The sequence below is a fragment of the Semicossyphus pulcher genome, unplaced genomic scaffold (genome assembly GCF_022749685.1).
Source record: "Semicossyphus pulcher isolate SPU_LCO1_2020_fin unplaced genomic scaffold, fSemPul1.0.p SCAF_15, whole genome shotgun sequence".
Classification (NCBI taxonomy): Eukaryota; Metazoa; Chordata; class Actinopteri; order Labriformes; family Labridae; genus Semicossyphus; species Semicossyphus pulcher.
This window is the reverse complement of record NW_027211659.1, coordinates 5299027-5443205: the sequence shown is the minus strand read 5'-3', so window position 1 is coordinate 5443205 and position 144179 is coordinate 5299027. Positions and strand designations below refer to the sequence as shown.

Sequence of the window (144179 nt, the reverse complement as noted above, 5' to 3'; positions counted from 1 at the left end):
TTGATAATGACACTGATAGCAGTGTTTTCTCTGCGTATTATTGCTGTCGCGCTCTGTATCTTTGGTGGAAGAAACACATTGCAGGAGTGAATATGGTTTGTACATATTGGGGCGACGAAGCAGTTCATTGTCCATCTGTTTTGTGTATAACTCCCTCCATCTGGTGCAGCTATGCGCTTACAGCACAGCTAATTCGTTGTTTCCTCTTATTCAATGTTGCTTCACTCTGAGATCTTCTAACACAATCTTAATGTGCCATTTTTCATCCATACAACAGCAAATATGTTGACTTTGCCCACATCAGGGTTGGCTTTGGGTACAAATAGGATCTTTTTTTAGTTGCTTAATAATTAATCTGCATCTTTGACAACCTTAAATAGCAACCTTTTTCTTATTTTAACATAGGTAAATATGTCATAGCAGAACATGACAGTTGAGAAGAGGTCAATATCTGCTATAGATAGCAATAATTAGCATTAAACATCAAGGACACCAAATGGTACATGTCTATAAGGCTGATGTTGGTTTGATTATATGACCATTTTCCCGCCATTTTCCCCTGATGTCAAGCTCAGTGTGGAAGCATAAATGCTGTTGTATACTTAAGTGTTCCCATTTTTCAGTCATGTAGAATATGCTCATATAGTATCTAATAAATTATCATAATGTCACTGCTTCTAGATTAATCCTAAAGTGCAAAGACAATGTACAGTGAAAATGCTATAGCCAGTTAGCTACGGTCATAACAGCTAACGTTAGCATTCACCCACTTACTAAATAATAACAGTTAGCTAAGAAGTGTCTGAAAGCTACTATTATGTTGATAGTGATTCACAATATGATAGTAAAGGCGTAAATTCCCAGCTAACACAATTTTGGTTAGGAATATATTTCCTGGCTAATGTAATGTTAACAAGGGAGTAGTTGAATGCTAACGTTAGCTTACTCGTAACGGTAGCTCATGGGTTATAAAACATGTTGTATTACCTTGAAATATGGTCCAAAACCCACTGGATTTTCACTGCCATTGTCTTTTCAGTCGCTCATTAATCTGGAAGGGATGAAATAGTAATGATGTCAGATACATTTTGTTTATATGACTAACAAAGTGTAATACAGTAGTACAACTTAACAGGGGGAAATGGCTGCTGTGTCGCTAAACCGTTAGCTTCACACAACTTACAAAAGTGAGAATAAACCTCAAACTCGTGCAGAAAAAGGCCGACCTCTGTGGCTGTTCATTTCTGTTTTCAGCTCAAGGGTTAACACAGAGTTAACACAGCTTGGGAACACACACACACACACACACACACACACACACACTTTTACAAATTTCCAGGAACCCTCCCATCCCTCCGGCTCAGCCCAATTCAGATGTCATATGTGTATTCTCCCCGGATCAAAGGGAGGTCACGTTAATTAGCCAATTTCACACTCCTCTGCCGGCGTACACACACACACACACGCACACACACTCACATGCTCCGCTGTGACACAGATATGTTAATTAAAGACTTGAGACCACAGCAGTAAGAACCAATCAGTGCTCAACGTCGAGCGTTACAGGCCTGTTTATGATGAACTGTTGATCTGAGGTGAAGTCAAGTTCGGCTGTTGATCTTCTGTTTGTTGCTTGACTTTCACATAAAACCATTTGAAGTCACATGTACACAATTTTAAATTTAAGGTTAAACTAAGACAGCAACAAACCCTAAAAATATCAGGCACTAGCTTTTCAGTTTCTGACAAACTATTCCATATTTTTCCAATATTTTTCCGACAGTCGGTATCCCTGCTGCATGTTGTCTGTTTACACATGTGCATATGAAACACTCTGGAGATTTTGACCATCTGTGCGTGTTTGTGTGTTTCTTACGTTTTCTGCATGATGCACACCTGGTAGCTATACACCCGCCCCCGCAAACACACTCAACCTCAGCGTAGGTGAGTAAAGCACCTGGATGGACAGACGCATATTTAGAAACAAAAATGTGCAGAGTGGCAATATTTATTTCAGAAAAACGACAAATGAATATTACTATCATGAATATTTTATACTGTAATTGTTGTATTTTAAGATTTAACAACAACATCTTTCACCATTTTCACAATTCAAGCCAATCTTTTCTGACACACACAACAAGCACAGGCATCCTGACAGAGAAATACGCAAACCCATGTGGGCTGGAAAAAAAAAAAACATCAATCTAACCTTTCACCATTTCCAAAATCCTCATTTTTATATTGAATCTGGCAGATATGATTCGTATCTCTGCTGGTTTGCTGAAGCGCTTAAGCGGCCCTTTATTCTGCTTTGAAAATGTTTCTCAAGTAGCTGCTTTAATATCGACATCTCAAGGCGATGCAGGGAGATTTATTTTGAAATAAATCAATATATGATGGAAGTGTGGGCGCTGATAAGGTGTGCAATGTCGCCAAATATACACTACAGCCCGAGGCACGGGTATATACTTAAAGCAGGGGTTCCCAACGTGGGGGTCGGGACCCCTCCAGGGCTCAAGAGATAAATCTGATGCCAGAATTTGACAGGAGAGAAGAAGAAATGTAATTCTACTACACTTTTTCACATGTTAAATATTTGAGTGTTTTTGCCTTCAGGACTCCAAAAACTAATAAAATGAATCTTTGACGGGAACAATCATCTTTTATTGCTGCTCACAGCTCATAGACAGACACAAGCTGTGAGAGGGGGGTGTGAGTGAGCATTCATTGACTGCGAAGGGTCACAAGTCAGAGAGGCTGGAAATGAGTGAGTCAGGATTAGGGTTGGACTAATATATGGACCTGATATTGGACCTGGATATTTGGGCTGGGAATTAGGACGGTGTTATCCATTTTTATATGATACATTGTTTAAATGAGAACTCATTGATTGCACCATGGCTAAAATATTAAGCACAATAGTTGTGTTTTATGGAGGGTGGCACAGGTCCTCTTAGTGGGTTGGTCCATCACTTTGGTCCAGACTGAAATCTGTCATAGACTAGCCCTGTTTACACTGCCAGTTCAAGGCGGGATTATTGCGCCTCAGTTACGTTCCGTCTTCCATGTAAAACGCAAAGAGGCGGATTGGTAGGGCAAAGTCATTCCGCCTCTGAGCCGGCATCGGAGGTAGTAACAGAGGCGAAACGGCGTCTGTGTAAACAGAGGAACCGGCAGTGTGGAACAGCGCCGTGTGTGCGTGTTTGTTTACACCGCGCACATTTTGCTTCCTTATGTAAAAACACACACTGGGCTTTACGCTGGCGTTGCTTGGTCCAATGTAAAATGACAAAGGCTGCATGAGGGCGGTGCTTCGTTACGGCGCTGAGGCGGAACCGCAGTGTAAAAAGGGCTATAGACTTATATAGGAACACCAGAGGAGGAACTATTCTGACTTTGCTGTTCTACTTATTTTTTAGTCATCCTTTGGTACAGACATTTATGGTTCCCAGATAAGTAATCCCTCTGAAGTTGGTGACCGCTTGACTTTTAATCTCGGGTCACCATGAGGTTCACATCTGTGTTTTGTTTTTTTTATGAAATAAAGAAATATTAGATGGATTGCCTTGAAATTTTGTTTAAACATTCCTGCTCCCCTGAGGATGATCCCCTCATTTTACATCCCATGTGATCATCTTGTCAATGACTTGCCAGGGTCCAATCCTGTGAAATTGTCTTCTCTAGTCAAGAAACCAACAATCCAATTGGCACCAGAGCCAAACTAATAACTCTGTCCAGCTGTTTCAAGCGCGTTCAAGCCTTGTGCAAGGACCAAGGAGGAGTAATAACAACCGTGATGGTAAGAGACGCTTATTTTTACTTAAACGGCTTTTCTGACCTGGTGGTTTGTTTTGTCTTTGCGTCACTCTCTTAAAACCCAGACAAAACCAACCTATTGTATTAGCAAGGCAATAGTTTCAACTATCAGTAGCTAGTGCTATTTGCGATACCATCATCTTGCACAAACCAGCACATCCGCACAGCTCTTTAATTACAACTGGTGTATATATTTCATATTATATTGCTTTTGTATATCTTACATCAAAGACACTGCTTTGCTGAAGTGCAACCAGACAGAGCAGCTAGCATGTCTGCAGACTTTAAATCTTATTTTCGTTATAGATTCATCATTTAGTGTAGAAAACATTTTGTCTGACCAACAGTCCAAAACCCACAAATATTCAAATCACTCTGATATAAAACAGAGAGTCTTAGAAGCTGGAACTAGACATGTTCATCAATTTTGCCAAATAAGTAAGAAATTAATAAACTATTCAAACACTTGCCAAATTATTTCATCTAAAAAAAATAAATCAATGCCTGAACCAATAGTTTCAGCACTTGATGCTACGCTGCTTTTTGAATGTGGACTATTTTTATATTCTAACTTACATTCAACGAGAATTATTGTCTTAGTTTTGGCGTTATGTGGTTTAATCCGTGAAGCTTCCTCTGTGAGACACATGACTTTATAAAAACACTGAATAAAACATTGAATAATATCCATTGATATCGAAAGCTTCCCCCAAACATGAGATTGTTCAGGGACTATAAAAGCCCACGTCGACCCGACCCCTCCTCTCTGAGCCAACATGAAGCTCTGCTGCTGAATTCCAGGCATGTTCACTCATTGATCCTGTCTGCTGTGTTTTCACTCATATTGCGGTGTTAAATTGAGTGTAAATGGATGGCACGGTGCTGTAACATGAAAGGTCAGAGGTCAAACCCCCTCAGGATCCTAAAGAGCCTCAAGCAGCTGCTGCTCCCTTTGACCTGAGGACCTTGATGAAAGGGGCTCGGAGGATGGAGAGAAAAGAGGAACAAAGGAAGGAAAGGGGAGAAAAAGGAGACTAATGGACGAAAGATCAGCAATGCACCTTCTAACGCACAAAAACACAGTTCAGATGTCTCTCCCTGTATGCACATTAAGACCTCGCTCATAATGCAGCAGAAATATGTGAAAAAGATTCTTTTTCTCTCAGATTCGTCCTTCAATCCACACTCAGCCAGCAGATTCATCCCCCAAGCTTTTCAGAAACGCTCCTCATGGTGAATCATTGAAAAGGCCGGCCTTGCTTTTCAATCTGGATAAAAAAAAGAGCTTCTTTATAAACACTTGTAAAGCTGAAATCCTGCAGATCAATGCACTCACGGTCACATCACACTAAGTACAAACAAACAAAAACACTGACTACTACGGTGTTGACACTGGAGGTAAACGCACGAATGCGGAATCAGCAGATAAAAAGATAGACTGCAGTGTGTTCGATTTCTTTAGTAACTGCAAACTGAAGGTTATTCTAATTATTTTAAAGAAAAAGTTGGTGAATGATAAACAACTCTGTGCAAAAGGTTTCACTCTGTCACAGTTCAGGTAAAGAAAGACAAATGCTGACACATGCTAGCAAAGCACAATTAAGCATCTATTGATCAGCTGATTACTTGTATTAGCAAAGGGTCACTCATAGTGTCAAACCTATTACCTCCCACAGTTCCCTTCACATCTATGGAGCTTGTTAGCATTTTTAGTTCTGCAACAGGGTTCACTCTCACCTCAATGCTGCAGATGGGATTAGCCAAACTTAGCCTGTAGTTATTCAGTCACTGTTGTTAGCTAGCTTAGCATTCTGAGTCGTTGTTGTTCCAATTTAATCCATAGACAGCGTCAGTCAAGCAGCAGCCCGAGCTTCATCTGTGGTGGGTAACGTTAGCAGAAGTCAGACGCCCAAGCTGAATCCATTCTCCATCGCTAAACGAGAGGAAATGACTGCAGATGGGATAAGCCAAACTAAAAGTGCATGAAAACGCATGGTTCTTATACATAAGCCTTTAGTTAGCCATCTTTAGTTATAGCACTTCTAAGTCGTGATCCATAGACAGCGTCAGTCAAGCAGCAGCCCCGGCTTCATGTTCAGTGGGTGACGTTAGCAGAAGTCAGACACCCGAGTTGAACCCATTCTTTGTTGCTCAACGAGGGAAAACGACACAGGAACAAACCGCAGAATGTCGCAGAGCTGTCGCCATGGTTACTGTAAAAGATTTATTTCACTACGGTGGAGTCCCGTTGGTTTAGGCACGAGAGTAAGTTATGGCTTGCATAAGTGTGAATTTAGAGTTGCCATGACAGCCAGAAAAGTATTTTAGTATTGCTCACGATTGTTACTGCCGCTACATACTGTTAATGTTGGAAGATGACAACAATCCTTAACCCTAGTTACAACCCCCCTAATAAAGACACATCTTTATTCTTTACTCACACTAAATAATGGAGAGCAGTATCGATAAGTATCGGTATCGATAAAATCCTAACAATACCCATCCCTACACCTCCCTCATAATAATTATACTTGCTCAACACAAAACCCTAGAAAGACAAAGCTAGTAAAGTGCTAATCAACTTGAAGAGCCTCCCCCAGGAGTACAAGAACATTGTACGATCATCAGGTCTCCGGAAACATGACTCCAAAAACATGCTACAGATGTATCTCCGTTAACATGTTTCCCATGCTAATCTAATAGCGCATGGTGTCCTGAGTTTAAAGGGACTCTAACAAGAGGCAACGATCAAGTAACAGGCCCACATTTTGGCATCTTGAGACAAGCAGGTCACACGTTGTCTGAAACGTAGCAGGGATACGGGGCAGAGAAGAGGATACTGACCTGCAGGAAGGGCTGAAAAGCTAACAGCAGCAAACCGGCACAACAGCCAAAGAGCAGGTATTTATGCCAGGGGAGCTAATGAGGAAACGCAGACCAGGTGTGCAGGTGAGTGTGGAGGTGAGAGGCCGGCACGCGCTGAGGACATCTGGTGGACAGGTGGGGGAAGATGCAGGGACTAAGGAACGTAGCAGTGAGTCTAAAAGGGAGAAAAATAGGAGGCAAGAGCCGGAAACGTGAACAGATCAACATCTTGACTGTATTTATGTTTGTTTGGATCGACAGTGACCTTTACCATGCATGAACACGGTTTCAACTCATAAACTGTGCTTTAATATACGACAACATTAGTGTAGACTTTGTACATGACTGTGACATTGAGGCTATTGGACTAAAGTTAGAGAAGTGACTTCCTCTGTGTAGCTGATTAAAGATAAAGAACGTGTTCACGTCTCTATGCGCCCTTTAAACTGCACACCAGCAGTGTGAGGCACGGAGTCAGAACTCAGAACAAGGTTACTGAGCTGCAGGAGTATCAGACTGGTAATTACTGAGGCGGTTACACAATCACACACACACATTCATACACACACTCAGGCATCTGTCATCTGTAGGCAACTGGTGCCACGGCAGCTAGCAGCTAATTGGATCATTGTCTGGAAAGGAGAGAGGAGGAGAGAGGGATGAGGGAGGGGAAAAAAGAGAGGAAAGCAGGCAGGGGAGAGAAAACAAGAGATTAATGAGACCAACAGCTCTCAGAAGACTGCCGGGCAAGGTGAAACTCACCAGGGATCAATGCTTAGATTCATCTGTTTTCTACCTGTTATGCAAAAACAATTTTTAGCCAATTTCACAACCGTGTACAGCACCTGTTTCTTTTTAGGATTCAGCTGATATCCTGCTAAATATAAAATGTGATCTTTCATAATTCAGCCGGGTTTGGCCTCAGAGCAGCCATAAAATAAATTATACAGAGGTTTTTAACTATGGAAATTATACATTTCATTAGGAAATATGCAGGAGCACACTTAGTCGAAAGTTTAACTAATTAATAAGCATCCTTTAATCCATATAGGGCATAGCGAATAGGGTAATTCTGCACCTCTGTGGAGCTGTTTCCAGCAGTGGCAGGCAGCTGTTTTCAGCTAACAAGCTAACAGCTAACCAGCTAACAAACTGCCCGCTACCTTCCTAGCACCAAAGAGCAGACAGACCTAGTTAGAGACTAGCTGGTAAGGTGAGTGGAACATCAATCAATAGCCAGATATTTATGGAGAGTGAATATTCATCAGGTAGACAAAAGTATGACTCTGAATGAATAATGTTCTGAGTGTCCCGGCTATTAGCACAAGAGTTGGTTAGCTAAAACAGACGGGAGGCTAAATATGAGTCGTCTTTCAGATTGTTGCAGTTATTCTGCTCCTAAGTGGCCTAAAAATCTTTTTAACGGAGCTTTAAAGTCAGTTAACTTGTGCTTAGTCTTCAAACTTTACGTGTGACACAAGCCAGAATATTTAGAGTTGAGACAAACTTGAAGCATAAAGTTTACCTTTGATGCAGTGGGGATTTGAAAGAAGTTTGTGTTAGCAGCTGCTGTGATATTATACTTATTTGTTACACGGCAATCCGAGGCATTGTTAAGGCATTCCGAGGTCTGTTATATCTCCATTGCAGACTGTTGCTATGAGGAACAGACCGTTGCTAGGGATGCGGCTCCAATCACACAATCCGGAGGACTAACTGTCATCATATCAATCTGCCGAAAGAAGTCGGTTAAATTTGACGTCCCTGTTTACAGAGGGAAAAAAGCAAACAGCAGAGAGAAAGCAATAAAGGCTAAAAGATGCATAAATTATAAGATGTTACACAAAGTAAACATTAAACGGAACACAGTACGGTGTTAAAATGGCGAATGTAAAGGAAACGCTCCCTGACATACTACCTGCTCACCACAAACAGCAGACAGACACAGTTAGCTACTAGCAAGCGAACATAGTGGAGCATTTAGCAGCTAAAGAGACAGATTCTTCCCTCAGGAGACCAAAAAGAAAGTATACGTAAAACATACATTTGCCACTTTTTCCAGCAACACTAACTCAATCATAAAGTTGCTCAGTAACATAAAGCTGTGTTAAAATGCGTCTCAACAAGAAAATCATATCAACTTCAAAAGAGCTGATATGCCACTGATATGGACAGTTGCAAAAAACAGAATTGATTTCAGTTTTAATCTGAATTTTAGGATAAAAAATGTAAAAAAGTTCTGTGTCAGACTCTAAACTACAAAGGGATTAATATTCAAAAATGAAAGGGAATCCCTTTTCCTGAATGGCTGACCTTTTTTTTCTCCCAGCGGGCCACACGACTTGATCTTTATTGTTGCTGAATGAAAAGGGACAAATTAGTGTGTGTGTGTGTGTGTGTGTGTGAGTGAGTGTATTTTTACGGGAAGCAGTAGTCAGGGGAAGAATGACTCATATGGATCGTCTAGTGAGACAATGAGGGCTGCTGGAGGATATCGCTCTGCATGTGTGAGCATGTGTGTTTGTGTGTGTGTGTGTGTTACAGTGCTGATTGAGGGAATGTCACAGAGCAATGAGAAGGAACCAGGCCAACTGCCACCAGAGCGCTGGCGGTCAAATTGGACGGACTGTCACAGCGGTTCGCCTCACGTCCACGTCGCCTCCTTCCCCCTGTTGCTCTCCAAGTGCTAACAGCACACTGTGTGGATGATCAGTGTGTAAGTGTGTGCGCGCGTGTGTGTGTGTTCACTGGCCTATATTTGACATCGGTATAGCCTTATAGCCAGATGGTAATGATGCCCCACTGGCCCCCATGTGGAACAGGAACACTGACACGTTGTGAGTGCTGCGGATGGGAAGCAGCGATGAGCAGTGACAGGACCAAAGCTTCTGCTGTCACCGCTGGACACAGCAAGGACGGGCTGACAGCACACACACATGCACAACATCACACATGCTAACTTAAGAATTTATCTGGGGTTTTGTTCTGAGTGCTGAAGCCTGGTTAGCTGATGTTTTTTGACACAACCACAGAGTCAAATGACTCGCTGGAGAGTGATAGGGGTTGCTGAGATGATCTTAAGTCTTAAGGGCCAAGATCAAGTCTCGTGTAATCTGTAAGTCAAGACGTGAGTCTTAAAATCTCTACTGCTGACATATAAATTAATGCTAGAGTGTAGGAAAAGTGTTGGGCAACAGCGGCGCCACAAGTAGCAGCATTACTGCCTTATCTAAACTTCTTAGGAGCATCTTAGGAGCAGCTTTTGAGTAGCTTAGCTCCTTATTGATCATCCCGAAACAAGCTACAATTTCCCCAGCATCTCTGATTCTCAAGCGCAAAAGAACATGCTAAAGATCAGCGGCGCCACCAAATTCAACGTACTGAAGCCTTATTTATTGGAGAGTTACTGTTAACTTGGCTCACAACACTTTCCCAAGTAGCTTGCCAAACACTGTGAGCACTTTAATGTAAAAATTAACCCTGCATGTTCACACAATGCTAAATAAGCCTGTCAGCTCAAAGTAAATTTCTCTACATTTTGCAGATTGAGTTTTTGAATCTGTCTGTGGTGACCGTCCATGGCTGATACGTTGTAACTTGTGGAGACCTTTAAAGAAGGAGACTGTCCGCAGCAACAAAAAAAAGACTACTGTGTTGGCTACCTTTGCAACAGATTATTTACGACTATTGATTAAGTTTAAAGTTAACCAATAACCTTTAGTGGTTGTTGGACTTGGAATTGAAGAAGGGGCGGAAGGTGGCCTAGTATAAAGAGTGATAAAGTTCTTTTTTGGTTGACACCGGAAACACTAACACAAACAAAACACAACAACAAACAGCAGAAGTACAGAGACATATCATAAATAACAACAACTTAATGGACTACAGGAGTTGTTGAATGGAACCAGATTGTCCTGTTGGGTCGATGTGAGCTTTTCTAAGTTGCAGTGGTCTGTTAACGGATTCAGCCACTGGTTTATTGATACTTTACTTTACTCAGAGATTGAGGCGGAGACAGGGATGCTGAGGCTGACTTCTTTAAAGTCGTGTGCATAAGGCGATTAAGGTACGTTACTAGCGTGCTTACACGATGACTGCCATGTGCAATCGTGCTGCAGCAGCCAAACTGTTTCCATTAGAAGAAACAGGCTGCAAATTCGGACATGATGCAAAAAGTCCAAAAAACAAACCCAGAAAACACATGCAAAAGAAAAACGCCACAAATCCAGTCAACACAACGGAAGTGCACCACCAAAGCTTAAGTGTTGCTTGAATTTGAATGCTAGACAACTTTTAAAGTTGTCTGCATTGCCTTTTATGCAGAATTGTATGGGAACCTCTGGAAAAATGATGTATATGTGGGCACTGGTTTAGCTCACATATGTGAGAGGCTACAGTCCTCGATGCGGCGGCCGGGGTTCAACTCCCATCCTCAACTGTTTGCCGCATGTCATCCCCATTCTCTCTTCCCCTGTTTCCCAGCACTATCTACTGTCCGCTCTCTCTGAATAAAGGCATAAAAGGCCAAAATATACACTACCAGTGAAAAGTTTGGACACATTTTCTCATACAAGTGAATGAGAAAGTGTGTCCAAACTTTTCACTGGTAGTGTATATGTATAAAGTGTAGGGCTGTCAAAGTTAATAACGAGTTAATGCACATTTCCTTTAACACCACTAACACAGAGCATGCAGTACCTTTGAGGTTATTCTGTAGAATATTCTGGACAGTATTTGTCATTGTTTTGGAATGTTGAAATAATAATAAACATACATTTGCATAAAGGAAGCTTATTTATCCATTCCCTTGCTGACAAGAGGATTAAAAACTTGAAGGTACACTTACAAAAGGTAAGAAATGTGCGATTAATTTGTGATTAATCGCGAGTTCACGATAAAATGTTTTAATCGATTGACAGCCCAAATAAAAAGATGTAATATATACATAAGATATTAACTGTGGAATAAATGGCGTCAATAAAGAGATAAAATAACGTGTTCTGGTATGCGATCTATACTGCAGTTATGGGCCCTTTTCTTTGTTGTTTTGGACTCGTTTTGACCCCTAAAATGCTTTGAGTAGACACGGTTACTAAAACAGCCCTTCGTCTGCTGAGTTCAGAGATATATTTGGGCTTGTTGTGGGGCAGTGATGAAGCGAGCTACAGAAAGAGGAGGGGGCCAAAGGAGTAAGACTTACAAGTTCAAGAAGTTAAACATAAATAATTCAACGTCTAAAACGGATTTTCTGCTTTTACTTTTAATATTTAAGCACATTTTACAGCTCGCATATGTTCACATTTACACTTGGAGCGCATGAACAATGCACAGAAGGCCTCCTTCCATGTGGGAAATACAGTCATTACATACAGTCTGCTCAATGTGGCTGTGTTGTGTTGTTCCAGTTCTATCAGAGCAGATCCTCCGACGATGACCTGAGACCTTGACTCAGAAGGAACTGATTGTGTATGCGCGTAAATAGGCTTTGTGTGTGTGTGTGTGTGTGTGTGTGTGTGTGTGTGTGTCGGGTCAGGCTTCCTCTTCCTTTTCCTCTTACACAACAGGCTTCTGCAGGATGCACCAGGTGCACACAGATAAATGCACTCTGTGTGTCTTTTTGAATCTAAACTTTTTAAACATTTTGCTGCACATTTGCTCGTGTTCCTTTTGTGTATCCAGCGTGCATGCAAAGAGGCAGTATATGACAGCATAATATTAGCTGACATGAATTATGAAACGACCTGCATCATTTACAATCGCGCTGAAAAATTACCGACAATCTCAACTAAATCTTATAAATGATGCTGCCACAGGAGACCCGTTGTTTATGCTGTATATTAAATGCCTGAGGGTGCAATTAAATGACACGTTATTAACTCTGTGAACTGTCGCAGGTCTCATCTGCAGCCAAGTCCTCAGCCGGAAATATAAAATCAGGTTCGTGTTTGTGGGTACCTTTGGCTGGATGAGGACAGCGTCTCATTGTTCTCCTGTAAACACTGAGAAACAGCAGCTTTGCCTTTGATGCTTTTAGGATGAATCCATGATGCTCCTTCAGCTCTCGAATCAAAGGAAGCGGAGCTCCATTACAAACTAACTTCTGAGAGGAGTCGATAGCTGTCTGATTAAAGGAAAATTGATGTTTTCATTTACAACCAGGGTCTGATTATGTCCGTTTGGCCACCATTTCTTTGGGTTATATGATAACATTTTGCTTAGAACTGCTGTGGATGAAGTTTTTGCAAAGTGAGGAAAAGAAACTAAAGTCACGAGTCAAATAAGAAACCCTCAGGCCCTCTTTTTGTTTATTGGTCATCCACCGATCAGATTGTTTTCTACAAATCTCCAACACCTGCAACGACACCTCAAGGAAGATAATTTTATACATTTATTTGCATGTTAAAATTATGGCTGTAAAGTTTCATGGAATGAACAACAGCCCTCAATATAAAGACGATGTGACAGTGAGTCTAAGTTCATCGACTGAAGTTCCGTCACATTTCTGTTTAGGAGCTCAGAAACTGTAAACTTGTTTGGTTTCTGGAAGCTGCTGGATCCAAGTAAAGAACAGATCTGAAGCTTACTTACAAAGCCTCGTGAAACAAGAGACCTCTGTTGTTTAAATTAACTAGTTTGTCTGTACTTTGGTGCCATTTAAGGTGCAAATAGAACGATAAAGCAGAAAACAGACTCCATGGAACATGTCAGACCGCTTGGCCTCCACAATGTCCATATATTCATGATAATGTCTTTTGATTGGCTGACTGGTTGTTTTGTTATCTTAAAATACCAAACCTTGTCTTCTCAGGATAACAAAATAATTGCCAATGATCTTCAGATATCGCCATTACATTTTTTTGCAAGCGTGGCCTTCCTCTGCTTTCATAAATAAGTACCAGTACAGATCACTCATCTTTTTAAAACACTACAGACGACACATTATTGGGCAAAACTCATCTAAAAGACTGTATAGAAGAAAATAGAACACCATATAATATTAAGATACATGATAGGGCACTTGGCTGCTGGTGCAGTGGTTAGCGACGTCGCGTCACAGCTAAAGGGCTCCTACTTGGATCCTGGTTCGGACGTAGTCGGCCTCTCTGTGTGGAGTTTGAATGTTCTCCCTGAGCATGCGTGGGTTCCCTCCGGGTACTGCTCAACAGTTAACAGGTGATTCTAAAATTGGAGGTGTGAATGTGTGCGTGAAAGGTTGTCTGCCTATTACCCCTTTCCCACCTACATTTAGAGTGTTGACGCTGGTTTTTCAGACCTGGGAAGACCCACTTATAAATGCCGATTGTCTCTTTTCCCATTGCCAATTAAGTATCCTCCTGTCGGTCTGTTTTCTGCTGCGTCATCGTCTGACGTCACAAATGCGCCGGAGACAGGGTTAGTAAACAGTGAAGCGTTACGGTGGTTAGGTCTTCATTGTATCTATTACTAATTCAGTGTGTTTATCAAACTCATTTCACAAAATTATAATACGACAAAACCCAAAAAGAGACGATACAACACACAAAGAACAACCACAAACAACTGACAAAACAACTGTCCAGGATGTACCTCGCCTCTTGCCCATGTCCACCCCCCTGCAACCCTGGACAGGATAAGCGGTATAGATGATGGATGGATGGATGGATAGGGTATTACGCAACAATGGGCATGTATAGAAATCACACTGTGACACTAAATATGCAGCAACACTTGTCAGGAAACATTTAATTTGGTTTGAATGGCTCCCTGTGAAAGAAACAGGACCGCACACGGTGCATTCAGGGAAAGCTAAGTGGTGTTTTCAGACTCTGCGGTGACAGTTTAAAGACTTAAAATCTCAAAACTCTGAGCTAAAAATAATTCAGTGAATCAGACGGTGAAAGCATAATAAGTACTCTACTGCTGTAAAACATGTTTTAGGTGAGTCAGGCCGTCTGTGGGGCTCCACCAGCACATCAGTCTTTGGCTGTGTCACTGTTACAACATGATTATGGCTGTAGCTCACGGGGATCAAGATCACACTGTGTCACTCCAACAGTGTAATTTAAGAGTATGATCCAAACATAAAGGTATTTTCTTTCCATGTACCTTTAAGTATGAGTATGTACTGTACACACAATTTAAAGTGTTATCTAATCTGGAGCTGCAGAATAAATGTAACACTTCAGTCCAGTGATGGAGCGGCAGAGCAAACACCAGCATGAGGGAGCATCCACAGGAGAGAGGAGGAAGGAGGGTCGGGTTTATTCTGGTAAACACCGTCTGAGCTGATGTGCACTGAGATGGAAGAGGAGAGAAATAGAGGCGGCTGTCAAAGATAATGTCTCTCCCCCCCCTCCGCCCTCTCTCTTTCTCCCGATCTGTGCATGCACTGAATAATTTAAAGCTTTACAGTACAGCCGGTGATAAAGTCAACCGAACGGCAGCAGCTCTGACTGAGACAAGGGAAGAAACATCGCTGCTCGATATTCGACTCTGTGTGATAAAAGGAACACGCGGCGCTCATCGTCGACACAAAGAGGACGATTTTAAGATGACTGTTTGAGATAGAGCTGTAATGTTACCTGATTACACCTCGGTTCTGCGTCGTCATTCAGAGAGGAAGCATGTGTCTGCATGAGTGTGTTCCTCCTGTGAAAATTTGGCAGTAGTGTTTCCTTATAAGGGCAGTTAATGATAAATACAATGACTGCCTGTTAAACATTTCAATGCAGCAAGGTTTTAACAAGGCTTCTAATAATTATTATTTAGAAAAGTATTCCCCAAGAATTATCGCAAATACAGTGATAACTTTAATGTCAAGAGAGGTGAGGTTTCAGCATCATGTAAATTTGTTATAAATGAACATAAAATTTAATAAAAACAAAGGTTAAATGTAGTAAAATGAACTTAACTTACCTCAGTTAGCAGGAAAATGTAGGCGTAACGTAATGGTCGTAAAGCTTGACGATAAACAGGAAGACATAAGGTCAATATAGCTTATTGCAATTATTAGCTGTGTCTCAATTTAGGGGCTGCATCCTTCGAAGGTTGAATCATTCGTTAAAATCGAACTGAGATCAGACGGTCTGGACTATGGAGGATTTCCTGTTTTCGTCAACAGCTGTTCCTGCCCTTACCCTTGCGTCACCAAATGCCACTCCTGTTGGCTAACAAGGTATCTAGCAGGCTAACTAGCTACCGTAGCTAACGTCACGAAACCTAACCTAAGGCCCCTTTAGTTTGTTTTAACATTTGTATCTCTAGCTATTCGGTTGATTTAAATCCAAAAACTTTCACATCTACAAGTGTATTACTCTGGCACTTAAGAGTCCGCCATCTTGTTTGAATTGGCGTGCAATGAATCTTGGGATACGTCAGCAAAAAGAGGACAGATCTAAAGGAGAGCCGGCCTTTTGTTGCGCCGCTGTGACACAATCAAATACATCCTTTGAATGATGCAGCCCCTGAATTGTGACACAGGTATTGTAAAACTGGTTAGCTAGCTGTCTGTTCTGTGTGATCACTGAGAAATATATGCTAACTGTACACATCCTTGGTGCAGTAACCGGGGGGAAAAAATCAGGAGTGACTTGGAGCTAGCCACACAAACGTTACCTCAAACTTTTAGCATATTATCTAGTGTTAGACGATAAGCTGCTGTTGTGACATTAGCTTAAGTAGCAGGAGCACTGTGAGTATAGCTTTCTGGAGTTGGTGTGTTGGCTTTGGAAAGCTGTCTCTTATTCTCTGCATGTTAGCTTAGCAGGAGCAACTTGAGCCACAGTTTGCTGACCGACGACCGAGCTAACTTGAGTTGCTTTACGTATCTTCTTATTGTTAGCACTAGCATTATCTGGTATTTGTCCAAAAACAAAGTTTGTGAATGGTTTCAGAGCTATGATGTCAATACTGATTCAACAATCTTTTTATGGAGTCACACCTCCCACTTTTAATTTCTCCCTCAGAGCAGGCGACAAAACTGTAAATGTGAAGGTTTATGGATCATTCTCACTGAGTCAGTGCTTCAGTGGTATTTTTACACAGAGAGGCCTACATTTAACTAAACAAAAAAATAGACATGATGCAGGTGGGGCCTGGTCAAAAAAAGAGTATGTGACTGTACGGTGACTTTACAAGAGCATGTCTCTGTCCTGGAGGGATTTACAGGAACGGGGATGAGAAAAAATTAAGGGTAAGATTAAACCTGTGTTTATATGGAGTTTTAGAGAGTATTTGAGGTTAAAGTAGTAAACTTAAAGTTGAGGTGAAATGAGAAATGTCATTTTAATCCTTTTAGATCACATCCCCGGTAATAATGTGCATCTATTTGACCATATAGGCCAAAAAAAATACAGAAAATCCATTTCTTCGTATTCTTATATCAAAATCTGATCATTTTTTCTTCCGGTAAAACTAAATTTCACGCGTGCTTACATAAGTTAGCACCAAACAATTTCAACCAATCAATCTGCAACATTTAGCCGCAGAGCACCAAGAACGCTCGGTCAGTTAGCTAGCTACTGCGCTGTGGAGAACGTCTGTCTACGCCCACTTCTCAACGATCAAATCAAATCCCTCTAATGATATGTCCCGCCTGCACATCCTGTTTCACTCGGAAATACGTCACCATACGGAAGCTAGGTACTCTCAAAATTCCATTTCAGCTTGACTTTAAAGATCAAAGCCATAAATGTATTGATATGAACAAAGAAGTTCCGCAACAGAGTATCTGGTTATTCTTGAAATATTATGACTGTATTTTCATTTTATTATGACATTTTTACATAACATTTCTTGGAAATTGTTATTTTATTCTCATAACATTTGCACTTGTTCCAAAGAAATATTACTCCATTAATATTTTGATCTCACTGTGGCTTATTGTGTTGGTTACATAAAACTGAAACCTTTTAGGTGCAAGCTTTTGAACTAATGCTGCAGTGAGAGGAGTCAGAAACCCCACAGGCTATACTTACTTTGTGAACGTTTCTGAATTTTATTGCATAGTTTTATTTTTTATCTGTGGGAACTTTTAATACTTAACTTTTTAAAGCCAGTCTTGGGATGCAATTATTTCAAATATGAACAATGATCTTTCCATTTTTATTCCCAAAATGCTTCCATAGATCTTCTTTTCCTTCCTAAAGTCTCCATCATGCACATGTGCACATTTTACATGTGTCTATGTAGGCAAGAAATCAACCTGCGTTATTAGTTTCTCAATCTTAAAGATTTAAGGAAGCTCTACATCTACATGACATTTAAGGAAATCCGGCCACAATCTGGTCAATTCAGTCAATACACATGCAGGAAGTATATGTGTGCAAGAGAGAGAGCCATGCAGTGGAGTGAGCGGGAAGCAGAGAGTGACAGGGAGACAGAGATTAGCCGTGATAGCGGGCTAATGTGTGTTTGACCTCCTGAGTGGCTGTAAGCAGCAGATAAGCTAAAGACCTGATTGTCTGTGGACCTCCGCAGACACTCGCTGTAATTAGTTCATCTATCTGAACATGTATAGAGGGAACTTACACACACCACTTCTCTCTGCCACTGTGACCCCCGGGACTCCAGACTCTTGACCTTTGACCTCTGCAGACTAAGCCACTAGACTGTGTTACACAAGACTAAAGAGCTTTTTTTTAAGGTAAAACTGTTGTGGCAAGACTCTGCTCAGGAGACAAGCAGGCAAACGCTTTCCCAAACCCGCTGACTGCATCGTGAAGCTGGTGTTTGAGACTCAGGAAGACAGAGTCAAAACTAATCAGGGTTCCCTCCTCCAGGAGCTGGCGGGAGCTGTATTGAGTTTGGCAGCCTGAAACGACCCAGAACACCGGTAAACCAGCGGCAGAGAAACACACACCTGTCCAAACGCAGCACAGTGGGCGCTCAGGGTTCCTTTATTCATCACAAACACATCACAAGTGCAGCGAAACAGACCCCTCTGTAGGCTGCATGAGGAGAAATATTAATAAAGGATTAATAAGCTTCTGGCTGCAGAGCATCTGGTCACAAGACATGTATTAATCATTTATGTTGTCTCACTTAAGAGCTGCACATTGAAAGACGTCTCACCGTAAAATCAGTGTTGTTTTTCTGCCGAGTAGAAGGAGTTAGAGCTGAGCAGAAAAATCTAATAAAGAAGACTTTGTTGTGGAAAATGTTTACTTGTCCAGATGGCTGAGTGTTTATTTAATAATCGACTGTTGAGGAATCAAAATTCAGCTTCTCGCTGCTCTTCATCTGTTTGCATTTGTGTTTGTGTGTGTGCCTCCTCCGTATGGTTTCCAATCTAAATGGACCAAAACTGATGATGATGTACAGCACGTTATTGGTGATTAACAATGTGAGCTTTCATACAGCAATGTTTCTAATTATACCTCTATTGTCAGCAGTAATTTCTGCCTTTTTAAATAATGATGAATAGTCCTATGTAAAAGGCGTATGTAGGGTTAAATGCAAAGAGCCAGTGCCTGATAGATTAACAACAGAAGTATGATAAGCAATGTTGGGTAATGTACTGTCGTCATGTTACTGCATTACCTACTGAGAAACGTAATGCGCAGCTGACAAGGACTTATCTTCCAGACACAACTTACAATTCACCGTCATGTTTGAACCAAAAAATCTAAATAATGGGAATATTTCCGCAAAGTAAATACTGTCCTCTCCTCCATCTCTGTCAAAAAACCTGCTAACACCCGGCCTTTTTGCTTAATGGGAAAGGCTACAATCGGCATTCAGACCCGGGTAATTATCGCCTCGGCTCTGATCGACATTGATGGGAACACAAAACCTGTGTTGACATGCTAATCTGCGCCCCCTTTCCAGCGCGATGCTATGCTCCATAGGTAGCTTCTGTGACTCTTCGTCATCTCAGCTACAAATTCCACCCGTCTCCGTCCGAGCAGCGCTCAAAAGTCGTTCTAAATTTGTTGGCGCTGACTTTGATAAACAGACTGAATGAGTAATAGATACATTAAAGACCACCGTAACATCTTCACTGTTTACTAACCCTGTCTCTGGCGTCAGACGGTGATGCAGCAGAAAAGAGACCAATAGGAGGATACTTCACTGGCAATGGGAAAAGAGACAATTGGCAATTATAAGCGGGTCTTCCCGGGTCTGAAAAACCAGCGTAAACACGCTAACTGCGGTGGGAAAAGGGTTAGACAGACAGAACAGAAACAGTGCTTCAGGGATTTTAGCTAATGGAAAGTTAGCTAATGTAAGCTTTAGACTAATATTTTGAGATTTCAGGCAAAAGTTATAAAGTAGCTCATGCTGGCGTTCATGAATCGACACTTTACACAATCTCATTAAGAAACTCTGAAGGTAAGAAAGTAAAATACTAGACTGGCTTAGAGACTTACATTAACCTACAGCCAAGTTGGCAGGTAGCCTGTTTGGGCTCTTTAAAAGTCAACAAGACTAGGTCAAAACCTTGTATGTGGCTGACCGCATCAGGTCAATGTGCGCTTTTGTGGGCGATGTGTTGTAAGGACTGTCCTTGTGAGGACGATGACAACGTGTGTGAAAGCAGGTGCGCGCTGCGGACGTAGGTGAGGACAGCGGAGGAGCAGCCCCGCCTACTCCCCCGAACACAAGTATCCAGAGCCATGAAGACAGAGAGTCGCGTCAGTGGAGTTCCAATATGCTCCATGATCCGCCACTGCAATGTCGCAACTCTCTCTCTCGATGGCTCTGAAAGTACCGTCAGGGTCAGTCAGTCAGTCACATACAGACCCATGTGTAGGGCTGACCCCGGCGGTCAACCAAATATGACATGACATTGAATGTTAAGAAAGATGGTGCACTATAAAGTAATCTGGGGGTTTGCAAAAAGGACAAATAATGACGTTCTCATCCTGATAAGGGTCAGCAAGATCAGACTATAACACTGGAAACAAAGCTAATTCAGCTAATGCTTTTAACTGGCAGGATTCATATTTTTCCAGCCCTTTTTCTGTTGCCATGAGTATTTTCACAACTGCTTTTGTTCTGCGCACAACTGTCGTGATTCTTTGCCTCTTCCATTACAAAGCAGCATTGTATGGGAGGGTGTTGGTGGAGGACAGTGTGGTGTAAGAGTCACTTAAATGAGCTGACACGAACCTTCTGGGAGATAAGTATAGAATACGCTATGAGGCAATCCACCACATTCCTGTTTATTTGTGCTCGTAAGGAAAGCTGATGGTTGCTGTTTCTGTAAACACTCACCAACTCTACACACCCTAATGCTGCTGAATAAGATTATAAACAGCTCACTCGCCTGCCTTTTCTACCTCTGACAAGAACTGAATAAGCTTGCAGAACTTCAAAATGCCCACACTAATCATTGTGAATTCCCATTTTCTCGCCAACACAGCCCACTGCTGAGAAACGATAATAATCCTCTGCGTTGGCTTCGCTGAAATGTCTTCATCCGGCATCTTAAGCCCTCTGTAAGCAAAGAAAATATAAGCAGAAATGCAAAGTCTGTATTTACAGAAAAGCCAAGTGACCAGTTAAGATGATTTAAACCGGATGAATGAATATCAAGTCTGTCCTTCCAGAGAAATACAATCACATTTTGGGCCCTTTTAATTAGTTAATTAGCCGTTTCTATGTAAGAGGACACACTCACAGAGCGGATACGCTGCCTACCAGCTCCCTTACTTCTGCTTAATTGATCCCCAATTAGCCATTAATTATTTGATTACCTCATTAAGTGTGCATGTCAGTGGTTTGTATGTCAGCTCAGTCGGTGACAAGTCGGCTCTAATTAAAGACCAGGACACTATAAGAAGCCATTTCCAGGCAGGGGAGAGCGATAGATATTCATGAGATTGTTTTAATCTGTAATAAAGGCCTAAATTAGCAGCTTTATTGAGAATATGAGCCTTTCTGTTGTAGTAATGCGGCGCTGGGGCTCCGTACGTCTGTGCTCTCGCCAGCGGCTGGACAGGATGTGTCCATCTGCCTTAAATGGCCATTAAGAAAGAATAACGTGCCACCATGGTACTCATAATTAAAGTCGTCTGGGTGGCCAGACAGGGGTGATTCCTGTCGTTTACTAGAAGGTTACGCACAGTTCTTGTATAAAGGGAAGGCATGCAAACTCCAGTGGGTTATAAAAATGAGACATTTCAGAAACTAAACCCCCCGTAGGAGACGAAGCACGCTGTTCAGGTCGAATTTTCCTCTAAGTAAGCGTTCCCTGCAGAGTTCACAGGTGCACTTAAGATAAATGGACTGTAGGCGTTGACAGTTTGCAGATGTTCTTCTTTCTGTGTTTAATACCTGGTTTGAAATTGTCTTCTGACAAAGGAGAGTCATATTTTCTCAATTTTTATGGGTTAAATCTTTAATAGATTAATCGAGAAAGGCTGCAGATGAATCGATAAAAATTAGTAGTACTTTCTTCTCCCTCCTCCACTTCTCTCCTTCTCTCAGCTGGAGTTGAACAATCGCAGTTGTGAATTCATTTTTGGTGCAATTACAGTAACCTAAAACTGGATATAGTATGTGAATGATGTTACATTCTTGGTGGATCTCTCCCTTCGGGTGGGAAGAGAGGTGCTGCCCCAAGTGAAGTATCTCGGGGTTTTGTTCACGAGGGAGGGTAAAATGGATCGTGAGTTTGACAGACGGGTTGCTGCAGCGTCAGCAGAACGCTTTACCAGACCGTCGTGGTCAAAAGGAGCTGACCCACAAGGTGAAGCTCTCAATTTACCAGTCGGTCTATGCTCCAACCCTCACCATGAGCTTAGGGTAGTGACCGAAAGAACGAGATCGTGGATACAAGCGACCAAAATGAGTTTCCTCCACAGGTTGTCCGACCTCAGCCTTAGAGATAGAGTAAGGAGCTCGGACGTGCGAAGGGAGCTCAGAGTAGAGCCATTACTCCTTTGCATCGAAAGCAGCCAGTTGAGGCAGTTCAGGTATTTCATTAGGACACCTTCCGTTGGAGGTTTTCCGGGCACGTCCAACTGGGAGGAGACCCCGGGGTTGACCCAGAGCCTGCTGGAGGGATTATATATCCCACCTGGCCTAGGGACGCTTCTGGATCCCCCAGGAGGAGCTGGAAATGTTGCTAGGGAGTGGGACGTCTGGGTCGCCTTGCTTAGCCTGCTGCCACTACGACCTGACCCCGGATAAGTGGAGGAAAATGGATGGATGGATATTACATATACTGCACACACCGTAGAAACAGGAGACATATTTAAAGTACCAGGCCCAAACAGGCCAGTCTCTGGAGCAAATTGCAGTGCTTAAACCTGTAATGCCACGTTACAAACTTGTATATGTGGTTGGAAGGTTTTACAGAACATATTAGAATATCTTTTTATGTATTCAAAGATGCGACTGCCCTCCCATGACAGCAAGTAAGCCACTTGCTTGTTTTGGTCACCACAACATCCTGAAAATGAAATGCAATCATGAAATGCCATCGCATCAAATGACACAAGAAAAGCTCAACATTGTGGACATGTCATCACACAGTTGTTTGCTCGTTCTTCTTTATCCTATGAGATCACGTTGAACAAATCTGCAGAGCAAACACAGCCGTCAGTGAAGCAAACAGGGCTAAAGTTAGCTTACTTCAGTGTTCGGTTAGTTTGGATAAGGTAATCTTACTTCAGCTTTAAGTTCAAGTCAAGTATCCAAATGTGCAGTCAAGCATGATCCTACATTAAGTACAGGTGTGTCTGCTGTTTGCCCAGGTGGAGGTGGAAGATGACCAAACACAACAAAGGTCAGCTCATGCAGGAGATTTGATGAGGGTGCCTTCAGACCTGACAGCTTTCAGAGTCCGGTTCGTTTAGACAGGTGAGAACATGCATTCGGACTCTGGTGTGGACCAAAGCACCGGACTATGGTCTGCTAGAAAAGACAGGTTTCCAAATGAACCACGGTCCGGTTCGATTCAGGTGAGAACATAAACAGACTTAAAGTAGGACCTAATATGGGAAGCAAACCACGAAGCATTGGATGTTGACACTGGCAGAGACAGCCACGCAGCCGGGCGGCAAGATGAGTAGAAGACAGACGTGGCTGAGAGACGAGGTGAGGGCTCTAATAGAAATATGGGCTGACCAAACAATTTTAGAAATGCTTTTGGATACGCACAAGAACACGGTGGTATTCAAACTGTCTGAAAAACTAAAGGAGAATGGACATGATCAATGAACAATGTCGGTTAAAAGTAGAAAGTCTGCGATCGTGTCGAGTGTGGTTAAGGAGTGCTCTCTCTCTCTCTCTCTCTTTGTTTTGTCATGACCCGGCTCACAAGACATGACAAAAAGGGAAATACACGGCTTAAACGATTCAAAAGTAAATATTCATTACAAAATAATGGAATGAAAAGGTACAAAGGACATGAGGTGTGTAAGTCTGTGAATCAGTATGTCAGCTGTTGGATGAATGGGAAGTGTATAGTGCCTGTTGTAGGGTGTGGAACCTAAACAAAATACGGCCGAAGCCAACTAAACAAAGTCATTCCGCCACGCGGATCCCACTGGCGTGTCGCAGGACTGAGATAAGCAGAGTAGCGAGAGGACAGAGTGTGCAGGTCGACGGGCGGCACCTGGGAGACTGGCCAGGCACTCCCAGGGGCAGCGAAACCCCGCCCACCAGTAACCTGCTATGAAAACCAACACCAGAAGAAGGAAAACCAGCAGGTTCTATTAGGACGCTGTCACACCCCCCTTCATAAAAACGGGATCCCAACCCCGGAACCAACACAGAACTTCAGAGAGTTTTCCCACGTGGAAATTCTGACCAATCAGAAAGCGGTTTCCTCGCGCGGCAGCTGTGAACACAAAGCAAACTCGAGGCAAACCGCAACATTGTAACAATTAGGTCTTTGATTCAGTTCAGACACTTAAGGTGTGAAAGCACCTGGAGAAACCTGCAGGTACCATATTTTTAATTTATAATGAGGGACTTAACCAAAAGGCAACTTGTTTTAAGTGATCCCAGAACAGTTAAATGAGGTTATTAATATGAACAAAATACAAAGAGCCACGAGCAGATTCTACCATTTATTACACATATTACATTCTTAAATAAAAATGCTCCACTTAACAGTTCTTGCATAGATATCTTACAATACCAATTTAGAAAAGAATTATGAAACAGACCAGTAACAAAAATAAATTTTCTTCTTCCTTAATAAAGAACATTACCATACTAACATCATATAATACAAATAATATTTTAAACACTTTGTACAGCAAAAATTGTAAGTAAAACAAGAGAAATCAAAATATCAAATGAAAAAACCCAACAGATGTGACGGTGATGGAGGAGAGGAGGGCGGGTGGTGGAGTGGAGGATTATGGATTGAAGGTTAAGATGAAAGGTATCAGAGTAACAGAGCCCCGGAGAGACAGGTGAGAGGGATGTTGTGATGGTAAAAACACATCTGCTGTCTTCTCTTTTCTCTACATGTCAACTCACCCCGGGAAATATAAAGTGTTGATTCTCTAACAGTTGTGGTTTGAGTTCACTGCATGCACACACTGGATGATATAAAGGTGCTTAAATAGAGCTTTAACTCAAAGACGGCACTGGATTGGTCACTTTTTATATTGTGTGGCATCAGGATTGGCACCAAAAATCATGTCTTCACTAGATTTTTGAAATATGGGTGCTGATGCTTATATATTAAATCAACATGGGTCTTATTTTGAAAATCACTTCCTGTTGATTGAGATAACCTGTCACCCAGAAGGATTGTCGGGATGGATCTTCATACAAAAATCCAAGCAAGATGAGCAAAATGCTAATTATAAAATCTCGACTTTGACCCAATTTAGGGACTGCATGGTGGGGCAGTGGTTAGCACTGTCGCACTCACAGCTAGAAGGTTCCCGGTTCAAATCCTGGTTCGGACAAAGTGGGCCTTTCTGTGTGGAGTTTGCATGTTCTCCCCGGGTTCCCTCCGGGTACTCCGGCTTCCTCCCACAGTCCAAAGACGTAGGTGACTATGAGCGTGAAAGGTTGTCTGTCTCTACGTGTCAACCATTTGATTCACTGGCGACCAGTCCAGGGTGTACCCCGCCTCTCGCCCAGTGACAGCTGGAATTGGCTCCAGCCCCCCACAACCCTGAACAGGGTAAGCAGTATAGATAATGGATGGATGGACCCAAATTACCTAGTTTTGTTTGGCACTTGAACCTGAAGGAAACATTAAAAGTTGTCTTGTGTCTTCTCATTCATAGATCTTTGAAAAGCAGTTGGTTAGCAGCAATTGGTTGCTGTAACTAATAAGAGCAATGGGCGAAGGTATGAAAATAAGACCCATGTTGGAGAAGATGGAATTACATTTCAGATTCCGGTACACAGTCGATCACCTCAAAAGGTCTCGGGACCACATTGTTGATTGATGATATGGTGGATACCTCTCACTAACAATTTCGGGTGTACAAAAACTATGTCGTAATTGTTATGTGTTGGGAAGTAATTGTTAATGTACAGGTGGGCATCAATAAATGGGACATCAAGTGTTTAAATTTCTCCTCAGAGAAACAGAACTTGTAGCAGGTTCGGCAGATGGTTAGTTAGCAAGTTATGTCTGAAAATGTATCGGGCTTGTTGAGGGTTGTAAAAGTTGAGAAAAATATGTGACAGAAATAACACATTTCAGAAGGCAGAAGTTGTTTGTTCCTGTGAGAGGTTAACCATATCTTCTTTTGTTTGCACGGGAATGTTCATCAGTTCATCAAGGACTTTGTAGATTCCTTAGATATGATGCAGTGCTCTGCTGTCTGAAAGAACTTTGTAACGGAAACCAGCAGAACATTTTTGATACCAATCCTTTCTGCACGTACTGAGGGGTTTCAGCCGTCTCCAAAAAGTAGGTCTTGAACTTTATTTTACCTAAAAGTATGCCTCAAGCATCAGAGTCAAACAGTGCAGATAAAGTGACAGAGATGGAGAAGCAGCTACAAGCATGGGTCCACTGAACTTAAACAAAATGTACCGACTGTTGGCATTCAGCTGGAAAGGTGGAAAAGTTATTGCAGTCTTTCCAAAGAACTGCTTGGAGCTCCTAAGCTGCAGAACTCTTGAGAATACTTCCTGGGACAGCTGGATATCTGAAAACTCTGAGCATGTTGGGCCCCAGGGGGCCCCGACGGATGTGGTTTGGGTGAAACGGGGTTTGGCGTGGGTGAGGTGAAATATACAGACACAAGGAGGGGGGTAAAGATCTGTGAATCTCTTATATACTGACACATCAAGCATGGACAAACACAGTAGTAACAGACAGACAGAGTCACTCCGGGATGCCACTGATACCAATTTAAACCAGCAAGACTGAATGTCTGCAAAGTCCAACATACTACCCCAGAATAACGGTGATGAAAAAGGCATGTCACCGAGGTTTAAGTTGATATGACACTCTGATCTATCATGAGTGGACCTGTAGTAGCTAAATAGTTGTTGGTGGCAAAGTGCATCCTGGACGTGTAACAAACGTTAAGTGGATATTTGAGTGCTCCAACAACCGACTATGCTAGCAGTGCGTGCACATGGAGAGTGAGATAGTTAAATATGATCATGGAGCGCAATGTTTGCGAGAACTAAAGCAGATCTATAGAAACGTTGAAATGTCTGAGACGGTGCTGTTGCCACATACTGATCTGTATGCAAGATCTAACGCTATTTACAAAAGCTGCCTAAAGTGACAATCCTTTTTCAGAGTGATGTGGTGGAAAACTCTGGAAACTGAAGCCTGGTCCCTCGAAGGACTGCGTTTAAACAACTGCCTGTGGTCAAGGGCGATGTTTGAAGGCTGTTTTTACATGCGGCTGGTTGGTTTGAGTCTGAGATTTTTTTTTTCTTTTCTTCTTACATGTTGTTCTCTCATTGAGCGATTAATGTCAACTGATTACCAAAGAAGTTATCTCAAGTTGAAATCTGCTACGTGGATGTTGATTTGGTGCAACAAGGCTATAATCAGGGGCAGGCTTACGTAACTCGTACCCAACCATTGGCAAAGTGTTTCTGCCTGTTGCTTAGAAACAATGTTGGTTTTCAGTTGGACAAACAAGACTTCCAAAAGTGTCTCCACCTCCACCATCTAGTACAACTAAAGCTTGGCCCTTTGAAGCCTTCGTTTGTTTCAAACAGTGTTTCTTTGTGGGGTTCCAGTTGCTTTCTGACTGCACTGGAACCATCCTAAAGTTTGTCGGGCAACTTTGGGCAGGTGGATGTTGCGTTCACTTGGTTAGTGAAAAGTTTTGGCAAAGTATTCCCAGATTCAGACCAAAAGCCAGCGTACAAGTGCATTCAATAAACCCCAAAGGTCAGAACTCCTCTTGAGTTCCTCTGAACTCTGACCATTTGATGTTTGGGAAGTTGTTGATGTTGTATTGGTTTCCACAGTCAACAGTTTCCAGACTCTACTCCACCTTTGACTTTGAATATGAGAGTTGACGGTGCTATTTGCAGTGTGCTAAGCAGCTAACTTAATCTAAAGCTTCCCGCCTCCTGCTAATGCTGCTAGCGCCACTACACTTGGCACCCTATAAGACCATGTGAACATTATTTTACATTTGTGAACAATGAGTTCGGCTCCAGCTGACGTTAGACAAGAGACTGAGAATGTTATGAAGCATGAAGAGTCGGAGCATACCGGTCATTAAGATTTAATGGGACGATCAGGTAAGAAAAACTAATCCCTCTCCTTCCTCGCCTTCCATCCAAGACTCGTTTTCTGCGTCTCTGCCTCTCGGCTCTTTCCTCTAAATCTACTACATTCACAGCAGTTAACTTGCAAATATGCAAATCTTTGGGCAAAATGTGTAAAGTGTGCATTCCTGCAGCTGATAGTGCATGGACAACTGCTGTGGACAGAGAGGGAGAGATGGGGTAAGGATGGAGGGAAACAAGAATGGCACTTTGACTGCGAAGGAAGAGGGGGGGGTTTGGGGACACGGAGGGGGTTAAATGTCTGTAGGGATTCTGCAGATAAATGTTATTTCTTTTATCTGTAATCCATGAGATAAAAAGCAAAGAATGATGTAATAATTTGGGGTAAAAATCTTTCTTTCATCATAGTTTATTATCTGTAAGAAATATCTCACTGTCTCCGGGCATTTCTCTTTGCTAACGGGATCTTCTGTTTGTTCTACATCGAATCTGTCCACCGGGTACAGAGCGCTGGAATCGGGTGGCTCAAGGTCCCTGTTGTTTTAACTCCAGACCACTCAGTTTCTCTGTGACCCAGAGCGATCTCATTAGCCGAACTGCGACTGGAGAAGAGGACCCGGGAGTGCTCATGCTAATCAGAGCTGTGGGACGTTAGCTAGCTGGCCTGGAGGAGCCTGAGAGACGATGAGAGACCTGGAACAACACTGTGACAGAAAACCTGCTTCGACGGGCCGAAAGACAACGAGGCGAAATGTGAAATGGGATCTGAAGTGACTTTGAGATCTGTTGGATGTCGAGAAGAATCTTAATTAAAGTGGAGAAGAATATGGGTTGTCTGCTGGCCAGCACAATTCATTTATGTTCTCGGTTTATCTTTGTTGTTTGGGGGCACATTGCTCAATGTGTTGCTCTTAAAACCGGACTGTAATGTGTTGAAAGTCATGCATTGAGTTTTACCTTAAAAAAAATACCATGTTTTTTCAAACAAGCAGATCAATCGCAGCTGTTTAAATATGAAGTCACTGTGCAGGAAAAAGTTTGCTTCTGGCTGCTGTTTGCATCAGTTTTCTATAAATTAGGTCCTCTTGTGGTAAAAGCAGCTCGAGTCCGGTAACACAATGCAACAAGACAAATGGGGACAAAATGCAAATGAGCTTCTGATTATGCGCCTGACTCCGAATAGTTGTTTGTCCTAAATATGGTATCGTATTTTTACTCTCATCTAGCAGAGTTGTTTAATTTTATTGTTCAGGTTTGCAACTCTTTGACTCGAGTCATTGATCTCTTTATGTCTTGTGTGAATGAATAAATGTATGAATGAAGGGTTTGAACAAAAACGTAATAAACACATTGTCATCCATTGCTTAGAATAAAAGCATTTTCCAACAGCAGAAGTAACGACCAACATTTCACCCACAGGGTTGCACACATGTTCAGCAGTTAAAAATCTGATATCAACCTCCTTGCTGAATCACTGCTTCCCTCACAGTTTGCCTAATGGGGACACACACATACACACATATACACATTCATGCCATCAAAAGCCTCACAAAAGTGCTACGATCCCCGTCCCTCTATGATTGTACGTCCTGTAAAGGGGGGTTCCTTCTACATCCCATTGCATGTCTCAACATTTTGGCATGACTTTGCATCATCCAACCTGAAGAAAACAACCATCAATACAGCTTTTGTTTACAGAAACCAAACAATGAAATGAAATCAAAAGTGAAACACTGGATTCATCCCAAACGTGGGTTGCTTTACGTTGTATTTAGCAGAAACAGAGAGTTAGTAGAGAAAGCTGCCGCTGGACACAGAGGCCTCATATGGAGGCGGTCTCCCGCTGATCTCTCCTGACCCGGGAGACTCTGCCCGTGGCTGAGGGGCAGTTCCACGCTGGAGGTTTTTGGTATCGATTGTTCAAAGCTGCACCATAAAACCCCCTTGAAGGGGAATGTTTTCACTGTTTCACCTAATGAAGGCTGGCAAGGCCGACTGGCACGATGACTGGGCATGCTGGGAAGTGAAAACCCCCGCCAGCTTCAGGAACCCTGAACCCTCACCCAGCCGTACCAGTCAGAAGTGAGTATTAGACTGTTAGCATGCGCTACGGGGCATATAGGTGGTGGTGGGCGGATGGAGCAGCGGTGTCAGTGTTGGTGGTGATGTTGGCCCTGATTGCAAGGCGGGTTTATTTTTTCTGCAGCCATTGAGCAAATGAAGCAGGCGTGGGTATGTTCTCAGCACAGTTTCCACCTCTTAAGCATCAGTTTTTACATCAGAGATTTCATGGTTAATAAAGATGTTTAAAGAACAGATAAAGTAGTTGTTGCTTCATGATTAAATCAGGTGAATAAACAAAGACAAAGAAGACAAAAGCCCTTTTTACACTGCAGTTCCGCCTCAGCGACGTAACGAAGCTCCGCCGTTATGCAGCTTTTGCCATTTTACATTGGACCAAGAAACGCCGGCATAAATCCATCCCAGTGTGTACTTTTACAGCGTTCCAGCATTGCGGAAGCAAAACGTGTGCGAGGTGTAAACAAACAGCGCATGCTTCACATACATGCACACGGCGCAGCTGCCGGCTACGCTGTTTACACAGACGCCGTTTCGCCTCTGTTACTACCTCCGATGCCGGCTCAGAGGCGGAACGACTTCACCGTTCCACCGGAACGTAACAGAGGCGTAATTATCCCGCCTCGAACTGGCAGTGTAAAAGGGGCTAAAGACTTCCTCTTTAACCTCTGAGTCAAAAGAAGAAGTGGCAGAACAACTGTCCTCTGCTTTTTGTAATTGTAAGCACTGCCACAAACTAGCTAGATTGCTAGCTGCATTTTACAGCTAAGCTAGCAAACACCAGTTAGCGAACCATGCCTGAGGCCGCTGGCATTAAAATGTATACATTTATTTTGCAAAAGGGAATTTACTTACTGTGATGATTCTGTGCAAAATATAAAAACATAAAAACAAACATAAAAATTATACAATATTACTTTCAATGTTTGGTGACTAAGACCCTGTAGCTGTTGGACAGCTAGCAGTCTTCTTTTTCGTCACATTTTTGGTGCATTGCTCCAATTTAAACATTTCACAGGGTAATTTTTTCATATTTGTGTAAACTATGGAGCAGTAGTTTTTCGGTTGTTATCTTGTGATCCCATTGACAGTTCTCCATGATAGTAAATCTGATTTACTGGGTTTTTAAGGAACCAAATGAAACAATACTCTTGTCTTAGTTTTGGCTTAGACATCACTCAAATTCACTGCATTGAGAGGCAGGATAAAAGGGTCTTTGCGGTTTATCGATATGTTTTCAGCTGTGTTGTAAGTTTGGATAAAAGGCCTGTCGCGATTTATTTATTTCTATTTACTTTAGATGAAAGTCTGATAAAAGTGGCTTATACCCTCGATTGCAACCAAGAGTCTCTGAAGTAAAAGCGCTGATTAAATGAGAGGCAGAAACTGTAGCGAGGGATATGTGGGTGATTGTTGGAACTGAGAACAAGCTGATTTCTCACTTCAAAGGATTTGGAATCGTTTGTTACCTCCAGCCGAGAGCTAAGATACTCCTCTACTAAACAACAGTTGCTAAATTCCTACTGTGAAAAAAGATCTGGGAGCAGAACATATAATTCCAGGAAGAGTGTGCGTGTGTGTGTGTGTGTGTACATGAGCTGGTGTGTGTATGTGTGTGTGTTTGCGCTAAAGCCTGCCATGCAGTGTTTTGTTTTCCAACTCTGTTCATTAGTTTAATAATTATTTTCCTAAATCTTATTAGTCTTATCTCGAGAGGAGCCGTGAGCAAAGAAACTGCAGTGTAAGTCTGTGTGTGTGTGTGTGTGTGTGTGTGTGTTGACGGAGTATGTGTGCTTGTTCTGTATACAATGTGTAGAGCGAGACAGGATTGTTTTTTGTGTTGGATTTTTTCAAGTCTTTTTATAATTTTTTTTTCTTTGTGTTCCTTTTTTCGCTGTAGAAAAAAAAGCACAGATAACATTGAAAAAAAGTCAGTGCAGTCAATGGATACGAAACAGGCAAATTCGACCGGGCCGTGCGTGTGACCGCGTCTGTTCGGCACCACCGCACAAAAGGTCCGTTGGCGTCTTAAATCCCACGTGAATAACCGAAAAGCGGCTCATCAGCCTCCGTTCCTTCGCCCTGCAGTGATGCCAGGGGGCTGAGGTCTCAGAGTCTGTGAGAGCGCTCCAGGATGACTTTCAGAATCAACAAAAAGAAACAAAGAAGAAGGAAAAAAAGGTTTCCAGTTTTTAGCAAATCCTCCGCCTGACTCTGGTGGAGCGCGAGTCTACGGAGGGTCATACAAGGGTTTTGTTTTCCAGCTGGAGTGAATCGCAGGGCAGAAAGAGCAGCACAAAAAACTGAAGACCTCTCCGCTCCTGGCTTTTATATTTCTCCCAAAAAATACAAATCCCTTTTCTGAGAGTTGGTACGATTCTGTTTTTATTTTTTTGTTCATCCGCTGGTTGCTTACAGACTGCAGAAGCACAGCCGGTGCACATGAGGATTAAAAGACCAACAACGCTCTCCTTCTCATCCCACACATTCTGTTGAAGTCATCTTAGATTTTCAGTTTTTTTTTTCCTTAAACACAATTCAGTGAGTTTTAAGACATTTTCTCCGCGAGAGAGAAAAGAACAAAGTGTCATTCTTTGTAATAACAACAATAAGAAGAATTATCGTCCTCAAAGTAGAAAAAAAGGGAAGAAAGTGTCGCTGCGCATTTCTGTCAGATGGCCTGCGGAGGCGGCAGGCGTCTCAGTGAAGGTGAGAGATGCTAACACCCACTGGAGGAGAGCCTGAGAGCTGCAGGAGCACCCGCTGACCGAGGGTGCACCGAGACACCACAAGTCCAAGCTCCGGGTACGATTGTCAGCTCTGCTAGAAGTCGATCTGTACAGTCTCTCTCCTGCAGATTTGGCATTGTTGTTTTCTTCACATAGGTTACTGAAGCTGACTGCGGCAGATGATGGTTTCTTATGTTCCGTGTATGAGAGAAAACAAAGAAAAAAGTTGAGTATTGATTTTAAGATCCGGTAAACACTAACAAACTGACTATATGGATATTTAAAGTTTCCCCACTGAACTATCTCCTCACCCAAAGTGACGTTATGGTTTAAACACACTGACTACAGAGAAAGAAAAAAAGGCGGCGTTATGTTTCATCAAGCAAGTTAAGTATACGTTGGTTTGGCAGTGTCCAAGCCCCCAGAGCCACATGAGGGCAGCCGGGGTTCACCGGGATGATGCATTCAAAGACGGCTGTGTTGAGTGTTCACTATTGCAAGTGTGCGAGTGTGTAATTTTAAAGAAAAACAACAATCTAGCTACTCCTCGTTTTCCTCCAATCCCCCGTCTCCAGCGAGAGGACCGTCAGTCAGTTTGATTTTTACGGCCCTCTTAGATGGATGCGCTGCCCTGCAGGTGTCATGGCCGCCGACTGGTTTATGGACGGGGTGAACGAGGCGGGCGGTTGGTAGCTTGACTGCCCATCCCTCTCTCCTCCTATCTCTCCTCCTCCTCCTCCTCTTCTTTCTCCTCTTGCTTCTTCTCCTCTCCCACTCCTTTTCCTTCTGCCCTCAGATGTGCCTCTTCATGTGCAGGGCCAGGTGGTCTGACCGAGAGAAACACCTGCAGAGAGAAACGGGGAAATGGTGTCATAAATATTCATAAGACATCCTGAAATTGTATGAAAAATACAGGAAATGGGAGATAGAAAATGTAGAGTTGAAACCTCATTAAATACTTCGAGGCAAACAGGACAGAAGAAACGGATTAAAGTAGAACATTTGAATACGAATAAATAGGAAAACAGCTTATATAAATATAAACAATTGCAAATGTTAAGACATGCAGCCTATTAGCCAAGTGTGGCTAATCGCTGCCACTGGCTCTGTGTATTTGTCATGAGTGGGCCACACTCCCAGGCCCCCTGAAACACCCACTGGCTCTGTGTATGTCTTGGGAGCGCTCCATAATCTCAGGCCCCTTGAACTTCCCACCGGCATTGTGTATTTCCTGGAAACGCTCCACACTTCCAGCCTCCTTCCACTACACATACGCACTGTGTGTTTGCTGGGAATGCTCCACACTGCTACTGTAGGCACACTTATACTTCTTGGTTGTGTTTATTTTGTAGGAATAATTCCTAAGGAGTCCAACGACGTCTTGAAAAACCCAACATGTGCTCTACACATTAGCTCCTACGTTAGCTAGCTAAGTAATATTTGTTGAGGATATCAAACAATAACCCTGTCAAAAATAGCTTTTGGGAAGTCATTGAATGAGTATAGATTACTCATTTTTGGTAAATTACAAGATTATACACTTATTATAAGAACAGTATAATCTCTGACAGTTGTAATGGTGAAGCTAACATCTTTCTTTGCTGAAAAAAACGTTTTTTACTGCTCAGTTTTTGGTTCAAATGACCACATTAGGTAACCTTTAGTAACTATTAGAATTTGGTTTGGGGTGCTTTTAAATATCTGCAATGTTACTAAGCTATTATAAGAGGACATGCTCTACAAAAACTGTTGTCTTTAGTTCTCTGGTTAATTAGCTTGCTAGCTAGTTCATAAGCTAAAGCAACGTTAGCTAACGCTTTTAATAAGATCTCTGAGACCTCAAGTGTGTTTGCCTAGCTGTGTCTCACAGATACATCCGGGTAAATTCTTTGCTAGAAGCTGTTTTAGATAAGTAATGAAATACAATATGTTAAGTTAAATGTAAGGCATGCTAACTCCAGTGTTGCTCAGCTCACTTGAGTCATGAGAAAAGTTCAAGTGGTTCTCTGAGTTAACTAACAAGGGGTGATATTTGAAGTAGCTTCATTAAAAAGTAGTTTCTCTGGCTGCCATCGATGTTTCTTGAGAGTCACATTTAACTGTGTGAATATTGCCTTCAGGAAAAGGTTATTATTTCAGCATGAAACCAGACAGAGAGACGGGCAGAATAAGACAAAGCTTAAAGCTTAACACACAAAGTTAATAATGCAAAGAGCTACAGAGATTTTCAACCACTTCATTTTAAACGTACAGAGAATTTCAGCAGTCTTATTTCATTGTGTCACACCAGTGCAACCCAGATGAAAGTCTATGCATTCAGGCTCAGTGATTTCCTAAATACGACTCTAACGCGCCCATAAATCACAGCCAGACCTCCACCGCTCTGCAGTCAGTCCTCCAGCTCCGGGTACAATACTATTGTAGAAACTAATTAGATATGCATCGTGAACACGGACACTAATGCAGACAGGCTGGCAGTACTCTCTGATGCCGGGCCATTTAACTCTGCAGTGACTGCACCTGGTGTGAGGGAGACATAAAACCAGGTGCTGCTGATGTGTAATATAGGAATAGCAATGTCACTATGATTTTAATTTTATCACAGCACTGTGAAGACATTAAAGCTGAACATCCTCAATAAACTGAATCACAAATGATATGACTAAAGGAGAGGCAAAACAAAACGTGGGTGATAATAAAATGGCAAATTAAAAATTCAATTTGCCAGAGGCTTTATTCATTATTAATTAGTCATGGCTAATCTGTGAGTGTGTGTGTATGTGTGTGTTTAGGCAGGCTGTTGTTCTATCCAGATACAAGCAGACAAAGGTGAACACTGAAATGCACAATGGGAGGTTTGTAACAGTGCAGGAAGATCTCTGCTGCTGTTCATTGTCCTAATGTCAGATCGTCTTACAGGCAACTTCATATAGAGCTGGGAAAGTACAAACACTTTGTCTAAAATGTCCTGTTCATAAAGCTGTGAGTATTATCTGTGTGTTGATGTAAGAAGTACAAATCTATAATATTACACGGCTGTATTAAATACTTGATTCTGATTGGTTAATTACGACATTCCGAGGTCTGCTATCTGTCTATTGCAGACCGTTGCTATGAAGAACGGATCGTTGCTAGGGCTAAAAAGAGGGAAAAAAAGAAAAGAGACCAAACAGCTGAGAGAAAGCAAGAGAGGTTAAAAGACGCAGATGTAGGAAACATTAAACAGAACACAGAGCGGGATACGGCGGTGTTTGAAGACGGTGAATGGAAAAGTAAATGTGAACAGACTCTGACAGTGACCAAACAGAAACTGACTCCTGCGGTCCGGTTCACCGTGTCTTACTTCACCGTCAGTGGAAATGTTTCCATCTAATGGGAGTAATGACAACTAGCTTAGCTCATTTTAAGAAGGCTTGAGTTAACCGTTGCTATGGACGCAGCTCTAACTGACTATTTTTAAACAGAAATATAATCATTTTTAAATGAATTATATAATTTCCAAATCAATATATTGTATCAAATTATTGATTTCGCAAGTAAATAGCCGTGTAATAAGCAGGATAATATGTGAGTGCGTTGTTATAGCGGAGGAACCCCTTCAGGGTGAGACTGCTCACCCTGTTGGGGTTCCATTCCTCGATAACAACCTGCTAACCATACGTTATCCCTTACTCGTTCCAGTCGGGGCAATCATTTCCCACACCTGCCGTGTATGAGCTTGCGGCCTTCACTCCCTACTGAAGTTAAACCTTAAGCTTTGAACAGTATTGTTTGGAATACCGAATGTTAGATCAAATTTAGCTTCCCAGAAAAGACGATGGCTGTGCTTCTTTAGAGTTTGGTGGAAGAGAAAAACATTCAGAAGTGAACATGATCTGATCCACAAGGAAGCAAACAAAGGCAGACATGCAAGTATAATCATACAGTATACGACATAATTACTTTTACCAACCACAACTAACCAATGAAATCCCAAGACGTTTATCCCTCAGTCTAACATTGGTTAAATGGGTCGGACACGTTAAGTCGAGACGTATGGCAAATTAAAATAACTTCCACTCAAACATTTTCACCAACAGAGAAACAAGTCCAAGAGACACACATGCTTCTGTCCTTTCTTGTAGTGTTTTGGAGCTTCGGTGTGGACGTGCAGTTTATCTAGAAGAAGTTTAAAGGTGTGGATGGAGCCGGATTTGACGAGTTAATTCATGTACGTTTGCAGATTTCACAGCTTTAATGTGAACAGTTGATCTTTGCTCTCTGCTGTCTGCGGTCCAGTGTTTCCCCTCAATCCTCCGCCGGCCATGTGCTTCCTACTGTACACCTCCACCAGCCTGTGTGTGTGTGTGTGTGCGCGTGCATGTGTGTGTGTGTGACTGGACAGATGGCCATGCCAGTTACTGTGTCACTGTTGGGGTGCGGAGCAGCCAGACCAGCTGGTACCCGCCTCCCCCACTCCTCTGTCCCATCCTTGTCTTCTCCTCCTCTAAACTCTCCCTGCTCCTCCTCTTCACTTCTTTTTGTCCTCCTCCTCATCACTCCTCCTCCTTCTTCCAGCTCCATGAAAACATCAGGGGGTCCCCGCTTGATTAGGCAGGATTAATGACAGACTGCCTGTGTGTGTGTGTGTGTGTGTGTGTGTGTGTGTGTTTCCCAGGAGAAATTGTGTCAGATTGAACATTCTATCTAATGTTAACCTCTCCATGGCTGCCACTTTCTGCCATTCTCATGGTAATATTTGGGGCTCCACCCACCACAGATGTGTGTCTGTGTGTGTGTGTGTGTGTTACTGTAAAGCTGAGGTCCATCCTGACTGTGTTAAGCATGTTTCCATCCAGTTTGTTATCTGAGCATCAAGAAGGTAAATCCTGGAAATGTGGAAAGCCAGACTAAAGCGTCTTCCAGTCTGTGAGCAGTTTCCACCTGCAGCATCACTGTAGTCTGTATTTTGATCATCACATCATCAGGTTATAGCTTCGGAAAGAGAACATGTTTGAACTAGATACACCAAGATTACATTGTGTAGGTTATGTCGCTGACTGGAAACCGTTTCTTCCATTGATCTGACTCTGCTGATTAAGAAGTAATTCATAAAGCTCAGATTAAATCTCCTGCTTCATTGCTTCCTTCTCTGTAGTTTCTGTGGTTATGGTTACATAGAAAGCAGCTGAGGCAAGATAAAAAATATGAACCATCTTCGAATGGAGCGCCAACGCATGTTCGAGAAACTGCTAATTTCATTAACGGAAATAATTACGGAAAACTTTTTTTTTCCCGTGACGTAGACGAGACATTGACGAGCTAGAAATAGATCATTAACAAGAAAAGCTCTGACGACACAAAGGTTTTGTTTTCATTCATGAGATAAGACGTGACTAAGATGAACTGTCGGGCATTCAAAATTAATATTTCCCCCACTGTGCGTCTAATCTGTCTGTCAACACACAAGCATTCCTGTATCATGAAGGTGGTTGTGAACTTTCTGTGTTCACTCAGGCTTTCTGCTTCAGGCTCTGTGCGCGCTCACAGAAAAAAGGGCGGTTTACGCGTCATTTGACGCTTCTTCCGCACAAAAAGGAGCGATCGTCGGCTGTCTGCTTCAGACTGTTTAAATGAGAAGCGACGATGAAAAGTAACTGAAGCAAATGGGTAAAATACGAAAAGAGAGAAAACGTTTTGACTAGAAGTAATGACTAAAATGTGACTAAAACTAAAACTGGACTAAAATGAATTTTGGTCGACAAAACTATAAATGACTCAAATGTGACTACAACTAATCAGCTTTATCGCCTGAAGACTGAGACTAAATCTAAAATAGCTGCCAAAATGAACACTGCCCGAGACCCAATCCGGTACCTGTACGTGTTTGGGTTCCAGCTTCTATTAAAGTCATTGGGTCCTGTTCTATTACCGCGGATCCTGTGGTCCTTTTATCATTATGTATAAAACCTGAGTGGATGGGTACCAGTTCTAATCACGAAAGAAAAACACGTATGTGTTGTGTCTGTCACTTTTGTGATGATGTCGCCTATTGATTTGATTAAAGAAGCAAAACGTGAAAAAACGTTGAGCAGCGGTGCCCGTGAGTTGGAAGAGGAGGAGCCATTCCTCCTGCAACATGCTTGGTCACTAAAATCGTAGCCACAATGGGTCGGATCTTTATAGTTTTGGGTCTTGGAACAAATTTCCAAACTCCACTAGAGGTTGGTCGATCCTTTTGGACCTTTCGAGGCCTCTACTGTCGAGTCTCCAGTCATGCTTGCGCTCAGTGAGGCTGCAATTCTCACTAAGTTGTTACATAAAGAATATTTGCATTGTGCAGCAGATGTTTACTGGAGGGTGTTAGGGGAGCTTTTCTCTTAACTCTGGGATAATAAACATTCAAACTTTTATTCTTCTCTATTTAAAGATATTAAATGTTAATATATAAAATAAAGTAAGTTCCTACCGATGAAGATGAAGGTTAGTGTGTTTAAATCCTGGAAAGTCACATCTTCTCTGTTTGGTCCTAAAGGTAGAGCGTGTGTGGCCATGTGTGTATGCATGTGTGTGTGTGTGTTAGTGCTTACTCATGCCCCTGCGCTGCCAGTTAAATGGATTCTGGCTATTGGCAGACGGGTCGCGGCTAATTGAGTGGCACCAGATGCCAGCTCCACTTTAACATACACTCTCTCTGTATGCGCGTGTGTCTGCGCTACCTTTCTGTCGAACAACACACACACACAGACACGCGAGACACTGACACACACTTTAGCCCTGGAGACAGTGTAATTGGCTGTTGTGGATTCCCTCTAGTTGGGGTTTTAGACATAAAACCCTCCAGAAACCTGCTGGAAGCTTCTAATCCTGGCTGAGAGCTGGGACTGTATTAGCTCCTCTTTGGTGCGCACACACACACACAGGAACAAACACAATAAGCACACACACACACACGCTTTAAATGCAAAGTCATATTGCCACGCATGAACATTTAAAGGTGCAATATTTGGGTGTCCACTGACTGCTGGGGCTTTGAAAGTAAATATCTGCTTCTTTGATGACAAACAGGAGTCGCTATCGTTCTTTAAAATGAGCTCAGAGAAGAAAACTACAACTCCCATGAGCCCTTTCATCAGAAAAATCCAATCACAGAGCAGGAAGTCTACATGTTGTTTCTAATTTTAATCTAAAAGTGTTCTGAATTTCATTCAGCTCTGATTTTCCTCTGTTGGCGTCTTTGTTTTAGCAACAGCCGCTGAGGCTTATGGGAACTGTAGTATTAGGAACCAGTGGCCATACTTAAATGGCTAAGTTCCTGAGTTAGAAGTAATGTACAGAGACCCATTTTTACTGGGAAAAAAAGTCAAATCAATTTGGTATTTCTTTTTCTTTGGGTTCAATACAGAGGAAGCTCTGTGATGCATTTAGCCTAGCTTAGCACAAAGTCTGTAGGCAGGAGATAAGTGGTAGCCTCGCTCTGGTTAAAGATGCCTAGACAGATATTGTGATGACATTTTAAAAGATTTTAATATTGTTATTTATGAATCAGGGCGGAATGGTGGGGTAGTTTGCATGTTCTCCCCGTGCATGCGTGGGGTCCCTCCGGGTACTCTGGCTTCCTCCCACAGTCCAAAGACATGCCTGTTAGGTTCATTGGTGACTCTAAATTGACCGTAGTTGTGAAAGTGAGTGTGAAAGGTTGTCTGTCTCTGTGTGTCAGCCCTGTGATTGACTGGCAATCAGTCCAGGGTGTACCCCCGGCTCTCACCCAATGACAGCTGGGATAGGCTCCAGCCCCAACGCAACCCTCAATGGATAAGCGATATAGATAAGGAATGGACTGATAGATGGAATTTATGAATCAAAATAATTAAATAATATGTCTTTTTTCACTGCAGATGACCTGACCTGTCATAGCAGGAAAAGAACAGGTGTTACCAATAACATTAAAGGGAGGGTATTAGGCTAATTTCAAGCTTCATATTTCACTCTGTGATACCTGTGGAGTAGCTTAGCATGATTTACAGTTAAAAAATACAGCCTCTGCCTGAAACAAGTCACTCAGCTCTGCCCCTTTAAGAAACCCCACCTCTATGAGCCCACTTTTTTCTGATTGGCCAGCTGAGGCTGCACTTTGTGACGTCACCAAGCGCAGCGTGTAGAAAAAACAGCGTGAAACCTGGTGTTCTGGTGTGTGAGCTGAGAAGCCTGGGGATTACTCCAACATACTTTGACCTACAGATTTGAAACTTCACCCACGTTTAGTCTGGACATCCAACATTGTAACATTATATGTCTTAAAATGTTAAAGAGCAAAATACCCCCTCTTTAACTTTAACTTTGCTCTATTCAAGTGTCGTAGTTCGCCATGGAAGTGAGCCAGTGTGCGCAACAAAACCAAGACCCTGAAAGAGAAGCAGCTAAATGACTTCAGCCATCATTAAATCAATTATTTAAACCCTTTTCCCCCCTGTGTCGAAATGTATCAGCAAAATGCTCACAAATATGAGCGTTCACTGACCTGAATCCGCTTCTGCTCCTGCGTGAATCATAACTTTGTATGTTTGAGTTCTACTTTTTGCTGTCAGGAATCACAGCTTAAACACGAGTCCTTGACAGCTAAAGGGCACCGATGTCCTGCACATGTAAAGTCCACTGAATGTTTGTCATTGCTTTTGGATGTGTGTGTGTGCGTGTGTTTACCTGTCGCAGTGGTTGCACTTGAATGGCTTCGCTCCGGTGTGTTTGCGGTAGTGTCGTGTCAACTCGTCGCTTCGGGCAAAGCGCCATTCGCAGCCCTCCCATGAGCACTTATAGGGCTTCTCACCTGCCAGAGAGAGAGCGAGGGAGAGAGAGAGAGAGAGAAACAGGAGGTGGTGTCACATTTTATTATAATTTCTACATCTAATTTCACACGTCTAAACTACAGCTGCTCGCTAATGTACAGGTTACCACCCCTGGCTTTCTCCAAACCCAACACACACACTCACACACACACACATGCATGCACACACAGCCTCGGGGGCCAGACACGCAGACCAGTTTTAACACAACAGCCATTTCAATGAGCCAATACACTCAATTAGCTGTAAATGAAGTCTTTCAGCACTGCGGCGTGTTAATTCATAATCCCAAATTCACCCTGAAATGAATCTCGTTTTGTTCCCTCTATCACAAACCCTCCACACACACCCTGCCCACACGCACACACACACACACACGCACACACACCCTGAGGTGGTGGGATCTGAAATGTAAATGAAGTTTCATCCCCCACTTCACCAGATGGGAGAAGAGATGGTCTATTGTTCTCAGCCTGTAGTTATCTCTCCATGATAGAAAGCCTTCCAGCTGTGTGCGTGTATCTGTGTGTACTTTGGCTAGAGGTGTGTGTGTGCGTGTAATTTTGTAGGAGCAGACTGTCTTCAGATGGGATTTGATGATGTCTGAGGCTGCATCCACACTGAGACGTGTTCCGCTTTAAAACGCAGAACTGTTGCTTCCTCTACGCCGAGCTTCCACACTGCTCTACACCTCTCTATTCTCAGTGTGCACATCCTTCATACCTTTCCTTGCTTCCTCTTATTGTGTCCTTGTCCCTGTTACCTGAGATGCGAGGAACAGTCAAGCGGAGTCCAGGCAACAGGCATTTATTTGATGATCTTTGTCGGATAACCATAACATCGTTCTTAACAACCTAAAGTTGTATATAAATGTGGCTGCTGTCTATATTTCAGCTGCCTTGGTGCCTCTTTTAAACGCATGGTGCATCCTCGCTCATAGCTCCTCTCGCAAGCCTCCTCTCTCCTTAAATGCTTTCTAGGAATTAAGACATTAAGACATCATCCATGATGGCACACTGAGATTGATTTGTTGGTCGCAGGCAGCAGAACAGATTAAAGAGACAAGGAGGCACAAAATATAGACATGGCAAATCACAGCTGACCTCGCTTGATTTCGAGGATTTTCTGATGCATTAGCACCGGCAGAAACACAGATTTTAAGGTGACACACGTGTCATCGAGTATCACGATGCGAATATGTTTTTGGCTGCCTTGATCACCTTCTTCTCATGTCTTACTTTTGTTCCAGCTCGCTGTCAGCCTAAACAAAAAGAACCTTCTTACGCTTGGATCCCACAGGATCCGTGTCCGACGCGTTCCGTCTGCGCCGCGGTTCTGGTCCATCAGACGGCGCGAGCCCTCGCCCACAGGAAGCGTGTCTGATCGGCAAGCAGCTGGATTCGCAAGATCACAAGATTGTGCGAGAATTACGAAGTCACGCGATAACATCAATGTTAGCAGAGCAACACACAAACAACAGTTCAGCTTGCTCCTTTCAGTGTTTAAGATTTCAGTGTGTTGTTGTTATGAAAACGGAAAAAAACACGAGTCTTTACCGGTCTGTACATGGTGTTTTATTTTGAAATGACCGGATGCTGTATGCTGTTTTCGTGTGTGACTTCCTGTTTGAAACGATCTGCTCTGTTCAGCTTGACGCCTGCTTGAAGAGGCCTCCGTCGGGTGTGCATCTTTAGCGGAGCAGAGCGGAGAGACACTTCTGGGACGCTTCTGAGACGGACCGCGGCGCATGCTGTGGAATCACGAGCATTGACTTGAATAGGCGCGATCGACTCCGGAGGTCGCGGCGCACACGGAACGCGCCGGAGACGGATCCTGTGGAATTTGAGGGTTACTCTTTGCACTGCATTTGTAGTACTTCTGCAACTCTGCATTCAACCAGAGAAACTAATATGAGTTTTCAGGCGTGTTTTTTTGAGAGGTATATCTGGAACACCACTTGAAGGCTCGCCTGGATGGACATCAAATTCTTTTTAAAACGCAGTTTCAAAATGAAAACCTGACTGTGTCAAGGAACAAATCTTGCCTTCAACCAAAATCATACAGCCCTCCAAAAAAGGAACACTACAACTGCAAATAAAAAGAAGAAAATAAGGGGCACCGGATTGGCTCGGAGGAGGAGTGCGCCCCATGTGCAGAGGCCAAAGACCTCGACGTGGCAGCCCGGGTTCGACTCCCACCCTCGGCACTTTGCCACGTGTCATACCCGCTCTCTCTTCCCTTGTTTCCGACACTATCCACTGTCCTCTCTCTCTCTAAATAAAGGCATAAAAATACTCTAACTCTACAGTCTGTGAAACCAAATGTACTCTAAATAAAAATAGCCTCCATTTATCATCTTCTAAATATCATGCTCATTAGGTGAGAGCCACATTATTTGATAATTGGTGTAATTCTGCACCCAGCTATTCAAAATGTCATTGTGCAGACAGTCGGGTGCTTAAATTCAGTCTAATTAAGTCACCAGATCTTTAAACGAGTAACAAAACACTAACAAGCATCTTCTGGATTATTCATCAAACTGCAGGAAAATGTAGTTTCCATGCACAGCTGCACGTCTGCGTCTCTGCTATGTGTTTCAGGCAGACTAAACTTTTCATTTGTCACTCAGTTCGACCCCCTCCCGCTGCTGCTCACAGTCTGTCACAGGAAATCTTGTTTCTCTTCTGGTATGAGCTTGTTTGCGCATATAGTCGGTATGGTTCATTAGGTTTTGGGGGTATTTAAGTCACTAGTTCTGGGTTGTGAATTCAGAAGATGAAAAACAGTCCAGGAGGTCGAGTTTGCAGAGTTTGAATGCTTGCAAAAAAGCAAATCACTGCACAAATGTTATAGAGATATAAATATTATTACTCTGGAAACTTACAAAAGCATCATTTTATTGTCTGTCTCAAGAGTTGAAGGGAATGTAGTCGATGGAAGCAATAACTCCCTCACTGCCTGCTGTATTGACATAAAACACCCGAGTTGTGCTTGAGGACTCCTGCCAGCAATGCCTACATGTACCAGGATGCATTGTGTGCGAGATAGCTGCAGCGTCGGCCCAATACTCTGGCTGGAATATATACAGTTCAATATCCAAGTCATCCAAAACTCCTCGTAATAACATCCTTTATAATCGTACCTGAGGGGGCAATTAAAATTTTTCTGTAGCTAGATTGCAATTCAAGCACAGGCAGAGGCTATTAAAATAGCCGCTACATCAACAGACACGCTGGCGACGGAAGAACCATAGACTGTATAAATAATCGACGTAGCCACCATGACATCACCCATTGAGTTCGGGATATGGCTGCCGCCATGTTGGTTTTCTGGAGCCAGAAGTGACCATATTTGGATGAAAGGGTGAAGCTGGAGAGGAGCGAGGGGTTGGCGAACACCAAGTCTGTGCCCGTGGCTAATTCATTAGCTAGTGAATGAGCTAGTTTAACTTCATGTTTAAGGCTTAATATAACTTAAAAGGACGAGTTGCAGCTACCAAAGAGACGCAGAGAAAAAAGACTATAAACTGCTACCTGTCTGGAGTAAATGCAGCCTAATTTCCCTATAAAATACAGGATGACGCTAAACACTGAACAAAGTAAGCTAGCAGTTGTGCACATATATGATTGCGTCTGGATGGATGGATTTCTTTGCAGCACATTTTAAGTCAGGACCCTCCCTGCATCAACCCAGAAGCCTCATTAAAACGAGTGCAGAAGAGATTTCTTGGCTCAAACATTCACCAACGTGTTACTGAAATTTCAAATATTTCAAATATTGATAAAGAGGAACACGCGGGCCTTTCTGCCTTGCACACAGTGTTGAAAAAAAAACTGGCCGAACCAAACTGCGGACCCCTGGTGTGTGTGAGTGTGTGTGAACTGGGGGGTGGTAACTATAATTGGGGTCTTAATGACTCCTAATGGGGAGTAATACAGCAGCTTACAGTCAGTTAGCCAGATGTCCCAGCAGCCCCTGCGCTGCCATCACAGCACACACCAATCTTCTTAAGGAGACAAACACAAACACTCGACAACTGTAACTGATGTGAAAACTGAAGCGTTTTACAAAACGATGGGAACGGATTTGGCAGCATAGAAAAGGATGCGTTCAAAAGTACTTCAGTGTTTAGTAGGAGTTTGAATTTCATAAGTATAACCTTTTTCCAGACTCTCTGCTTTGCCTCCCACATCTGTTTTTCTCAGATGATTTAAATGTATCTCATGTTGTGCTCACTGATTTCTGATTTAGTTATTGGAAAAACGAGCGAGACAATTAGAACTTTTATTGTGTTGTTTTAACTGTATTGCAAGACTTACAATACAGTCATCATCTTCTAGTGTTAGACTTGGATAGGATAGATTTAACGTTACTGTTCGGGCTGTGTGTGGACTGACATGATGATGGTGGGACAGTTACATCACTTGCTTTTGATTAGTTGGGGACATTAGGAACCCTTCCTTATGACAAAACAGGAAGACACAATGTTGGTCCAATGATGAAGTGAAAACAGCGCTGGGTTTGGACGTTACTGCAGCTTTTAACCTCTGCCGAGGAAGCGCCATTTGTCTGTTTGACAGCTGGATCATGGACAAAGCTACAGGCCGGATGTTTACGTAACTTGATGGAAGGTTGTAGCGTTTGGAAAAGACGAACCCCTGAAAGTTTGAACCAGATCTTCGTCACCAACAAGAAATAAAGGCGCCCAATGGAACAACCTTTATCAACTATGGATATAGTTATTTGTAAATGCAAACTCCATCCATCCATTGTCTATACTGCTTATCATACTCAGGGGCAGTGTTCTATTCCTAGCTGTCATTGGTCGAGAGGTGGGGTACACCCTGGACTGGTCACCAATCAAACGGACAACCTTTCCTGCCAAAATGTACACCTATCGGCGATGTAACCTTATGTCGTTGTGGGAGGAACCTGGAGTACCCGGAAGGAACTCGTGCATGCTCGGTGAGAACATGCAAACTCTACACGGAAAGACCTCCTATGTTCAAACCTGGATTCAAAACAGGAACCTTCCCGCTAACCACTGCGCCACCGTGCAGCCCATAACTGCAATGTTCATGAAGTCATTTCAGCCTTTGATATATGTTCATTTTTACATGTTAAAGTTAAGTATTTGAATATTTCCAATTAATTTGTAAATGATAAAGGCACAGCGGATTCGGCTCCTGACACAACTCTTACAGTTTTGGAAATGTCCGGATATTTCGTGGCTGCACTTACAGATTTGCAGTTCAAAGAGGTCTGGGGTCACTTTAAATATTCTTAAACCAATGTTGAAGGAGACCCTTCTTTAAATATAAATATTATATCTGAGCTCCCTATTTATATTTTCCTGACCTTCTTTAGATTTCGTGCTGTTTACCCAGCAGCCCCCACCAGGACCTCAGGGCATAACTCGTCTTTCACATGCCAACGTGAGATTGGTTTTCTGAACTTTAAGTGCCAAAATTCCCCGTCTGGAATCCCCATGCCAGAATAACAGAGGCTGTAAAAAGCAGACCATCACATGGACAAATATGTGAGGCGAGACCAGCTCTCAGAGCCAGGTGATGCAACAACAGGTAAAGATGATGTGCTACAGGAACATCCAACTGTGAGTGCTGCCCTCTTCCACTTTATTTCCCCCCAGTTCCCGTGTCCCTTTGATCAGAGTCGTCTTTCATCCGCAGACACAACGTGACTGCAAGGTGACGCAGTTGTTCTCCGACTAAATGAATTCCAGATCATGAGCCGCGCTCGGCTGGATTTGCATATTCAAATTCTCCAGTCAAATCTCTCGCAGCCGGTTGCTGATTTCCACAACAGGGATCTGGCTTTTGTTGCTGTTTCACTATCGTGCATTTTTACAGATAGGCCTTCCCCTGCTTGTTTAATGTTTCTGATTTTTTAACAGGGAAAAATCACTTCAAGTAACCCCTGTTGCACTTCCTTCTCTTATCAATCTGATTTGTCTTTTAGGGTTACTTTCATCAGTCTTTTTTAAAGCTGAAACAAGCGCTTTTCTGTTCATATTCTATCTTCTACTGTAGAAAGAGTACGTTTAAGCATCTATCATTTCAAATGTAAGACAAAAACAGCTTTATTTTTGTTATAATCAGAGTCTTAGAAAGAAAACTCCAATGTTACACATCAAAGTCTGTTTGCAGGGCTCGGGGAGGATTACTGCGTTTGTGCAAGAACTTTGTCGGCCCTAACATGAGTTGAAGCTGATTAATACACGTTTGTAACCCACTCCACATCTCATCCTTGAGGCTAGGAGCTTGAGGCTACGTTAGCCACCATTAGCATAAAACACCTGACACTCTTGCATAAGTGTTGGCAGTTGAGTTGCATTGCAGGTTATGTTGATGCCAGGTTTTGACAAAGAAGGGTAAGACCCATTCTTTCTTTACTTTCTTCAAAAACCTTTCCGTTGTGAATCCTACTATGTTTAAAGCTACAATATTAAACTGATGAATCACTCTATTGGAGGTTGGCATGCAGTCAAAGCTTCATTGGAAACCATAAAAGCCTAATGGGTTGTTACAGAGGGGTTGTGGGCTTGATTGGCAATCAGGGGCATCAGCTGCAGTAATGACGGCTTTGCATCAGCCCATAATGATGAAGTGGTCAAAAGGTTTGGGTGATGACCAAAAGGAAAGCAGATGGTCGAGTTCAGGTCGTCTGTGCTTCCTCGCATGAGCAGAACCAGTTGAGCCTGCCTCCTTACTACATGTATGTGCGTCTTTGTTGCCCATGTTGAAGCACTTTCTCCTCAGTCTGATCAGTCTGACACCGTGTCACCTTTGTGTACACGGGTCTGTAGATGATGGCATCGTCAAACGGCCCAGTGCAGATTACAAAGTAGTCTTGTCACATTTCCAAGAAGAAGAGAGGGACAGACTTGGTGGAAACTCTGGGAGAGACTCAGAGCAGGCTGGAGAGACTTAATCTAGCAGCATGTGTCTGATCCCCCAGGAGGAACATGCTGGAGGAACCATTTGAGCACCTCTACTGTAACTGCGACCGTGAGCAGAACCCTGGACGGATGGATCGTCAAAAGACTCTATTTAAAAGCTAATATCTATACTCTAAATAAAAAGAATGACATGAACACAGACAGAAACAGATCATGGTCAAGATAATGATTTTGTTTTATGTCTCTATTATTTTGATTTCGATTTAACCCAAAATATTAGTTTAAAAGGACGAAGGATGAAGAGGTTTATGGACCAAGACGGGCACAATGAAGAAGAAACTTCCTATATTTCTTTCGTTTAAATAAAGGAAAGCTGCACATAATGTTGAACATTAAAGGGAAAAGAAGGTTCACGAACATATTCAGAGCGTTTGAATCTTTCAAGGAACCTGAAATCCTTCACGTTGAATCTTCAGCAGGCGCATCTGAAAGTGTGAATCCTCCTCCTCTCTCCTCAGAGTCGTCCTCACTCAGGACTGAATACAGGACCAATATTTTCTACATACAATAGCAAACCACTTGGCAGCTTATCCTGTTGGAGAAAAGCTACTCTCTCAACCTGCGTGTGTGTGTGTGTGTGTGTGTGTGTGTGTTTGATACGGGGTATGAGAGGGGGCCGCAGGTGCCAGACAGGCGGCCGTTTCACACCCGTCTTCTGTAATTGGCCAGAGCACCCCATCTTCCTTCAATAGGACCCCCTCAAACACACACATACACACACACATATAGATGCTATAACACACACACACACACACACACACACACACACTGTCGGAGGAATGAAGCAAGGCCAGCCCGGGCCTGACGCCACAGCAACCATGACGCCAGCCAATTATAGCACAGCAAGGCAAGGATGCGTGATAAAGTCACCTAGCAACTGAGAGACAGAGAGAGAGGGAGAGAGAGAGAGAGGGGCGAGAGAGAGAGAGAGAGAGAGAGAGAGATTAACAGGCATGGACAATCAAGCAGCCACCAACCAATTATGGAAGAGTGTGATGCAGTTGCTTGGCAACCCAAACTGAATGAGCAAGTGGGAGAGAGAGAGAGAGAGAGAGAGAGCGAGAGAGATGGAGCGGGAGGTTGGAGGTTGGATTCAGTGGGTGTATAGAGGAGGATGGAGGTATATGTGTGTGTCTGGGGTTACAGGGGGGGGTTCCTGAATCCACTCGAGGCTGTGGAGCTACCTGCTGAGGGTGGGGGTGGGGCGGGGGTCTAGGAAAGTCAGACTGAAGCTGGAGTTACTATGCAAGTGGTTTGTTGTTTATGTATACTTTTAATAAACCTTGAGGGGCTCGTTTTTTTTACGATCTATCACATAATCGTTTACATGCACTTTACATAACAGCGAGCCATTTTGCAAACCATGTTTGAAATATTTTATATATTTGAATTTGTTTTTCTTTTCTATTGGTTTAAAAAAATAAAAATCTTGAACTTGCTTCAGTCACATAAACTGTCTCCCTGAACATAAAGTTCTCTAAACATTGAGAGCTTCTCCAGCACAGTTAATTTATTGGAAGGAGAAGGAGGAGGAAGGGGGAATGCCATTTACTCAAACATGCACTAATAGGACCTTTACACATGTTTTAATGGCGGCCTAATGCAGTTAGAAATGTGGTGGTGAGCATGCACCTTTCCATCTACCTGTCCATACTCTGTACTCTATTACTGGACTCAAACCCACAACCCTTTAAGTTTGCAAGCCCTACAGACTGAACTACTGCCCCAACTCTAATAATCAACTATACAAATCACCCAGTATTGTGATAATTTGATGGCATATAAGAATTGAAACCGACGGCTTCCTGGAACATAATCTGTTAAATAAAGGAAAATGTGCATCAAAGAAAAACCTGCTTTGCAGTCGAGGAACACCGAATAATCAGAACAGATTGTTTAGTCGGCGTGGCGCGATACTTCACGAGCAGAATAAAATGAAATGGATCACTGCATATCAGTCATGACTTCCAAAAGGTGAAAAAAACCTTAAATGTCACAGGGAGCATTTAAATGTCACCCAACATTCAAGTGTCAGACGTTTCAGGAGCTGCTTGTTGACAGGCTTACGGCCTTAAGAACCCCCCCCACCACCACAAACATCTGAAGGCAGAGGGTGGTTTCAATTCAGTCGAATTCATCCGTCTTTTTTCCTCCTGAGGATTTTAAAGTGTTTGGTGTAGTTTTAAAAAGATCTGTTTGTTCCAAAGCTCATTTAATTGGTTCTTTTGTTAAAAAATACACAGCGTTTACACATAATAAGGACTCTAACAGTAAAAATATTGGGATTGTATTGAACTCTAGATCGTGTGTTGTATGACAATACTTGTACACATGTTGATGTCTATTTTGTTGTTTCGTTTTTTGCTCCAATTTTTCTGAATACTGCCGGTCAACTTTAGACAGTAGAGGAGTTGTTTGTCAGTTTTACTTCTGTGAAAGAAGCACAAGGTCGTCTGGCAGCAGCTGAGTTCATTTAACAAAATGTTCAGCGTGTTCATATTGGTTGCAGAGTGTTTATTAGGTATTTTGCAATTGTAGGAAGAGGCGCCCACACTCCGAGTGAATGCTCCCCTTCAAAATTTCATTAAGTACAGCTAGGACATTTGAAAGACAAACACTCCTTCCAAAAACCGCTCGTCTATCCTGCTATCTCGGCTGCCAAGTGTGCAGTTAAGTAAATTGTATTTGGACCGCTGCTTCAGTAACAAGGATGATACAATTATTAGCCATCTACTGTTTTTGGAGATCCAACCAGATCCAAGAAAGTGAACAAACCCCCCCTCCAGTAAAGCAGAAAACCCTGGCTGTGATTCAGAACATCTCTGACAGGCTACTTCAGAGCTTTACTGAATTAATTTGTTAATCTATTAATGTTACAGCTCATCCCTAATTGAACATTTCCATGTAGTATCAGGATATAAACCAGAATTCACATTGTAGCTGCAGCTCAGGGAAATTGCATTGGATACAAACAGAGGAATATTATTACCAGCATTATGTGGAATTGCAGCACATGCACTGTACACTCCTGACAGACCTCACTGTAATGATGCTTCTAATGGCCTCTGGTGTGCTCTCTGTGACAGTAAGTGCATTGATGTTGTGCAGGCTTTCTGCAGTTGCTCCTCCCTGTAGTCTCCGCAACGTTAATCCCTCCCCACATGTATGTTCAATGATTTATGGTCATAATAACCCAAAAAGAGGATTAAGCTAATTAAACCACAGTGCAGCGCTTGTAGTGAACACATCGGGAGGGAATACGTCGCCCCCACATTTATATCACACACACACACATGCACGCACACATACAGAGCAAAGGGGCTGCATCGCTTCAGGGTGTCTTTCTTTTCTCAGTGAATGATCCAGCCTGTAAAAGCTCATCGTTGGTTTGCATGACTCGACTGTAGAATCATCAGAAGATTAAAGATACTGCAGCTACCGGCCAGGCTACCAGAAAGCTAGCTTGTGCATTCTGGATTAGCTATAATAAAGCTACAGCGGAGGGTTCCCGAGGCTACGCTAGGTGCTGCCCTGGAATGTAATGCTGTACTTGAAGCCATGCGATGGTCGCTGGGATCATTTAAGCCTGTAACACGCTGGATTAATGATGCCAAGGTTGCCGGTATTAATACAGTGAAGGTCTGCAGGCTATGTACTGTAACCCTGGCGAACACCAAGGAAACTGCTAACACTGGATGATGACAACTGGAGGCCATGGACCACTCAAGATACTGTAAATGATGCTGTGGTTAAAGCTAAAGTTGAATAATGCTAGCTTCAGGTGGTACAAGTCTTTACAGGCCTCATGCAGCAGATAAGTGACAGATTCAGCCTTGGTTACTTTTAGAGGCTAGAATATGTCCAATACAGACGCCAATTTAATGGGAGACTGATACTGATGTGGTTCACATGTTCCTGTCACTTTAAAGGTCGTAAAACAGCTTAAGGCAACAACGGTAAATCCAAACAACCCCCAATTTTAATTAATGCTAGGAAGTTCTCAATTATCTTCTGTTATTTTGGTAAGCACCGAATATAGCGTTCAATTTTCGGGCTCTTAAGGTCATGTTTAGACCAGTGGTTCTCAACCTTGGGGTTGCGACCCCCAAGGGAGTCCTGAGGTAATTTCGGGGGGGTCGCCAGATGGTTGTGGAGCAAAAAGACAACAACATATTTCAGACTGGGGTATGGTTTTTACCTTACAGCACCTTTGACTGATATCATTTGCCTTAGAATAGATTATATTTATTGTGTCTGTGAGAGTCAGTGGGCCCTATTAACGGCACACAAAGCACGGTCCAAAGTACATGGCACTAAGTGGCTTAAGCGGCGTACAATCTGGGTGCAAAGTGAGCGAACAGGAACTTGATTAGGTCCTCTGGGGTGGTCCCCACTGGTTTAGACAACAGCACTGACAGCAGTCGCTGACAAAAACACAACCTATTAATTGATGTCAATAGGACCAGTGCATTGACACGGTGGGGTTGTAGATGCAGCACGCCATGGCAAAAAGTACGGTGTCACCTGCCTCACAGTAGCATTATTACAAGGCAGTGTCAATGGGCGATCAAAATTGCGCCAACGCTATGGTAAAATGAATACCATACTTCCATCAATCGATTTGTTTTGATACTGCACTACTTTACAACAGAACTTATCTGAGGACCTTTAACATAAAGAGCAGGTCCAGATAGTAGTGTACTTAGTATTATTATTGACAGACACCCAACTTTATCCACACATGATTAAGCATTTGACAAGAGTTGCACGGAAAAGCTCCTCATACTTGGTAGAAACAGACTCATAGGTGGATTGCCATCTGCCTCAACCAACTAATACTTAACTGATTAAGCTTCAAACTCATTGATCTGTTTCTTATACCTCACCAGTACCTTAAAGAATTGTGTCCTTGGAAATGTGACCTCACATTTTTCTGGGTTATCTTTGGTCCGAGTGTAAGACAATAAAATCATGAATAGTTCTACTCAAGAGACAATCTAGTCATCATTTTAAGACCACATAACAAAGATCTCCCTACTACTTGATTCTTGTCATGTGTTATGAGCGATACCTTGTACTGTAATGCTCTCTTAACTGAAGCAAATCGTCCATTCATCATAATTTGCACCAATCAGGTCAATCTTCACTAAAGTGTCTTCTTCATAAACCTCAGTCTCCTCGCACTAACACTTTAGAAATCTCACGGCAAATAGCCCCTGGACGCATTAGCCCGGTGTGTGTTCTGTATGTGGGTCACTGAGAGGGCAGCTGTAGCTAGCAGCTAAAGCCGCGTGTCAGAGCCAGTTGGACACGGCTGAATTCGCAATGTCATTTACTACCACTCTATCAATCATCAGGCAATTACCGAGGCAAGGTTTTTTGGCACTGAGCTGGAATCAAGACTCACGAGGAAATTAATAAGCTAGAGGATCAACGGAGAAGCAGGAGAGGGAGGGGAAAGGTCCTAATCTCTTAAAGAAGCACTGAAAAATCTGATGTTTCTCCTTCAACTCACAAGTATCTTTTGGGTTGTATACGTGTGCTGGGTTCTGTCTTTACCCTCATCAAAGTTCTAGGTTTAAGAGTTGATCCATCATGTATAATGACAGTGCTTGCAATTGCTTAAGGACATAACTGTGTTGGCTCTGAACCTCAGCACACTGTTAGTCAAATGGATAAGCTATAATCTTAATGCAGAAACTGTAGTCGCTTCCATTTATTACCCCTAATTCTAGTGGACATAAAGTATCTGGACAAGTTGTCTAAACTTGAACAAGGTCATCATTTTCAGTATCTGATGCCAAACCTCACAGACATCATCAGTCGATTGGTTTCATCCCTGTGTATGCTCTGCCAGCTCTGTACTGCAGCCAGCTTTGCTTTTATTTCAAGGCTGTTGGTTTGCCTGCCGTCTGGTCTTTAGAAGTGAAACACAAGATCAGTTGGATTCTTACATTTTTAGGACATAAAACTCTTTGGTTGCCATGTCTTTATGTCATGCTGCATTGTACTTACATTTTGGAACCCGGGGCTCATGTCACACGAGCAGTTTGGCATCAATACCTAAATCTCGGTTGTTGCAGATTAATTTGAAAGTCCTACTGGTTTTCTTGCACGTTCATTCATCGGTTCTAAACATGATATATAAAGACCCTTTCCCACTGGTCAAAAAAACAGTTTTTTTTGCTTTGTGGGAAAGGTTACAATCGGCGTTCAGACCCAGGTCCAATGACTCTGCAGTAGACCCAGGTAATTAATCGCATTGGCTCCGATCGGCAGTGATGGGAAGGCAAAACCCTGTCGATACGCTAATCTCCACCCCCTTTCCGTTGAGATGCTACGCTCCGTCTGTAACTTCTGCAACTCCTTGTCATCTCAGCTACAAATTCAGCCTGTCTCCAAACATCGTTCCAAATTTGACGGCGCCAAGCTTAATAAACAGACTGAATGAGTAGTAGATAGAATAAAGACCTAACCACCGTAACATCTTCACCGTTTACTAACCCTGTCTCTGGCGCGTTTGTGACGAAAAGAGACAATCGGCATTTATTCGTTAGTCTTCCCGGGTCTGAAAAACCCACGTCAACACGCTAATTGTGGTGGGAAAGGGGTATTCATTAGTACATCGGGTCAGATGTAGAGATCTAATGTTGCACACAAAGTGCAAAGAACGCAACATTTTTGTCAATATCCTTCACATAAGAGACAGCTGAAGCGAGAACTGCATTCCAACTGTTGGTAATAGCAATGATTGAAGAGGCTCTTACCTGTGTGAGTCCTCTGATGTGCCTTCAGATGGGAGCTCTTGGTGTAAACCTTCCTGCAGCCATTAAACTGGCACCGGTGGACTCTCTTTTTGTTCTCTGGTACGTCTCCTCCCAGACTTCCTCCTCCTCCCTGCTCGTTGTCACTGAGGGCTCCTCCTCGGCTCGGCGGCGACGGTAGCGCTCGGGCTGCCACCAGTTTAGCCGCCCCTAAGCCTACCTTCTTTGCCACAAGTTTGAGTGTTAGTGTACCATCTGCCGTCGCAGTCAGTGTTTGTGTGGGTTTGATGAGGTGGCGGCCGAGCTCTGGTGACGATGGCGGTGTTAGGGATGTGACAGCTGCGCTAAGCTGTGCGGCGCTGACTCCTGCGAGGACATGGTCTTTTGTTGTGAGGGTTTCAGTCCCTGCCTCTGCTTGGGTCTTGCTGGGGTTGGGCACATGGAGGATTTTGGCCTGGACCTTGGGGAGGGTTACCAGTAGTGGAGGCGGGCTGGGCTGGTCAGGGAGGCTGGGAAGAAGGGGGTCCATCAGGTCCTCATCACTGTCGCCACCCTGCATGAAGGCTGGCGTTAAGAGACAGTCGAGCTCCTCATCGAAGAGTTCTGAGAGGCGCTTTGGCTCCGTTTGTAGATACCGCTCCAGCTCTAGGCATGTCTGCAAAAAGAAGAACATAGACCCAACTTAATTCAGTTTGTCTTACAACTCCAGTCACATTATCTACATATGCAAGATACTCATACTGTCATTGCAAGGTTTAAACGCCCTCAAGTCAAAGTGTACAGGATGACCGTTCTACATCAGGCCTTGTTGACAGTTATTCTACCGTTGGTATGTTCACTGTTTCTCCCCATAGTCTGGACTTTCAGATACCCTATGTACCAGGGTATTTGAATTCAGATACCCACTGCAGGCTTTATATTTCTCTGCAGCTGTTGACCATGTCACCTGGCACACGGCAGTCCTGAGAGAAGAAGGATTTAGTCTGTGATTGATTGCTGCTGCCTGGGCGAGCTCTCTGGAGCCCTGAACTGTGGAAGCCTTGCCTGTTTCCCTCTGCTCACCCAAATCAACCAGCCGTGGAAGTTGTATCGCAAGATAGAGGACGGAAGGAGTGCGTGATGACGGAGGGAAAGTCAAACAATGAAACAAAGGTGAAGGAAATGAGATACGGAGAGAGAAACGAGGGAAAATAAGCAAGTGTTTCTGTAATTGTTTACGCAACCTTTCTCCAGAGATGACAACATCTGTGCATTTTTTTTCAACAATGATACCGTGCCAGGATTTGGCAGCAGAGCAGCATCAACACAGTTGTTGGTCTGCTGGCCTCCTTTGGTCAAGGGCACCTACCACATTACCTTAAGGGATATGAGCCAGAAACCTTTTGGTAACTAACCTACTTTTCCATCCTTAAAGGCTTTACCTCTCCTCTCTTAACATACATGTTCTCGGTAATACCTCCCCCCTCTTACTTGAAGTACAAACTGCACTTCTGATGTCTACATGGCACTGTTTAGTCGATGCACTTCCTGCTTTGATCTCTAACACCTGCAACACTAGTTTTATCGAAATTCTGGCTGCCTCTTCCAACAGGGAAAAGAAGACTGATGCAGCTGCTGTTGCTTTAAAAGTCATAGATTTTAAAATCAATCTTTCAAACCTATACCGGAGTAAACAACATACTGTTTTTGTGGTGTTGTTTCATGTTGAGAAAGAGAGGTAGAAAGACCACAGCTCCATAACTGTGCACTCAGCACTTTCTGTGTAAGCTACCTGGCTCCGGCACTGTCCTGCAGCATAGTGCCTGTACTGTATCTACTCGGAAAATGAATTTCCTCTGTTTGGCCAAGGGCCTTTGGCAGCTGACGGTTCTCATCCTGATCCCCTGGCTCCTTCCACCTCTGCCATTGGAGCAAATTACAGCCACTATAGAATTTTTCTTAGCAGCAGCTGGTTGACTCGGTTCATTCAGAGAGGCCAGCGTTGGAGCTTTGCTCCGCTCAGCCTCAGTGACGAGACAGACAAACCAACACGTTTAGTCTGAACATCTGTTGAGTGGTGATAAGCTGAACTTCCCTCTCTCGCACGCTCTCTTTTCTTCTCTTTAAAAGAAGTCTGTTTCCTAAGGATGCTCATTTGCATACGAACATAAATCAAAGTTGTTTCTTCGGGGGTTACACTGCTTCATAAGGAAACTCAAAAAGAGACTCATGTATGTACAAAAGCCAAGATGACGCGCGTAACAATGTCTTGTGGAAAGCTGATAGTAGCGCTGTGAGGAAAACCTTCTGGTTACCCTTTTGTCCAGATTGTTGCTATGATTTGTTAGCGTTGGTATTCCTGTCAGTAATTGCTGTGTGTAATACAATATCTAGTCAAGCGTGCTGAAGGAGGCCATTAAATCTCCGCGTAAATTAGATCAGTCATTGCGAACGCATCAGGAAACCAATAGTGCAGATTATGAAACAGACATCAGATTATGTGGAGTGGAGCCAAGTACTTTTATCAGGACAACATAACTGCATGGTTTGGTGGACAAGTGATGACTGCACCAGTCGTTCAGCTTCCTTAGCTTGGTTGTCGGGGAAACAAATAAGGTGAGTAGTGTGTCATATTTTTTAACCATCCATCACAAGTGACAGGTTTGATTGTTAATGATTAAGTAGAGTCTTATTTTTGAGTGTTTGATCTGTGAATGTTGGATCTAATGAATGTTGCTAATGAATGTTGTATCTAATTACATGTAAATGGAGTGCACTTACGTAGCTCTTCCGACCACTCAAAGCGCATTTACACTAAATGTCACATTCACACACTCATGGCAAAGGCCTAAGTGCCAATCTCCAATCAGCATCTATACACATTGACACAAGATGGCGATGCATTCAGGAGCAATTTGGGGTTCAGCGTCTCGCCCAAGGACCCTTCGACATGTGACTGCAGCAGTCAGGGATCGAACCCCCAACCTTCCACTGAGCCACAGCCGCCACGTCATGCTGCCGCCTCTAATAGCCGAAGCATTTGGTCTTTGGTTCCTGGTTTCGGCCGTCATTCTTCTTCTGACAATAATCTGCATAACGAGGTGTACTGGGAATGACCTTTCACTTCAGGTGCTCAGCTCTGAAGCTTACAACAGACACGGCGCACTAATAGAGTCCAAGGGGCAATGCGCAGCCAAAAATCAGAGAATGTGTTGCTGCACAAATGGATGAAAACATCCAAATGATATTCTTTATTGTAAAAGAAATGGTGTTAAATGTTGAACAAATAAGGAAAGCTCAGATAAAGACACAGAAATACGTATTTTTGATCAGCTTATTCACTGTTGTCCATCTTTGTATGAGGCATATTAAATTGCCTGTAACTATAACAACAATAATTGAGCATGGAGACTCATTCTCGCCCTTAGATATGTGTGATAGAATAATCTAAACTCAAGGTTTACTTGCAGACTTCTTCTTGCAACTTTACCCAGCCCACATTAAAGCACCATTGGACGGAAGTTGACATCTCAGGTCGGTGGATGTATTTACAAGACGAGAAAAAATGCGGTTGAGTGAACCTCAAGCTTAAAATATATATATATTTTTGGCTTTTGCCTTTATGTTATAGGACAGCTAAAGAGAGACAAGAAATGTGGGAGTGACATGCACCAAGTGATCAGCAGATCAGGAGTCGAACCTGCGATCAGTGCGACGACGACTGCAGCCTCTGTATACGGGGCAGCTGCTCTACTAACTGAGCCGTATGACAGATAGCAACATGATTTTGTCTTGCTGTTGTCTTTAGATAATACCATTGTTTGGATCAGCCTTAAATTAAGAGATTCAAGAGAGTCTGGAGGAAAATTTGCCTCCATGTTTTCTGTTAGCTTTATTTTTCCTCACATGAGACAACAGTTAAGCTAGTATTGAACTCTTGTCTCAACTGTTGGGAATGATGGGCTCTAACAGGGATAAAAAGGGAACTACTTTTTCATTTTTTGTTGCTTTTTTTTTGCTCCAAATAATATTGAAAAACCAACCAATGTACATCTGTGTAAGAGATGTATTTTCGTCGCTTAATTCATTTGATTTGCATTTTAATTTACACAACCACAGATTCAAATACCACAAGGACGTAAAGGTCAACAAGGGGAGCACTTTGATATATAATTTATGCAGTTTTCCTGGTTCATTAATGTCACAGACGATGAGGCTTTTCTCCTGAAGGATTCACGCTGTTGCAGGACTCAGTTGAATTATAATTCAGCCGCTGTTCTGTGCGTGTTATATATATATAATTCATCATCACAGCGCCATGAATATTACTCGTCTTTGATACAGTAAACTCTCTGTGATTGGGATTTCTGGCAGCATACTGTAGCATTGTTTCCACTTGGACTAGAAATCAAAAATAGAAAGGTCTGTGTGTCTCCTGGCGGGGGCCGAACTGATGCTGAGGATTGTGGGAGGTGGGCGGGCGGGCGGGGGGGGCAGAGGGTAGAGAGAGCCCGAGGCTGTGGAAGAGGAGCGAGCGGCTATCAAACCCACGGCTGGCAGCGAACGCACCGCCTCTGACATCACACGTATGACCTTCTCCTTGGTGTGTTTCTCCTACACACCATGAATATCAGGTAACAATGACATGTAGGGCCTGCAGCGTGTGCGTGTGTGTGAGTGTGTGCGTCTGCTGGCTAACAACTCAGACTGATAGCATGTGTAGGGCTCACCTCCTGTCCCCCTGCTCAGTCCCACACCATATGGAGAAAGGTCACATCGAAAACACACACACACTGACACACACGCAGGCAGACAGTAACACTCCGTCTCATTTTCCCCATAAAAACACATCTTTTGACTGACTGTTGGAGCAGTTCAACACTCGGACGGAACACAAATCTCTTCGGTTCAATCATCATCACAAACAATGAGACAGTGAACCGGAGAAAATCTGCAGCGCCGACGAAAAGTCAAAGCTACGAGACGGCGGGAGCACAGCGGTTTTAGGACAGGGGTCAAACAGAGTCCAAGAGAGCGCTGCAGTAAGAGACAGCCAATCAGAGAGCTTCAGGGTCTGTTTCTGGCAGTTAATAAAGACCTACGTTAGGAGGGGACGCTCTGCAGATCGGTTTAATTCAGTTTGTTGTTATGTTGCGAATAAAACGCTGCATTTATGTCATCTCTGGTAAAACGACACACGGAAAAGATTTGGGATGCTTTATTCCAAAATGCGTACCCTGAACGCTCGTCTGCTGGACTTTTACCCCAAATCAGCTCTCTGTATGAAGCTACATGTGTAGCTAACCAGCAAACTCACAAACAAATTTTGTTTTGTTTATAGCTCCTTTTAAGCTGGCTGAATAACTGTACAAGTGTCATTACTGGGTTCACCAAGAGTAGGCTTGGTGCAGCCATTAATCCACATGTTTGTTTAAACTTTTGTAGTCCTTTTAAACAATTGAAAGATGTTGTGGCCTCTCAGTTGCACCTAAACTCACAATTACAACCGAGAAGAGTCTCTCAAAGACAGTCTGTATGATTTGACGTGAATATGACAAAAAAAGGAGCAGTCGTTGGTTTCTAAATGCAGTTTTAAGTGTTGTAAATCTACAGCCTTGATTTCACAGGCTGCCAGATTCCTTAAAGCAGTAGCCACCGAGGCTCATGGGTACTGTAGTGTTAAAATACCTGAAGTATTTAATATACAAAACAAGAAAGAAGCTTGATTTACTGCCTGACATTTGGTTGCCGCCAACAACCAGTCAAGTGGCAGTTTTATATCTATGTCTGTCCAAACTCATCATCACTCATTCTTTCGAATAATTTCCAACATCAGTTCTGAGAGGCAATTTTTTACAGACAACTGACATATTGGATTAGAAGACGAAGAAGGTGTAATTGCACAGTGGCCCTGACATTTGACCTTGGCCAACAACATCCCATCAGTTATTCATTGGCTCCATGTAGATGTTTTTATCCATTCTGTCCAGAAAATGTTGCTATCATGAGAGGACAGACTCATGGATGTATGCGTATACAGACAACCGGACACAGACACCAATCAGCATTATCAGCATTAGCCCGCCTTCTTCCATCGCTCCGTGGTCCAGTTCTGATGCTCGCGTGCCCACTCAGCGGTGGACAGGGGTCAGCATGGGCACCTTACGCCTGAAGCCCCATACGCATCAAACTGTGACGCTCTGTGTGTTCTGACACCTTTCTATCAGAAGCAGCATTAACTGTTTCAGCAATCTGAGCTACAGTAGCTCTTGTGTTGGATCAGACCAAAGGGGCCTTCACTCCCTGTGTGCATCAGTGAACCGTGGCCGGCGGTACTGACCCCTGCAGGCCCGGGAACACCCCTCAAGAGCTGCTCTGCTCCAGTCGTCTAGCCATCACAGTTTGGTCCTTGTCAAAGACGCTCACATTCTTACGCTTGCCCATCTTCCTACTGACAGGTGCTACTGTAGGGAAATAATCAGTGTTATTCACTCGATCTGTCAGTGGTCATAATGTTATGTCTGATCGGTGTATCACTTCTGGTTACAGCAATAGTGACTACATATGAAAACAAAGGAATTGTACTGAGACAGGGCTGAAGTGTTTAATGGTTTCCAGTGCTGCTTGCTTTAATGTTGTTATTGTAATAGGGGTCAAGGTCAAAGGCAGATGAAGTGTCACTGCTGTAGAGAAGGTCAGACCGTATTTCTAAGCTCTAAATGTCCATATTCTACCAGCTCTATGTGCGTGCATGTGTGTGTCATCGCTTTAAAGATATATTTCATTTGCAGAACAGACGCTAAAGGCCACCTGCATCCCCCTGCTCTCCCCACGAACGTGTTTTTCCCCCTTCATATTCGGAGTGTTTGATTTAATATCTGGTCTAAAATAGCTACCAGTGACGTGCAGGTCCTGTTTCTCTCTCTCCGTGTGTGTGATGCGTGTGTGTGTGTGTGTGTGTGTGTGTGTGTGCGTTCGCAGCCTGCTGAGGTCCATTAATAATGAATGCAGAGAGCAGAGGGCTCTGGATGGAAGCGCTAAGAGCTTTTGACAGACAAAAGATCATCGAGGACGGAGCTCAGCAAACACGCTGAAGTGGTTTCAGCAGGAGAAGCTCCGTCTGTGTTTGCATGCACGCAGTTATGTGACTATTACCAACATTTCCATTAGGACAACAGTGAAATTAAGCAATTTACGTGATTCAGTGAAGTGACACTTCCTATAATGATCTACTTCACATGTGGTTATTGCCGCATAAACGGCTGACTGAACAACATGAGAGGCATCAACAAGCCGTCTTTCTATGGAGGTTTTATATTCTACGAAACCTTAAAGCAGTCGGCGAGGAGCTGATGCAGACCGTTCAGATACGTCCAAGACAAACTGAATGTATGTAAACATTTGTCATTTGTCTCATTCAGAATACGATACCGCAGGGAGACACCTTTATTTCTATTATTTCTATTATTTGTGAAGTGAGAACATGCAGGAAAACCACCAAATGTTCAACCTAATGTCATTAAATCCTCCGAGTTCAGCACACGTCCCCCTCGCAGCAGTATTAGCGTATCTCTAATACTCTAAAATAATTCTCCTCTCATGCTTATTCATGAGATGAGGGTGCGTTTTCATCCACCCCCTCTTTAAGATTAAGACATGTGTGTGCCGTCAGACAGGCAGATGAAGCAGCAGCAGCTCAGCCAGCAGGGGATTCATGGTGGGAATCATGTGATGTAAATGTCAGTTGCACACGAAACCTGCCTGACAAGCCGAACAGATAAACTTGTACATGTGCACTTCAGAGCAGCGCGGACCGTCTCCAGCTCCGTGTTCGTGTCTGATGGATTCACCGAAACCTCCTGGAGATTGTTTTTTTTTGAGCACGTACCGAGACCCAGCTTCACAACCACTAACATGAGTTTTGAGACAACTGTTCTGGTTTTGAACAAATTCCCAGTTGAGCGCAGTTATATAAAAGCTTTTCTTTAGCAGCGGAATCAAAAGCAAACAGCCCCAACATGTGTCTGCAGACCATCCTCATCAAAGTACGGACATATAGGACGTCTGTGCAAGCAGCTTCATACATGCAAACTACTAATGTGCTATTTTTTTTGGCCTTTTATGCCTTTATTTAGAGAGAGAGAGGACAGTAGATAGTGTCAGAAACAGGAGGATAGAGAGTGGGGATGACACACGGCAGAGGGCGAGCCCAGGGCCGCCGCATCGAGGACTGTGGCCTCTGTACATTGGAGCCGTGATTTAAACCGCTGAGCTAAACCGGCGCCGCGTAATGTGCTAATTTGAATTTTAACTCCAAACCTTCTTTTCCTTATTAAGCCAAAAGCCAATGCTAAGGTATTCTAACCTGTGTACACAAGATCCCTTACATAATGTACATAATGTAACTTTAAGCTATGCAACTAAACAGAAACCTTTTTAGGGTTACAGCCTAAAGTACTTCTGGTGCATAAACGTAACCACTTACCATGTGGGATACATAAATTTACATGCACATACTGTTGTTGACGTCTCTAACAGTTATATATGTTGTTTCTGGAGTCATTTGCAATGGGTTGGGTAGATGGTAGCTCAGTCTGTAGGGACTTGGGAATCAGAGCATGGATGGTTCAAGTCGGACCAAGCGTGGAAATTCAGACTGGAAGCTGGAGCTTCATTTTCCATTTCATTTCCTTTGCACTGTTGAGGGGCCCTTGAGCAAGGCACAGAATCCCCCAGCTGCTCGGCCTATGTGGAGCCCCCTAACTCTGACATCTCTCCATTAACGTCCACAGGCTTTTGTTTGTGCATGTATATTTTGGGCCTATGTGTGTGTAGCATGTTTGCCCTCGGGTATTAATAAAGTGTATCTTCTTTAAATTCACTTATTGAGTGTTTTAGAAACGAGGACGAGAAGTTGTAACCATCACAGTTAGTTTAGTTAAGAAAAGTTGACATTAAAAAGGGTTTGGCTATCAAGCAGAGTTTTCTGTCTTCTATTTTCAATTATGTAAAACCATAGTGACGTGTTTGTAAGTTGGTGGCTTGTTTGGTTGCCATGGACACTGCATGACACTGTGACAAACGGAGTTAGTGAGGAACCTTGGTAAATTCAAGTAAAGGAGTTATGGAGCAAAAACCAGTAAGAAGGCCATGGAGATCAATGGTACAAGGCTTGTGTTGAGATTTGTACTGAATGCTTAGACTCAGAGCAATCCATTAGCCGATACCGATAGAGTTTTTATGGTGAGATTTTTGTCTTTTTTGTTCCTTTAAAGTTCCCCAAAAAATGATTAACATAATTTGAAAATGATTTTTCGAAAAGTGACAAAAAACTATGGCAGGCTATGTTCCTTTAAACAATCCTCCTTTAAAGCTCCTTTAATCGCATCGAGCTTTTACTGCAATTAAACCAACCGAGTGAAGCCCATAGACCCCCGTGTTCATTCTACATCTCCTCATGTTATTTTCATTCATCTTATCTGTGACATTAAAAACTGATGCTCCAGTGTTTGAGTCAGTTTCCCCTCTCTCTCCTCCTCCTGAGGATGTCATCTCCTCCAGGCTAATCCTTTTAGTTTGTTCCTGTCTCTCTTTATCTGCGTGTGCATTAGACTGTGTTTATTTTCCCCCACATTCTACAGCTCTTGGCTTCAAATTATGTTTTTCTCTCCACTTTCTCGTACAAATAGGTCCTAATTAAAGTGCTTTGGCTTCTATAAACTGCTCTTTGAAGCTCTACCTCTTGATGGATCTCCCTCTCTCCACGCAGCGGGCTCTGATGGCTAATTAGCCACTCAAAAGAAAAAGGCAAAAAGAGGCTCTTTATTCAGCTAATTTGCTGATGCGGCTGTGTACACGGCGGATGTGTGTGTTTGTGAGAGTGAGAAGAGCATAATGACTTTTAACTGATGTGTGTGAATATGTAATGTCTCATGCTCGGGAGTGTGTACAGCATCAAACCGGTGCTATTGGAAGCGAGCTGTTTCCTTTATGTCTGAGCTAGCATCGGCGCCGCGGAGCGTGTTTGGTGTTTTGTTACAGAACAAAGTGTGGTTTGTGTGAAGCTGCCTGTAAAGACGCCGGAGCTGTTTGAGTTCCTGCAGAAGCTTCTGTATGGAGTCAAATAGACTTACAACGGCACTTCCTGCAATCTGATGAAAACAGCAGCAAACCGGATCCATTAACACCTGACTAAAGTTAGCTGACTGCTAATAACAACATTTTGTCTCGCTCAGAGTGAGGAGCTCAAACACGTTTATAATATGGTACTTCTATGTTTTGTTTTAAAGATACCTTAATTGACAATTTCATCGCTCTTGGACTGATCAGCAATTAAAAACAACATGGATGGTAAAAGTTGGGTCATTCAAGGTGAAACAACATACTTTAAAAACTAGCTAGCTAGCAAAAACGTCACAGCGGCTAACATTTGCATTCAACTCATAACTAGCTAACAACACCATTAGCTAGCACAATCCTGTTAGCAAGCTACCATTACTGTTAGCTAGAAATATAGGCCTTTCCTCACATGTTAACTTACCAACACTATCAAACAGTAATCTTAGTAGAAAGTGTTTGAATGCTAACGTTAGGGCCGGAGATATACTTGCTTTTTAACCTTGCTTTTGCGTACGCAACCGGCTGGATATTGCGGACTTGGTCTATCAGCTTGTCTTCAGAACTTTCAGCCATTGTTGTCCCTGCTGCTGTGTTGACCCTGTCACATTACCCCCTGCCTGTACATTGCCCCTACTGTTCCTGTGCATGTACTGCATCCACAGCTGACGCTCCAAACAGACGCAAGGGAACGCATGGCAGCCATCAACACTGATCCGAATGTCCACCATTTAATCTCAAAACCATGGGTGTTTTTCAGCTGCCACTCGTCCAATTTCAGGCTTTCCACCACATTTATGAACCTGGCTGAAGGGTTTCGCTCCAATTCAGCCATAAGAGCATCAGTCAGGTCCAACATCAATGTTGGGTGATAAGATCGGGCTCAAAATTGACGTTCCAGCTCATTCAAAAGGTGTTTGACGCGGGAGAGATCAGAGGTCTGTTCGGGCCAGTCCTCCACATAAAATGGGATACCCAGTCTTCATAGACCTTGCTGTCTGCATGGGGGCTTCCTTATGTCGACACAGGAGAAGGCCCCAAACAGCAACCAGCTGGGAGCACAGAATTGTTTAGTGGTATATATAATATCCTATGTAAACCATGAAAAAAGCTCCATAAATCCAACACATATGGGAACATGGCTGTCCAAGTGTAGCACAGCATCACACAGTACATATTGTACTATCCACTCATGCAGTCTGAACCTCGGCTTGCTAATGGACAGTTGCCATTTTGGAGACACCAGTTTCCACATGCCTACACTGCACTGGTTCCAGAGCCAGCTGCAGTAATGAGCCAACATCCCTCTGCTGGACTGAGACCATCTCGACCCGCCACCGCTTCCAATGCTGCCACTGCTAATGCTTCCAGTATACCAGTAAAACCTCTCTTTACAGTGCAGGGCTCTGGTGTGGGCATGATTCTGTTTGCAGGATTTCACTGAGATGCAAGAGTTTAATATCCGAGCCAATTAGCAAATACAGCAGCTGGAAACATTAGCGCTTCTTACGTAGCCTTAAAGAATCCTAAATGATCAGAATTTGAGGAGTCATAAAGACACAGAGTTTAGGGACCAGTGGACTTTGAGTTCATCGCTTTGATGCATCAGTGTTTTATCTCTGCAGCCATCCTGACTGCACAACTACTCATGTGCAAAGAAAATCCCTTTAGCTGCACTGGCTTTGGAAAGAAGCATGTAAATGATAAAACCAGGATAAGCTCGTACAGAATCTGAACATCTTTCACTGACTTCATAGTGAACTTCTTATGTTGTATTTTGGACACATAAACCTAGCTTTCAGCTTTTTCAGAATGGGACAAATAACTTGTTTGGTGTTTGGTGGTAGTGCATTTCAATGCCATGCAAGGGTCATTGAAGGACAGGGTCAACAAGTTAGATAATTATCTAAAAAATATCACGGTAGCTTCCATTACTCAATCATTTTTTCTTTATATAGCAAAGATATCTCAAGACACTTTACAAAAAGAGCAGGTCTAGACCGTACTCTTGTATTATTCAGAGAGAGACCCAACATGAGCAGCACTTAGCAACATTTGGCAACAGTGGCTGGAAAAACTTCCTTTTAACAGGCAGAAACCTCGATCAGAACCAGGCTAATGGTGAACAGCCGTCTGCCTCGACTGGATGGGCCGAAAAGTGGGCTTCAAGTGGTCTTTTAATCAGCAACTATACTGTAATTTTAGAGGTTGGTGTCGGTGCAGAATCTCAGTGTTTGTTAATCATACGTCCCTTGTCACCAGAGGTACAGTAACTGTTGTTACGTAGGTCAAGGAAGTTGTGTTTTCGACAGAAGGTAGACGAAAAATTACAACCCCGATTTTCATGAAATTTGGTGGAAAGTTGAAGCACTGGCTGAGGAGGAACCCATTACATTTTGGAGCAGATCCAATCCACAATCAGGCAGTACGAATGGATTCCTGGCCTTGGCGGAGGTCTGAAGTCTTTGAGAGCCCTTCTAGTTATTCTGATAATTAATGCAATCAAAGAATGTTTGATCTAATTTGACTTCAAATCTTATTTCAGACAGGCAAAGTCTGTTTTAGTAATACATAATAGTCGACTGGAAAGACACTTTGTAAAAGATGCTGCTCCTGGCCGAGGATGATGCTTCAGTGTCTAACAGCTCCTCACACAATGAACCCGAGTATAAAAACACCCCGGCTCTTATAACACCATCAAACACACAGACACCACTGAATAGTATAAGGCTAGAATGTGCTCCAGGTTTCCCTCACTATGTACACACACACAAACAGACAATGCATCAGTTTTGTATGACACTCTCTGCGGGGATAAAGACGCTGACACGACACAATGTTGCTCGGGCGACAGAGCCGACACTGTGTAAGTGTGTTTGAACACCTGTGTGTCTGCGCGTCTGCGTGTTCAGGTATCCTCTCACTCTGCCGTAATTGAAAAAGCAGCACCGCAAACAGAGCGGAGTCCTGCGGGCTCTGATTTGAAAAGAAAGGAGGGGGGTTTCAATAAAAAGAGGTTAATGGAGACGAGACCTGACGGAGGAGCGAGGCGACATCGCTGGAATCACTCAGACGCCGATCTGAGATTCGGCTCAGTCTGGGCCTGCAGCGAATTACCTCAATAATTAATCTATTAAGGATTTATTCAATTAAGTATTTAATCTTTTAGTTAAATAAATGTCAAAATAAACGACAAATACCAACAGCAAGTGAAAGAATAGTTTCTTCTTTCACAAATATTTCTGATTTAAATCATCATTTTTTGAAAGTGTAGACGGAATATTATAAACACAACGTTCTTGTTTTGTTGAATTTAACATTTCAGAATTCTTCACTGAACATATTACTTAAGAATTATTTGTTGTATTGAAAAAGTATTGATTGGGTAAAATATGTATTAGCTCTTGTATCAAAGGAATTCAAATGACATCCGCCGTTAATTTATTTGAATGAAGCTGACATGAGTTAATGATGTTAAATAAACTGAGACAAAGCAGTAAATATTACAACAAGGAATCTGGAAACCAACTGTCGGGTCAATGTGCGCCGACAGTTGGTGTTGGTTGGAGCTGGTTGGATGGAGTTGTTCGAGTTTGACACGCCCAGTCGGGTTTTGTGGAGTCGTGGAAAGTCGGACCAACGTGCGCCTTTTCCCAACGAACCACAACATTCTGAGAGTGCGTTCCCATCACAACTAGCCTCAGTACACACAACTTTCTTTCTCTAATGTTGGTTAACTATCTGTGCGTTAAGCTCACTTTAGTTTAAAATGGCTGCTTTCTTTTGAAATTTGAAATAAAGCTAAAACTTAGGCAACAAAGGTCTGTCCTGTCTGCTAATTTCTGGGCAGTGTGGAGCTGGCAGTTGGTTTCCGGAACATTCTAAAGACTGCAACCAGCAACTGCCACTGGGCGTTGTCTGGGCAGTGTGGCTTACAAGTAGCCATTTATTACTTGGCATACCGATCGCATATCAGTTGGCTAAATAGGTTAAAGTTCAGTAAGAATCAGCAGGTATGTTTCAGTTTCAATAAGTGTATATCGAGAGGCTATGGAAATTTCCGGAAATCTGTAAATATCAGCACGGCTGTGATTCGGTCGTAGGCACGAGGCCTGCTGATATTCAGTACAACATCACAACCTCGAGTGTAATATTACTTTTATACAACAGTTACACAAGTCGCTAACAGTAGTAAACATAACAATCAACTATTTGTTGCTCCACCAACTCGACTAGTTCCACAACTTAACTGAAATTGGACTGTTGTTGCCTAGCAACCCAAACATTCTCCTGCACTCTGTGTCTACAGGTTACCACAGATCAGCTACTTTGTATCATTTATCTGTTTGTTTTAACGTATCACCAACCAGTGAAAGAAGAGTCTGCTGTGTGAGTCAGAGGCACCAGCTTGATACACAGTCTGCTGTAACGTTAACAGTATTCAGAACACCTGGCTGAGGCGGAGTGATACACAGAGTGAAAAGTCCCAGTGATGCTGCCTCTATGCAGAAGATTCATAAACTAAAACTTAATATTACTTAAAAGAAAGTACATTAGAGCTTTTAATCGTAACGTATGAGAGCTGGTGAGAGGGAGCGAGAGCGAGCGGTTTAATATTTGGGAGAAAAATTAGGAAGCAGCGAGATCAGGAGAACGAGAGACAAAGAAAGATAATTAGCCAATGAGAGAGAGAGAGAGAGTACAGGAGCGAGTGAGTGCAGGAAGAGAGGAGCTTTTATTGCACACACACACACACACACACACACAGCGAGAGAGCATCACCTCCGACCTCCAGCCTCAGCCAATGAAATTTTAATCAACAGTCTCTGATGGAGGAGAGCACTCAGACTCTCCTGCTGTGTAACCGCTCTCTCTCCCTCCCTCTCTCTCTCCCTCCATCTTCTCTCTATTCTCTCTATCTTTTCATGCCTTTGAGCTCCCCTCCCTCCTCCTCCTCCCTCCTCCTCCCTCTCACCTCTATAAACACCTCCTCCTCCTCCTCCTATTCCCTTTTCTCTTCATTGCACACATTTCACTTCCTCCTTCCTCCTTCACAAAGCAAAGGTCTCCTGCTCCTCTTTCTGCTCCTCTTCCTCTTCATCTCTTCTCATCCCATCCTCTTATTGAATCTTCTGAGGTGTCTAATCATTTCAGCGAGGTAAACTATAAAAACCAGTTTTACTGCCTAATAGAAAATAATTTGTTTCTCATAACTCGTCCTGCAGATGAACAGTTGTAAGGCTGATCAGCGTGGCTCCTCAGAGGCTGCACGGAGGACGATCATTTTACAATCAAATGAAAAAGAAACGAGTCCGCTATTAAAAAACAAAACAAGCCACAGAGCATCTCGTGTGGATTTTACGTCTAACTCGAATTAAAATTATACAACCCAACATAACGCTACAGTGAAGTTGTATTAAACCACTGGATCTACACAGGCTGAGACAGGGCTGACACTTCAGCTATGTTTTATTTGACTTCACACTTCAGTTGTTGAATTTAGGGACGTGCAATGTTGCTGTAATCCGAACTATATTATTAATACCTACATTTTATGTTATTAGTGTATTTCATGATGTGGAAAACGTAATAAAATAGAGTACAAGGTTATCAGCTGCAGCCTGGTCAGTTGGTTTGTTGATGCACGAGGTGTCTGTGGCGACATTCACGGGAAAAATCACAAGCGGCGCCCAGTTAGTGACGAGTTTCCATCATCCAGCAGCGGTTGGTCTGCCAGAGAGGGTAGGCGGAGCTAAGCGGCTGCTTTTCCGCTCTCTGCAAGTGTTGCGAGTAAACAGTAATCTACTATGGCTGAACAAACAAAGAAAAGATGGATGACTACAGATACAACTTCAACAAGAAGTGAAAATCCAAAGAAAAAGAAACAAACTCGACGCTCAGATGAAGCAAACAGTCTGAAAAGGAAAGCGACCGCCAGCGAGGAAAATCAAAAGTTACAACTGGAGCCAACCGTGGACGTCACACATGCAACACTGTCTGGATATCTGGGAAGTGTGCTCCCGCAATTACAGTTTATCACCATAGGTGGCGCCAAAGAGAACGACACTGAGATCTTTGAGATTATAACTTAAAGAGAAAAATCATGGTTGTCTCGCCTCGTGTTTTGGGATTTGTAAAAAGAGCTCTCTATCGCCCTTTTCACACATGCACTACTCGGGAGCATTTTCCAGAGGTGCCCGTTTTGCACACCTCCTTCACAGCGGAGGCAAAGGACATGACGTAAGAAGCACGCTGCGTCACGACTGCAGCTGGCGAACAATTTCAGCGTCGGCCCTCACAGCCAGACGCTCCTGAATCTCTTCATCTCTCCAGTTAGCAGACATCTTTGCTGTTGTCGTCTTGTAATAGATCCTTCGTCTTCTTCAGCCTCGGAAGTTTTTAATCATCCTGTTATGTGTCGCATGATATAAACGTCATCACTCCGCCCACTCGCTCGTGGTGAATGCTCCTGACTATTACCTGCTGCGTTCACACATCGGCTCACCCCGGCGACTTTATACTCGGAGGCTGGCAGGAAACAGAGGCTTATATCAGGACCGTGTGTGTTCTGAATTAACTGTGTTCATCAACGGTATATTAACGCATCATCCGAAAAGTGAGGCCTATTCTGCAGCCTTAGTTTAAATAACAATTGAGCTGCTTTACACACAAACACAAGAATGCTAATGATGCAGTGGCAGAAACGTGCACTCGTCTTTTCTGTGAGAGAAATGATTAAAAACATTTGAGACGAGCGTCAGAAAAAGTGTCCGTGTGGATTCTTACTCTTCGTTTCTTCCTCCTCCTCAGACTGAACTGTCACATCAGAGACGCTCTCCAGAACACACACACACTCATCCTCTCTCTGTCAGACACACACACACACACGGGCACACACACACACTCCGTTTTCACTGTCCACGGTTATTAAATACAAGGACATAAAATTAATTAACAGCTTAATCACTCACACACACGCACGCACTCGCACGCACACACACACACACACACACACACACACACACACGCACAGAGCTGTGAGAGGACAGGGCAGGTACGGCCTTTTAATTTGAGGAATAATTTAATACTGCTTAACCAGGCTTATGGACGGTCTCTTTGTCCCCCTCGCTCTGTTTGTGTGTGTGTGTGTGTGTGTGTGTGTGTGTGTGTTTGGGTGTGTGTGTGTCCCAGCTATTTCAATAATTGGCTGAGATGTAGGGATTGAAATCTGTGGCACAATCATCTGTTCCTCTGTCTGTTGTGCTTTCTGTTAATGAAGCTACTCTCTCTCTGTCTCTCTCTCTCTGTCTGTTTGTCTGTCTGTCTCTTTTGTCTGTATGTATGTCTGTCTCTCACTCTATATCTCACTGTATATCTACAGTATCTGTCTCTCTCTCTGTACATCTATCTCTCTCTCTCTCTCTTTCTCTCTCCCTGTCTCTCTCTCTCTCATCTGTATCTCTGTCTCTCCCTCTCCCTCTCTCTCATCTGTATCTCTGTCTCTCGCTGTCTATCTCTCCCTGTATCTCTCTCTCTCTCTCTCATCTGTATCTCTCTCTCTCCCTGTCTCTCCCTCTCTCTCATCTGTATCTCTCTCTCTCCCTGTCTCTCCCTCTCTCTCATCTGTATCTCTCTCTCTCTGTCATCTGTATCTCTCTCTCTCCCTGTCTCTCCCTCTCTCTCATCTGTATCTCTCTCTCCCCCTCCCTCCCTCTCTCTCTCTCTCTCTCTCTCTCTCTCTCTCCCTCTTTCTCTCTCTCTCTCTCTCTCCCGGTCGTTTGTCATGTCGGGCGGCCTGTCCTCCACCATGAGGCATTTGTCCAGCCTGGAAAAATGATGTGCTCGCTGTCTACACATCACATCCAGACGGTGCACAAACATACACTCTCTCTCTCTCACACACACACACACACACACGCACACACACGCACAGTGTCCATCCTTTAAGTCTTCTTTTACATAAACCCTTCAGTGCATTGTCCCTTAAATTTGACCGTTTTGTGTGACTGAAGAGAACAAACAGCATCACATGAATCAGATTTTACAACACAGGAAAAACAGCACCGAACTAATTGAAAGAATCTGCTCGATCACATTTCTGACACATCTTTCTTCTGCATCTGTTCTGTGTGAACATCAGCTCTGCACAAAAAGTGAGCGTTTAACCTTCATTTAAGGTCAAAGGTTTGATGTACATGATTGTGACCTTTGGTGTATTTTGTTAATTTAAAGACAAATATGCGTTAAAAAGCGTTTGAAAAAGTTAATTCCAGTCTAGCCACACCGAGCTCTTCTGTTTCTGCTCGGTTGTCTCTAAGAAACGAAGCAGTTTCTTTCATAAAAGTCTGATAATTTATTGTAGCAGCTGTTTTATTTCATTCATACATATTTCCATATTTTTCACAAGTTAGTTCTGCTGATGTGACTTCTGTTAAAGTGTTAAACAGACTTCTTGTTTTGTGTCAGAACAGTTTAATACAAGAGTCCACATTATCTACATCTCTCTAGTCTGTAGTACTTATCGGGTTTATTGCTCTAACTCTGTAGCTGTAATAACTACCCTCCCAAAGGGCATCAGAACACTTGGTCGTATATAATTTCAGAATAAAGTGTTTAGATTAATCTGATTCATGTTTTTTCTTCTCCTGTTAAAACCGTTTTTATCAGCCAAAGTGCGGCGGAGACACTCGACGCTCTGAGGGTTTTCCACTCTGAGTGCTTTTGTTCACGTCCATTCACAGCGCCGGCGAGAGAGCCACGGACGAGCAGCGAACGCCGCACTCTTGACTTTAGTGAAACCATTGACTCTGAAACTTAAATAAGAGTAAATGTGAGAGGTAAAGAGACACTCCTGCCAAGTGGGCTGATGAAAGCTTCACGCTGCTGATAGAGGACAAAGAATGATATCAGTATAAAGTTAGCTCGGATTAAACACACAGCATCATTCATTCATATTTAGCCGCTGTGCTTTCTCCATAAAGGACTTTTTTTTCCTGACAGCTGAAGAGAGACAGGAACTATTGGAAGAAGAGAGTGGGGGATGACATGCAGCAAAGGGCCTGAGGGCTGGAGACGAGCCTGCAGCCACTGCATCAAAGACTGTAGCCTCTGTAGCTAAACCAGCGCCCCATAAAGGACACTTCTCTCCCTCTAAAAACTAGTTGTACACATGATAACCTGCATCACCGACCAGACAGTAAACTTGTTGTAAGAGCAATAAGTCAAGGCTACAGATGCTGATTTTTAAGGCCGCCATCTACAGGCAAATAAAGTAATAGCAGCCAAACTAGTGCCCCCTGCAGGCAATGAGTGGAACAGCTGCAGTTTTAATGTATTGGTATAAATATAAGACGACCCCAATAACAAGACGAACCCCCTTTTTCAAGAGTTTTTTTATGAAAGACTTTTTTGACGACCAAATTTGTTTTTATAAAGAAAACTATTTTATTTCACCTTTTGATTAAAATCAAATTTTTAATATCTTTAAGATTAAATTGCCACATTTAAATTAAATAAAAGGGTCTGTTTGTCGAGCAGTCTTGAAACAGCTGGATGACGGGCAGACCTTCGCTCTGTTTTTCAGTAACACACTTGCACTCTCCTGTCGATCTCCTGGAAGCGCTTTCTTTGAGGACCACAATTTTCTCTGTTAGCATCTGTTAGCTAACACTGTTAGCATTTTAAAGATGATCTTTTTGGGCTCGTTGTCTTCGGACATTACCCTCTGTGACACCGTATTTCTTGTCTGCTTTCCAGTTGTTTAAATACTCAGCTGTATTGATAACCATTATCTTAAAATGTGCATCATAACTCCGCCTCAGTTGTTGTTAAAATTGGCCGATTTTTAAGCCACTTCGTTTTGGACCGCCCTGGCTCTGTAGGTGCGAGTGACGACGAGTGAGCGGTACACTCGCTTCACAGATAAGCGGTGCCGCCTACTGTTGTGAACGTGCTGTATATTGGCAGTTAAAGTCGAGACCCTGAATATAAGACAGCCCCACTCCTTATATTCAGACCACTACAGTATTTTGTTCAAGGGCCTTTATCAAGAAACCAAGATGTAAGCTAAATATCACTTAACATATCAACCAGTGAACCTCAGTGGGTCCCCAACCCGACATAATTAAGTTCAGGTAGTGCAACGTTCACTAATAAATGTTTTCAGCCTTTAAACTAACAAAGTAAATCAACTTCTAAAATAGAGTCTAGATGTCGTCTTTCAAACAAATGAAACATCAGCTTCACGTCACTACCACACTGTGAGGAGGAAAAGCTTGTTAGAGTTTCCTCTTGGGGGAGGTCTGCTCATATTTTCAGCTCTAACAACTTGCAGTTTGATATTGTAAATACTTAATGTTTCATATTTTATGTAACAGAGAAATGCTTTGAAAAGAGACGTTTTCTGGCTTTAGAAAAACACGAACAAATACGCTTCTGCTGTAAGATTTGATGAGTTAAAGACGCACTAAACAATAATTTTCTGCAGGATAAATGAAATGATTGTCAGTCCTTTTATTCCCACTGAGAATCAACACAAGAAGCCGCTGCTGTGTGCAGCTTTGACACGCTAACAACACAAGAGGCTGCTTGTAGCGCCGGAGCTAGTACGAGCTAGCTGCCTAGCTAGCTGCCTAGCATGAAATGACAGATAGTTCTTTGTCATGATGTACGCTGCAGGGGTCATTGAGTCAGGGCTGCACGTTGGCTGCTTTTTTAACCGCTGAGCCGTTTCATTCACACCGAAAGAGAGGAGAGAAAGTGTACCTGAGTCGCTTTCTACAAACTAAAAATATCCTCACTGATTCTGCCTGCAACAACTCTCTGAGGGAAAGAGAGGAGAGGAGGAGGGTTTCAACAGAGAGCAGCATGTATGACGAATGTTTCAGCTGTAAATACAAAAAGTAAACGGACGGACACAAAGGTAAGACCTTTAGTGATTCAACTGAACAGGGACAAAAAATACACAATACATAATGTCTCTGTGTCCCATAAAACAGCTCAGATCCAAATGTCAAAACACATCCATCACCACTATTCATTCACAAATGTCACATCTGAGGCTACAAAGGCCTCTTTGAAGCGTTCTTTAAACTGTCAATAAACTGTTTTTCAGACAAAGTGTCAGTCATGCTAAAACCTGAACACTTTCACCTGCAGTGACCTTTGAGGGGGTGGAAAACCAGACAGACTGAAATGATGAAAGATGAACCCCGACACTGTTTTATATAACCGTGCCGTGATCCGATCAACAGAAGAGACACAGCCCGGTCTGCAGTCGAGCGTCAGACATCAGGACAATTACTGTATCACTTCACTTAGCAAGCAAGGACACATTTTGTCACTTCTGCATCAAACTTCCAGCATTATTAAAACTGATTTCCTTCTGTTTCCTTTCTTTCTTTGCTTTTTTGGTTGGATGTTTCGGGGGAAGAAGCAACAACGTTACAACAGACGGGAGGCCCTAAAGAAAGCTCTGTCTATCGGTCATACCTTGATTAAATTTCCCGGTATGCGGATGATTTTGCTCGTCCACTCCACAGGCACCAAGCTATGGGAGCCTTTCACCTCAAACTATCAGAGTATACGTCGTAGTTGGGTCCGATCAAGGCGTGACCAAGTTCCCTCCACAAAGGAACCATGCTAGAATCGTTTGTAATCACAGACTGTATAAAAAGATGGCATGACATGACAGTGAAGCCAAACCCTCTCTATCGCCCCCTGCTGACTGGCTGCGGTATAGGTCATAAAGCCCGCCTCCTCCATGTTAACAGATGGGACATGAGTCACACTATAAAATCAAATTACATTTTTCTCAAACATGGTTTCTGTCATTATAGCTAGTTATTATCATGCTGATTTACGTCCAAGTGTATTTTTAATTAGTTATTTAATGCTGTAAAAATGATGATTGACAGCTCTGTTGACAAATCCGGCTCCTGCAGCCGATCTGTTCCGGATTAGCAGAGTAGAGGAGGAACGGCAAGAGGAGACGTAACTAAAACAATCACTACAGTCATTGAAGTGTTCTGCTGTTAAACACACCGACGTGTGGGACCTTGCTGTTTTTTTTAAGTAAGTTAAGAGTTTGTTTTGGTTAGCGGAAATGGCTATGGCGGCGCCGACCGCCGATCTATACTGCGCAGACTCTGGCTCCAAATGACGTCACCATCGCAAGATGGCAGCGCCTATCACATATGATACGACACTACGACTGCGTTCGATTGCTAACTATAGCTTTTCCCAAATGAAACTAACAAGTGTATTAAAACGCCCTGCTCAAAACAGGTTATAAAAAAGAAATAACATCGACTGAGTCTTTCAATTTCACGTTGCAGTTACACTTTCTTCACAGGTCAGTAATTAAATCCTTAGTTATGCTTGTGCTGAGACTGAAGCAGCCATCTTTATTTCTTAGCGACTAATCTTTTGATATTACACCCTCAAGGGCAGATTTGTCTGCTCATTTTTTAAGAGTAAGAGGACATCGGGCCACACCTGCAGTCAGCTGTGTAAAAGATATTGAAGAAGGTGAGACGATGGTTCCACAGGGAGCTTTAACTTTCATAAAACTAAAGTCAAACTTTATTATTCAGTCTGATGTACGAGTTCTGGAGGATTCCTGCGTGACTCTTTAAAATGATATTAGTCTTCTTGCTCAAACGGTCCGTCTGAGAGTGTTCGTTCTGTCTGCATGCTGATCTCACTGACAATCACAAGCAGCGTGGCTCGGGACAATATTGACAAAAGCAGGCGTAACCCTGTCTAAAGCTAATAAGCTGATATCACACGCACACGCACACACACGCGCGCTCTAACCTCTCCTATCAGGCCGCTCTCTCCTCTCTCTCTCCCTTCCTAATTGACCATGAAAGTACCCCATAAATCGAGTTACTGCATTGTGCCTGTCTCGTCATATAAAAGTGCTTTAATGGTTTTGCTAGGAGCTCTGTGGGGAACATTAGGCAGAACTCTCCACATTCATTAGCCCATTAGCCTGTTTCAATATTGACACTGTCTCATTTGTCCCCTCCGCTGTCTGTCAGGGCCGAGACTCTCTGGGACCAGGTCTGAAATCTGCCCTCTGGCTCCGCGCTGGTCCCGATCAATCCGCGCCGCACCTCTGTTTGCTAACAGGTTCGGTAAGATCGCCGTGGGAGTGTCTGTTCTTTGAACGTTGGAAACCAGGCAGCTCTTCTACTAATCTGGCGTCTTTGCAAAGAGTTTAACAGTATGATTACAGGAAGTTCATTGTTTTTAGAGAGCTTTAAATGTCTCATATCAATCCTTCCATTCGTCCACAGGCAGAGAGACAGGAAATAAAACTTGTGCCCTCAGGGGAATCAATCAGCACCTTAAGAAAAAACTGTTGGACTTAACCTTGATATTATATTTACTTCTACTTATTTATTGTCATTTACAATTACAACAGTGGATCTGGACTCTTCCAAGAACAATTTTAAACACCAAATGTCCAATTAATATTGAAGAATTCCAGATAGATATGTGGACAAACAAGCAACATCCCCGGTGCGATTTGCAATCACCCTTTGTTGTCGTCCTAAATAGAAAATGATCATAACTGACGTTAATGTTTGTTACAATAACATCTTAATGTTCGTATTGTAGAAACTACAAGAAGTGTTAAATGTTAACTGTGAGGGAGATAATGTTTTAATTGTATACTTAACATGTTGATACATATATATATACAGGTCTGAGGAAAATTAAGAGACTACTCCGAATGTTCCTTAAATCAGCATCTCTCTCTTCATGTCAAGGCCCAATCCAGATCTGACCCCCAATGAAAACCTCCTGAATGTTTAAGAGGAAGATGGACGCCATCGAACAAAGCTGCGCTGCTACAAGAGCGGCCTCACGTCACACAACAGCTCTGTGACAGGCTGGTGGATAACATGCCGAGACGCATGAGAGCTGCGATTAAAAAACAGGTGATTCCACCAGATATTGATCTGTGAACTCTTCCTGAGTTAAAACATTTATATTTTGTTTTTTAAACATGAACATGAGCACATCTCTTTGCATTATTCGAGCTCTAAAAGCATATTTTTTGCATCTTTTGGTTTTCTTAACCAGTCGTCATTTTCTCCAAATAAAAGACCTAAATGAGAATATTTGATTTGGGTGTAGGAGAAATGGTGTTTACAATAAAACAAAAGCTCTTTTTAAAATTTTTTTTTAAAGATTATATTTTTGGCTTTTTGTGCCTTTATTTCAGAGAGAGGACAGTGGATAGTGTCAGAAATGAGGGGTGGGGACGACACGCGACTAAGGGCCAAGGGCGAGAGTTGAACCCCAGGCCACCGCATCGAGGACTACAGCCTCTGTATATGGTCGCCGATTTAACCACTGAACCAAACCGGCGCCACAAAAGCTCATTTTACTCAAACCTATAAATAGAAGAACCAGAGAAAGACATATGTTTCTAGTGGTCTCTTAATTTTTCAGTTTGTTTTAATCATTTTTAAATGCCCTCTTTCACTGTGTGTCTTTTGTCCTTTGTCAGGATGTTTTTGATGTCTTGTCTGAAGCACTTTGAATCGCCTTGTTGCTTAAATGTGCGATTTAAATAAACCTGCTTTGCTTTGCATCTTATTAAGAGGTGTTCCCAATATGTTATGCACCCAATTTACATCAATTTAAGGGGCAGGATATGAGACATCTCACTATGATCCACTCCAGTACAACAACACCTAAATTCATTGAACTTTCTGACAGTGCAAATAAAAGGTTTTAAAGTGCAGAGTGGAAATACAAGAGAAGAATCAGGGTTTTAACCACAGAAGTTAAAAGTTCAGGGTGCAAATTCTCCTTTATAAAAGCTGCATTACTGAACAACTAACAAATGTGCTTCATTAAAGATATAAAAACTTACAGCTCAGACAATTAAGTTGCTGCCGCCCGAGCTGGTGTACCGCTCTTTCTTTAATTCATATATATATATGCATATAATGATATTTTCAAAGGACATTATTTGTATTAAAGTCCACACTGTGTGCACATTACACAAACTAATTTCACAACATTAACAGAGAGAAAATACGGCGTCCTACGGAGTTCATTTCTGTATCCACCAGCTTCCTTAACGACGCTGCACTGAACCCAGTGAACCCGCTGAAGTAGAACATTATGTTAATGCTGAGATATGAGACTGCATTCCTGCCAGCTAGCCAAAGAGGAGATAGCATGAAACACACACACACACACACTCACACACACATTTTACATCTTCCATGCGAATCCACAGGGGGCTTCTGGCTTTATTTAGGTGTATGAAAGACATACCGCGGCGTGTGCACGGCAGCTGGTCCAATCATGATAAGTATGCAAATGTTCATGTGATTACTTTTATACTTGTGCTTTGTGAAGTGAGGCGAGTTTGACTTCAGTATCAGCAGCTGTCAGCAGGTAGCGGCGCTTTGAGTCCTGCTTTGGAAAAACGCTGATATTACTGCTGCATTTTCTCCGGCGTGTGACACGATGACAACCCGTCTATAACTCCGTGTGCGCGCGCGCGTGTGTGTGAGAGAGTACAAGCCTCTTTAAGGTCAGTCAAGCTGTGTCGAGCGCGGCCTTTACAGCCCCGCCCCCCCCCGTGGAGGGTCCTGGAGGGGGGTCTGACCGAGTTCACGGACATTTTTTCAGCCGTGTTGGTGTCAGAGAAAAGAAGTGAGAGGATCAGGCTTTAGCACCTGAGGCCCGCGGAGTCTGTCAGAGGGCAGAACCACTGCTGTATATAACGACGGCTAACATTGTTACTGTAATTCTATGACCGTCCCTCCCTGCTGCTCCCTGAGATGCTGACTTTGTGGATACTGCATTCAGGACCATAAGCTATTTATGACACTGGTGCCCATTGGACCTGTTCCCTTCTTATGGGCTGTTGGAGCAAGAGCACGCAGGAGTCCGAGCTGTGATGGCTACAGAGCTCGCTCGTTACAGGGCTCTAATTGTTTAGCTTTAATTTAGCAAAAAAATAAAGGCGTCAGATCAGAGTACAGACAGGTTTGTTCCTAAGATAAGGTTTAGTGAACTATATTGATTCAAATATACAACATACGTGTGTTTAAAATAACATTTGAATGGTTTTATTGGCTCCAAATAAAGACAAAAGTCTAAAGCTCGTGGACACCATGACACCGTAGTTTGATGGCTACCACTTCGAAGCCTAGAGTCGTCGCCATCTCGGTTTTTTGGAGCTCAAAAGCTGTGTCCCAATTCAGGGGCTGCATCCTTCGAAGGACGCATTTGAAGCGGTCCCATTTCAAAGGCTCCTTCAGAAGCATCCTCCTTTTCCCGGGCCGCAAAGGATCCATCCTTCCCGGCCCAAGATTCATTGCGTGCCGATTCAAACGAGGTGGCGGACTCTCAAGCAGCCGAGGAATACTATTAAATGTAAACGTTTTTGGTTTCAATTCAAATCGAATATCTAGCGATACAAACGTAAAAAGAAAAAAACGAAAGGGCCTTGAGACAAATTCTCTTTAAAATAACAGGTTAAGTTACGTGACACACAAATGCATCTTCCTTCCTTCAAGTGTCTTCCTTCCATCTTCCATCCTTCAGATGCAGCCGACAAATGCGTCCTCCTTCTCCCGGCCCAAGAAGGATCCATTGGGCGAATCCTTTGCGTACCAACGTATGCGGAGACTCATTGCGTGCCAACTCGAACGAGATGGCGGACTCTTACACGGCCAAGGAATACACCTTTAAATGTAAAACGTTTTTGTAAACTCAGTTGAATAGCTAGTGTTACACATGTTAAACATAAAGGGCCTTGAAACAAATTATCTTTAATATAACAGGCTAACGTTAGTTGTGCTAGAGAGTTTGCCCGCTAGCTACCTGTTGCTAGGCGACAGGAACAGCGTTTGGTGACACAAGGTTAAGAGCGAGAACAGCTGGTGACGCAAACAGGGAAACCTCCGTAGACCAGAGCGTCTCGTTTCAGTTCGGCCTTATCGTCTAAGCAGAATATGAATGATGCATCCTTCATAGGTCGCGTCCTTCGAAGGATGCAGCCCCTGAATTGAGACACAGCTAGAGTGATCATAACTGGACAAGAGGATGTAAATGTATAAGTACACATCTATCCTGGTTGCCGTGTTTGCAACTTGTCGATCACAATGTAGGTACGCCCTAAAGCATATACTGCTTGAGTGTCTAGTTTACTCTAAATGGAAGCATAAATGACTAAATGAACATCATGCCGCCTTAAAGACGACTTCAAACTGGAGATTTAGTCCACAAACGCCTCACGAAAATGTTATGTGAGGTAATAAATGTAATAAGAATGAGGGTTATTTTCTCATTGACTTCTATAGACCTGGGCTTCTTTCTGCAACCAGTGGAGTCACCCCCCAAAGAATGCAGCTTTAAGGCGCTCCCATATTGGCTTCACTTACATCTCGTTATGCAGTCTGAGTTCACAGCAGACAGAACACAGTTAAGATGATTCAGCCATCCTTAAATGAAAATGCTCTGATGGCAGGACTTTAACAGGTTTTAAGAAGTCTAAAACAAAAAGGGTCTAACGTCTATGAGAGCATGACTTTGCTCTTTTAATTTCAAAGATTCAAGCACATGTTAGCGACAGTGAAGGACTAAAGTTAGGAGATTATTTGACGTGACGATGGCACAAGATGACTCACACGAGGAGCACAAATGCTCACATCACCTCTCAGATTTAAATAAAGTTTTGCCAAATTTTAAATGTAGATTTTAGTTAAAGACAGCACTTTGCTCGCTCATGCATCGGAGCACATTAACATAAATGCTTTTCAATTTGTAGTTAGTGACGCACATAAATCACAGTCGAGTAAATACAGCAGAAGCATTAATAATCCTCCTCTTCCACTCGCAGCTCCAACTTCCTGTTTCCCTCCCGCCGCTGGCAGCGAGCTCATTAGCTCGCCCAGCAGTTATTTGGCGAACTGTCGCTCATCGGCCATTTCTCATGCCGTTAAATGAGGTTATTGTTGGCGACGATCGTTTAGTTTAAATGGCTTCTCCTCCGAACAACAAGCCTGATTTTATCACCAGCACATCAGTCTGAACACAAACAGACACCACAAGCTGTTAAATGATGTTCTGCATGATGATGGTGTTTATATATGATGTCAGCAGCATGGTGCTCTGTGCGTGCGTGCGTGTGTGTGTGTGTGTGTGTAAGGACAGACTGCGTACTACAGCACACATGCTGACTTTTACCCCCTGATGTATTCCTGGTGTATTGCTGACAGCCTGCAGTCTGAAGAATACATTCATTTAATGATGTGTGTGTGTGTGTGTGTGTGTGTGTCAGCAGTTGGCTAGTGTGCAAACAGTCTCCTGGCTGCTCAGCGGAGTCGGTCGTGTCTTGGTGGAGGTCACGCCGCAAAAATTTGATTAGACTTTTGCGATCGTATTTTTTTAACGAGAACAGATGGATTAAATGTAATTTAATAAAAGAGCAGATAAATTTATTAAAATGATAAAAACACATCTGTTAACCTGCAACAGCAGACCTGACCTCACAATTTAAATATGGATGTTGGCAAAGGACTGACGTGAGCCATTAAAGTTGTTCTCAGGCTCTGCCCCTGACTTTGTAGCGTTGCGATCGGTCCTGTATTTCAGTGAAAACCATTTATAAAGCATAAAATATGTCTCCATACGTTTGTTATTGAGATGAGCCGGAGGTGATCCACACGTTGTTTATCAGAGTTATCATGCCGCGCTGGGATGAGGCAGACGTGAGGAGAGGAGCAGTTACGACGCAGACCTGTGTGTGTTTTGATGCTCATACCTGAATCAATAACGTCGCAATCCGTCCATATTTCTGCGCACAGTTAAAGTATAAACTTCGTCTCCGCAGGCTGTCATATGCCCATATGCTGTGTAGTTCATATATTTCACTGATACACACAGAGCTTTAGAGGGGCATCAGGCTTCATAATCAATGTTTGACAGGATGCGAAGCCAGGATTGCCAGGTCCGCGCTTTTTCCAGCTGAATTGGGCGACTTTCGAAGTGTCTTTAGAGGCGCAAGGCCCTGTGCGGTTGCACACTTCACACAGCTCATGCGACGGTTCTGACTCCACGTATGTTTGGAAGTCACAGACATCTGTTGGATTTCTCTACGGCCAGGTACCGGTCTGCGGAACACCTGCTTTAGCTGACAAAACTACTATAAAAAAAAAAAGATTGTGGTTTTAGTAAAATACAGAACTTTAACCTCCTGAGACCCTGCGTCCTCATATTACATTTTGGCTTCACAGCACCATAATATTTAATTCTGCGAAACTTAGACCCGTTGGTCTCATTCATGGACACTTTGTCCACCAACCTGTGGTCACAAAATCAAATTCATTAATTCAAGATGGCCGTGATCCCGACCAAAATGTGTTACAGTCGGTCTCTACAGAAAACTCAACCAGGTACAAAACCTCTTCAGATTTTATGATTGACACTTGTTTATTTAATGTGTATGAACAGTTGTAGCTTGATATGGCAGACAAATTTGACTAACTTTATCAATAGCAACAAGCTATAACACCGGTACGACAAGGTACTCACATGAGGACAGTGGGACTTTTTCAACGTAACACAAAGACAATTCTTAGGTTTTATACTTATTAGGTCCCATTAATCCCCAAAAGGTAGGAGAAATTAAAAATGCAAACAAAAGCTCGGGTCTCAGGAGGCTAAAGAAACTGTCGTGTTACAAACGTGATGTAACCTGTGTCAGTAGATTAACTTTGACTTTGGTCTCACACGGGACACAAATCTTTGTTTTCAGAGTGCTGTGTTTGTTTAACCCATCCAGTCGACCCAACCACACTTGCTCACTGACCTCTTGTATGCTTTGCTGTCATCGCCACCTCTATGTAAATATAGACTGATCCTCTGAACGATATACGATAAGGACCTTCAGTTGGACCTAATGAACGCTGATGATGGCTTTTTAATGGGCCGATAACACCGTCAGTCTGAAAGCAACCTAAAGAGTTAAAAAGAGTCTTCTGTGTAATGTTGAATTTGGCAGTCTGTGAACATGAGGCTGTTAAATAAGCCTAAAAATAAACACGTCAAATATAAAAGGCATTGATGCACTCCAAACGACTGCCGGCCACAAAGACTCTCCATGTGCGTCTCGTCACTTCACTGTCAGTTAGCGATAGATAAAGCGCTATAAAAAGACGTCTTCAGTGGTTCTCTTTGCAGACGTTTGCAGACGTGTGTGATCATGAAGAATAAAAAGAAACTCTGAGTAACCCAGAAACGCTGATGGAGACAAAACACAGCAAGCTCAATAAAATACAGAGTTCAAAAATGAAAAAGAAAGTCAGCTTTCAGGAAAACGTGGTTTCGATTCAGTCCTGCAGACAACATGTGTGTGTGTGTGTGTGTGCGCCTCGGTGAGTGTGTGTTTGTGTAATCTAATCAGGATATGGAGATTACCATTAAATCGTCCGGCAGGGATTACACTCCCTTTCACCGAGCTGATTCAGAGGCCGCACTCATAAACGGGGGTTAACAGCTTGTTATAAGACGCTGGATTGTGTGTGTAAGTGTGTGTGTGTGTGTGTGTCCTACGTGCCAAGCTAATCTTCGTTGCTCACAGAGAGATGAGGGGGCCAAAGAAAAGCAGGCGAACAACACAAAGACAAAGACGTGATGAAGAGACGGGAGGAGAGAGGGCAGAACAAAAGGAAACACACACACACACACACAGAAAATGATAGAGTTAGAAGCAGTCACCCAGCAATAATAGAGTAGAAGAAGAAGATAGTCACCTTTCCCCTGTGTGAGGTCACATCAACAACTCTACCAGAGTGTGTGTGTGTGTGTGTGTGTCGTGCTCTCCCTCTCTGTCACAACGCATTAAATCATAGGTTAAAGCTCACAGCACCTGATCAGGAGTGTTTTTCTGCACATCAGGAGCATGTCAGAGTAAAGCAATCGTTTCAGGCCTTTAGTAGAAGTAAAGTTGCTCATCAGTTGAAGGTTTCTATAAAATACAAACACGATGGAGGTTATAAAACACAGGTGAGGATTTCCACATGCCTGTTAGGGCTGGGTATCGATAAGGATTTCTCAAATCGATTTGATTCCGATTTACAAGGTTCTGATTCGATTTGTTTAGGGGTATTTCGGTTACAATATCAATGCTCCTCTAACCTGCATTATCAAAAGGTTAAATGTTTACAATAAGAATTGACCCCAAAGAAGTTACATCATGTACTTTAACATGACCGACACACATTTTTATGAATCAAACAGCTCATATGCTCAGCTCAGCTTGTGCGAGATTTGGCCACGAGATCTCTGTAGTAGCTGCAGTAAACAAGTCCGGGCATGTCTCCCTCACTGCCGTGTTGAGTCGTGATGCATTCAGGAGCGCTCAGAAACTTGAGTGATCAGACACGTTTTTGCACATATTTTTAAAGATCGATCTCAGGATTTATTAATCGATATTTGGTCATTCAAATGAGAATCGATTCCAATTGGAAAAATCTATTTTTTAAACCCAGCCCTACCTGAGCCACTGATGCACACTGCTGTGCTCTCATCTTTGTAGGAGTTAGGCTCCATCACTGTAGTGTGCACTATTAACAAATCTACAGGAAGCACAACAGAAGGTCCTGCAAACTCTTATGCACAATGCTCCTCATCATCATTGGGTGCCGTTTAAACACACGCCTGACTTCACTTTGGAGTGTCACTACTTCCAAATGAAGTTGAATGAATGGCTTTCCCAGCAAAGGGGCATTTACATGCTCGTTAGAATCCCAGTTTGGAATCTTGCCCTGGCTTTGATCTTATTATGGTCTATGATGTTTACATGGAACTTTAGAAACCTGGTTATTTACATCCCTGAACACATAATGATTACAGCATCCAGGTTTCTGTTCATCCGTGGCTTCATTTCATCTCCGTCACTACGTTCTGTACCAACACAGAGCGTTCAGAAACCTGGATAAGGCGTGCCACAGTATCCTAGTTCCTACTAGAGTACTCCAGTCAGAATAAACCAGGATCAGGGCTTATCCAGATTTCAGGGTATAACAAGGATTTTAATGTGTGTCTTTTTCTGTAGTGGACATCCAGTTTGTCTCGTATTGAGAAGCATGAAGAAATAATAGAATTTTCTTTTGCCAAGGACGCTAGAAGAAAAAGAGTTGTCCTGAGCAACCACCAGCTGTTTGACACTTTTGTCGTCATGGTACTGTGCGGTGCTCTGTGCTGTTATTGATTTCATTTCTTGCATTCTGTGCAGAACCCCTTTTTTCCACCGTGTACAGAAATCATAGTGGTGTAGTCACTGAAGCTCTTCTGTGTGCCGAGGATGTGCTGATGTGAATCTGAGAGTCAACAGCACTTCTGAGCGGCCGGTGATGATGCTGTTTGGTGAACTGTTTACACACCAAAGAGAAGCTTTAAATCAACACTGGAGCCAAGAAGAAAAGTCCTGCTCTACAGCTCAGCTGGACTGAATCTCAAACACGTCGAGTGAGATTCTATCTCATCAGGAGCCACTCGACTGATCTCAGAGCAGTTTATCACCACGAGACGCTTCTGCAGGGAGAACAAAACCAAGAGACCCAAACACACTCACTTTCTCCTGTTTCGCTTTGTGCACATTTTATGCAAAAGTGTCATTTTTTTTTTCCTCTCAGAAGAGCACATCTGTGTCCTGAGTCAGAGCAGAGCATCATTACACAACTTCAGCTGGCAGACACATGCTGCAGCTGCATGCTCAACAACAGGGACACGGACTCGCCTTTTAGACAAGTTTTTACATAGTTGAATAATAATTATAATAAACACAAGCTATTGCAATTATTGCCATATGATATTAACTTTTTCTGTTGCACTGCTTCTGCCTAAAAGCCAGTGAGGTTAGTGTAGAAATTAAACTGTTATTCCTTTAGTATTTTTGAAGGCTCATACAAATACAAATGAAGCAACATTCAAAGTTCAAAAACATCGGCAAAACACATAAAGGGGGGGTATTATGCTAATTTCAAGCTTCACTCTGTGATACCTGTGGAGTAGCTTAGCATAATTTACTGTTTTTTTGTTTTTTTTTACAGCATTTACAGGCCCCGCTACAGCGTCTGCCTGAAACGACTCAGTCAGATCTGTCCCTTTAAGAAACCCCGCCCCTACCAGCCCACTTTCTTCTGATTGGCCAGCTCTCTGAAGCCACTTTGTGACGTCACAAAGTGCAGCGTGTAGAAAAAACAGTGTGAAACAGCTTGCAGACTGCGATGCAAAGCCTGGGGATTACTCCAACATACTTTTACCTGCAGATTTGAAACTTCACCCACGTTTAGTCAGGACATCCAACATTGTAACATTATATATATGTCTTAAAATGTGAAACAGCATAATACCCCCTCTTTAAGAACTCCTTCCGATGCGCATTTTGGTTAATTTGCATTGAAGTAATAAGCGATCTTTTCATTCCCTATTTTACACAAGGATTTCCTCAAATGTTGGACTGCTCCTTTAAGACTTAAAAACATCACCAAAACACAAATATAATCACTTCAAGTGGAAACGCTGCGATGATAAATTTATATATTTATATATACTTATATATAGTTACTTTTCTGTCTGATATCACAGCAACAGAGCAGAAAATTAAATTCTCTTTCCTGTCTTCTTTTTAAGGTGAGAAACACACACACACACACACGCTCAGCCTGAGGCGTAACACTGATCATAAATAAATGCATAACGAATGAAGTCATCACTTATACACACACACACACACCCAACTGCCTTTGTTTCACGCACACACAAAGAGTCACGCATGCTCACACTACACAATGACCTCATCCCTCACATCATCCCCCCTCCACCCCCCCCATCACACACACACGCACACACACACACACACACACACACATATAGAAAGGGTCAATCCATTAAGACACAGCAGCAGCTGATCCCTCCTTTATGTCTCATCGTTTAAATGAATTCATTGCAAATGTATCAAAGAGAGATAAATCATATCAGGATTATTAATTAACTCATTATATTCAGCGCAGTAACATGTGATCATTAATAGAGCGCGCGTGTGTGTGTGTGTGTGTGTGTGTGTGATCTTCTTTGTGTTGTTTAGGGTCTCAATGAGCTAAACTGATCTCTCTAAACACTCGACGCTAACAAGAGGAAACATTAAAACTCAAAGACTGAAACGCCTCGCTGAGCTCTGAAACATCCCGATTACACTGAATTATTAAACACGTGTCAATTCTTATAACTTCAAGATGCTCAGACATCCAGTAAAGACCTGTTTTATCAGAAATACCGCCGAGACGACACAAATTAACCACTTTCATTTGACGTCCACATGTTTTCCAACATGACCTATGACCTGTTTTACTGATCTCGTATCGTCTGTATCGTCTGTTACTTCCTTGGCCGGGCCTCCCTTGCATGAGGACTCTTTGATTGGTTAAAATAAAGGCCAAATATAGGGAGACAAAAACATGCTTTATGCTGCTTTACATGCCGGTTTTATCACGCTCACATACAGTGTGAGGGTAAAAGCAATCACGCAAGCAGCCCGACACAAAAGACACTCCTCTTGTTAGCTCCTTTAACAGCCTCACATACCCCATTTAAACCTGACATGTACATGCCTCTTAGATAATCCCTTTAGAAGTAGACAGCTCTATGAAAATAAGTTTACACCCGTTATTAAAATGTGCCTCCACTTGTGATCAGATCTCACTTTTCCAGTTTGAATGCAAATAAACGTGAATGCGTTGTTGATTTGAACCACAGACTGTATATATAGATGGACGACGCGTCTCCATCTGCTCTCATTGTACGGAATTGAAGCCAAAATAGCCCCCGTCGTTTGGGCCCAGAGTTTTGCAGTAGATCCAAAGATCCCGCATGCCGCCGTATTTAACAGCAGAACAGCTTCTTGTGTTGTTCTGCTGGGTTTGGCTTCACTTTCAGGGAGCTGTCATGTCGGCCATCTTTTTATACAGTCTATGGCTTGAACTGGGGCAAATTATTGTGATGCTGTTAGAGTGCAATGAGCACAAATTAAGCAGAGAACGTTAGTTGAGAAGGCCGTCCTTTCATCGGTTCTTAATTGATCCTCTCCAGTTCATCCACACATGGACATATTCGCTTTGATCTGATCGCCCAAGTACGTAAACTAAAACTTGAGGTGAACAGGGTCTTAGTAACTTGTTGTTCCAACATGAGCATCATAAAATGATGATGTTGATGGTAAGGAGCTCTGTACACTCGAAAACTCCCCGTTTAACAGCGAACCCTCGCGTCCTGTATGGAACCACGTCTTCAGGTTGTTCCTTTAATCTGTTGCCTGTCCGTGTTGTCACATTAAAGAAGAATATCCAAAAAGTACAGCCCAGTTTTTGCAGAAATATCCTCTGAAACCAAAACGCTAAATGAAACTTCAACAGCAACTTTTTCAAAAAAGACGAAAACAGCAAAAAATGAAACAATTTAAAATGAAAAGTCAGAATTTCTGTTGGTTTTAATTCACTATGCCGTTTACTTTAGTCACCGTAGAGCCCTCAGAAGGATAGATGTGCAGGGTCGCGTGTGTGTGTGTGTGTGTGTGTGTGTGTGTGTGTGTGTGTGTGTGTATGACTCCAGGGAGGCCTCTACTGTCATCACACCTTTTTTTTCCTTTTACACCAGGGTCTCTCTCGCCCGCTCTCTCTCTTCTTTACCTCCAGAGGTCTTTGTATTTGAGGAAGCCACTGATCTCATTGGCCTTGCTGGAAAGCAGAGCGGGTGGACACATGACTCATGCCTGCCTCTGCGTGTTTTCATGTGTGTGTGTGTGTGTGTGTGTGTGTGTGTGTTTCCACACCAGGCTGATGACGCCCTCCCTGCATTAGAAAGTTGTCTTGGGGGTAAAAGAGAAACACCCTCTATTTTTCCACTTTGCTGTGTCCTGCAGTTCATCCCTAAATAATTCAGAGTGCTCCCCCCTCTTCCACTCACACACACACACACACACACACACACACACACACACACACACACACACACACACACATCGTGTCTACAATTGGCATCAAAGTGAAGTTTGCTTTTCATCCGGCTGGAAACGGAGGTCATGTCCACACTAATGTGCATAAATCTGAAAATGCGTCTCCTTGCGTCGCTCGGGGCTGCCGGCTGAACTCTCTGAGGACACACTCGGCTCATGTTGTAACACAAACTGGGACAAAACATGAACCAGTACGACAAACTGGCTGCTTTAAAGCAGCCGTCCAACTATGTGTAATCTATTCATCTGGAGAGTTTTTTAAGGATTAACCTGTCAGTAATTTTGTCTTTAAATTTGTAAAAAGAAAAAAAATCCTTCAAGGTCTCTAAATGTTAATCTGACCAACAGTCCATAATACAAAGATATTAACTGGCTCAGCGGTAGAGTTGGTCGTCCCCAATCGGAAGGTTGGTGGTTCGATCCCTGCTGCTACAGTCCACATGTTGAAGCATCCTTCATACTCAGAGCCGCCTTCTCCGTATCACGTGACTTAATCGTTTACGTATGTCTGGTCTGATCTCCGGTCCATCCCTGCCATGGTAGAAGCTGAATAGCCGCAATGCATTTTGGGGCGGTTGAGTACAACCAGTGAGCTCCCGTCTCATACTCAAATATCCGGGCTGATCTAGTATACATCCGGGCATTTCTCGCATACACAAAATTGCATACTATGAGATGGGAACGCACGACATACTCAATTTGCAGCACGATTAGTATGATTAGTATGCGGTTTCGGACACACCGATGTATTGATTAGAATAGAAAGTTGCTGTTTCTGTCAATGGAATGACCTATTAATTGACTAACTGTTACAGGTCTAGGTTAGAGGGATAATACTCGGATGGTAACTTTCAGTAGCTTAGTCCTTTGTTACAGCTGTAATACATTTGTTTGCTTGCCACCTTTCGGTGCTCAACCTCAAAAAACAATAAAAAACAATAAAAAACACCAAAACGTTGCAAGCAAATAAATGTATTTTCTACAAGTTGGACAGTGTGCAGGAGCAATTTTGACATATTTTTTCCTCTCCTACACACCTGCTTTATGAAACAGATGTGCAAAGTTTTTCTCTAAAGCTGTAAGTCCTGCCATCACCCACAAAAGAACAGGATCTGTTCAAAGCTGTTGGTCGACCCTGTAAGGGATGAGAAGTGAGAGTGGTGGTTGTATTTGATACTTTTCAGGAGAGATTTGCTTTAAATCCACTGACGCCTAATCGCCAAATTTCAAAATCAAACCCACCACTCCATTTTACAAGTCGAACTTCGAGTCTAGCTTCCATCAGGTCGCAGATACAGGACTGTAAAAGGCACGCTATGGCAGGAGTTTTGTTCCCTCCACCATAGCATCATTAAATACCACCAATGCTGTTATGTGTGTGTCATGTCGTTATGTTAAAGCTCCTGTGAGGAGTTTTTCGCTGGTTATGAAACAGACTGAATTAATTCTGATGCCTCCATATGAGCTACAAAAGTAAACCAGACCAGCAACGAGTTTGATTATCTCTATAAAGTTATTTTCAATGCCTGAAACCGCTGGCGGGGGGGTAGGTGTCAGACGAAGCGATTAACTGCACGCTGCCTTTGTTTACATCTTCCAGGGCAAACATTTAAAGTGAGTGATACATGTGACTGTTAAAGAAAGCAGGAGGAGATTCTTTGTGAGCATGTACAGGACAGAATCAGTAAAGAGATAAGAGGTACGACTTTGTCCACAGGGGGCGCCAAAATCAATACAAACTGAGAGTCCCTCACAGGAGCTTTAAGTGATTTATGCAACCTATGTGTCCGAGATGCACTGTACAGACTGTGGCAACAAATTACATTTAACTCACTCAAAAATCTTTATACCAAAACATCTGTTCGTAACGTCTTTTTTTGTTTTGTTTTAGGGTCCCAAAGCAGCAGCCCAGAAACCAGCCCAGCCTTAACCACTACTTCTTACTTCTGCAGACATCCAGCTATAAGAAGAGAACGATGCATTAAAAGCAGCACATGTACAGTTTGATTTCAAAAGGTTATATTGAACAAAACCTGAGTGACAGAGTAAAAAGACTGAAGCAGCATGAGCTGTAATACACGGCTGATTTGCAACTAAAAATGGCCGCCCTGTTTGACGCGTAAACATCATTTTCAAATTACCTCGCATCACTGTGGACACACCTTCTTAATCCCTGTCTTTCTCTCAGATAGTCTTTCTCTATTTCGTCTGTGCACGTGTCTGCCATCATGAACACATCTATACACACACTGCAGCACTTGTGTATTCCCTCAGGTGTTCCTGGCAACATTGTGGATGAAAATAGCCGACGACCCACATATCCCAGTTTAGCAGGCAGGGATAGCACTGCTGGGCCAGACACCACAACCATTTGTCCACATGTAGACGCGCACAGCTGCAGGATTTAGAAATACTTGCGTAACACCCAAATATGACAAAAGTGAAAAATGGTGACTTGATGAGGCTCAGAAATTAATAATGAAAACGTCTGGATCGAAATAGGTGGACGATATTTCTTAGTGAAGGTGTTTGGATAAGAAAGTTTCTTGTTTTGCTCTAATAAAAGACACATTTATGATCCAATCAGGTTTATTTAACTTCTAAACTTTCTCCTCCAAAGAGTCCGACCTCCAACAGCCGCAGCAGGAAACACATCAGAAGTAATGACATAATGTGGATTCAGTGAGTGACTCAGACATTAAACATTCGTAGCCCTGCAGCTGTTTTCACGTCTGTTTGATATCCAGCGATCACATCAGGTGGATTCAGCCAATCAGAGCGTCAGGAGACATAAAAGCAGCAGCAGGAGCTAATGAGTGCAAAGAAACTCTGCTTTAAACGAAGTATGTGAGGAGTTATGGTTTGAAGGCAGGACCGGCGCAGGGCTCAACATTTCAAACACATACTAATGCAATGACATCAAAGACGCCCGGCCGAAGGAGAACACATGAGATGAATGTGGACCTGCACACACACACACCGCAGCGTACCTCTGCTCCGGGTTTGTTTTTCCTTGTTATCTTAGTTCCAATTAAAAGGTGCGTTTTCTTGGAGACAAAGAAAAGTTAAATTATCTATACATTCAGTGCAAAATGCATTGTGTGCTTAACATTGATTCTATGAGAGCAGGGTCTTTGGTCTTTGGCCCTGGAGCTCAAACTCTCATCTCTTAGAGGAGAAAAACTTCGCACATCTGTTTCATAGGACAGGTGCGCAGGAGAGGAAAAAATGCAGGTAAACTCCTGCACACTGTCCAACTTGCAGAGATACATTTATTTACTTGCAACTTTCCGGTGCTCAAACTTTCCTGCAAGTTGATCAGCGTGCGGGCGTTTACTTGCAATTCTTATCTCTTTAAATGATTCTAAACTTAGAATAAAGGACCTCAATATAACTTTGCAACTTGTTAAATAAAACTAAAACATGACTAAATATTGATGCCTTGTTCATGCACTCTATTATATATAAGTACTGCAGTTTAGCTGTACTATGTGTTGGAGACCGTCTCGACTCGGTCGCACTAAGAAGTTTAATTCTTACTGTGACTTCCTCGTTAAAATAAAGCTTATACATGAAAATATCGTTGAAGTGATGTCGTCTATTTATCGTATCTTTATCGTCTTCGTATGACCTTTAATGGTCTTTCATTGCTTTTGTTTCCTTATTGCTCTGACTGCTTTTGTTTCTGTTTTGTCACATTTATTCTTTTTACTTGCGCGAGTTCTTTCCTCATTTTTGTATTCTGTAATCTTTCCGAATTCCTGCCTTTGCTTTGTCTGTCAAAGCACTTTGTAAACATTCTGTTTTAAAGGTGCTATATAAATAAAGTTATTATTATTACTATCATGTGGAATCATGGGAAGAGAGAGTGGGGATGGCGTGCAGCAAAGGGCCAAGAGTCAAACCTAAGGCCGCTGCATCGAGGACTGACGGCGCGGACCCACTGAAGCTGAACTCACACGGCTGAAAGTTTGCCCCTGTTCATTGTGTACTGCAAGCGGCCGGGTCACACGCTTTAACCCCTGAGCTAAACTGGCACCCCAACACTTCTTTATGCAGTCAAAATCCATTATTTACATCCATGTTTACTACTCTACCACTCTTCTTCTCTGCCTTGCAGCTCATCTTGGCACCTGTTGACCCGTGGAATAGGGGGACACCGATGTTAGGACTGTGGGTTGCATTCAATGCTATAAAGCAGCTCTATATCGCTACTAGAGGTCTAAAACTCCACAGGTAACCTAAAGGGAAGATCTTAATACTACTGGATATTTTAACCCCGAACAGTGGGCTTCAAACTTTCAGGGGAAGACCTTCCTGTCAGAGACACAGGAAGTACGTCCTGCTGTCTGCGTATCTCTCCCTCCCTCGCTCTCTGAGACAAAGAAGTGCGTCTGCAGGCTCGGGAAGAAAAACAGGACAAATTCCCAAGGTCATCCTCCTCCGCTGCATATGACCCATTTACTGTGTCCCGCTCTGCACACACACACACACACACACAGCTACCATGCATTCATGCAGAAAGGCGCACTGGAACGCTGGCACGCTCCGTCCTCACTGCAACTCCGTCTCGTCTTCCGTCTCGACACTGACATCTCTCACACACACACACACACACACACACACACACACACACACACACACACACTCACACACACAGTCAGACACACAGTATATTATGCTCAAATGCCCTGAGACGATGTGACATCCCTAATGAAAGTCTTAAGCAGGGGCTGGTCTCATGCACACTCTCACTGAGGCTCTGAGGCAACAGTTCAACATTATTGCATATTGACATTTAAGCTCTCTGCTGTGATGACAAGATAATAACTGTGTCATCAGTTTACTCTGTTAATTAATAATCCCCTGCAGGTCAAAGTCAAAATCAAAACATCAAGACGAGTTTCTGTCTCACACTATTGTCTGATGTTAACCGACAATAAGCGTGCAAACGTTTCTCTAAACTTGAATTCTCATCCATCGTCTATAGCGCTGATCTTGTTCAGGGTCGCGGGCTGAAAGAGCCTATCCCAGCTGTCATTGGGCGAGAGGCGGGGTTACACCCTGGACTGATGGCCAGTCAATCACAGGGCTGACACACAGATACAGACAACCTTTCACACTCACATTCACACCTACGGGTAATTTAAAGTCACCAGTTAACCTAACGAGCATGTGTTTGGACTGCTGGAGGAGGAGAGCATGCAAACTCCACCCAGAAATGGCCACTGTACGTCCGAACCAGGATTCGAATAGGAACATCCTAGATGTGAGGTGACAGCGCTAACCACTGCACCACCATGCAGCCCAATTAGGTGGGTATGGTGTGAAAAATGGCTGAAGAAATAGAGCACAGTGAGGCCGACACTGCAGCTGCTTGAGGGCAATGCATCCTGGTATATGAAGGCAACTGGAGGCACAACATTAACATTAACATTTGATTCAAACGAAAAAAGTGTACCATCAGTTACAGTCAGAAAGTGAGGACCATCTGGTGAAATGAAACATGCATTTAGAGTCATCATGAGAACTGTAATGATATTAATAAGTACTCATATCGGTGCTCGGTATCGCGTAAGTACTTGTACTTGGTCTGAAAAAAAATGGTATCGGTCAATGTTGTGACGAAGTCATCTTTGCTCAAGTCTCAAGCGAGTTTCGAGTCATTTTTTTTGGGCAAGTCAAGTCAAGTCACTTTTTTCCCATCCAAGATCCAGCACTCTTACCTGTAGTATCCGGTCTTTATAAAGAGGAAAGACAAGGTGTTAGCAGCTCGTCTAATGATGATATTATTGGCCAATTTATATAACCTGTTCAAAAAGTATGACAATGAATTGTATCTGTATTATCTTGGCACAGACGCAGCCATGATGATGGTCTGATGAGACTGTACTGAGCGGTAACGAGTACGACTGATGAGGCTTCTATTTGGGGGCTTTGATGTTGCGTGTTGCCATAGCGAGGAGTTTGACTGACAGCCAGTCCTCCAATCATGACAATCACATACCGGGGAGCTTTTTGAGTCGTCCAATCATGAATCCCAGTTTGCGCTGCGTACATACTTGATAGTTAGACAGAAACTTGGTAATTTTATCTTTTTATATATAACAGCTAACATTCAAACTTATGAACACACTCAAGTCATCTGAGTCATCATGCCTCAAGTCAAGTCGAGTCTCAAGTCATTTATTTTTTTGTCAAGTCAAGTTGCAAGTCTTCAAAACAGTGACTCCAAGTCACCAAGTCTCAAGTCCAAATCTCTGGTATCGGTGCATTCCTAGTTTTAATGCATTTATTTGGTTGTCTGCCCTCTTCTTCTTTCTTACGTAACTTTGACAACAACTTCAGAAGTCGGGCACAATTACAATGTTAGGACTTTGTTCTGGAATATTCAGTACAGTCAACAGGGAAACAAATATACAAAGAAATATCTGCAGAGTCGTCGCTGTTTCTTTCTTTATCTCTTCATTTCTTCTGACATAACACAGTCAACAAACCACAAACAAAGGCATGTTTCCAGATGATTGTGTGGAGTGAGAGGGAGTGGTCGCGCGGGACAGGGCGGGGAACGTATTCGGATTATAAAGTTGCCTAAATATATTTTGTTTGTGCAGAAGTCTAACTCACTTTAAACTTGCCTAAGACCAGCTTTTAAACTGTGCACGGCCTGATTTGACACTTGAGTCCAGTAGATCCTTTTGAAACCAGCGGCATGTGTGCGTGAGCGTGAGAGTGTGTATCCTGGATGTCGTACTGCCAACTGGAGGCCAGGCCAGCACACACAGAGACACTCGCTTCCTCTGCCACTGTCAACATCCTCTGCACACTATGAATGATGTCATTACCCAAACACACACACACACACACTAACACACACAGAGTACATGTGACTACTGGAGCCGAGAACTAAAGAGGCAGGAAGAGGGCGTGTTTCCGTCCAGATGTGCAGATATTAAACAAACTTTCAAAATAAAAGTCCGCAGAGTGAAAATATGAATCAGTGAGTTAATTAACTGAAGATGTTTGGATCAAAACAAGATCACATTATAAAATAATAAGAGCCTCAATGACTCCTCTGGTGCATCCTGATATGAACTGCTGCTGGTATCATTCTGCAGTCTCCCGTTTTTATCCCTTATTTTTTTGGGAGTTCTGACAACTTTCCACCCCTGCAGAAAAAACAGAGCAGAAGAAGAAGGGAAAAAAAGAGGAAGCAGGTCCTATAAAGCCATTGTTTATTTGGAAAATGTGTTTCCATCAGCCTTTATTTCATCTGTTTGCTGACTCAGACCACAAAACAAACTTTGCCTATATTTAGCCTTCTTTTTAAATTCCTACTCTTTCCATTCAGTCTGTTTTTAAATGTGCAAAATCACAATGTGCATAAACAAAGGGATGTTTGGGAGAGAACAGGGGGCAGAGAGGGAGGGAGGAGGAGGAGGAGGAGGAGGGGGGAGAAGAAAAGAAAGACAGACAGAGAGAGGAGAGAGAGGGAGCGTTGGATGGATTCCAGGTCACAAGGCTTTATCCCTGAGCCAATCGGTCTGCAAACACTGGCTCAGCAGGATGTACAGACGCACACACACACACACACAGCGCACCTGTGTGTGTGCGTGTGTGTGTGTGTCAACACAGCTCAGAATGAGATCACCGAGAGGATTTCTCTTAATAAAAAGGAATCAGATGAAACCCTCTCTGCTGTTCTTTTCCCAAATAACTTCCCAAATACACGAGATTGTTTGAGCGGAAGGTCCCGCCTCATAACACAGAAAACAGAGGAGTAATGAATGCAATAAGAAACACCTGCTGAAGGTACAGTAGACAATGCATCCATAATGTGAAGATGCAGCATCATAAAGCCGGGTCACATAATACTTTTCTTTAACCCTTTAAGGTATGATTATGGTTTGGATCATTATTAAGCAGATCCAGAGCTTCTCTGCTCCGCGTATGCATCGCTCTGTGATGTAAAAGTAAGGCCCTGTGTCCACATGGCGCCCTTTTCTGGCAGAAAAGCGCTGGCAGGGTGCTGGGATGAAGCGCTTGTGCAGTGAAAGAAAAAACGCTGCACGCGGTGACAGAAAAACCGCCGCAGACGGGTTTTGTTTCTATGACAACAATAAGTTTAACTTATTACAAAGCTAACAACAAGCGTACGATGCGTAGGGTGATAAAAGCAACATTTCGTGTCCGGCTGATCTGCTCCCACAAACGTCTGTCATATCGTACAGCTCCGGGAGACAGAAACGACCAAAACAAGTTGCTCCCCCATGTTGTGGTAACCAGGGTGACGAGTGGCGCCCCCATTTGATTGGCTGCCTGAAAACAGTGGCGGTGACAACACCAGCTCCTTTCTGAAAAGTTCAGAGATTTTCAACTCGAAGTTGGCGCTCTCTGAAAAAAGACGCTGGGTGCAGCACTTTCTCTCGACAACCTCGGATAGTCTTTTGTGCATCCAGTGTTTTACAGACGGTTATGGACGCTTGATTGTGTAGTGACGACTGTTAATTTAAAAGGAACTTATTTAGACCGCAAAGTCCTGGATGGTTCGGGACTGACTGCAGGCCGGGTTGAACTGTTTTTTATGTTAAATTCCTACAGAGCACTGTTACTTAAAATTAAATGTTTAAATAAAACAGATTATTTGCTAGAGTCAAACCCTTTATGCGTAGCAACGAGCTAGCAGAACAGTTTGAGAACCTTAAGTCTACAAGTATTTTCATTATCAAAATTATACCTGATTCCTTTCTTTCTTAAATCAATTAATTGGTCCATTAAATAGTTAAATTCTTATTTCTCAGAACCAATGTGATCTTTAGTTTCAATGATATAAAAATGGAAGTAAAAATCAAATATTTCATAACCAGAGAATATCTATTATCAAGCTAGCTGCAGATTTATTATCCATTAAACGAGTGCTCAGCTAGTTGTCACTCTTACGGCCACTAAAACTGAACTCTAACACAAACAATAACTGCAGAAATAATTTACTTCTGCAAGCAAACACACTGATTCCAGTATTTATAATTCAAATTAACAGTTTTTGTCCAAATGATGTCATGACAGAGCCCTCAGCTTGTGCTAGCTTGATGCTATATGCAGACGACACACTGGAGTTCCTTCTAGGAGCTTTAAGGAAACTTAACCAAAGACTGGCATCTATAGCTTACAGGCAATGTGACAAGAGTATTAGCAACAAATGAGCTCCAGTTAAGTAATATCTGGATGTACTCCTACCCTGCTAACTTCACTTCTCTTCCAGCTGTGACAGCAGGTTCCCCCTGCGTACACTCTTCGCTAAGCTGCGCTAAACTAAAGGAAAGCCTCAGAGATGAAACCGATATCAACTCTTTCATCTGACTGCAAAACATCCAGCAAACAAGCGCATTTCCTCCCATGTTAAACTTTATTAAATACGGAAAAATCAATATATATGTGCAGCACGCGACACACAATAGGATGATTCACTCCACAGTGCGCTGCAGGCCTGCAGAGATGAATGGCTAAATCTCCTTGTAAACTGTAGTAATCAGACTCCGTGGTGAATAGTGCTGGAGAGCTGCCCTCCATAGAGAAGCGCTCATGTTGAAAGATCAGGGCGATGGTTTTCACAGTATACGCTCTCTCCATCACCAGTGCACTTCATTTGTTCTGCTTTCCTGCCGCAGCAGCCTGACTGCTCACTTTCTTATCTAATCTCTGCCACCGTAGACTGAATGCCTTATTCACTTACTGAATTATGGGCTCTGGGGCGAGAGACAGAGAGAGAGAGAGAGAGAGTGTGTGTGTGTGGGTTCGACTCGAGTGATTTCAAATTATGAGGAAAGAACAATAACTGTGTGTGTTTGGGAGGACGATAAAAGAGAAAATGAATGAATGCAGTGATTAGAGCGGCTCATAAGGAGGAGAATATTGGCACCAGTTTGCACGCTGTAAGAAGTGAAGAAGCAGCTTTGTGGCTTCTGTTTTTAATGATCTGACTTCTTTTACAGCTTCAGATGGTTTTATGCCAAATGTTGGTGCTTTTCACTTTAATATTTCCATAAAGTTATGAATGAAAATACTAAATATGTAAAAAAAATGTTCCCCATCATTATGAGATCATGAGTCATATTTCAGACTTCCATCCATCCGCTCTACATACAGCTGTCCTGTCAGAGTCACAGCAGGCTGTAGACTATCCCAGCATGCTTTGGGCAAGAGGTGGGTCACCCTGCACAGATTGCCAGTCAATCACAGGACTGACTCATGATGACGGACATGCCAGCCTCCTAGTTTTAATACCAAGTTGTTGCTATGTTACCATCAAGAAGACAAAAGCCATAATAAGTGACATAGGATAGGAGCCAATCCCAGCTGTCATTGGGTGAGAGGCGGGGTACACCCTGGACTGATCACCTGTCAATCACAGGGCTGACACATAGAGACGGACATCCTTTCACACTCACAGGCATTTTGTAGAGTTTGGACTGTGGGAGGAAGCCGGAGTACCTGGATGGAACCCACACATGCACGGGGAGAACATGCAAACTCCACACAAACCTCCCCCTGCGCCCGAACCGGGATTTGAACCAGGAACCTTCTAGCTGTGAGGCGACAGCGCTAACCACTGCACCCCTGTGCAGCCATATTGTAGATAAGAAGTTGATGTTTTTCGGGTCTAAAAAATGTACCTAATACAGAAGTTCCTTACACATAACTCTTTTTCTACCGGCCAGCAGGGGGCGACTCCACTGGTTACAATAATAAGTCAGAATATATAGAAGTCTATGAGAAAATGACCCTACTTACCAGTTGATCTATAACCCGAGTTAGTGTTCCTAATGGCGTTGGGGTCCCAATAGCAAGTTTTAAGTCTCCTTAAATGCAGCATGATGTTCATGCTGTGAATGATGGTCCTATTTAGTGTTAAATAGACAATAAAGCAGAGTATGCTTTAGAGAGAGTCTACACTGTGAGTGTCAAGAGACTAGCATGGCCTCCCGCCAACCAGGATATAGAGGTGCAGTGTTTATTATTCTCCTGGACTGCAGCTCATTAGTGCACTGTAAAACCTAACACTAAATAAAAGAAGTAAATTCACTCAGAAATTTGACGTAACTCATCCCAATGAATTAGCAGTAATATAGAAATGTTAGCTGTGGTAGCTAGCGGTAGCTGGCAGCCTACAGTAACGTTGATTGTTGTAAGGGTGGTGGCTGCAATGGTGATCATGACGGTGCATAAAAATATCAATATACAATTCATATAACATATATAACTATAAATTGTTCAATAAATAGATGAAAAAATGTATTAAAAGTGCGTCTTATACACTCAATCTTACGGTATTTGTTTTGTGTTACTTAAAACTTAAAAGGTTTAAGGTAAAAGGTTTCCTCAATCGAAATGAGTGGAGAGTTTTAAGCTGAGATAAACTGCTTCACTAAGGTCATCTTACTTAATTGATTAGTTCAAAACACTCACTCATTTAAAGTTCAATACACTGAATGGACTGGGTAACATTTACTTATTTTATTTAAGTTACCTTAATAAATAAAAGATTTCAATTTCCTCAAATGGTTTGAGTTGAACTAACTAACTTGGAGACATTAAGCGCTCACATCTTTAAAAACATATAACTAATTTTAAAGTAAACTTAACTTGTTAAAGTTTACAGTGTGGAAGCTTTGACTGGCCGGGGTCACTGGAAGTCAGAGGATCACTAAAGTCAAAGTTATAGCAGCCTATATTATAGTTATTAAGGTAATTCACTTTGGGTGATGATCACAGTCCTCAGAGGTGATGACACAGAGTCAACAAGGCCAGAAAGGTCAATGATGTTATTTTTCTTTGCTTTAAAACTTGAAGCAGAATAATACACATTGTGCAACATGAATTTTACTTAATATTAAGAGAATAAAGCTGTTTTTATACATTTCCCTTTGACGTGTTGATTATCGTTCCAGCTGTAGAAACCGTATAAAAACTTCCTGTTGGTGTATTTAGGAAGTATGATCAAGTTTTAAAGGTAGCTTCGAATAGTTGTAGTAGTTATTATGTAATCATTTCCTCTTCTTGTCTCTCTCTCTCAGGTCTTCCTCTCTCACTTTCCTGTTGTCTCTTTCCTCCTTTTCTCTCCGTTCCTGTGTTTTTCTCGCTCGTTTCCTCTTTTGTCGTCTGCTGTGACTATGAGGAAGCAGCTGTGCACCGCAGACAATTACATAACTCTGTGTGTGTGTGTGTGTGTGTGTCTGCGCGTGTGGTGTGTGTCTATTGCAACACAGGAAGAGACAAAAAGAAGAGATGGAAAAATTGCCTTTTCTATTTCCTGACGAACTTCCACCTGCACTTCTTCTCCTTCTCCTTGGTGTTTTGTTTTTCTCTCATCCTCTCCTCCACTTCTTCTTCTTCTTCCCCCTCCTCATCCCCTGCATCCACCCCCCCCCCCCCCCCCCCGTCCCTACATACAGAGTTACTGGACTGTGAAATGTGAAAAACTGCAGCATGCATGGCAATTCATTATCTTGTCAAACTTCCCAGGGCCAGCCTCAAGCCACAGGGAGAGAGAGAGAGAGAGAGAGAGAGAGAGAGAAAACACAGTTCATGCAGTAGGTTAACAGGTTATCAAAGAGAAGAGAGGAGGGGAAACAATTGACACTGTGCATGCGACACTGCTGACCAGACTGCTTTGATCCACATATAAATGGGTGCAGTGGTTAGTGCAGTCGCCTCACAGCTAGATGGTTCCTGGTTCGAATCCCGGTTCACACAAAGAGGGCCTTTCTGTGTGGAGTTTGTGCATGCGTGCGTTCCCTTCCTGTACTCCGGCTCCCTCCCACAGTCCGAAGACATGCTCGTCAGGTTCATCGGTGACTAAACCGCTCGTAGGTGTGAGCGTGAAAGGTCATCTGTCTCTATGCGTCAGCCCTGTGATTGACACACCGCGATCAGTCCAGGGTGTAACCCCCGCCTCTCGAGTAATGACAGCTGGGATAGGCTCCAAAAAAATCCCCCCAACGAATCCAAAACTTTGGCGCATAAAAACATCCTACGGGCGTTTTTGTGATCTGAATTTAACCTGTAAGGCAGCCTTTTCCTTCTGGCTATGAAGCATCTCCAAGAAAATCCATGTGTCAAATATTCAATCATGTTTTATTCAAAGGGTTAGATTAGGGAATAAAGTATAAGTAAAGGTTAAAAATAAATTGAATCCTTGGAGCTGGAAGGGGCAAACACAACCTGAGAGCATGGTCTGCCTGACAAGGCAATTTTAAGGGGAAAATAGTCCCCAGTGTCGGTGCATTTACTCCTCTTGAAGGCAGGGTTTGGTTGCATTTTGGGTGAGTAATTCTGCATTGGAATATTTAATGTGAAAAATAGTGCTTGGTGAGATTTGTGTGCTTTTTTTTCTTGCAGAAATGCTGTGAGGATTGAACATGCAGCGGTTGGAGCAGCATGAACTATTGCGCTCATAAACTGCAGCATGTACAACACTGACAGAAAGCACTCCTGAGAGAGATGCAGGGCTGTACGCTGCAGGCTCGCCCAAGCCTAATGGAGACTCTGTATATCAGTAACACGGAGCCGGTTGGTAGCACCGCGCTGTAACGACCCCGCAGCAAGTAAATCAATCAGCTTGAAAAGAACTACAGACACACCGAGCACACAAATTAAGAGACAAGATGAGGCAGAGACGGTGAGAGAATCAGCCGGTTTAAAGCACCGTGAGGCCTTTAAACGAGGATCGGTACCTGCATGCAGCGTACAAGTCTTTAAATGCTGATTTGTATTCACAGAAACATCAAGACAGCCGAACCTCTCCTTCAGCTTTCACCTCCACTCACCCTTTGTTTTGAGTGTATCGTATTTCTCCTGTATTTCACCAGACTTTGGCATGGCTCTGCTTTGAAATAAATGGATTATATCTAATTCTGATAGTCTGGGTTTGCCATTTTATCCTCGGACACTCCGCACAAACACACACACACAAATCCCTAAAGCCCATCACATCATTCCAAACCTGCAAAGATGCAGCAATTATATGCAGAACATGGGCTAGTGCTGTCAGAGGCAACAAGGCTGATAGACAGGCGAGAGAGAGAGCGTGTGTGTCCGTGTGTGTGTGCGTGTGTGTTTTCCACATGTTTAGCCATGATGCAAAGCAGCTGATAAAAGAAGCCTGTAAGAGGAAACAAAGACCAGGAGCATGATGCAGCGACAGACAGGGAAGATAAATGACGCACACAAATCTTGTTGTTTGTTTGTGCGTCTGTGTGTGTGTGTGCAAGCGTGTGTGCAGCTCGGTCCGTCTGACAGCAAACGGCCAATTACTGTCGAAAGTGGCGGGATGAGTCCTGCCAGACCATAGCTTTCCATTAGTGCATGCCAGCCTGCGTGTGTGTGTGTGTGTGTGTGTGTGTGTGTGTGTGATGGAGTGAATAAGGGGATAGAGGGAGACAGAAGGAACAAGAGTGGAAAAAATGTGGGTGTGCCTGTTCTCAGTGTGTGTGTGCGAGTGTGTCCGTGTTTGTCTCTCTCCTCTCTCTCAAAGTGTGTGTCCCCACTGGTGCAGATAAATTAGACAACACTCATCTTTTCCTCTCAGTCTGGCCTTCCATACACAATAAGCCAGCACTTTCCACTCTGAAAAAGGGAGCGTAAACCGACATGGTACTTTGTATGAGCAAAAGGGAGTCTCTTTTAAAAGCTACATAATGTGATGCTTCGATTAAAGCAGCAAGATTAAAATAATATGCTATCATTTTGGGCGCTGGTTTGCTGTCTTACATTTTGTCATCCGACTGCTGTTAATTCATCTCAGGCCCAGGTTTGTTGTTAGCCTAGCTTAGCACAAACCCTGGAAACAGGGAGGAAGCTGCTAGCTTCGACCAAAAAAGGGAATCTTCCATCAGCTTGAAATGTGCTACATTCTTGTAAGCTAGCTTTCAATACACCCATCTATTAGCTAAGCTATCTGCTCATGCAACTTCTTATATCTTAGCTTATTTTATACAATTTAGGGTCTTCAAATCAAGTACAAACACCTTAAAAATAAATGGCTATTTCTAAGCTACAGGATTAGCAAACCGTTGCCCTCATACACATCCAGCAGGCAACGTTAGCATTCATTAGCTAGCAGTCTTGTTTCTGTCTACTGATTATTAGCTACAATATTACTCTCTTAATTCTCTGCTTTGGTTATAACAACTCCGGTCAAATATATTTATCTTTAGCTGCTAGTTGTTCGACCTCCTTCAAGTGCTTTTGGGTGTTAGATGCTGGGCAGGTGGGTTATCGAAGTGAAAACAGCTGCCTGCGGCTTAACCATCTACTATATCCAAAATAACCAAAAGTACAAGTCAAAAGAGGCTGTAGTTGACATTGAAGGAGCTTTGAATACACAAAACAGCCTAATATAACAGCTTTAAAGTAGGTGAAAGACATGAAGCCACATCACAAGACGGTGTGGCTAGCAGTTTCCTCTGCTTCAAGTGTTTGCGCTAAGCTAGGCTAAACGTATCTTGGACCAAACTCTGTACTGAATATGCAACCATGAAACTGATATTCATCTTCTCATCTGATTCCTAATGAGAAGAATATTTCACAAAATGTCAGACTACCTTTTAAAAAAGCTTTTAAATGTCTCTAATTACCTCTACACTAGCTGTTGCCAAGCTAACCGCTAATAGGCATCAACAACAAGCTCTGAGACAGCCCATATGCCACTAAAGCTAGTGTCACACAGGCATGGCTGTTGAATTTTGAAATATACAACACTCACATTTAAGTGTGACAGTGTTTGTACGAGGTTGAAATGTGTAAAACAGTTTAAAAAAGTGTGGATAAACTGAGTAGAATTGTTTTTCCCCGGGTCTACATTTCTGTCTCCAGGCACCGATTTAAACAGCTTTTCCAGACATTCTGTGGAAAACGAGACATGACATCAAAACCTGAAACTCTACAAAACCTCTCAATCAATTAACAATATGCTTACAGACAGAAAAAAATAGGTTACAGGGGATGAAACTACTCGCTGTTTGGACTAAAAATAGGACGAGGCTGTGAGAATTTGTGTCAGTAAGGCAGTCAGAGAGGAGGGATGAAGTCTGGGCTTCATTCAGGAGTGTTTGCATGAACACACACACACACACGGTCCAACCCCTTTAAATACACACACTTGACCAACAGAGCACAATCTGAGCAGGTTTGATCCCATGCAGGGACCTTTTGGGATAAATTAAACAGCATCAGACACACTCACACATGAAGCCGAAGATTGATTCCCATTAACAGCTTCCATTTCTCACGTTCAAGGTGGGGAACATTTGTCTCACCTGGTTCTCTGTGATTGAATTTTCCTTTTGCAAGAGTCAAACAGATTGTATATGGAGTCTTTAAAATATGCGACTGAAGCCAGCACGATTCAAACTGATTACGATTTGTGAAAGAGAAATTTACAACGCATTTCCCCCCTCAAAAAACGATTATTTCCTATCTATACATTTAAATACAAGTAGCCTACAGTAGAGCTTTATATGCCAGAGAAAGTAATAACACTTGCAGTGTCTGGTATATATTCTATAGTGGGTGATGATGAATAATTCAGCAGGATTATCTGCAAACAAACAGTGGCAGATGCGGATATATTATTTAAGAACAAGTCACTAGCTGTTAGGCATGTGTCCATCTTCATGGCATCAGTGTGTGTGTGTGTGTGTGTGTGTGTGTGTGTTTGATATAATCCAAACATATCAGGCTGACAGACCGGTCTATCGATCAGATCTGTCACTCTAAAAACAGCCTTCTCCTCCAGCGTCAGCTCAGACTGCGAAATAGAAATCACTCCACTTTCACCTTCGATCAGCTCAAACTCAGAGTCACATCTGTCAATTAAATATAGACGCATAAAGTCTCCTTCGTGGAAAACAACGATCAGAAATGAAAGGCAATCAATTGTTTATCAACCTGGAAACACATTTAAACTTTAAATGTTCATATTAAGGTAAAATATGCAGCACGTTAGTGATTTAAAGGGGCAGGGACACTCATTTGGACCTCATCAGATCAACGTGGAGCCTTTACTCTACCTCCACAACGTCAACTATAAATGAAAGCTTTAAGAAAAACGTTAGCCACCTGCATTTAAGAGATTTATCCAATGGTATATGACAGTACCAATGATGAGGGAAAATGCATGGATTTTGCAAGTGTGTAAAACTGCTGGAATTGATCCTTAAGTGAAGCCAAAAAAACGGGAACCTTTAAGGAAAACCATGCGTCTTTTCAGACGTTAGTTTGAGTCTCAATCTCATGAGGGACGGGACAACGTGCTCTTAATGTAACAACATTAGATAACGTTAAAAACGTGGTTTAATTAACCCTTAAGTGTCTTTATGGTAACTACGTTTAAGGGACCTTTCTTGAACAGTAACTGCGTGCCTAAGTGTAAAGAAAATTTTTACGCTTTTTAAAAATGCTGTCCATTAGTGCCATCAGTGCGTAAAGCTGTCTGTATCCTCTCTCCCCTCTCCTCCCCCTTCTCACCCACTCTCCCTCTATGCGTGTGTGTGTGAGTGTGTTTTCTCCTGTCAGCGGACCTCGCCGTGCTCCATGTGAGCGAGAGAAAAAAAAAGACGCAACTACACGGGGCTGCTGCCTCCGCTCCGGAGCGCGCTGCTGATGCGAAACTGTAAAAACACACTCTGAAAACAACAAACAGCGCACATGTGACATTTCATCCCAGTTTATAACCCCTTCAATTTCCCGGAAAAGGTGATAAAACGCATCTCTGACCTGCTGCCAGTTCTCCTCCAGGGAAGGCATCGCAGAGAAATAACCAGTGTCATGAACGAGTTGGAGTTCCTGGAAAATACTGTAATTCGCCAACACATCCATGCTTGATGCGAAAAAGGAAAAGTCAGTAAAGAAGTCCGGAATCCAAGCGATACAAACGCACTTCTTCTTCTTTGCTCTTGTCGGACTTGTCAAATTAAAAGAAACAAATGCTGGAAAAATCCCAGCCGGTGCAGAAGGAGCGCACCTGAGCACTTTAATTAAAAAAAGAAAAACAGGGACGAAAGAGTTGATTATTTTATCTTTGTCAATGCAATCCCCTCTCCTCTCTGCTCGCTCTGTCACGCCTCTCTCCTCGGTCCGGGCTCGGGGGTGCCAGATCTATTTCCGCATTGCCAGATTGCCAATCGGTCTCCCGTAAAAGCTGCCAGGTTGCCAGGTTTGCTCCGCCAGCAGCAGACTGGACCCCGCTGCAATCCAGGCGACCGGCGCGCGAGGGGAGGGAGCGAGGGGAGGAGCCACCTGTCCGTCACTTTCATGCGTGACCTAATAAGGTAAATAGGGTTGATGATGTCACTGGCGTCCAATTAAGGAGGCGCTGAGACTGAGGGAGGGGGCGGAGCTTGAAGGGATGCAGGCACGCTGTTGGCTGCAGCACGCTGTCAGTTGGGCTGTAGATGGCAGTGAGGGGTGAGTTATTTTTAGAGGCCTATATAAAAGCAGCAGCATTCCTCGCTCAGTCATTACAGGCTGCACAGGCAGAGAGGAGAGAAACCACGAGCTGCTGCTGCGGAGTCAGTGAGGAAACAGCGACAAAAAGATGAAAACATGTGTGTGAATGTGCAGAAAAGAAGCAGCTGAGCGTCAGAGGGAGCAGCAGTGATGTTGGAGCGAAGGTGCTGTGCTGTGTTTCTCAGGGGTCTGACGGCTTCACCGCAGATTCGCCTCCATGTGGTTTCCATGTGGTGAAGTCTGCGGAGAGCAGGGAGGCAGAGGAGGGGAGAGCTCGGCACGATCCTCCCACCTGTTCGGTTTACAAGAGTTTATCCCTCTTTTGTTCAAATCCACGAGTACAAATACATCCAGTTTTATTTGCTGCTTCACCAGAAATATAAATATTCTTCACTTTACTTTTCACAGCTGCAAAATTTCACATAATAATCCAACAAAGTAGGATGCCTTTATGGTAGGGGTAGAGTTTAGAGACTGTACTGCAGTCAAAGTGATATTCCACACTGTAAAAAATACCTAAATACATTATTCAACTTTAGTACAACACTGCCAATGATGTGCAGTATTCAAATAATCACATTTAATACACTTTAAAGTTGAGTGCTGCAGGAAATTATATTAGATGTGTTGTGCAAGTTGTGCAAACTGAAGCTGTTGCCAGTTCATGTCGGAAATACACAAATCCCAACATTTTCAGGGACTTGCTTGCTTTTTTTAAAAAATTATTATTATTTTTTTAATATCTTGATTTTATATCAGGGGATCAACATTTGGAACGCCCTACCTGCAGAGCTCAAACTGGACCCTGACTGGGAGCATTTGAAACTCAATCTGAAACCGTTTTTTGAAGAGGGCTCAGTCTTGTAGTCACATATTATTTTGTGCTTCCTGTTTTACATGTTTTACATGTAGGATATTTTGTATCCTGTATTGTTATATCTGTTTCATGGTTGAGTCTGTTTTGTACCGTCTCTTGTGCATTTGTCGTTGATTTTATGTAAGGCCCATCTAGGGGCGGGCATTGCAAATTAGCCAAGGCTATAAATGCTGTAGTGTCTGGCAACGGTTTACTTGCTTCATACTTGTCCCTATACAAATAAACATTTAATAAATCTTACAGAGACTTTTAATTTGACATACTAATACTCAAATGACGATAATTAGTAAGTTGTGGGGGGTTGTTAATTGTGTCTTTTATTGTGGAAAAAGGTTTAAGATCATCAGTATGTCAGTAAAGCTCCAGCATTATTACTAGATACCTCTACCTTACATTTCCTGTGTACATTCTCAGTCAGAACTTGTTTTATTTTACAGTTAGGACATTTTGCAGCCCTGGAAGTTCATCCGTCAGTGTTTAGACTGACTGCAGCTTGTGTTCATACAAGACAGGTACAACTGTCTGACTGCTGCTTCCTGTCAGCTCTGTAACAAACACATCTGGGTGATGCTTTTGCAACGACTTAACCGTTGACTTACTGACTTTTAAATGACATCAGAAGCTTTTTTAACTTGTCATTGGTGTACGACACTTTCTTTACGAGCTCTTCAATGTGCTTCTTTTGTTCTCTGTACACTTACCATTCACTTCTTACAACTATTTGATAGTTAAGTTCACATTATTATTATTATTTCTGCCACTTGGGGTTGTGAGATTGTGAAGTGTTTGTGTTCAGGGTTTGGGGCCCATTATCACCCCTGCTGACCCCGGCTGGCCTACAGACTTTACATTATGATGACGTCACAGATTTTGAGATATTAGCTTTGGAAAAGTATAAAAAATATAGATAAAAAGAGTCATAATTCACCTTGTTGGCAGAACAAGGTGTCCTGTCTACACTTTAACAGACAAATTCAGATGTTATAACAGGTCTATGGGTAAAATACTAATATTTTTTGCTGCAATACTGCGAGTGGCCACTGGGACAATTGGAGGCAGGGAGCTGTATCACCATGTCCAGGTCTTACTAACACACTCATGTTATAATCACACCTCACTTCCTTAAACCTACCTCAACCTCTGACACTATAAGCGTGACTGACACAAACCACATCACACATCCAGCTTCTCTGTACAAATCACATTAATTGCGTTAATGAGGAAGCAACAATTAAAGGTCAAAATTTGAAACTCAAATGTGACGTTCCAGACAACGCCAGGATCATTTTTGACAAAAACACCTGGAGGGTGAAGCTTCCTGGCACTTTGTTTTTCTCATTGAACAAAGAGCTTTGTTACTGCTGGAGGTGGTTTTTATTAAAAGGTCAAATTTTCTTCTGAGACACATTAAAAGTGCTCCAACCCCGGTCAAGGTTGGATAAAAGTTGAGGGAAGAGAACATTAACTGATTTTATACCACGGTCTGGGCGAATACTGAATACTGATTGGCTGCAAGGTGTTAATAAATTACCAAGAATTTGACGAATGAAGTAGTACCAATGAAACTGTCTGTTCACGTTTATTAATGCGCTGGCTATTAGCCTGTTTTATGCTAACTCATTTACAAGCTAGCATCTTGCAATACCAACAACATTTGACTATAAGAAGTTACCTTAACCTTTACTTTGAGATACTTTGTGTTGCATATGATCTCACATCCTGTTCACTATTCATGTCGCTACTTCAGGCTACGGATCAACAGTAAACATGGCCGATCAACTGCTTGTGTTGATTTAGGGGCAATGACGTGGCTGTTTAGCTTGCTAGCCTTGTTGCTAAACATACCATCAAATAACTATAAGCAATGCTATTGATTTTGAATCTTGCTAGCATACTGTTAGCTAGCCAATAGCTTTGCTAAAGCACTCTATGAGCTGCGTAGGGGACTAGAAATATCTTTATATCAACCATTTGCAATGTTTTTGACTTTGACTGTTGCTAGCATACTGTTAGCTGACTAATAGCCTTGCTAAAGCACTCTATGAGCTGCGGAGGGGACTAGAAATATCTCGTTGCCAAGTTGTAGCTAAGACCCGTTCAATTTACTGGAGTAACGGACAATTGTATTACAACCTTGTGGGATGGCACTGATTTTTTTAGGTATTGATTTAGGGACAATGACATGGCGATTTAGCTTGCTAGCATTGTTGCTAAACACACTGTCAAATAAGATTTACTTTATAACAACCATATGTTACGGACTTTGAATCTTGCTAGCATACCGTTAGCTAGCTAATTGCTTTGCTAAGCTGAGTGGGGGAATAGAAAGTTGTAGCTATGACTCATCTATTTACTGGAGTAGTGAACAACTTTCAACCTTGTGGGATGGTACTGATTTTTTCAGGTATTAGTCAGACCCACAGGCTTGTTAAAAACTAAATTTTAAATGTGAAACATAAAAACAGAAAGACTTGTTCTTTTATATATATCAGAAATTGACTGTTGTATAAGCAGGATAACGCACTTCACTGTGTTCATTATAAAGAATTTATGGACCACATGGAGTCCATAACTGATAATGGACACCTTGTTGGTCATTAACCCTTAACACTTAAAAGAGCTGGACAGTATTTGTTACGGCCACATAATGTGAAGCCCACACTTTAAAATGTACACATTATTGAGTTAACAGTATCTTTGTGTTGTTGTGTGCCTGGGCCTCTTCTTTCTCTCTCTCTCTTTCTGAGTCTTCCTCAGTGTCTCTCGTCCCTCGGGGGACACGCTTCTGGTCTCTGAGGACCACCGGGGCCAGATGGCTTCTAGATCGCCTGTTTCAGGACATTTTCCACATTGATTTTTACAGCTCAGTCTGCCACTCGAGGATCAGAGGAAGGAAGGAAGAGAGGAAGGAGGAGGGAGACAGGAGGGAGATGGTGCAAGTCTGTGTGTGTGTGTGTGTGTGTGTGTGTGTGTGTGTGTGTGTGAGTGTTGTGGGGGTGGGGGGCTGGAGAAGTATAGATCAATACTACTTCTGACTGCCTATAAGAGACCCTTATCAGATCCACATGCTGCCTCTCAGACAGATTTAATATTAAACAATAGTTAACTATAGATGAGTCTCCACCTCCTCCTATAGTCCTCCTCCTCTTTCTACAACTGCTGCCAACAGTCCTCCTCCTCCTCCCACTAGCACCACAACTACTCCTCTTTCTACTAACCTCCTATGGCTCTCCTCCTCCTCCTTCTACTAGTGCTACAACTAGTATTTCTCCTCCTCCCATTCCTCCAACTAGCCAGCTACTGCTGTCACTAGTCCTTCTCCTCCTCCTGCTCCTGATAGTGCTCCTCTTCTTCCTGTTACTACTCCCAAAAGTCCTCCTCCTCTTCCTCCTGCTACTACTCCTAAAAGACCTCCTCCTCATCCTGCTCCTATAATCCTCCTCTTCTTCTTCCTGTTACTACTCCCAATAGTTCTCCTCCTCCTCCTCCTCCTCCTGTTACTGCTCCTCTTCCTCCTGTTACTAGTCCTAAAAGTCCTCCTCCTCCGGCTACTGCTCCTTATGCTCCCACCCGTCTCCGTCCTACTTTTGCTGCTCCCACTAATCCTCCTTCTATTGCTCCTAATAGTCCTCCTCCTACAACTAGACCTCCTCCATAATCTCCCACCAGTCGACCTCCTCCTTTGACTACTCCCACTAGGCCTCCTCCTTGTTGCTGCTCCTCCTACTCCTCCTCCACAATGGACTTCCTAGTCCATCCTATACTACTCCTACTCTTAGTCCCACTATTTCTGCTCCTGCTCCTCCTTGTCCTCCTCCTTCCATTGGTCCAACTAGTCCTCCTGCTCCTCCTCATACTGCTGTACCCAGTCTCCCTCCTTGTTTTACTGCTCCAACTAGTCCTCCTCCTTATCCTCCTACTACAACTCCTCCTTCATACTCTACCACTGCACCCACTAGTCCTCCTCCTTTACTTCTCTTCAGACAGTTCCTCTCATCCTTCTCCTATTTCTCTTGCTCCTCCTACTCCCACCAGTCCCCCTCCTCCTTTTACTGCTCCGATTAGTCCTCCTCCTTCACTCCTCTCATCCTTCTATTTTACCCCTCCTTCCCCTCATCTTCCTTCTAGTCCTCCTGCTGCTTCTACTACTCCCACAATTACCCCCCTCCTCCTCCTCCTACTGCTACTGCCACTTTTTTCCCACTACTCCTACAGCCAGTCCTTCTCCTCCTGTTGGTCCTAATTGTACTACCTGTCCTCCTCCTTACCGTCCTCCTTGTCCTCTTCCCCCTTCTCCTCTTCCTCCTTCTCTCTTTGTCTCCTCTGTTGTTGTAAATGAATTTCAAGTGAGAGAGAAAAGAGAGAAATTACTGAAAAGACACAAAGAGGATTAAAAGAAAGGAGAAAGGAGTGAAGGAGAAAAAAGAATTTCACAGTAAAATGGATCATCGGTGTAATTCCATGTTTCCACTTTCTGGCTAAAACCAGCGAACGCCACAAGAGGAGAAATATGAAAGCTCTGCGTGTGTGCGTGTGTGGGTGTATGTGTGTGTATGTGTGTGTGTGTATCTACTACACAACCTTTTAAATGTGGGCATCACTGCCCAGCTCCACACACTCATGTTGTAATCTTATTATTGTGTTGTGTTGTTCTGGCACGGAGAAGAATTGGATGGAGAGGAGAGAAGGAGGAGAGGATTTTATCACCGTTCTGCCATCGTCTATTCAGGACTGAAACTTAACATCTCTGATATTATTTCAAACCGAATGTAGAAAGATGAAATAAACCTTTACAGCTTCATTTTGCTGTTCAGTCCATTTTTCAAGCCTGTGTGGGCGTGGCCTATCACATTCGGATTGACATCTCCCTGGCAACTCGCACAACAATAGCATTTAACATAGTTTCAGTCATCTGAGTCAGAATCAGAGGAGGAAGCAGGCGCCATCTTTAAATTGTTCATTTCCTTAGCCGTGTCTCAGTTCGGGGGCTGCGTCCTTCGAAGGGTGCTACGAAGGGTGTCCCATTCGTGGCCTGCGTAGACCACTAAGGCCGAACTCAACACTCTGGCCTACGGAGGACTTCCTGTTTGTGTCACCAGCTGTTCCCGCCCTTACCCTTGTGTCACAAAGCTCCTGTCGCCTAGCAAGAGGTAGCTAGCTGGCTAACTAGCCAACATAACTAACGTCACGTAGACCCCTTTTGTTTTTTAACATATGTATCGCTAGCTAATCCATTGAGTTCAAATGAAAAACCTTTTCATTCCTCGGCTATTTAAGGGTCTGCCATCTTGTTTGTATTTGTGTGCAATGAATCTCAGGATACGTTGCGCCACGAAGGATGCACCTGATGGATCCTTCGTGGCCCGGGAAAAGGAAGACGCACTTGTCAGCCGCATCTGAAGGCGCTGTGATGCATTTAGCCTTGAAATACATCCTTCAAAGGATGCAGCCACACAGCTAATTTGTCACTGAATGTTGAGTTACTGAATGCCTCTTGAATATAGCAACGTTAGCAATTAGCATACACATGCAAAGTTAGCTCAGATGCCCCTATTTGTTCTCAACTTAAAGAGCTACCTCCCCCCCCGTCAGACTCACCTTCATCAAGGCACTGAGTCAATCTAAGGCCAGATTTACACTCATGCATCTCTTCCTCTTATCCATGTTGATTTGGAGTTTATGACTTGATGAGCAACTTGATGACACACAGTAGTAGAAAAAAAGGTGTTGCCATAGCAACATACACTGTATCAATCTAGATGCTGGAAAATGACGTTCTATATATGGGTATATTTGACCGGCTGGCGGTTATTGGTATAAATGGCCATTTTTAAAATCTGGCTTCATGTCGACATTTTTTTAAAATAGGGGGCGCTACTGAACACACATTTAGGAACAGTAAAAGACTGGGGGGCTGGAATATTTCCTGGAAAAAAAGTGACATACAATCAAAAGACAGCTGCGGGTAAATTGACCCTTTGGCGGTTCTAGTGTATAGTAGTGCTATATTTTAACAGAGAAACTTCTTATGAACTTCCCAAACGAATCTCAAAGCCCACCTTAACAGCCCACAATAAACTCTGTAGAAAGCCGCGTCTATATTAAAAAACCATGACGACAAAACTTTGCCTTACACTTATAAACAGCTAATTTACATAATTTTGCCTTTTAAATATTTTACATTACTGTTTCATTACTGCTTCCTTATTATATTACAATTTTTAATTCTATTTTATGTCTCTATATTTAATATTTTACCCTTTCTAATCAGACTATGTGGGGATAAGTGTTTCACATGTACTTGTATAACCGGAGTGACAGTAAACATCTTGAATCTTGACTCAAACAGCTGCCGTGTGACTTCTTGCAGAGTTAATTATGTTTTATTCGAGCGCCACGGCGCCCAATTCAAACCCAATATCAGAAAAGTTTACAAGAAACTTAAACCCTATTTTAAATATGCCATTCATCCATTCATCCATCCTTCATCCATTACAGAAATGCTTCTGTGTTTTCTCTTTCTAAACGGAACGATATAACTGGTTGGCTTAAAGAATAACCTTCTTAGGGGCCTTGAAGTGAACACAGAGATAAGAGCAAATGAATGTAAAACAAATACAGGTAGGACGACAGGATGCGTAGAAATAACCTATGGTGCATAAATCCTTAAAGCCGGTCTGATTTCGACAAAGATTTTAGAGAACACCATTCATGTTTACAAATGTGATCATTATCGTCCTGCTTTAGGATCTTATCCTGCTGTTGAGGAATACGTTCGGTACCTTGGAAACCAACAGGGATGCAGTGTGTCCATCTTATCCAGGTGTCTGATCGCTGCAGCATCTGCAGGTGCAGCTACAATCGCTTCTTTCAATCTTCAAGATGCATCACTCCACATCCAGGATCCTCCATCAGCTGCACGGGCTGCTGCAGAGCCCGGGGCTTCGTGAATGTTTCATTTACACTCTAGTTTAATTATTTCTATCCTGAGAAAAACCAACAGTTGGAAGAAGAATGGTGTTTAGATACAATATGTGAGAGGCTGCCTGAGGAGATCTGACTGTTTCAAAGTCAGGATGGTGGAGATTGAATGAAAGACACGTTCATGCTCGACTGTACATCGATCGGCTGACAGATAACTGGGGATTTTTTTTAAAGCTAGACCCCCCACAAATCAGCACACACCTCTTTGGTGTTGACAACCAAAAAGGAGCAACACACTGGAGGATGATTAGAAAGAGCGTGAGACGAGAGAAGATGCAACAGAGGAAAAATGCTCGATGCACATGCAGCCTCGTGTTTGAGCGACCTGTACTTTACTTCCAATTTGCAACTTTTACATCTCTTCCGCCACATCTTCGACGCCAATATTTTTACTCCACTACATGTCTAACAGCTTTAGTCACTTTGCAGATTTCAGTTTTTTTGCACCCTTCATAAAAATGTTGTGAAAGCACATCATGTTGTTGTGAGTTCAGTTTTCTTTCCAATAAACTGAAGGATACAGTCTTCTTTTACAAGTCAAGGAAATTCAACGTTTCAAGGAAAATAAACGAATTAAAACGTCCTTTAGATCAGCTGCAGAATGCATCACAACAAAACACATGATGATCTTATAGAATGTAATGCAGTAGATCGTAGCTTAAACTATTGTGTGGTTCAGTCTGCCAAGAAGCACAGATGATATTCTTATTTCCCCCAGTTACCAAAGTGTGTGTCCCCGGCTCGAGTTCCGATTAAAGGAATCAAGAAATAAGAAATACGTTTTCTCACTTCCTGTCTTTGAATCATTAAAAACAGTAGATACATTCGCAAATATCCAAACAGCACACTGATTAATCTGAGGATGTGGGATATTGGTGCAGAATTACCCCTTTCCCACTGAAATTAGTGCGTTAACGCAGGTTTTTCAGACCCAGGAAGACCCGCTTATAGATGCCGATTGTCTCTTTTCCCATTGCCAGTGAAGTATACTCCTGTCGGTCTCTTTTCTGCTGCGTCACCGTCTGACGTCACAAACGCGCCCAAAACAGGGTTAGTAAACGAATGTTACGGTCTTTATTGTGTCTATTACTCATTCAGTTTGTGTATCAACCTCGGGGCCGACAAATTTGGAACGATGTTCGAGCGCTGCTCGGACAGAGACAGGCTGAATTTGTAGCGGAGATGACGAGGAGTCGCAGAAGTTACAGAGGGAGCACAGCATCGCGCCGGACAGGGGGCGGAGATTAGCGTGTCAACACGGGTTTTGTGTTCCCATCATTGCTGATGGGAGCCGAGGCGATAATTGCCCGGCTCTACTGCAGAGTCATTTGACCCGGGTCTGAATGCCGATTGTAGCCTTTCTCATTAAGCTAAAAAGCCGAATGTTAGTTGGTTTTTTGACCGGTGGGAAAGCGGCTTATGTGTACAAATATAGGTGATAGTGAGAAAATGCAGGTTATGCACCAATCAGCCAGAACATTATGAACCTGCCTGATAGTCGATCCCCCTTTTGCCCCCAAAACAGCCCTGACCCGTCGAGGCATGGACTCCTCTAGACCTCTGAAGGTGTGCTGAGGTATCTGGCACCAAGACATTAGCAGCAGAGCCTTTAAGTCCTGAAGGTTGCGAGGTGGGGCCTTCATGGATCGGACTTGTTTGTCCAGCACATCCCACAGATGCTCCATTGAGATCTGGGGAATTTGGAGGCCAAGCCAACACCTTGAACATGTTGTCGTGTTCCTCAAACCATTCCTGAACCATTTCTGCAGTGTGGCAGTGAGTATTATCCTGCTGAAAGATGTTGTTTAGGTAGGTGGTACGTGTCAAAGTAACTCATGGTTTCCCAGCAGAGTACTGCCCATGACTAGAACTTGGCCACCCGTGACCCTGTCGCCGGTTCACTGGTTTCCTTCCTTGGATCACTTTTGGTATGTAGCCCACTGACCACAGCAGACCAGGAACACCTCACAAGAGCTGCAGCTTTGGAGATGCTCTGACTCACACATCACAATTTGGCTCTTGTCAAAGTCGCTCAGTCGTACACATCAACTTAGAGGACAAAATGCTCACTTGCTGCCTACCATATCCCACCCACTGACAGGTGCTATTGTAGAGATAATCAATGTTACTCACTTCACCTGTCAGTGGTCATAATGTCATGTCTGATCGGTGTAGTCCAAGCTAAGGCAAGCCAAAAACAAAGTTTTTAAGACAATAAACCTGGAGCATCTGCGCTGAGAGGCACCCTGAGGCCTGAGTTAAAATCCTCGTCTACTCCACATAACCCCGACTCGAGGCGTACGACACACACAACAACACGCAACCCCTCTCTGGCCGTGACAGAAGGAGGCGACACAGACACCGTGTTCTGCTGTGAGAGTCGCAGCTGGATCAGTGAACTGAACATGAGCAGAAACTTTGTGCCTCCCTGAGAGAAGCAGAGGTGAAAGCACGGGATGTGAACCGTGAGGAACATGCCGGATCAAAGGCCTCCGAGCAACACGGGGGAAACTGAAGGTAGCACAGAACAGCGGCAGAGAACAACAGAAGGTTTGTAGAGGTAAATCGTGTCAGTATGTCTTCTCCGAGTGTGCCGATGTGGTCCTGGATGCAGATTGACGAGCTTGTTCCTGATTGGCTGGTCGCTGTGGTACGCTCTAAAGCACACCTTGCTTTATCTTCTGTGTCACACATTGCACACACCAGCCTTCCCACCACTAAACAGACCATATTTCCCATCCTCCACCTGCTCAACGTGTCTCCGTGATGCTTCCTGTCTGCTCCCTCCTCCTTCACGTCTGTGATATTTTTAATAATGGAGAGAAGAAGCAATATATCCCCGAGCTGAGGGAGCGATACAGGGTTAAGCAGATTCTGCAGCTAATTGCGCTTTCTGGTTTTTAATAAAGAAAAACCACACGCCTGCAGGCCTGTGTGTGTGTGTGTGTGTGTGTGTGTGTGTGTGTGTGTGTGTGTGTGTGTGTGTGTGTGTGTGTGTTTTCAAACCAGCGCCAGTCATGAGCAAATAGTTGAAAAGTGAAATACCTTTTGGCTTTGTGTGTGTGTGTGCAGACGCTTGTACTTGTGTGTGTATGTGTGTAATATAGTCAGAGCTGGATTTATTTTCAGTATCTTGATAAGCTGTTTAGTCTTAGAAAAAAAGAAAGAAAGATGGGGGGAAAGGCAAAGAGAGAAAGGAAATTGTTCAAATAAAATGCTCTTAACTCTCTTTTTGTTCAACTAACCCTAAAAAAAACAGAATTTGGAGCCTGTCTTCAGTCTATTGACGGTCCTTCAGATCACGTCAGCGACCCTTCTTTGTCTTGTAAACCCTCGACCCGACCTGCAGGAAAAACATGGCCGACGACGCCGTCCTTTCTTTTATTTTATATTGATTGATTGATTGCCTTCATTGTTATTTTATGACAGGATACAACAAGATCAAGAGTGCCACTTCTGGTTGCTGCATAAAGTTATATGGACACGCTTGGAACATTCACACACACACAAAGACAAACATCAGTGTAAAAAAAACAAACTCCATATGCAACTATTTGACCATAAAATAACAGCTTCAAAATCATTTGAAGGGAGGCGGAGCAGGGTCTCTTTCACTCTCACCAGGGTGGCCAGGTCTGCGGTTTTCCCGCTGAATAGGGCTACTTTTTAAGTGTTGCTGCGAGTGGAAATTTTTGTCCGCTGGTTGGGTAGACCTGTTTTGCATGCAAATTACATGAATAATAAGCTATCTATAAATAGAAATCCTTAATTATCCTTAAATATTATTTTAGATTAAATCATTTATTTAAACCCAAATCCTATACGGACTCCAGATCATTCAGCACTACACACAACTGACTGGTAAAGTGAAAACGGAATCAAAGAATGAATAGGACGTGTGGCTGGAGATAATACAAAAGCTTTTTGTCGGTACTGTATAACCGAGATCGCCGGGGGTGACAGGAGTTGTCCATGATGGATGCCAGTTTTGATAGCATCCTCCTCTCACCCACCTCTATGACCGTCTGAGTTTAATTAATCTGTGTATTTTATAATGCATTTGGCAATGATAGCAATGCTGTTAGACTTTAAAAGCTGTGTATGTGGTTTGACAGGATTACATTTTGAGTTCTAGTATTGGGCTGGTTTTGATTGGCCATTGGGCTGGTTTTGTCACACAGACCTGGCAACCCTGACTCTCACCCTGAGGCCTGATCTTGTTCCTGCACAGCGTTATAGGTCGAGCCAACTTGTCTTCAAATACTGAAGCTTTAATGTCTCATGGCGGCGTTACACTTCTTCCTTTGTAAAACGTGGTTAACATCATCAGGTCACGTTCAGGCAAAGAAAATACAAGGATTGGATCTTGGATTCACACACGACTTGAACACCTTCTCCTGGGCTGAAGTTCTGTGTTGTTTGGCAGATCCATTCCCCCCCACTGCGACCCCAAGCAGACCTTCTTCGTCGTTCTGCAATATCAATAGCAGCAGTCTCTCTGGATGTCTTTAATGGCTGCAGATGGGTTTACAGAAAAACAAGAAGAAAGAAAAGAAGAAGTTGCAACACACACCAAGGCCAGAAATACACGCACAAACAGGACTGTGTTGACATGCATTAATGGAGATATGGACCGGTATGGACCAAGCGTGGAACTGGGGCTGGTAGCTGGAGAGGTGCCAACTCCTTTCCTGGGCTCTGTCGAGGTGTCATTGAGCAAGGCACAGCTCGGGGCACAGCTCGGGGCGCATGTCCACGTGCAGCCCCCCTCACTCTGACATCTCTCCATTGGTGCATGTCAATGGAGTCCTGTTTGTGCGTGTGTGTATTTCGGGCCTTTTGTGTGCAGCATGTTTGTTAAAACAGAGTGAAAAAGTTGAGTTTCACTTTGGCGGGGCGCTGGTTTAGCTCAGTTGATGGAGCAGGCGCCCCATGTGCAGAGGCTACAGTCCTCGACGCACTGATCGCAGGTTCAAGTCCTGATCTGCCGATCATTTGGTGGATGTTATCCTCCACTCTCTACTCCCCACATTTCCTCTCTCTTCAGCTGTCCACAAAGCCCAAAAAATTATCTGAAAAATAAGGGAGCTGCACATGGACATGCACCCCAATCAGTGGTCAGGTTCAGTGCCTTGCTTAAGGACACCTTGACAACATGCCAATGAAGGGAGCTGCTGACGCCTCTCAGGCTACCAGCCCCAATTTATGAGCTTGACCCATACCGGGACTTGAACCAGCCACCTTGCGGTTCCCAAGCAAAGTCCCTACAGACTGAGCTACAATCTACCTTACATTATATTTCACAATTTTGTAACGAGAGTCAGAAATGTTGTGTGGTGATACAAACAGAAGCAAGATATTAAAACAACATAAAGGAATAATTCAGCTGTGTTTTCTGTTGCATCGCTGATAGTTAAAGCTGAAGACCTGTCCAACCAATAGGTACCATGTAAGCCTGCCCACTTTACAGGCAGACTGTATGCGTACGGACAAGGAGGAATCACGTTTGTTGCACATGTTGAAAGAAATCTCCACTCTGGAAGCTTCATTCAGCCCCAGTCGTTATTCACCGGTTCACCCTCACTGCTGCCGGAGGGCGCGAGTCATTTAAGGCTTCAGCTGCAGGAATAAAAAAAAAGCGTGAGTCTTCAGGCAGGTCTGTGTGTGGATTGTAGAAACGTAGCTGCAGTTTCACCTAAAGGGACTCCTACGAAACAATGAGGGAGCGGGGCGAGTGTGGGAAAGGAAAAGCCATGAAAGTGAACGGTGGGTGGATGTCGGCCGGTTGAGGAGCCCGTGGAGACGTTATGTTCTTTATGAAGCCGTAAAACAAAAGGCTGCTGCGTTTCCCTTCATCGCGGTGACCTTCGTTTGATGACCGGCCCTCGTCATTGGCTCTTTAAAGGCCCGGGTAATGGGTGTTTATACATAGCGGACATAAAGCACCACACATAACCACACCATCATCGTCACGCTGGGCAATAATCCGCCTCGGGGCTCCGGGGTTTTATGATTGACAGAAGCGAATAAATCTGCTCATTTGGATATGCTGTGACAGGAATTAATTACCAGGCAATTGTGTCTAACATATTAATTTAGAGGAGATTATACAATGCATTAGCCCGACACTTATTAAGCATGGTTATGTACGCCTGCGTTTGTGTATTGAAATCGCACAGGCGGAAAATTCAGTCCAATTTGCCATGCTTGGCTCCCGTTAACACGCCGCTGTGTCTCTGAAACGCTCCCCGCTTCCTCTCATCCTGCTCTCCCTCTGCTCCCTCTCCGCTCTCTGTTACCATCTAGTTTCCCAAATCTGACTGATGCAGGAAAGTTTGGCGTAACCCTGGGGTCCAACTAGTGCGATATGCAGATATTAAGTCTGGCAAGGCTTGTGAAAAAAATGGGGGGAGGGGAGGAGGGACTACTTTTTTGTTTCTCCCCTCAGCAAGAGCTCACATTTCCCTCTGTGGGGCTGTCATTATATTTCTAACAGGAGGCAGACAAACCATCCAGATACACACAAAGAGGGAAAATCACATCTGACACGAGCTCTAGTTTCCTATAAAATAGCTTACATCTAAAATCCTCCATTTAAAATTAGACATAGATTACTGATGACAAACTGATGAAAGATCCCAAAAGGTATCTGCGAATGTTTAACCACCAGACCATCAGAAAAATCCTAATAAGGGAAATAAAAAGGAAGGAAAATAAATGAAAAACAACCGAACAAATTAATATCATTAACAAGCTCACCTCGTCCTGTAAGGGAGTTTGGGAAGTTGCTCAAACTGCAAGAGCTGACCGAAGTTTCCGCCGGCTCAGCCTTCAGACAGTTCGGTCAGAAACGACCAATTAAAGGTTCAAATCAAACTTAATCTGTTCACTTTCTGCCAAACAAAAACTGTTTCCAGTTTTCGGAGGATCAAGTGATTTATTTTAAGTTCTGGAAACTAATCGTTTGGACTAACCCAGAAAAGTTGGAGAGACAGGTGGTGAGGTTTGGTTGACGACTCAAAAGCAGCGTTCGTTGATGGCACGGAGAGACGAGTTCACAGATGGCCAAATTAGAGTTTTGGCTGAATTGGCAGAAATTTGGAGCCAAACGCTCTCAGTTACTGCTGCTGTGACCCAGGCCGTCAAAACCCACCGAAAAGAAAAACCCATGAGCCGCTGAATCCACCAGTGGGTGTAAATTTAAAGCAACGTTTTTAAATTAAAGAAGTAGAACGTGAGCCAAAGCTGCCGCTGCCGCTCGTTTTTATTCGGATGCGTTTATGAAACATGAGATTGAAGCAGGTGCGGGACATGACATGCTGCCTTCATCTACAAAGCAGTGTTACATATCACTGGTTATATGTGATATAAACTTATACCCTGATGAACTGCCTGGCTGGTTTAAAACAGCGCAATCACTAAAAACCATCAATTTTAAATACACTGCAATACTGATATTAATCTAAACATCTTTTAACACATGTAAACACTCCGCTGAAATTCTTAAAACACTGAAGATAGTTTGATCTTATGGTTGAGTACATATCCCCGTTATCCTTCACACATCGACTCTGACTCAGCTTCTATTTCATCCTCGTCTCATAATGAGTTAATGACCGGAGTCCTGACCACAACAAGCCGGTTCTGTAGGTCGAGAACCTGCGGCAAACGCTGCAACTCATCCACTATTTATTATTTTACCAGGAAATAATCCCGTTGAGATACAAGATCTCTTTTACAAGGGAGTCTTGGCCAAGGCGGCAGCATAAAAAGTTTCACAAAAAAACAGGCTAAATCGGACGAGCATTGCTGTCATACAAAGGCCAATCTCTCTTCACCCCTTTATCCTCAGAGCTGTACTTCCTCCCTGACCTTCATTCTTCCTTTTGGGTTGCTGTTCACCGGCTACCACACTCATAAAAGTTGGCCTCTGTTCCCTGGTTAGCTACAAAGTTGCTCCTGGCTGGATTACTGCCAGCCCAATACAGAAAGCGAAACCATGGAAACGGTGCACAGCGAGGGTCAATCCAAAAATTGTGATACAGTTAAAGGTGGGGTATTATGCTAATTTCAAGCCTTATATTTAACTCTGTGATACCTGTGGAGTAGCTTAGCATAATTTACAGTTAAAAAAACTCCTCACACTGGTGCTCTGTGTAGGCCATCATACAGCCTCTGCCTGAAACGACTCTGTCAGCTCTGTTCCTTTAAGAAACTCCACCCCCTACAAGCCCACTGTCTTCTGCTTGGCCTCTTTGTGACATCACAAAGTGCAGCGTGTAGAAAAAACAGTGTGAAACCTGGCCTTCACAGCAGCCTGCAGACTGAGCTGAGAAGCCTGGGGATTACTCCAACATACTTTCACCTACAGTTTTGAAACTTCACCCACGTTTAGTCTGGACATCCAACATTGTAACATAATTTATATGTCTTAAAATGTGAAACAGCATAATACCCCTTCTTTCATGACAGTTATACTTTGCAGTGTGCCACCACACCGAATCCAGAGCCCATGCAAATCTAAACGTTATCAAAAGCCTGGCCAACGCGAAAAGATTTCAAAACCTTAACAGATGTTGAAAATGTGAGCGACCCCACACATGACGACAAGTAATGATAGATGTGACAGTTTTGTTGCTGTAGTGTGTGGAGAGCAACGATATGACCAAAACAGCACACACAACCAGAGTCGCAACTTTAGAGTAAACAAACATGGACGCTGGGCAGGAAGACTTGGTGACGATAGTTTTTGGACTTCCTACAGAAAATTTACAAAAAAATGTATCGATGAAGTCTTGGAGACGGCGTGAACATGAGCTATACATGTTACTTTATGCTTCATGTTATCAATTAGTGTCACGTGACAGTCCACAGACTGCGTGCTCGGCTGTCTTCGGGGTTCCCCCGACAACACAGGATATCGGATCGTAAATACCGAATATATTTAATATTTACGATTTAAAATCTGTGCGTCAACAACGACGTTCTTCTGAGCAGATTGGGGGTAGTAAAATTACTTTTAACATCCCTCATACAACAAGAAGGCAAAATAATCTTTAGAACCATCTAAAAATCGGGACTTTGCTTATGATTGTCGTAAGGGTGGAATCGGGGCCCAATTATCTTGTAGTGTGGACCCCCCATTCTGTGTTGTAGTGCTGCGAGAAGTTCAGCAACCCTGTCCCGTTTGGCTTTATTCCATTTATTCGCCAACATAGACTTTAAGCAGCATTTGCTGAGTGGCAGGTGTTAATTTCGGACCCTGTTGTGTCATCTTTTAATTGCGGGCAGGAGTTTTCCTTCCTCTCTGGCCTGCAGCGTTTAGCTCCGGGTTATAAACCCATGTCGTGTGATGTGTGAGAGGTGTTGCTGCCGTGTGAAGCGGCTCTAAACTTCAAACCGCAGCGCCGTCGTTCTGCTGGTTTTCATGTCGCCTTCAAAAACAACAGACAAACAAATGAAGGTATAATTGGAGGCTGCGCTCACGCTGAGAGATGACTGCTGCATCACTGAATAGATTCGCTGTTTGCAGGCTGTTGCTATGGCGTCGTACTCTACTGGGATGTGTGTTCGAGTGTGTTTAGTGTTTGCGAGTTTCCTATTATGGAACTGAATGCTTGTTGTTACCCCGTGTGTTCATCTGTGTGTGTGTGTGTGTGTGTGTGTTCCCATTTCGGAGCGTTTGTGTGTGTTATCTTGAATGCATGAATGTGTGTTTGGGTGTTTCTGTCTGTCTGGTGTTGGTGTGTGAGTTAGTCATTCTGCCTGTGTGTGTGTGTGTGTGTGTGTGTGTGTGTGTGTGTGTCCCTGGTGTGCTGCTGGTAAAGCGTGGCGTGTTGCTCTAACAGGCTTGTCCTCCATTAGTGGCTCAGCACTGGGCTTAGAACTGGGAGGGAGGAGAGAGGAGGGAAGATGGAGACACACACACGCACACACACACACACGCGCGCACACACACACACACACACACACACACACACACACACACACACACACACACTTTGAATTCTACTTGGATGGAGCTTAAAAAATGACATTGGGACGACTGGACCTCACTGCAGTGGAGCTTTGCAATTATTGCAGCTTTTCTGTGTGTTGGCAGGTCATGGACACAAACAGACTTATCATAGTAAAAGTGTCATTTACTACTGTATGTGATAATACAACGACAGAGAGTGGGTATGTTTAAAGAGATGCAGGTGTGGTAGATGGTTGGAATATGTTGCTATGTACCAAATATTTAAATGTATTGTGTTGTTTTCTGGGTTTTCTGGACCTAGAAACAAATGAGTAATGTCACACATACTGATACATCATCCATTATCTATTACAATCATCCTATTCGAGAGACGTGTCATTGGACAGACGACCTTTCACACTCATGGCCAATTTTAGAGTCACCAATGAACCTAACGAGTACGTCTTTAGACTGTGAGAGGAAGCCGGAGTACCCGGAGGAAACCCACGCACACACGGGGAGAACATGCAAACTCCACGCAGAAAGGCCCACTACATCCTAGGAGTCGAAACCTTCTAGCTGTGACGCGCTAACCACTGCTACACCGTGCAGCCATGATACATACATAATAATGGCTGCATTTTTATTGCCAGCATCCAAGAGAATACAGAGTGCACCAACCTGAGAACCTCTTCACCTCGCCTTCCAAGCGTGCAGGAGAACCTATTTAAAAAACCCTCTCTAGTGACAGTGTGTCAACACATAACTATGACTAAATATTTATCGCCAGCATCTATGGAAGAGTCACCAATGAACCTAACGAGCACGTCTTTAGATTGTGAGGGGAAGCCGGAGTACCTGGAGGAAACCCACACATGCACGGGGCAGAAACTCCACACAGAAAGGCCGCCTTTGTTCGAACCAGGATTGATTGAACACTGGCTGCATCTTTTGTGCCAGCATCTATGCAGAAGATAACAGATTGCATCCAGCAGAGACCACCCTACAGAAACGGCCCTTCCAAGCATGAAGGAGAACCCTTGGTGGCAGCAGAAAAAAAGCTCTCTCTTGAGACAGTGTGTGGTTTGTCTATAGGGGCTAATGTAGACACACGCTGCTACAACAGACGGACTGCTCCTAAAACAACCACTCTTTTTTCTACAGGGGCTTAAACACTACTGAAAACATTCATATGAGGTCCCATTTCCTCTTATAGCTTCCTTTAAAGTTACACTTTGGTCCTGTTTAACACCATCACCCAGCTCTGCCCGATGCATTATTGATCGATAATTAATTAGGTTTAAAAAAAAAGTGTTTTTCAGGACAGAAAGGCAACCTAAAAGTTGGTTTGTGGGCTATATGCAAATCTCTAAACATTGGTGGAAATATATAGCATAAAAATAGCATTAACATGCCATAAAAAGGCAGTTGTATTGCTTCGTTTCTTACGGAGCTGTCAGTTGTTTCCCCTTGCCTTTTCTCTTTATGCTAAGCTAGGCTAACACATCCCAGACCTCTCTGTATTAAAAACAAACTGATGAACTGAAATCATCCGTCTCCTGTTTCCAAAACTTGCCGACATGTTTCCTTAAACACTTCAACTTTCAGCCCCCGCCTCTGCACGCTCTCTGTAACCGTCGACAGCCTGTTGTAATGCAGTCAGTCCATAGTGGTCCATAACACAGGCAGCCAGAAGTGTGAGGAAACACACACACACACACATAAATATACACAGTATACTGCAGTGCCCGCGGCCCCTTACTGACTCCATAAATCCTGTATTTACTGACAGCGAGGAAGCTGTCAGACACACAACGATAGTTCATCACACCATTAGAGACACTCTGACACCCTGCTGACTGTGAATGTATGTACATGTATGAGGCGGGGGTGTGCAGGAGGTTTAATCGCTCTCTAGATAATTCAAGAGGAAATAAGAGACAAAGCTGGAAAAAAAAGAGCTTCTCTCTCTTCCTCTCTTGGCCTAAAAGTGGCACTGAAGAGCAGATTACTTTGCTAATGGTGGCTGTGAATGACTGAATAGTTAGCATGTTTGGAAGTTCTCTATGGAAGCTTTGAGGTCAAAGATGGAGGCCGTTTGAGACCAGCATTTCTGCAGCTGCTGTCCTCCATGAAGCAGCGAGGAACAAACTTTTCAAACACAGAAAAGTCAACGTCTTGAGTTCTGATTGCTGAAAGAAATTACCTTATACACACCCAGATAGCACCTAGCAACAAGTCAAACTGCTGTCCCCTTAGTGATTGTACAGCTGCCCCTCCTGCTGGTCAGGTAGTGTACAGCAGGTTAATCAGAGCTTGTTGCCTACAGGCTTATTTTGTGCTGACAGGACTCACACTAAGTAGTTTGATTCAAGGTAAATAATATGAAAAGAGCAGCTCACCTTTAAACATCTTGATTTCATGTCCTACGCATCAACCGATATGTTGGCACTGCCACACGGGACTGGTCCAGTCAGCAGGGTGCTGCAGGAGCTCAGACACTGCTTTACCTATGAAGAGAAAAAATGCATTTATAAAATATATGCATAAGATAATGTATATGTTAAATATTTAAAGATGCAGATTTCTACACGACCTTTTTCCAGCATTAATGATGACATCCAAACTTTCAAACGGCTTTCAAAAACTGTTTAAATAATGTTCTGTTTTTGTTAATAAAACCAGAAGTACTGAGGAAGTTGTAATTCATGTTATGTGTGTAATAATGTTTTTTAACATTGGAGGAGTCATTCAGTTAAAGCTCAGTGAGTTCTACTTGGAGCACAAAGCAGGAAAGGCTGTCTGCGGCTTCATCTTCAGTATGGCAGTGATGCTGCACACAGAACAAGGCTGCAAACACGTTTGTGATATTTCTGTCTTACCTTGTTATTCTCTGTTTTGTGGTCCAGAGGCAAAATGCCCTGCAAAGGATCTCATGTGTGTTTTTAACTTCCTGGTTGTACCATGTTTGAGGGGAGGAGGGGGGCACACTCTGCGTTGTCTTGATGAAATATATCTTCCTGGAGGCGACTATATTTATGTTTAACTCTGTGATAAATCAGTGATTTGTGAACAGAATTGGACAAATTGCAGATATCTGTTTGTCCAGTTTGTGTGTTAATATGTATTTGTCTTGTGAACACCCCCACCAGTGGTTTAGTCCACTTCAATTACTTCCTGGGAGAGTATATAAAAGGGGAGGTACGGTGAGGTTTGACGCACACAGTGGATAACTAACCTAAGAGTGTCCACGTCTTCAAGTAAGAGCCAACATGGCAATACGCTTTTAAAGGTAATTCTTTGTTGATTAAATATACAGTATATCCACCATGATTCATTTAAATAATGTATCACAATTATATGAGAAATAACACATGTATGGTAACTCATAACACATGTATGGTAACTCATAACACAGGTATGGTAACGCATAACACATGTATGCTAACACATAACAAATGTATGGTAACGCATAACACATGTATGCTAACACATAACACATGTATGCTAACACATAACACATGTATGCTAACACATAACACATGTATGGTAACGCATAACACATGTATGCTAACACATAACACTTGTATGCTAACACATAACAAATGTATGGTAACGCATAACACATGTATGCTAACACATAACACATGTATGGTAACGCATAACACATGTATGCTAACACATAACACATGTATGCTAACACATAACACATGTATGGTAACGCATAACACATGTATGCTAACATATAACACATGTATGCTAACACATAACACTTGTATGGTAACGCATAACAAATGTATGCTAACATATAACACATGTATGGTAACACATAACACATGTATGGTAACACATAACACATGTAAATGGTAACATCTAACACATGTATGCTAACACATAACACTTGTATGGTAACACATAACACTTGTATGCTAACACATAACACATGTATGCTAACACATAACACATGTATGGTAACGCATAACACATGTATGCTAACACATAACACATGTATGCTAACATATAACACATGTATGATAACACATAACACATGTATGCTAACACATAACACTTGTATGGTAACGCATAACAAATGTATGCTAACATATAACACATGTATGGTAACACATAACACATGTATGGTAACACATAACACATGTAAATGGTAACATCTAACACATGTATGGTAACACATAACACTTGTATGCTAACACATAACACTTGTATGGTAACACATAACACTTGTATGCTAACACATAACACATGTATGCTAACACATAACACATGTATGGTCACATGTAGAGGGGGAGGAAGGAGGAGATGAGAGGACATGACAGATACTTCAAGGTGATTGAAGAGAGAGCGAAAGGAAGAGGGAGAATTTGACCCCTTTCTCCTCTAACCTGGTTCACACACACACACACACACAGACACACTAACACGAACGCACACACACTTTCCAAAGGTTAATTTGATGCTAATGTGGCCTATATTGAGAGGGTGATCATTATTTTCAGACCTTTGCTGTGCTCCTCACCTGTGTATGAAAACTGTTTGCAGAGGCTGAACAAGCGTTCACATCTTTTTGTGACTAAAAGGATCAACTTAAACTTTCAAACTTTACATTTTAAGCATCAAAATGTAATTCAGAGTATCAATGTTAAAGTACACATTGTGAAGAATGACATTAGTTTATTGTTCATTTAAAGGGTACCCAGTGTTTGAATGTTATTGCTTGCTCAAGTTGTGCTAAAGTCATTGTTTGATCTTTTTTCTTGTTGTGCAGGAATCACACGAAAAGACTCACAAAAATTCTCACAAATAATGTCGCCAAAGCCAGATTTTCCTCTGTGTTTAAGACTTTGGTTTGTTTAATCAGACACCTTTAAAAACATATTAAAGGGTCACACTGCTGGATGACATGCCTGAGCATGCTCAGTGACGTCTTATTGACAGAGACTGAATGTCTAGTTGCAGTGATGACTCTTAAAGGCACTTCCTGTTGATCAAAGTATAGGAGTCTCATGCAACAAAGCATGGATCAATATAATGCTACTTAATGTTGTTGATACAGAGCTGTATGTATGATAAAAAAACATCTGAGGATCAATGCTGCCGGTGACCTTAATAGCTGTTGTAAATTAAACCTTTTTTATTTGACTGAAAAGTGTTTTAGAGACATTACTGTGTTTGCAGTAACTTCAAGTTCACTGTTTCTTCTATTGGTGTCATAATTATAGGAATATATTTACGTGCAAGTGAAAGTGGTTGATTTACTTCATCATAACTCTAGATAAGAAATCCAAACTCCCCGTATTTTATTTTGAAAAGCATCAGAATTGTTACGATGTTACGTGCTGGATATTTTCAGAGTTGAAGCGTTTGTTGACGTTGTACTCTTTAGCCATTTTATCTCTGATCACCAGTGACACATTTTGGATTTCATGTAAGTCCATTGTTTCGTTAGAACCAAGCGAAATGACTGGATGGCTCACCTGCCTGTGACTGTTCTAAGCTTTATCCAAACGGTAACTGGATTTAGTTGAAGTTCTTGAAAAGAAGTTCAACTAAGTCCAGTTGCCGTTTGGATGAAGCTTAGAATTAGCAAGACCTGTATGACTGAGAACCTTTACAGACATTTGACAGCAGAAACAGTCTTTTACAAGCTAAAATGAGGCAGCTAAGAGCACAAGAATGGCAGAGAAAGTTTGCTGTGATTGAATATGTTTTGCACCACTCTCCCCGACCCTCTCTGTGGACTTGTCCTGCAGCATACGTAAAGTTTGTGGGAAACAGCTTGGCTTGTTTTTCCTGTCAGGCTTTAATCTCCACCTTTTTATTGCTGTTTTTGCTTCAAAGCAAAGGTTTGATTCATGCAAAATTTAAAACCACTCGCTCTTTTTGTCTGTGACGATGGTCATTGTGTCGGATTAGGCCGTCATAAAGTCATTCGTCAAACACAGAGATGTGAAGGCAAAAAAACTAAACAAAAATTATTTTTCTTCACCGATGCATGTGATAGATGCAGGATAAAATGATCATTTGAAGTCCCATTATTGTTTCTGCTCTAACCGTCGGTTGGAATACGCGTTAGATGAAGCTGTAATCGGGCTGATAGCCGGACTCCGGCCTGATGTGGGGAAACTACAGATGCCTTTGTTATTGTCTGGGAAATGCTGTTACGGTCTTTCAAAGCCGAGAATAATTATTGTAAACAGATTTGTTGCTTCAATCAAATGTCACTTGTGCATATTTATTGCAGCACTCGCTACAGAAAGCAGCGCTCTTGCAATGCTTCCACAGTGATTCCAAACTCTTCCCAGCCTCCCCTCACTTTATGAATCTGTATTTTTCCCCAACTTTTCTACTTCAGTGCTTGTGTGAGAGGAAGCCTTTTCACTGTGTCATATCCTGCGAGGTATTGATTTATCCAAGCTCTAATTGCTATGCAACTGCCAACTGCCTGAGTGTTTGAGTTTTGCACTGTAGGATAAAAAGATGGTGGCTCTTGATTTTGGGTTTTCTGCCTCCGGGCTCTGAATCTGTTGACATTTTCCCTTTCAGTTAACAAGCCTTTAAACCCCTTCATAACCCATAACTTTTCCTATTTCATGTTAATTCCCTGGCTCTCTGGCTGGGTGAGATCTGTTAATGAGTGGTGGAAACACAAAGGTGATGCTGTCTGAAAACAACATGGCCTATGGCATGCATGAGCAGTGCAGGTGTGGAAGAGTTTTCTTTGACTGGCGTCTGAATTTGGAAAGTTTGACTGACTTTTTCCTCTTCCTTCCAAAAGAGGAATCTAAATTCCATTCATTATAAAATCCTTATTGGAAGCTACAATCCCTCATTCACAGCTCCCAGACGGTCTGCAAAACCAAGTCCTGGATCTCACATTTAGTTCAGGCTTTCATTCATCATTGTTGCCATGCTATTGTTTCAACCATCCATTATTGAGAAATCCCAACAGACCAAAACAAAATTCCCACAGGAGCGGAAGCCCATTTGTTATCCCAAAAACAAAACCCCATTATTCCAAAACCCAAATAGTCCAAATGAAATGAAATGGCTTGAAGCGTAACTGCCCAGAAAAGATACTCTACTGCGCAAGTTGTTGGTTCAGTGACTGTTGGCTCTGTCCGTGGTGCTGAAATGGTCTGGGCTCGCGCCAACTCCAAAGTATTCCCGAAAGACTCTCTTTCACCCTCATAGTTTTAAATCTCATTGACATAATAGATGCCTAAACAACCCAGTGGAATATTACTCAAACTATTAGCGTTGGAATATTAATTGTATTTGTTTTTGGGACAGACAAAAGTCCAGTCCATGAGGACATTTTTAGGATTATTGGTATTTTGGAATAATGGGCTGCATTTTACGTTTGGTGAATTTGTAAGGAAGAGGAGAGAGAGGAAGATGAAAGGAAAAGACTTTGGAGTTGGTGAAATTAGTGCTACATAGAACTTTGGTTTGCATGTTTAACACGCATGCACTGAGCTAAGATTCTACAGCCATGCTAGTGGCTCCATGATGCTGTCCTGTGTAACCATCCTATTTTAGCATATTGGCATGCTGTCCACCAGATAGTTTTTGAGATATCATGAGAGAAGAAAAAGTTAAACTCGCGGCTTCACAAAAAAGACGCTACTGGTATGAAATTAATTTGAATTATGTCTGAAAATTTTATTTATCAGTTCAGTTTGATATTTATGTTAGAAATGCCTGTTACTGGGGCGCCGGTTTAGCTCAGCAGTTCCATGTTCAGAGGCTAAAGTCCTCGATGCGATGGCCCCGGGCTCGACTCCCGCTCTCGGGCCTTTTGCTGCGTGTCATCCCCCGCTCTCTCTTCCCTTGTGTCCGACACTATCCTCCCTCTAGGCATAAAAAGGCCAAAAAAAATAAAATAATAATTGCCTGTTATTTTAATTGTTTCTGTAAAATGTAAATGGTGATGTCAACAGCATGCAGATCAGTTTCTTTGCTTTATTTATGGCTGTAATTTGAAGCTCTGAAATGATTTGACTCACCTTGTTGTTAGAGTAATTTGTGGTATCTGTAGTCATTGACCTTTTCTTTGTTTGTTCAGCCATAGTAGATTACTGTTTACTCGCAACACTTGCAGAGAGCGGAAAAGCAGCCGCTTAGCTCCGCCTACCCTCTCTGGCAGACCAACCACTGCTGGCTGATGGAAAACGCGTCACTAACTGGGCGCTGCTTGTGATTTCACACCAGACACCCAGTCTGTAATACTGCAAATGCAAAGGCTCTCATCAGTGGGCCATAGGCTCAATCACCATTGTGTTACCTCACTCGGCAATAGACTTAACAGACATTTGTTTACATGAAAATCTATGAGATGATCACTTTAATGTGAATCCATGAGGGTCTGAGAGATATGCACTTAAAACTGTAGCGTGTGCAGCCAAATTGTACACTGACCCTACCCTCCAACCATTTGAACGGACACCGCATGTGTAAACATTTCCTATTTGGGAGTAGTCAGTCTTTTCGACCAATGGTAGCCGCATGGATCAATGTTTCCTGATCCATAGGGATCCTGAGTCTGTTTCGACTGTATAATGCATGGCCATATGGAATTCAGCATGTTTGCTGCAACTCCAGCTTCCTCTCACAGTCTAAAGACATGCGCGTTAGGTTCATTGGTTACTCTCAAATTGCCCATGGACGTGAATGTGAGTGTGAAAGGTTGTCTGTACATACGCTAGTAATGTAACTAGGGCTGCACGGTGGTGCAGTGGTTAGTGCTGTCCCCTCACAGCTAGAAGATTCCTGGTTCAAATCCTGGTTCAGACGAAGAGGGCCTTTCTGTGTGGACTTTGCGTGTTCTGCTCGTGCATGCGTGGGTTCTCTTCGGGTACTCCAGCTTCCTCTCATAGTCTACAGACGTGCTTGTTAGGTTCAATGGTGGTGTGAATGTGAGCGTGAAAGGTTGTCTGTCTCTGTGTGTGAGCCCTGTGTTTGACTGGCAATCAGTCCAGGGTGTAACCCCGCCTCTCGCCCAATGACAGCTGGGATAGGCTCCAGCCCCCTTGCGACCCTGAACAGGATAAGCGATATGGATGGATGGATGTTTGCTGTATTCAACACAATACAAATTGCTGGTGATAGTTCCACATTATTCTGATGGTGGACATTTGGTGGTGGGAGGCTCAAAGAGTTGTAGCAATCACATATATAGAGCATTGCTGCAATTTCCAGTTAGCACCCTCTGCTGGAAGATGTATTGGTGCAAATCCAGATCTTTGCTAATTAACTCATCTGGGCTCAGTTGCTCATTGCGTCCTCATTTGCTTAATATTATAATCTCTGTTTAGTGTTTTGTGGGCATCTAATTGAATTGCTTTGATGTGTGTATGTATTTTTCAGATGGGAGCGAGCGAAGAGACCTGCAGTTATTACAGAAGTGTTTCATTGTGGGAGAGGACACTAATTGCTAACTAAGAGCCAGTTAGTGTTGGACGCTAATTGTGAAGAACAGCGGAGCTAACGGGGGAATAGAAAACTAGGTTAAATCACGGCATAAATTGACTGAAGATAAATATGAGTCAGAAAACACACACAGGCTGGTTCAGCTGGATTCAGAGCAACAAGACATGAGTTACATTTAAGCGGAAGGGAAATGTAATGGAAAAATAATAGATATTTAAGAGTAGACATGTAAGGCAGATCACTGTGAGTCATCTGAAAGGATCCCTGTTTGTTAGTTATGGGCGCAGATGGATCGGGAGACTGCAAAAACAAGACATTAGGAATCAACAGTGGATGGCTGGATTTAATCCAACCCCTCTTTTTAGCCTCTCACCAATGTTAAGAGTTTACTACGTGGTTTTACATTATTGCTGCAATATTTTTGAACAATCCTCCAGGAATTATAGAAATACATCTTTGCCAAACTAGCAGAACAGTTAACATCCCTCTTACCTTTAAAGATTCACATAAGGTCTACTTTGTGCACCGCGAGCGCTCAATAGGACCAATATTACCACCAGATCAGAGCGGTTTATTTGATTCACTTTGGCTGGTTCGGTCAAGACATATTGTTTGACTTTTTTCCCCAACACTTTTATATAAATATGACCCTGAAAGTTGTAATCTTAAAGATTTCAGTTTCGTTCTCTTTGGCGGCACCTATGGCGATAAACGGTAATTGTGGGAGCACACTTCCCAGATATCCAGACAGTGCTGCATGTGTGACGTCCACGGTTGGCTCCGGTTGTAACTCTCGATTTTCCTCGCTGGCGGTCGCTTTCCTTTTCAGACTGTTTGTTTCATCTGAGCGTCGAGTTTGTTTTTTTTTCTTTGGATTTTCAATATTGTTGAAGTTGTATCTGTAGTCATCCATCTTTTCTTTGTTTGTTCAGCCATAGTAGATTACTGTTTACTCGCAACACTTGCAGAGAGTGGAAAAGCAGCCGCTTAGCTCCGCCTACCCTCTCTGGCAGACCAACCACTGCTGGCTGATGGAAAACGCGTCACTAACTGGGCACCGCTTGTGACTTTTTCCAGGAAAATCGCCACAGACACCCAGTGTGTAATACTGCAAATGCAACCATTGTGTTACCTCATCTGGCGATAGATAGTGACTTAACAGACATTTATTTAAATGGAAATCTTCAAGATTATTACTTTATGTTGTAAATTTATCACAGGTCGTCCCACTGATTGTTTGTCAGATGTCACAAAGGCAGGCCAAATCTTTATGAGCTTGTGAGAGGGCAGATACAGGAAGAGAGGAGAGTCGGGCTGCTGCTGATAGTAAGACTCTTTTGTTAGGACTGTGACCTCATCCCTCAAGTGTTATGATTTGGTTTACGTCTGTATGTGCATGAACTGAAACAAGGCAAAGCTTAGTTGCAAAGCAAGAGGATGCACACAATCACAGAGATGAGGGAGTTCATTTAAGGCCTATTTGCTGTTTGTGACACTGACAACCAAGTCATAAAGCACAAGTTGGGGCTTCATTATCTCATGTGGTGGTTTGGTGGTAACAGAATTCTCTACACCGAACAACAAATGATTTCACCAGTATTCCCTGTGCTGTGAGCGCAGCATGAAGCCCTCTGCCTATCATCCAACTTTCTTTGTGCTTGTGTTTGTCATTGTTTTTCTATGCAGAGAGTTGAGACTTTAAACATGGAGTACAGTAGCAAGGTGTCAAGACTCAAGGTGCTTTTCGACAGCAGGAACTTTCCCCAGGAACGAGGAAACTTTTGAGGAACTCCAGGGTCTAAATTTAGTTCCAGGGTAGTTGACTTACCCCCTGAAAAGTCCCTGCTCAGGGGGTAGTACTTTCCAAAGGTCCAGGAACTTTCAGTGCTGATCGTTTCTGATTGGTCGAGTATTCACAGTTTCATTTCACCCACTAGGGCTGCATGACATTGGAAAAAAAACATACATAGCAATATATTTTTGTTTGTTTTAAAAAAATACAGGAAATGATACCAGATTAATGCAGCGTGTTTTCATGTCCATATAAACAAATAAGCGGTTACACCGGCAGCACACGCACGGCGTGAGGTTGTGTGTGCTGGAAGAAAGTAGGAGAGGCGAGCTTTCATGCTCGGTAAAACCATGATGAAAAACAGGCTAACTGTAGTGTCGCACAAATAATGATACCTTTTTCTTCTTGAGTTTTAATGGCGGTTGGCAAATTAGCTTAAAGGTGCATCAGCGCCGCCTCCTGGACTGGCGGTGTAGGGCAGTTACTTTTATTGTTTCTCCGTACGTCATTGACCTGATTTGCAGAATCTTCCGGGACTTTAGGTTGCTGTGGAAACATAGACAACAATGGGCCACAGGAACCATGTGGTACCTTGAAGAGATGTTCCTGGAACTTTTGGTCAAAAAGCACCTTTAGAAGGGCATAATGTCCAAGGTAGCACTGCCTCAAAGTACAGTCATCTTGACCTTTGACCTTTTAAATTGAACTTGAATGCTCATTGAGCCTGAACGTGACCTGTGACAAACAAAAAGGCTTATTATCTGTTGTCTAGTGTCTGTATGTCTGCCGTCAATCAGATCAGCTTTGTCATTGGGTGAATAAACAATGGGGCTTGCCTGCTACCCGGAGCACACTAGTGACCTTCTGCACACCTGCCTCTGCTCTGAGCTCCACCCTGTGCTGCTCTATTGCTGATTATGTCTGGAGGGCCCAGGGCATGAAATAACAATAACGATGAATCCTCTGCAGACTGTTACATTTTGGAGGACGTGCAGGCTCAGCCCGCTGACCTTCAGCCCTCTTAAGGACAGGCTGCATCCTTGGCAGGAGGCGGAGCCTGGCAGAGGACACAGCTGCAGACGCTCTGTATAAGAAATGCCCTTATTATAATGTGTCTCTATTTCTCCCTGCAGCTTTGTGCCACTCTTCAGGATTTCTTTAGCAGGGGAAAAAAGGGGCTTCCCAGTGTTTCTGTCCCTGGGGCTTACAGCTGCGATGCTAATTTGGTGTTGACATGCTAGCTAAAGAATGCAGCCTCTCTGGAAAGCTTTGCAACTCTAGGCTGTTTGTCTTCTTCATCTTTGTTTTCCATGAATACATTCAAAAAAAGAGCTCTTCTTTTTTGGTGCCAAACTCCCCCAAACCTTCACATCACCTGACTCCTCCAGAATAAGAATTCAGGACTGGCACCTTGGCCTGGGAGAGCTGGCAGTGTGGAGGTGTTTTGAGCGTTCACCAGGTTTGGGAAGCTTCATTAGCATTGACATTAGCAGCTGCCACCTCACAGCCTCTGAACTATAAAGACTGCCGGGGTTCAAAGACTCTGCTTCCATAAACAGATCTTTGGGAGTGGGGGTGGGGGGGTGGGAGAGAGTTGAGAGAATATTTGAGAGAGATTAGGTGAAGGAGAAAAAGGGCAAAGTTGCAAAACAAAAAAGAAATCCCAGCGGTAGCAGCGGGGAGGGGCTGTGCTGCTTTTGTAGCTCACACACACTTCTCCTTCCTTTTCTCTCCGTGTCTGTTACATCTCCAACAGTTTGACTCATCATCGTTCTCACATTTTACACTTTCACTTTACGCCCGAGTCACTAAAAAACAACCTGGTTTAACAGAAATTCAGAAGCGTTAATTCATCAATCAAACCTTGAAACCTGGAATTTTTTTAAAGGCACGTTCATGTTAAAGCAAAAGTGAGGTTTCAACGGGATGCGAAGCAGTTTCATTTTAATAGTGATGCCCTGAAAAAAGCAAATCAGACTATCAGCGAGAAAATTTACTGACTTTTTAATGGTTATTTTTGATGTCTGACAAATACCGTACATTTCCCAGACAGACCCCCACACTGAGTAGTTTGTTAGCCTGTTAAAAGGAAGCATGAGCATAACCGTATGTGGAAGACAGAAAGCAGAGAACTGGAGCCACAATCGTCTGAGTCCTCCTTAACATTACATTACCTTATCGCTCAGTTCCTGCACTATCTTTATAGATACACTGATATCATAGATTTATCTTTAATCGCAAGCTATATTGATCTTATTGCATGCTTACATCTTGGCAGATCTGCAGTTGGCCACAAGGGGATCAGCAGCGAGGCATATTTTGCCCTTATTAGATAGGACGGCTGAAGAGAGACGATAAATGTGCGCAGGGGTGGAGAATGACATGCAGAGGGCAAATGGCAGGAGTCGAACCTGCGACCGCCGCATCGAGGGCTGTAGCCTCTGTATACGGGGCGCCTGCTCTACCAACTGAGCGAAGCCAGCGCCCATAATCTAACCGTCTTAAGACCTCCATTTCATATACTAGTTTTATTCGCTAAAAAGCAAAAGGGCCAGATTATTTTCTAACTTGACAACAACTTTTTGTTTCTTTCTCTCTTGTAGTTTAAAGGTTAGAAGTTAAAGCCTTAGAAAGGGGGCAGCATCAGATATCTGTGATAGCTCCCTGAACAAATGTAGTTGTTCTTTATCGGTTCATAAAACACTGAAGTGACCACACGAGGTTACTTTTGCACATAAATAAATGTAAAGCTCCTGTGAGAAACTTTCGGTTTGTGTTGATTTTGGCGCCTCCTGTGGACAAAGCGTCTCTTCTCTTTGCTGATCTCGTCCTGTACATGTGTCAACAAAAAAACTCCTCCTGCTTTTTTTTTTTAACATTCTCACTTATTCTAAACCTTTACCTTTGATAATATAGAAAACAGGATGATTTGGCAGCACCAAGTTAATCACCTCATCTGACACCTACCCCTCGGCAGTGGTTACAGGCAGTAAAAATAACTACAAAGATCAATGTTGTCGCTGATGGTCTTATTTGCTTTTAAAGCTCATATAGAGGCATCTGTAATGATTTCTGTCTGTTTCATAACAAGCTAAAAAGTCCTCACAGGAGCTTTAATGTAACTTTATTTCTAACTTCTAAAAACTAAAGTTACAGAATCTTTATTTCGCTGTGATTCAGGTTAAGTCTTGCCACCACGTTCACCTATGATTGCCCTATCATGAATAGCTGTAGCACCACAGTAAATGGACTCGATGTTCCTGCATGTACGGAGAAGAAACTGACATCACTGTTGTTTTTCTTTGTAAGCCAGCAAACGAGCATCTATCAGAGAAATGCTCCGCGAGCGGGCAGAAAATTCAGCCTGTGCGCTCGGCGGTAAGACGGCTTGTATGTGCCCGCATGAAGCCACAGCAGCTGTGAGGAGAAAGTGGGATTAACAAAGCTGATTTAAAAGGATTAGAGGGTCCAACAGAAAACAGAGGACCACCAGGACACCTTCTGATACACACACACACACGCACACAGAAATGTCAAGTGTTCCATAATCCTTTTCAAGTGCATTGTCTCAAATTGTTTGCCCCCCATATTCATTGAGATTCAATCCATGAAAGCCAGAACAGTTGATGGAATTGAAAGCAGCAGAAGAAGAAGAGAAAACGCACACTGGGAGAGTGTGTGAGAGATTCCCGAGGAGGACACAGACAAAATCAGTGTGATGTTATGTGCTGCAAGACGATCACAGGCAGAACAACTGCTGCTTAAGTCTTAAATACGTTCTCTCCAATAGTAGTGTAGTGCTGCTTTAGTTGTTGCTCCTGGGTTGCTTCTCCTGCTCCGAAAAGTTTCTGGCAGGAGGCCTCACTCGATGGAGTCTGCTGTGCTTGTCTTTGCTTGCTTGTCAAAAAGACGGTAAAGCAACAAACTATATATACATTTTGCAGTGTTTCCCTCAATGCAATCCAAGGCCTTCTCATTCTAGGTCGTCAAATAAAGACGTTTTTGTCGCGACTCTCAGCGAATCATACGGATGCACTATTTGGAGTCTGTTTACGTGGTTAACGTGAAACATCCTGTTTGGTTAGGTTTATGCACAGGAACTACTTCAGGTCAAATAATAAGGGTATGAATAATAACTTTCTTTGACTTTCTACCACTGATGAACTCTGGTCTGCTTGGTCAAAGTCTTTCATTGCATTGACACATCCATTGCTTCAGGCCACAGCCCAGATTAGACATCATTAGCAGAGGTGTGGACTCGAGTCGACTTGAATGTTACTGTTAAATATAAAATGATAAAATTCAATGTTGTCAAATTTCTAACTATCAAGTATGTACGCAGCGCAAACTGGGAATCATGATTGGACGACTCAAAAAGCTCCCCGTTCTGTGATTGTCATGATTGGAGGACTGGCTGTCAGTCAAACTCCTCGCTATGGCAACACGCAACATCAAAGCCCCCAAATAGAAGCCTCATCAGTCGTACTCGTTACTACTCAATACGGTCTCAGAGCAGACCATCATCATGGCTGCGTCTGTGCCAAGATAAAACAGATACAATTCACTGTCGTACTTTTTAAACAGGTTATATAAACTGGTCAATAATATCATTATTAGACGGGCTACTAACACCTTGTCTTTTCTCTTTATAAAGACCGGATACTACTGGTAAGAGTGCTGGATCTTGGGTGGGAAAAAAAGTGACTTGACTCGGGACTTTCTTACGACTTGAGACTTGGACCAAATGACTTGAGACTTACTTGGGACTTGAGCAAAGACGGCTCGGTC

The 144179-nt window shown here is 42.9% G+C and overlaps 1 protein-coding gene across 1 annotated transcript; it reads right to left on the bottom strand.

The window, feature by feature from the left end:
- Nucleotides 1-24687: 24687 nt before the first annotated feature.
- On the bottom strand, nt 24688-110034 carry klf7b (Kruppel like factor 7b). The gene is made up of 4 exons (XM_069662764.1): nt 109602-110034; nt 55679-56330; nt 41793-41916; nt 24688-33954 (listed from the first exon to the last, which is right to left on the bottom strand). The coding sequence occupies exons 1-4, from the start codon at nt 109701-109703 to the stop codon at nt 33903-33905; spliced, it is 930 nt and encodes a 309-aa protein (XP_069518865.1). The 5' UTR covers nt 109704-110034; the 3' UTR covers nt 24688-33902.
- Nucleotides 110035-144179: the final 34145 nt, after the last annotated feature.

Bases quoted from the DNA above. Each gene is read 5' to 3' on its own strand.
- klf7b (XM_069662764.1), bottom strand. From the start codon at position 109,703: ATGGATGTGTTGGCGAATTACAGTATTTTCCAGGAACTCCAACTCGTT. The intron at 41,917-55,678 runs GTAAGAGCCTCT...TCTCTCTGGCAG, and splicing joins ACATCAGAGGACTCACACAG to GTGAGAAGCCCTATAAGTGC. The intron at 33,955-41,792 runs GTAAACACACGC...TTCTCTCTGCAG, and splicing joins AAGTGCAACCACTGCGACAG to GTGTTTCTCTCGGTCAGACC.